The 144,179-nt window shown below is 40.4% G+C and overlaps 1 protein-coding gene across 1 annotated transcript; it reads right to left on the bottom strand.

Annotated features, from left to right (window-relative positions):
• Window positions 1-32,691: 32,691 nt before the first annotated feature.
• On the bottom strand, window positions 32,692-143,973 carry kctd16b (potassium channel tetramerization domain containing 16b). The gene is made up of 2 exons (XM_075486730.1): window positions 142,130-143,973; window positions 32,692-36,507 (listed from the first exon to the last, which is right to left on the bottom strand). The coding sequence occupies exons 1-2, from the start codon at window positions 142,968-142,970 to the stop codon at window positions 36,044-36,046; spliced, it is 1,305 nt and encodes a 434-aa protein (XP_075342845.1). The 5' UTR covers window positions 142,971-143,973; the 3' UTR covers window positions 32,692-36,043.
• Between the last annotated feature and the right edge of the window lie 206 nt (window positions 143,974-144,179).

Raw genomic sequence — 144,179 nt, 5'->3', positions numbered from 1 at the left:
GTCCGGTTTGGCGACCTCAGAATCGGGTCTCTGCTTTTTGCGGACGATGCGGTTCTGTTGGCGTCGTCTGACCGTGACCTTCAGGTCTCACTGGAGCGGTTCGCAGCCGAGTGTGAAGCGGCTGGGATGAGAATCAGCACCTCCAAATCTGAGACCATGGTCCTCGGCCGGAAAAGGGTGGAATGCTCTCTCCGGGTCGGGAATGAGATCCTTCCCCAAGTGGAGGAGTTCAAGGATCTCGGGGTCTTGTTCATGAGTGAGGGACGAATGGAGCAGGAGATTGACAGACGGATCGGTGCGGCGTCTGCAGTGATGCGGGCTCTGCACCGGCCCGTCGTGGTGAAGAAGGAGCTGAGCCAGAAGGCGAAGCTCTCGATTTACCGGTCAATCTATGTTCCTATCCTCACCTATGGTCACGAGCTGTGGGTAGTGACCGAAAGAATGAGATCGCGAATCCGAAATGAGTTTCCTCCGCAGGGTGTCTGGGCTCTCCCTTAGAGATAGGGTGAGAAGCTCGGTCATCCGGGAGGGGCTCGGAGTAGAACCGCTGCTCCTCCGCATCGAGAGGAGTCAGATGAGGTGGCTCGGGCATCTGGTTAGGATGCCTCTGGACGCCTCCCCGGTGAGGTGTTCCGGGCCCGTCCCACTGGGAGGAGGCCCCGGGGAAGACCCAGGACACGTTGGAGAGACTGTTTCTCGGCTGGCCTGGGAACGCCTCGGGGTCCCCCCAGAAGAGCTGGAGGAAGTGGCCGGGGACAGGGACGTCTGGGTCTCTCCGCTAACGCTGCTGCCCCCGCGACCCGATCCCCGGAGCAGCGGAAGATAATGGATGGATGGATGGATGGTTTATCTAGTCAGATCCTTACTTTTACTTGTGACAGGACAAGGCTGGGAATCGATACTGAACAGCCATAATCCTCAGGCTGTACTGCATGACAAACGCAAACTCAAATTTGCCAGTGAAACTTGACAATGTAAAGGGAAAAAAGTCAAATAGAAACAAGTTCACGAAATTTAAAGAGAAAATTTAGAACAATTTTCTAAAATGATTTTAGAGTTGGTGTGCTGATTATGAAGTTCTGTGCTGATACCCACATTAAAGACGACAATTTGGCCAACATTTTTTGTTAATTATCTTTCATTTAGGGCCAGGAGGAAAAAGAGTTGTAAAAACTATTTGAACAGTCAGCTGCGAAGTCAATGCAACGCAGCAAGGACAAACCAGATGAAGGCTGGCCACTGCCGGCAGTTGATCCCATCAGACGATTACAGGCAACGAGTTGAATCTCGGCCGATATAGATGTAAGGTCAGTTTGTCTGTGCATCCACTTTAAAGTGTAAAGAACATTTTGAGTATTTACTTATAGCACCTGTTTTAGATGTGTTGAATAGGGCAGGGTTGGGAAAGTGGAGAAATGCACTGTAGCTCTTGAATGCTTAAGTATGTGCTGATGCTGTGAATATAATTAGTAAGGATTTGAGCTGACATTAATTTTAGATTTCATATCACTATATTACAGGTTAGGGGACTAACTGGACTAATGAGCTCCATGCATGAAAAGTATTTCATTTATCAGCTTGCACCTGTCTGCCCTGAGCTTCTGACCCTCGTTTGATGCTTGGGGAGTTGAGTGTCTCTTAATCTCAACAGCATTCACCTTGCCAACCCAACACATACCCCCCACGTTCTCCACCGAGCCGCACTCAGCCTTCAGGTTTCACACACCATAATATCTGAGCTGCCATATTGACAGGCACCATTGTTCCCCACCATTAAAATCACTGCTGGCCTCTTTGGCAGCAGTTATCAGGCATGCACATAAAGAACAGGCTGTGTCCAGTTCGCTCCAATCAGACTCTCTCCACTGTTTTTTTGTTAAGTGCTGGCTTTCAGGCGTCACCCTTTGTAATCATTGCCTAGACCTAAATTTAATGTTGCTGTCACTCTGCCCAGGAAGGAGAAAGTGGGCTGTTTCAGAGTTTTTGGCCTCAATTTGAATCCAAAACTGGGAGCTGTCCAATGTGATTGCAGGCCCAGAAATAATTCAGGTAACAAAATAAATGTCATGATTGCACTGTCATGATTGGTTGTCAGAAAAAAAATAATCAAAAAATAAATACTCAGATGCTAATTGATACTAAAGAGTTTGTTTGTAAGTAGATACTTATTTGCAGCAGCAATATCAGTGCTAATGGTGCCATCTTCATCTCATCCAGCTGACAACTTCACAGCACCGTTGCTCACAGACGGCAACACAGGCCCTTTGCTCTGCTGAACACTGTGCAGCCTACAGCACAGAGCTGGCTTCTGTTGCCGGCATAAAACTAACAAAACATTGTTTTCATTTTCCAAGAGCTTCAGATTCCGACCGCTTAGTTTTTTTTTTTTGATTGATTTATTTATTTAAACTCGAAAAATCATTGAGGGCTTGACCCTCATTTACAATGATGTCGAGTAAAAAACAAACATATAAAATATAACAATATTTAAAAAAAAAAATAAAAAAAATAAAAAAAATGCATCCTGCGACTATTTTTGAAGACAAAGTGACAACGAGGTGCATCACTGACACTTGGAAATATGCACCAAGTGTTTTGGGGTTTTTTTGTGTGTATGTCATACGTATCTTATAAAACATCAAAGAAAATGAGAATCTGTGTGTGTGATTGCATGAAAAACTGGAGAACTTAAGAGAGCCTGTCTGACAGTCATCAGAACAACACAGTGAGGACAATTTAAAAACTGTGAGGGTCATCCAGCCTGCCTATCTGCTCAGTAAGCTGCTTAATGTTGCTCTTGCTTCACTCGACCTTTTGAACTAAACTGTATTTTTGAAAATAAAGAGTATCGATGTGTGACATCAACAGTTTGAGATCTTTTCCTTCTGACATGAAACGGTCTTGCTGTTTATGAAGTAAAGGTATTGCAAAGAAAGGAATACTGCGTTTGTCATGTACCGTTATCACTGCGGTCCAACATTTATCAACAACTACCACAAAAATCATTTGGAGACAAGAGCCCAAACATAAACTCTGCAGGAAGAAACACACTGATGAATAGCAGCAGGAATCAACTCATTAGTGTTCCGATGAGATTGAAGGAACTATAGAATTGAACTCATCCAACCGTATTGTAAGAGGAGACATGCCATCCATTAGATGAGTTCAGTTTAATTCTTGGAAAATCTTAAATGAATATCAGACACTCAGAAAAAACACAATAAGTGTGCATCTCACTGAAAGTGACAGTGCGTGGCTATCGGAAGGTTGGTGGATCAGCAATGCATTCAAGATACAAAAAAAAAAAAAGAAATATAATGATAATAAAGTCATTGTAAGTGATGCTCCTTTTTCTGCTGGTGCATCTATTCTTAATTAAAGCTTACAAGTTTAAAAGGTTGGTCTGAAGCCATCTTTATTAAACATTTTTTGCCTTTAAATTTGTCATTTTTCCTTCTAAGGTATCAAAAATTGTATTGAGTATAGAGTATATTCCTTTGTATCAGTGTCAAGTTTGAGGTATTGTGTGAGAGGTATTGTGCTAAACTTTATGAAAATTAGCATTTATAAACTGCAGATACTTACTTACCTGTCCCGCTGGGACCACAGCCTACCTTCAGCATAATAACCATTGCAGTGTTGATTAATCATCTCGCTTTCAGTGGCAGCCTTTAGTATCTGGGGGCTCATCTATAGAGCTAATGTAGGGGCCAACTCCCTATAACTATTCACAGTTATAGCGGTGCAGCCTGGCTCAATGCAGTAATGAAGTGCAACAATTAAAAGCACAATCTGAAATAAAGGAAATAGAAACGCATTGTAGTGACTCTCTTCTGCATGTGATTATCATTTTAAGCCTTTGAATTACAATCATTTTAAGATTTCTTTTTCAGATTTTTTTCAGTCTCATAATGCAAAAGAGTTTATTTTATCATTCATTAATCTACACGTCAAACCGCACAATGACAAAGACAAAACAGGTATTTTTTGGAGTTCTTATTTCACTTACTAAAACATAGCATTTGCATAAGCATTCAGACTCTTAGTTCTGACACTTGTAATTGAGCTTGGATGTGTCCTGCTTTTATGAGCGATCCTTGAGATACTTCAGTGGAGTCCAGCTGTGCCTACCTGAATTCACTATGCCTAATTAATAAGGCAAACATCTGTATATGTGTGTGTGTATATGTAGTGTCCCAAAAGTGATGATTGGGAGTCCATTGTGGTATTTTTTAAATTGTGTGTTAATTTTAACACAAAACGAGTCTCTGGATAGCATGACTGAGTAGATTATAGTAATAATATTATTACATCAAAGGCATCTTAAAAACGGAACACTGAAGGTAAAAACGTCTAAATCTTTACCAGAATAGATCTAACATGATTTATTCAACACGACAAGAGTGTATTAATAAGTGTGATGGTGTATTTATTTTCCAGCTATGCCATGGCATAGCACAATTAATTACATTCCTTGTATTAATCAGCAGTCTCTATTAAATCAAGGGATTATTACATAAATAGTCACAGCCTTGTAGCATAGCTACCAGGGGGAGATTTTGATGTGCAAATCCCTACTCTGGAGCTAAATCTATCATTCAATAATGCACATACACTCTTGTTACACATGCTCCTAAAAGTAAGTGTGCACAGAGATGGTGATTTTGCACCAAGTTGATGAAGCGTGTTCAGATTCTTTTCCCACAGGGCATTTTAATTAACACATTAAGTATTACAACATGGTGCAATAATAATGTCTCACACATAGCCCTGCCCCCTCTCCCTTCCTGTGTAAGCAAAAAGGGCTGTAACTTTGTGTGTTTTTATTTTTGCATGCACAGAATAGTATCTGGGTGTGTGTTTACGTGCTTTCCCTTCTATAGATAGAACTAATAAAATCTTGGATTTACTTTTACAGCCAACTGCCAAAAGTGCTGCAGAGATGGTGGTAGATTTTTTTGTGTCTTAAATCTATTTTGGCACTTGTGAAATTTGGCATTCTGTCTTGGGACTGAATAATAGGCGCTTCTGGAACACATTCTGTGAAATAACAATTCAGTCCAGCATCCAAGACCTTCAAACGGCTCTGATGACACGTTTTCCTGATTGAGCTGCCATGAGCTGATTGGCTTCATTGCTTCGGTTTCAGCTGCAACGCTACACAAGCTGTCGACAGCACAGGCAGCCACTCCATTGTGAGTCAACAGATCTAAAAATATTATCAGGTCAACACTGGGATAACCAGTTTGAAATATGAAAATGACAATTTGCTCTCAACGTGGCAATGTTTTTCCACCCTATTCTCTGAGTTGATTTATGCATTATGAGTTGTGCATTTTTTTGGGCGTTATATTTTTTTAAATCTTAACAATCTAACTCATACATACAAACCTGAACTCCATAAATACTGAATTGACAAGTCTTTATTAACAGCTTTAATCATTGCAAGGAGCAGAAATTTAGAGCATCTTCTATCAGCTGTCAACCAAATTTCAATAAATATTTGTGATGATAGCTGTTGTTTGTGGAATGGTATTCACTAAATTTACTCAAGTGGGACTCTTATAATAATTGTGTGTGCTGTACTTAAAAGGTACATGGAATCACTTTATATTCGTGCAGTAGAACTGATCAGAAAGAAATTTTATATTTTTATTCCACGTATTCAATAATAGAAGAAACAAGTATCTATGGTGTAGATTAGGATTTAACATTCTATGGATAAGATGTACTTACAGTTTTTACTGTTTATTTATGCGCACACACATCATCATCAATCATGAAATTAAATCAAATTAAATCCAGTATATACAGTATACACTTTCATGTAATGCTGCCCCAGGTTTATCGCACATAAATTTAATAGAATTGCACTGATTAGGTGGGAAGGATTCTTTATTGTGTTTTTTATATCAAATCCTGAAACTTGCAAAAAATGTCAATAAAAATACATAATATGATCATTTCATAATCACTGTGAAACCTGGTTGTGCTATTTCATCCAGGTGACGTCTACACAGGGTTCTGCATCATTGGATTTTACCACACTTGACAACTGATATGAAGTGTTTGTGTTGATATGCTGTGTTTGATTTTCCACTTTGATTTGCACCTGGCACTGTGCATCATGGGCAAACATCTACACTGCGGTCTTGTCTGCCCAAAGTACATTTTTCCCGAAGTCCTGTGATTTGTTCAGATACAGCTTTGGAAATTTAAGCCATGCTACGATGTTCTTTTTTTTAGAGAGAATAGGCTTTCTCCCTGTAACTCAATACAAGCCATACTTGCTCAGTCTTTCTGAATATTTTCCACTCCTGAATAATCTCTCCCACTGTAGAATGACAAACTCCAAATTATTTGGAAATTACTTTAAAAAACCTTCCCAGATCTTTGCTTTCCTAAGATCATTGCTAATGCCTTTTTTCCTTGACATTGTGTTAATGTACACCTGAATGCTCCAGACCAGCAAACTGCAGAGCATTTTTGTTTACAGTAGAGCTTACACTTCCTAATGATAAATTAAACAATTGCATTTGATTAACTAGCCTGATTAACATAGACTTTCAAATCTCTTCGAGATTCTGGTCTGACCAAGACCATAACGAATACGATTCGAAATGGCCTGGTCAACCCGCCTCCCTCGGGTTGCTAAAGGTTATGGCCAGAAAAGGCTGTGCCTAAGCTTAAGCCAATCACACCACTCTTTCCTCTGACGTATGATTTAGCTACCAGCGGGGCTAACTGGTAGATTAAACTCTTACCAAAGCCAGTAGGGAGCAAGGCGAAAACGTCTTTCCTGTCAAGAAATGATTCAAGGGCTGTTCTTTGCTCGATTTTTAACGAGAATCTCTCGTCAAACACTTTCATTACAGCATCTACAGCAGTGTCAAAAGCTTGATGCTGCTCCATGTTGATATTGTATGAAGCGCTTCCGTGTACAATCCATGGGTTGAGTGGCAGTTCAACCACGTCACTACCTTGAACACGCCTCTACCCTGGGCCGTTGCCGCTGCTCAAAGTTGATTGCTTCCCGAAAAAGTGGGTGGAGTTCCCATTTTTTCGGGAACTCGAATCCATCTGAATGAGCAGTTTGCCTGAGTAAGTGTAGCAGAGCCGAAGGTGTTGCGTCACTGCGAGGGCGGAGCCTGGGTATTGATTAACAGCCTCTTACCCTTAGAAGCAGTAAGATGGCAACAGTTCTGCATTTTTGGCTTTTTGTAAAATAAATAACGACATGATGTAATATCTGACATGTTGTTGTTCATCTGTGGCCGTATTTGCCAAAATTTTAAGATTTTTTACCATCTTCTGATATGTAAAGCCTCAACATTTAAAAGTTAGTATTCTATCTTCTTTTTAACATGATTATCAATTAGTCAATATGTAGATATTATCTTTATATATTAATCAATATGCTTGAGCTGTTTTTTCTTTTCTTTTTTCTAACAACTGCAGCACTGCAGATACTGTACATCACCACTTGAGCCCGTCACTATATTATTTGCACGTCAGTCTGAGTAACAGCAGGCTAATGGGCTGAGGTTGTGACTCCTCTAATGGGAATTGCATTCCCTTCACTTCAGACAACATGCAAACACTTGTAACAAACACTGAGACTCAGTTTTGCTGCGATCTTTATTTAGATTATCGTTTAGTCTTGGGCTAGGCTTGAACTGCGATAACACATGTAACAGTACTGGCATTCAACAGGTGAATACTTTACGTCAATGCAAAATGATCAGCACGATCAGAATGTACAAACTAAGCATCAATCTTATCACTGCATTCTTCCTTTTAAAGGTGCACTTCCACCTACATCTTCTGGCTGATAGACAGTCTGAAATATTCCACTGGAATAATTAGTACATTTCTGGTGTTGATATATTTACAGTATTTTGATTATTCTAAGGCTGCACGGTGGTGTGGTGGTTAGCACCGTCGCCTTCTGCATGGGTTCTCTCCGGGTACTCCAGCTTCCTCCCACCATCCCAAAATATGAATGTCAGGTTAATTGGTGTCTCTAAATTGTCCCAAGGAGTGAGTGTGTGTGGTTGTTTGTCTCTGTGTTGGCCCTGTGATGGACTGGCGACCTGTCCAGGGTGTACCCTGCCTCTCGCCCAATGACTGCTGGGCCCAGCGACCCGACCGACGGATTAAGCGGATATAGAAACTGGATGGATGATTATTCTAAGAAAATTGATTAAATAGATAGAATCTACAATTATTGTTCCTATTTCATATCTATTTGTTAAGTTTGGAATAATTAACAGAAGAAAAGTGTGATGGCTAAACTATTAACTTTTTTCATTCATTGTATAAGATATTCTTCCCTGCAATCCATTTACCCTTTTCTGTATTAACAGTTTCCAATTCATCCCTTCTGAAGAGAGAGTAGTAGAAACCTTTTTTAATAGAAAGACACTTGAAGAGTTAAAGAGCTCATCCCCAGTCAAAGAACAGCAATGATCTATGTTTAAAAAACGGTCTCATGTTGCTTTTATCTGCTCATTTAATTAATTTCACTGTCTTCTTTGTTTTTCCATGTGTTCCTCTGAGATATATTGTAAAAGGACGCTAGTGGTAGTCAGAGAGTGGAGGAAACCAGCAGAAAAACAACAGAATTACCCCTCTCTTCAAAGGTTCAATTTTACACTCTGTAGTTTATCAAGACACACTTAGGAAATGTTCACAAAATAAATGTTTTCTCTTTTAGTACCTTTTTATTATGTGTCCCACATTGGTAACACTGCTCCCAATGTTTGGACAGTGTGTAGCACCAGAGGTACATAATGTACATAATTAACCTAAATTACAGAGTAAAAAGCCATAACAGTGGTTCCCCGTTGATTTATCTTTTAAAACACTGTGTTTTTCATGTTTAAAATTTCATTCTGGCTTGTTGAATTTCTCTGCAACAACTGCAGTCATTTAGGGCCATGTGAAAACCCATGGTGGCCCCTGGGAAATAGTGCCGGGGGGAACTTTTTTAGATTAAGAAATGCAGGCACATACAAGAGCATCCCTCTTAGGCCTATGGCATATTTTAATTTAATTTAATTGCATATTTGCATACATTAATTGTGTATTTTCATACATATGATATGATTTGATGGGTACCTCCCGCATCTGTTTGGAGCATTGGTTGTTGGCTCTGCACATCTTAAGAAAGTACAGGTAAACAGTAGGAGTATAGAGCAAATATGATCAGTTTTCCTCAATTGAGGGGCCTTACACACCATTTATGAGAACACCATGGTCATCATAAGGGAAAAATGGGAAATTATCAACCAAAAGAATCACCTGATAATTAGTTGCATCTCATCTTAAAGATCTCATAGTTGGATATTTTTCCAACAGAGCACTTTGCTGTCAGACTGCAGATTTACTTGTGGCAGAGTTCCTGAAAGTAGAATGGGAGGCAGAGCCTTCAGTTATCAGGCCCCTCTCTGTGGAACCAGCTGCCAGTTTGGGTTCAGGAAGCAGAGACCCTCTCTACCTTTAAGATTAGGCTTAAAACTTTCCTTTCTGATAAAGCTTATAGTTAGGGATGGTTCAGGTGATCCTGAAACATCCCATAGTAAAGCTTCTATAGGCCTACACTGCTGGGGGGCCTCCTATTACACACCTTTCCTCACTTTACTCTCTTTTTTTCACCCTTTTTTTCCCTCATATGACATTATGTACATTTGGCATTATTGTTGTCATTAAGTTGTTGTAAACGTGTTTCTCTGTGTCAGCAGGTGTCTTTTGAATGGTGTCACGGTGTTTGTTGTCCCCTCTTTTCTGTCTTCTCAAACTCCAGCTGGTCGAGGCGGATGGCCATCCTCCCTGGGACTGGTTTTATCAGAGGTTTCTTCCAGTTAAAATGAGTTGTTTCTCTCCACTTTCGCCTCATGCATGCTCAGGACATCAGAGCAGAAGGCCCGGTGCAATCTGTTGGTTTCCTTAGCTAGGAAATTGTTTTGTATTGGCTCTGTATGAATGAATTGGACAATTTTTTTATTTAATGAATTGGATTATGATCCCAATTAATTGGACGCTAATTGACTTGAAATGTATCATTGAAGTGCCTTGAGATGACATTTGTCGTGATTTGGTGCTATATAAATAAAATGAATTAGAATCTGGACAGCTTGAATTCTTTCAGGCATGGACTTATACAGGATGAAACTTTTTAATAATTCAATGATAAAAGTGTCCATAATTTCAACATCTAATTATGCATTGAATGTAGAGGTAATGATTGGAGTCTCCCCTGGTCCTTTACTTGACATCAAACCCATATCATTATTTTTTTTTCTTTTCTTCAGTTATCTTTATATGTTTCGTAGACCTGCACCAAAGTTCTGGCATCACCTAATTGCCTTATGCCAACTGGTACATATCAGCGAACATCACTGTCATCCAACCCTCAATGACTGCTTCTATTTAGATCACTATTTCAGTTTAGGTGTTAAAGATGATTTATGTTTGTCTTCCCATTTCCTTAAGACAGTTTCTTACACACACATTTTGACTCCTGCTTCTACCGATTTGTTTTAGTTATTTTGCTGTGCGTTTCATATTTTAAGGTACATTCTTTTTTTTTTTCTTTTTTGATGCTTTGACATTTTCCTTGGTCAACCCAAGTTTCCCTTTTGCAATCTTCCCATTTTGTTTGTATTTGCTCCAAATTTCACACACAGCTGACAGGGAACAACCAACACCTTTTCTCATACTCAGAGTTAAATTACCTCAATGAAGGAATTTTATAATCTTCTACATTGTTTAAACTGAAAACTCTCTTGTTGAGGTCTTATTTCCCATCAATTAGCCTGGTGCAATAGCTCATTCAGGTGTGAAAGCACTCTATTTGCATGATATGTTGTACATATGTGTTGTAGACATGTAAATTACAAGATGATTCCATATGTTTTCATTGTGATTGAGTAATTCCATAATTTTCCCAGAAAAAGTAGACAAAATAATTTTAATTTGAAAAAAATAATATTTTTTTCTACTTCATATTTTGAAAGAACTGTAAAGGACCTCTGGTTTTCAGAGCTGAAGAATAATTTCAAATGGAGTGGCATGAAGTGACACCTAAACGATGGATAAATAGCTCATATGTGATGATACCTGCACATTCCTGTGTTACCACTGCTGTTCTTCTCTCTGTGGTGAAATGCTGGCTCTAATGCATATCAAGAAACTTGTTTGCTTGTGCAACTTTCATTGCATTACAAGGCTTCAAGTAATCTTTGGCTTGGTTCAGTTAACAGAGAAAAAGTGATAAGGGATTAATGTGCTTTTACTAATCTCGTCAGTGTTATTGTGGCTCCAGGATACAGATGAAGCTGGATCAGACATTTTGTGCACAAAGGCTTGTACCATTGTTTGCTCCACAATGCCTGGCAGTGTGTGCATCGTTCAGCAGTGTTCCTGAGAAAAACAGCCTGACTAGTGGCAACAATGCCGATAAACACGGCTGATCTGATTGCAGCGCAAAAGCACACGCTTTCATCTCTAATGCAGGAAAACAGATCATGTAGCTGGAGCTCTTATCTTGGAGATAGATGCCGACAGATGCACAGGCTTGGTGTGCTACCTTCTGTTTTTTTCCCTCCTACATCATAATCCCTCGTTTCCTCATGCATCTGTCTCTCTCTGTTGCTGCTCTTTTGCTCTCCACTTTACTCCCTTTTCCCTCCACCTATCTTCACACCCATTTCCTCTCAACTTCATATTTCTAAAGTCTTTTTTAATCTATTAGTTTTCTCTTTTTTCTATGCCCCCTCCATACCTGTAATACCCATCTACCTAGTCTTCTGCTCATTTTATCCATCCTCCAACCTCCCCCTCCTTCCACCTTTGGTCTCAGACCCATTTTCCACCCTTTCTCACCTTTCATCCTAATTCAATACCTTTCCAACACCCTTTATCACCTCTCCCTTACACCTTATCCCCTCATTCAGCCATTTCTTACTTTATCAGTCTCCTCATCACAGGTTCCAGCCAGCTTTAAGAGCTGCTTGCAGCCCCTCATTCCCTGATCTTGAGAAGATAGCTGATCCCACTGATGCTATTTTAAGCCTGTCATGCAAACGCTCACCGCTCTTCTCCTCCATGGAGAGCTGGCAGCCACAAAGAGAGACATGAAACATGCATTCTTCCCTCACAACCAGACTTTCTCCTCCTGATTGTGACTTTGAAATCCGTATAATTAACAGTATTGTCAGAGGATAAGAGTGTCTGGCAGCAGATTTCTCTCCATATGCCAATGCTGAATAGATGATTCAATGGCCTTGAAGTTTTTATTTCTGACTTTCAGGAGGTAGAACACAAGCTTTTTTTATCATGTCTACATTTTTTTCCAAAACATTGCATATCTGCGTCATCCACCGCATAGTAAATGTCACCCTGAACTGCTCCCTGCTCATTTACTTCAACTGATTAGTTTCTGGTGAAGTCCAAGTGGCTACAACAAAAACGAAACCCTCAGACTTTAATGGGCATCATCTGCATGAAAAGTGAACTTGTTCAGAGTGGAATTATGTCCCATTATGAAGACTGGACATTGTGACATTTCCATATAATTGAAGACAGAGGTCTTTCTGTGGCTTTTGTTGCAGACGAGACACTCGTTTAATTATTAAACATTTTTCCAATAAGTTCTACAACAGTTGTTAATATTTCATGAAATGTATTAATACATTTAATAAAAAGGGCACAACCTGAGGCTTATAGTTTAGCCTATAGGCTGATAGTTTGTACCTTAACAGTCATTTCAGTCATCAAAATAGTTTTCTGTTTGTGCAAACCTGGAACAGGCGTGGCACTATAAAGCAAGCAGTCAACCCAGCGACTGACGCTGACATCCAACATATTTTACACACTTATGCAAAATATCGACATCAATTGGGCTAACAAGTTCCCACATCTGTGAGACTATAAACTATGAACTAAACTATACACGGTAAACACAAACTATCAAGGCGAATGATAACCAACTGTAAGACAAGCAATGGACACTGACAACAAGCATGTGACATCAAGAAAGGAATCAATTTGTGTAAGGATGGGAGAGAAAATGGCACTCTGTGGTTTGTGTGTCAAGGAAAAAAACAGTGACACAGAGCCAAGTAATGTGGCTGCACCTCCTGTTCATTATTAGGGATGAAAAAATACCTTTCTGTGCTATAGAATTCATGTTTGGGTGTCTGAAGACTTAATCCCAGCAATTTGTTTGGGGTCCGATGAATTTGAAAATATTTAATTCAGTAAACTTTTCAGATGTGAAACGGTTTCTTACGTCACACTCTCTTCCCATTTTCAAGTTTAAATCATGCTGCATTTACTGTACTTCAGAAGTGGGAACTTAAAATACTTGCACTCAGAGGCCTGCGTGGGACTACTTTCTTTAAACCCAGCGCCCTCTGAATTTCTGACCATTACTGGCCGTTTCCGCTGTCTGTCTCTGTCACTCCCGCAATATTTGTGTCCAGCCCCACCCGCAACCGCAGACCCATTGATTGATATACTATACAATTACAGAAGTTTATATGCACTGAATGTTTTATTTCAGTAGAACAAGCAGTAGCAACCCGCTCTTTATTTTTAACCTCCCGCTCCCTCCCATTGCAATCTTAACACCACCTGCTCCCAATGGAGGGCTCTAAGGGCAGCTAAGTACCAGCAGATGCAGTGTTGACTTAAGAAAGAATTTAGATAATAATGCTCTACCAGGTCTTTGTCTAAGGTTTTTTTTTATCCTAAGTCTAGAAGTATCTCAATACGTAGAGGGAAATTAAGTGATAGAAAGTTTGTAATAGATGAAGAAAACATTCCAATAATTAGGGAAAAAGCAGAAAAGAGTTTAGGCAGGTGGTACCAGGTAGACATGAATGATGGAAAGCAGTCAGTGCAGTTTCGGAAAGATGTTGCTGAGTGACTGGATAGAATAGATAAATCAGAGCTTCCAGGTAAGTTGAAGCTGTGGTGTCTGCAGTTTGGATTGTTTCCAAGGTTGATGTGGCCACTGTCTTTGTATGAGATTCCATTATCTGTTGTAGAAAAAATGGAAAGCTGTGTTAGTTTTTATATTAGGAAGTGGCTATGTGTTCCTAGATGCTTAAGTACTGTGGCACTGTATGGGAAAGGCATACTCCAGCTCCCAGTATCTAGTCTAGTAGAGGAGTTTAAATGTACTAAAGTTAGGACAGAGCTAATGTTAGCTGGGAGTAAAGATGTGGTAGTTAGTAAGGTGGTTCCAAACCCAACCAAGGGGAGGAAGTGGAAACCAAGATTGGCAGCTCAGGAGGCAGAAGCAACTCTTAGACATACAGAGATTGTGGGTAATGTGCAAATAGGCCGGGGAGGCTTGGGGCTTGGCCCAGGCAAACCAGTGTGGAGTAGAGCAGGTCCCAAGGAGAAGAGAAAGCTAGTTGCTGAGCAGGTTCGTAGACAGGAGGAAATGTTAAGGGGTGCAAAGGCAGTGGCTCAGGCCAAGCAGGGACGGTGGTTGAATTGGGAAGGTGTAGAAAAGAAAAAGCTTAGTTGGAAAGAGCTGTGGAGTATGGACGAAAGGATTATTAGATTTTTGATATGGGCAACATATGATGTATTGCCAACTCCCCAGAACATAAAACTCTGGGTAAATGGAGACCTGTTATGTTCAGGTACTGCAACTCTAAGGCATATTTTGCAGTGGCGAACCGTGAGCACTACGGCTGGGCCTTCACCTCAGCCCTCATTGCTGAAGAAAAAAAATCATTGCGGAAAAAAAGGCACTTGAAAGCGATTAACAACTGCAATCCTTTAATTAACGATGACAATGATGTTTAAATAGACCATAACATCATTCGCAGTAGCTGTAACAAGATCTCAATATTAACAATACAGACTGACAAAGTCTAACCATAGACCGCGGAACGTCTTTGAACAAGAGGGGGTCAGCAAAAATGTAGCTCGTACATGAATCATGCATAGCCGAGGCTACACGGACACGCACGTAATGCCATCAGTTATGTCAGCCAGCACAGAACTGGGCAGAATAAAATGCACAAAAAAAGGTACATCGGTGGTCGGTGGTAACGCAACTGAAAGAGAGAGAGAGAGAGAGAGAGAGAGACTTTATTAAACTGATTGCTTGTGCCAGTTCTGAAGCACTACTACAGAATAGATTTTAAAAGCCTGCTGATGGTTTACAAATCCCAGAATGGTTTAGGCCCAAAATACATCTGTGATATGTTCAGAGAATATAAAGCCAGCAGAGCTCTTAGATCCAAGGACTCAGGTCAGCTGGTCCAGTCCAGAGTCCAGACTAAACATGGAGAAGCAGCATTTAGCTGTTATGCTGCAAATAAGTGGAACAAACTGCCAGTGGAGATTAAACTTTCACCAAGTGTAGACATTTTTAAATCCAGGTTAAAAACATTTCTGTTCTCATGTGTCTATCCATGAAATATCTTTTAACTTATCTAGACTGTTCCCTGATTTTAAATTCATTTAAATGATTTTATTTGTTTCTCTTTATATTATTTTATGTATTTTTAATGCTTCTTGCACTCCCTGCTGCAATGCTTTTATTTTATGTAAAGCACTTTGAACTGTTTGTACATGAAATGAAAGTGCTATACAAATAAATTTAATTTGATTTGATTTGATATAAGAAACACTGAACACAGAGAAGTGCACGTTCTGTGGTGCTTGGTCAGAGGAATGTACGGTATTGCTAGGAAAGTCATATGGGCCCAAGTCAACATGCCGCGGCGGGCAAAATTAATAACCAAATGGCCTTACCTTAACTGCTGTCTTGATCACAGGACCTCTCGCAATTTTTCACTTGAAAACGAAATCCATTCGTCGGTCTTTCTTTGTGAAGTGAGCGATGGCAGCGTCATAAAGTTTGTCCTTTGACTTGAGCTCCAAAAGAAGTCCTTTCTCTATGGACATCAGTGCCAAAGCTCCCAGGCGGTCCTGTCCAGTACTGTTTCTGGCGTGCGTCTTGATGCGCTTCAGAGCCAAGAAAGACCGCTCCACGGAGGAGGTGGACACGGGAATGGTCAGCACCAGGCAGGTGAGGTGATACAGCTGCGGCATGCTCTCAGTCAGCTCTTTAAGTGTCAGAAAGTGCAGCAGTTCTGATGGGCTCCTTCCCTCAAAGTTTGCCATGTTGTACATGACTGTCAGTTCAGTCTTGAGCCTGGGGAGGTCAAAGTGCAGCCCGTAGTTTTCAGCGAGGCACTGAAAGTCAGAGCTGGGGAAGTTTTCTCTGTATGAGGCAAACTTGCGCCCGCTGGGAGCCCCGACTTCGCGCACCGTGTCCTCATAGATGGAGTCAAACTTGGCCTTTTCGCTCTCCGTGGTGCTGCAAAAGTCATCAATGCTGGACAAACAGAACTGCATGTCATACTCCTTATTCTGCAAGATCCCAAAGAGCACGTCGGAGTATAGGCAAACACAGAATTGAATGTGGCGAGGAGGAAACAAAACTCGAAGCCCGTCAGCAGGGCGATGTACCCATCAGTGCTGTGCACAGCATCATCGTCAAAATCGTTGTGATTGTCCACAATGTATTCAAAGAGCTCCACGAGTTCTTCTCTCCGCTCATACACAGTGCAAACCAAACGTGATGAAAAGTTCCACCGTGTTGGAGTCACTCTCGGCAGTCTCCGCTGGCATATTTCATCCAGGAGTTTCGTGCGTTTGACTGACCTGGAGAAAAAGGCTGCGAGGCCACTGAGGTGTGAGAAAAAAATCTTGCACTCTTTGATTTTAGCAGCACTTTGGGACATGACGAGGTTCAGAGAGTGCGCATAACAGTGAACGAATAGACCTTGTGGTATCTTTTCCTTTATTTTAGCTTGGACCCCATTCAGTCCAGAGGCCCTGACTGCGGCTCCATCGTGACACTGCGCAATTACCTTGTTGGTGCAGGCGTAGTCCTCCAGAAACTCCAAAACTTGTCCAGCTATGGCTTCTGCGCGCTTATCACCACTGACATCACCAAACTGGAAAAAGCGCTCCTTCACACCACCGTCAGTGGTGTAACGCAGGACATATGACATCTGAGCGGTGTTGCTTACATCAGTTGTCTCGTCTACCATAACGGAGACAAAAGGCGTTTTCATCACCTCCTCCATCATTGCCTCGGTCATTACATCCGCCACCGATTGAATCAGATCATTCTGAATTTTGCTGGAGGTGCCGATGAAAACAGTAGCCAAATCCAGATGACAGCGCAGAGGGCTATCATATTCCGCCAAAAACTCCAGTAGCTCCAAGTAGTTCCCCTTGTTCTCAGAATCTTTACTTTCATCATGTCCTCGAAATGCCAGCTCTTGCTTTCCAAGAAATGTGACGACATTGATGAGTCGTTTGAGGATTTCTCTGTTCTGCCTGACCTTGTTGTTGTGGGCCGTCGTGTGATTCCGGCGCTGCTCATCTAGCTGAAGATCAACTCTTGTGTCCCCAAAAGTTTTCAAACTGACCTTCGCTTGCAGGTGTGCAGCAGAATCTTGATGTCGGTGGGCTGACTTTGTCAGATTTGTAAGCTGACAAATCCTCCGCTGACCCAGGTGGATGACTTGTCAGTAGTAAAAAGTAGACAACTCCAGCAGTACAGCCTGTTTGTCTTCTTACAGCCCGTCATCCATGGATATCGCCGATAATTTTCGGTCTTGAAATGCCTTTCCACTGTCTTGACCTTTTCTTTTAATTCCAGTTCTGGAGTTGGTCTTCCGTTTTTTATTATTTTAAAGCTGCAGTCGGCAGGTTTTCAAAATTGTGAGTCTAAAGCCTGGTTTATAGACGGTAACGCAAGACGCAAAGCAAGACGCAAGAAGAAACGCAAGCCCTTGCGCGGTTGCAAGCCCCCCATTGCGAGCTTGCGTGTGTCACCTCAATTTTCTAAACTTCACGCAAGAAAAGACGCAAGCCTACTACTTGAAAACGACATACTCATCGATCAGACAGCATGTAGAGCGTTTACACACAGTGCACTTCACTCCTGCCCGAGCCGAAATCAGCCGGCCTGAAAAGCTGATTTTGCTTGAGCTATAAACTCTGTAAATATATAACTTTAGCAACATTTGAAACATTTTCAGGCGAGAAAGTAGTCGTTTAGACCCCCAAGGTGTTGAAAATCTGACAAAATACCGGCTATTTACAAGAAGAAGAAGCATGAATCACTTGAAGAGGTCCTGGCGGTGAATTTCCTTTCATCATAGTAGGCTTGTCATTGTAAAAACCCGCTACTCCACCTACTCTCCTGGCAGTGAATCGCCATGCAGCACACGCAAGCGCCGGCAAAGCTAAATGAAGTATAAACGTCTCGAGCCATTAACATACGCGCAAGAAGAAAGCGCAAGGGCAGTTAAAAGAAGTATAACTCAGCCTTTAAGTCGGAAAATTCGAACTGATACAACTTTCAGGTCCCTCCCCCAACCTCTAACAAGCTCCGAATCGCCCCCCAAACCCCTCCCCCTCTGTGGACGAGGTTGTGCACGTGAATTCACACCAGTGTGAGCGCACACAAGCTGGGGCAGACTCACGCTCAGTAGCGTGTGCACAAGCTGTGATTGACAGGTAGGATTCCTCCACCCTAACTTGATTAGTTAAAAACAGCCGGGAGCGCTCGGTTTTTGCAAGCATGATTACAGGCTTCAGAGGGAGCTGCAGATTTCATTATTTTTCCTAAACAGCCTATTTGATATTCTACTTCCAGAATCCCATGACAGTTCAAGCTAATATGACAAAAAAAAAGTTGCCGACCGCAGCTTTAAGTTTTTCTGTGAAAGACCGCCTTGAAAAAGGCGATGCTATCAAGCTAGCCACAATATTAGTCTCATCTTCCGCCATTCTGACTCTCAACCACTCCACTCACGCTTTTCGGACTTCACGAAGGCCTACGATCTTTTTTTTTTTGTCCCGCCCACTTCAAATCAATCCGTGATTGGTCAATTTTCCCATCACTCTCCAAACCAAAAAACATAGCTTGGCCTTCCCCGAGATGCGTGAAGTCCTAACCAATTAATGAGCCGGTTAACTCTCTGGGCGCCATAGGTTTTCCTCTGAAATATTCCGATTTGACATCTTAATTTCAAAAGGCCATAACTTAAAAATGATAATAGATAGAGACTTTCTGTAAATTAGAGAAATGTTTAGTATGATCTCAAGTTTATGTGGAGATAAGATTTACCCATCTAATTTGCATATTATGACATCATAGGGTGGCGGCCATTTTGGATTATAGCATTTTCACAAAATTACACATATTTGAATGGTAAAATGTATTAGTTTCCACTTCCAAAATGGCCCTCACTTTGTGCATGTTATAAAGCACAATACTGAATAGTCAGGTAAATAGTAAAAAGCAAACATATTGTGTAAATTTATCTAAATAAAATCATTATTTCATAATTATTAGCAATAAATGGCAGAAACAAACCGAATATATTTATGCTATGTGCATGAATGTATGTAGGTAGCTTTGGCTGTTCTTTTGCTAAAGAGATTTTCAATTTATTATGTAGGCATGTGGAGCAAATATAGCCCTAAATTACTTGTATGACACACAAACAAAAATAACCTGTTTAGTTTGAAAGCTCACTCGCCACGACAAGGCACAGATCATGAGTGAGTAGACGAGACAAGACGACAGACAAAGTTAGTATTTTTTTCTAAGGTTTTTTTTTTTTTGTTTTTTTTTTTTTTGTTTTATAGCCTATTGTACAGTAAGAAAAACAAAACAAAACAAAACAACAAGTAATTACTTATGAGTGACTGGGAACAACAAGTCATGTAGGCCTATTTGTAATGACTTCCTACTCATCGAGATGACACTTTTTGTAAGCCTTGATGGTGTGGTACCTTTCAAAGCAAGGCACTACACAAAGACCCACTCCACACTGTCTACACCTGAAATGTGTCTGACGGCGGCCTTTAGGGCGGGTCCGATCAGAACACACAACACAGTCAGGTTTATCATCTGCCCTGTGGATGAAGTGGCGCTCTGTGAGTCTGCCTGGCAAGTCTCCCAGTGAGGATGACTTTCGACCTTTGTTGGTCTCTTTCTTGCTGTAGCCATCCATTAGGCCAGTGATGACATCCTGAATGAACACTTTCAGGGGCTTGTGGGGAGCAGCAGTGGTGCGGGTGTAAACGATGTGCGCATTTACCATGGAGATACTGAGGAGGGCATTGAAGATCCTCATGTACCACTTTGTTGACCTATGTGGAAAGAGGTAAGTTTTCATTCTTTGGTCTGCGGTGTCGACACCCCCCATGTACGAATTGTACTCATCGACACACACAAGCCTAAAGATGTCCCTAAACCCAGTGGCACTGTGCTTGGTCCTTATACGCTTCCTAATGCCGCCAACGCTGTGGAGTGTTGACAACATTGTTAGCCGCTTGGTGTCATGCCAAGCACAGGCCAAAAGGTTCCCCTTCCGCATGAAGACAGGCTCATCTCCCTTCTTCAAGGGTAAATGCTCCTTCGTAAGGCCCTTGGGCATGCCCTTTCTTTTGCTGCTGACAGTGCCGCAGACTCCGATGTCCTTACTTGCCAGCTCCTCAGCTATAGCTGGCGACGAATAATAGCTGTCCATGTAAACCTCATGCCCTTTCCCTGTGTAGGGGGTCATGAGGTCACGGACAATTAGGTGAGTGGCACCATGTACACTTTCATCTGGCCTGCTTTGTCCAGTGTACATGGACCACTCAAGGACGTAACCAGACTTGGCCTCGCTGACAACAAAGACCTTATAGCCATATTTGTCAGGCTTGTTCGGATTGTACATTTTTAGAATGGATCTGCCCTTGAACGCGATGGTCATTTCGTCAAGGGACAGATGTTTTGATGGACCATAAACTTTTGAATACTGGGGGACAATCAAATTTATCACTGGCCGAATTTTGAATAATCTGTCATGCCCTGGCTGCCCCCTGCCAATGTAGTGTTCATTGTTCACAAAGTGGAGGAAGGACATAATTATCTCAAATCTGTTTCGAGACATAACCTTGCCAAAGCCTGGTGTTGCAGTTGGCCAAAATTCTGCCCAATAGTCCTCCACTTCAGACTTTTCCACTAAACCCATACTCAAGTGCAGGGAAATGAAGGCCTTCATTTCACTGACGGTGACGTCACTCCATTTGTGGAATCGGGAGTGAGGCTTGAGTTGGTGGGAGGCGAGAAACTGCTGGGCATACCTGTTTGTCTCGGTCACTAGCAGATTCCAAAACTCATCATTGAGGAATAGAGAAAGAAAATCTAGGGCCGAATCTGAATTTGTAAGGTCTTTATCTCCTGTATAGCCAATTTGCTGCTCGAATGGGGAGATCCAATTTTGATACGCATCATTGTTATTCGTCACGTACGCAAAGCCAGCATTCATGTCTTGTACAGGTACTGGCAGCGCATTACGCGCGGCTCCTCTCCCCCGTGACACACGGCTCCTGCTGCGGGCAGCACCGCGCCCACCTCTGCCTCCAGCACGCCGGGCTGAGGGGCTCGGGCTGCCGTCATTTTCCATCCCCACCCTGTGTCTACTACGCTGCCCATTTCCTCTCCTCTGCACACTTCTCCCCCGTCTAATAACACCATCAGTCACAGGCAAAGACTCCACAACATGTGTGTCTCCAACATTACGGAGAGGAACGCGACCTGAAGTAAAGGTAGCAACATGGCTATCATAGTCAGAAGACCGGGGAGCTAGGTGGCTAGCGCGGTAAAATGACTGGACTTCAACAGCTGCCCCAGGCTCATTACCTTCAACTACACCTTCCACACTAATGCCCCGACCCCGTGAAACATCGCCACCCCCACTGACATCGGATACACCACTATCTACTGTATGGGAAACATGGCAAGAAGTGGTTTGTTGTGCTTGGTGTACTTTCGCCGCACTTTCTCCGGCTGCACTGCCGCAAGGCCGGGCGTCGCCATCATCATCACTAAATGAATCACCGTCATCAAAAGGATTATATTCGCCTTCCGAATCAGGATCGGCGAAAAGAAGTCCCAAAACATCATTACAGGTGAGTTTTTTGCCCGACATCAGACGCAAATACAAATGTACAGGCGCTAATGATACGAAACTGGCTATGTGAAAAGATGCTAACTGGCTCCTGAACAGTGAAACTCGTCACTCTGATTCAACCCACCGTATCTCCTCAGTTTTGTATAGAAGCATGACGTAATTATGGGTGTAAACCGAACTACAACATGTCCTCTCTCTAGTGGATGGGAGTAGAAACGGAGTTTGACACCCTATTTGAAAAAAAAACACCGTTTTATCCAGTGCGGCATCTTGTCGACGAAAGTCGCCTGTGGCGCCCAGAGGGTTAATCATGACTCGATAGAGATGGATGATTCTGATTGGATAGTATGTTTCAGGACAGTAACCCTTTCATTGCTGATGTGAATTTGACAGTAAACTTAACTTTGGAACATAGATTAGCGAGAATGAAGTATTAAATGTATTGTATTAAATTAAATGAGAGTGATTGAGTTTTTTATGTATACATATATTATTATTTAATACTAATATGTTTTTGTTCTGAATGTTTTAAGGCCTTCTCTGAAGGCGTAGAAGGCCCTGAGGGTTCCCCTCTGATATTTTGTCAGGTTGTAAGGTTAGTCTGTCACAAGGCCGGTATACATGGCGACATGACCAAGTATTAAGAAGCTTAGCTGCAGGTATTGAAGATAAACGAAGGCAGGTAAACTTATGAGGGTCTAAGGTGAAGAGAGTTGCAATTCAGTTTGTTCAAGAGGGGGAGAAAGTTAATAAGACGATAAGGAGGCACGGCAGCTTGGAGGATGCTTGTGATTGGGAGATGCAGGTAGATTTAGGAAATAAGCGTTTTGTTCCCCAGGAGATAGCCTCTACAAATCTAAGGCCTGATATAGTCTTGTGGTCTAGGAGTAGAATGAAAGTCTATTTCGTAGAGCTGACTGTTCCTTGGGAGGAATTAGTAGCAGAAGCATATGAAAGGAAAAGCTTAGGTATGGGGAGTTGGGGGCAGAAGCAGAGCAGCGAGGATGGAAAGTTAGAATCTGTCCAGTGGAAGTAGGATGTAGAGCAGTGGTTCCCAAACGTTTTTGGCCTGAGTACCCCCTGAGCCTTCTTGTCACACCACGAGTACCCCATCACACATACAACGAGTGCGATGATTCTCCAAAAGTAGAGCAACACAGTGGTTATTACATGAAAATCATTTTATTTAATATCCTTAACTTAAACATAAAATTCTCAGGCTTTCTCTCTTTTTTTTAACCTCAGTTGAATTCAACATAAGAATAAAAAACATTTTCTTGAAATATAAATAATTAACCAAAATAGCATAAATACTAAATCAAAATAATCTTCCTTTGTTATCTAACTTAAACAAGTAACATTTCTCTTTTTTTTAAGAATACATGAACATAACTCATTTCTCTCTCTTCTTAAGAATACATTAACAGGCCTAACTCATGTAACATTCATCACAAAACTGGAGTCTCCATAAAAGTGTGACGCCTTAATAAATATAAAAAATAAAAAAAACTCCACGTGCGCCGCGTACCCCCTGCAGTACCTCCACGTACCACAGTTTGGGAACCACTGATGTAGAGGATTTGTTGCAAAGTCTGTTGTCTCATTGTTTAGGGAGATGGGTGTAAGTGGACAAAGTGTGAGGAAAATAGTGAAGGAAGTGTCAGATGAGGCAGTACAGTCCAGTCAGTGGATTTGGATTAGAAGAAGCAATAGCAGCTGGGGGCCTAGCAGGGGCAGCACTTAGGGTAAACAGACTTTTGGAAAAAGCAAAGAAGAAGTTCAAGATATTTACGAGGAGGGTGTGGCCCATGTGAGCTTTTTGAAACCAGGCGGCCATTTTAGGTGAATTGGCCTGTATGGCCTTGTTTTTGTTGGCATTTTTAGTGATTATAGGACTGTTTAGATGAGTTTGTCTGCTGAATCTGCTAGTGTGTCTTGTCCTGCCTCCACCTCTGGCACCCTCTATATTTTCATTACCCCCTACCCGAATCAGGGTTTGAATTCCATTCCTACTTATCTTTACCTCTTTTATTTCTCCCACTTTCCAAACCAGGGTTTGCATCCCCACCACGCTGGGACTAGTGTGCAGTTGGTGAGAGGCTGAGGTAGCTTGTGGCTGTAAAAAAAAAAAAAAAAAAAAAAAGATTGTTGTTGTGGTGTGAGGAGCCGTGTTGGCTGGCATTAGGGGGTGACTCTGGGACGCCAGTGGTCATTGTCTAGCCTCCTGGAGGTGTCGTGGGCCCAACTAGACGAAACACTGATGAAAGGAGGTTCCCACCTGATGACCCCAATGACATGTTGGTCAGCATTGCTCAGTGATCTATATAGGGAGTATAGGCAATTATTCACTGAGTCTGGTCCATTTTTTTTCCTTAAGCACAAGTTTCTTGTGTGTACCTCGAATCCCGACTAAGAAATGTTTTCCTAATTTCCCCCTTTTTTTAAATTTGATTTTGCCTGTAAGAGAGATCGTACCAACTGTTCGTAACTGAGCTCCAGACAAGGGAAATGTAAGGATTTGAGAAAAAAATGGTCTGTGTAGTACTTCTCTCTCAGTCGAGTCTCATGATATCCTGTTCTGAGTTTGCTTTGTGTGCTGGTGTAAGCTCTCAGGCTATCTACTTCATGCTCTGTCGAGTAATGTGCTTCGAGGGTTATTAAACACTACTGATCACAAAAGCGGCAGACCCTGTGGAAGAGAGGGATGGAGTGGTGTGAGGGTTCAGTCTGTGCCCTAAATCATTATGAAAACCGGTATAAATACCTGATAAGAATAAAGGAACTGTTATACCTTCTTCCTGTAGTACTTTGAACAAAGAAAGATAGAGACCTCTGGAAATTGAACACAAGTATTGTATATGTCAGAAATGCTTTTCAGTTCATTTGGCAGTTGCAAGTTACTGCTTTCATATTATACAGATGGGAAACTTTGTGTCATATCAGCTGTGGCCTTATGGCAATTGTCAGGGCCATCCATGGGTTTCAAAACAATTGCCAGTTGAAACTACCAGTTACAGCACTTCAACAGAGGGAAGAGGTGTGGAAACACACGTACAACGTTCAAAGGTCTGCAAACTACATCCAAACCGCCTTCATTCAGATTAAGATTAAAATTATGATTACTTTATTGTCATGTACTCACGAATGTTAACACGAAATTACTCCTCTGCATTTGACCCCTCCAAGTTTGCAACTGTTGAACACACACATGCACATGCACATGGTCACACACTCATGTAAACAGATGCCATTCACTGGAGCGGTGGCCAGTCAATCACAGCGCCCGGGGAGCATAGGGGTAAGAGTGCCTTGCTCAAGGGCACCTCAGCCGTGGCAAGGATGTGGGCTGCCACCCCTCCAGCTGTCAGTCTACCAATCCACCAATGGTGTAAACCCAGAATAAGAATTAAAAGTAACTAAGATTGTCCAGTACAGCTATTGTTGGTGCTTTTCACTCGTGTTTTATTCTAAATGATTTATTGTTTTATACACTTTTCTTTTTTTTTCATTTTAACCAGAAAGTGTAACCAGAAAGTTCACATTGAGATTGCAGATCTCTTTTTCAAGAGAAAATGTGTCCTGGCCAAAAAACAGCAGCAATACAAGACACACCCACAGTTAAAAACATAGTTACAATAACAAACAGACAACATAAAACAAAAATATGACATTTGTTATCCCTTCCTCTTGTTCAAATCAATTTCAGACTAACAAACATTCAATCTTCACGTAATTTTCTCTCTGACGGCTGCATGAAAGTGTATATGCAACCATAAATCTCACATTGGGTAGTGAGGCACAGATGTTTTCTTTTCAGTCCTGGTGAGTGTGAACACTGAATAGTTTTTTTCAGGATCCAAATCATTCTGACGAATGTGCAGTTTGTGACTCAAACAGAGGTCAGGTTAAGTTGAGTTTGAGCAAGAGAGACTGAATTTACCTGCTAATCTGAAAAAAAGCTTTTAAGATGGAGAGGGGTGCAGGGATTGCTATAACATGGCTAAGGTCATTACTGCATCCCCTGATGAACCCCTGCAGTTTCGGGGCTCCATCCACCAATGAAAAACCAATGTTTTGTTTTTTTTGTTGATTTATTTTGCAATGACTTCTGGGTTTCAATTTCTTTGTTAAATGGCATGTACTGAGGCTTCAGGAATTCCATGCAGGACCCTTATTGTTGTCTTAGCCGTATAGAATGATCCAAAGTAAAATTTAATAGAAGTTACTGAGGTGTAAGAAAGGCTGCCACAGAAGAAAATTAAGAAAAAGGAGAGCTAGAAGTTCAAGCAACCAAATCCATCACAAATAAAAAGTGAAGACAGTGGAAAATACAGAGGGTAAACAAACACTGAGAACCCAATGCCAGAACACGGGAAGAGAAGCAGAGACTTTGGAACAATACAAGCTATTTGAGACCACCATTTTTTTTTTTTAAAGTGCTTCCTCTATCCTCTGTCATAAACTCATGGGTGGTTGGTGCGCTGCATATGTCTTGCTTTAGCTTCACAGATATTCACCTTTATTGTATAATGACTAAAAACAGAGGTTATGTTTTTTCTTAATCCTGGGATCTTCTGCACTAAAATAAATCAACATGGTCCATCGCTAGCATATGATCCCATATGGAGAGAAGAAGATGCTTCTACGGTTCATGATCCAGATGAGTACAGAGAGCTGACCTTTAGTGGCATGAAGTGTTTGCTCTCACATGTGCGACTCGCTTCATGCGGTGACTCACATCGAGTAGTGACAGCAGCCACAGGGCTTCAGATGTAATACCGACAACAAAATGTTTTAAAGCGGAATACCTTCTGACAGTCACAAGGCGCTGTCTTCAAAACAGACTCCATTTCATGAAGTGTCAAATTCTCTTTTGAAATGCTAAGTTAATACATTTTCCCAGCAAGTTCTGACTTCATCTTTAACTAGATGTATTTCCTCTGATCAGTTTGCTGGTGGTCACCTTGAAAATGTCATTTTTATACAGATATCTGATCACAAAGAAATTTTTTTGTCCAGTCAAGTTCCAAGCATCCCTCTCCATGTTCACCTGCTTTTTCAGATATGGTCATTTCTGGCTGCAGAGGCAAGCGCCAAACTTGAGGGTTCAAACCAGATGATGTCACAGTGCTTCATCCACTTCTATTTCAGAATATATGGTCAGCTGTAATTTACAATAAAATGAGGGGTAACCAACTGTTGGTGTGCAAAACATGAACACTAGAGTCAGTAAAACATGTTGGGCAACCCCCTTTTAAGGTTTATATAGGTTTATCATGGATAAAGCTTTTCAAACGGGCATTAAATCTGCAGAATCTGTTGGCAAGGCACAGACTACTTTCTACTTTGATTTCTGGCTGACTATATTGGAAGTCCACTGGAAGCCCCACAGGTGGACAGGATAGAGTGGATTCATCAGTCAGTTCCCCCACTGATCATAGATCTATTAATATCAGCATATATATTATGTGATGTGTACAGATATGAAAACATCTCTGTTGTCTTTTATTGCAATGAGACAAAAATTGCTTCTTTACCGAGGGACAAAATCAGATCACGAAAAAGTTGGGTAGGCAATGGAATAAGCTGAAGTCCTCTGGTCTTGGAAACCCAGGTTAACTTCCTGTCGGATCCTTCTTTATTCACCTTAGAGCTCTAATACACCAAACTGATTCAAAGAACTGACAACAGGCCCCTTGCTGTGTCTCCTTGCCTTGCCATCCTCTGGGCCAAACACCACTAAACACACCTCAAGACCTCAAGACTATTTCCAACTGCCAGCCAATATCCCTGCTCAAGAATACAGAGCTTAGTGTAAAATAGGGTGGTGCTGCATGTGTTGTACAATAAGAGAAATTAAAAGACTGCAGGGATTTTCTTTTTAAAGAATGGGTAAAGTCAAGTAGAGCTGATCTCTCTTGAGTCCCGATGATCAGTTGTTCCTCAGTTTCTTCACTCTGCATGGCCATGTTGCTATGGAAGTGTTGCTTTTAATGAAGAAGTGAAGATGAAAAACGAGAGGAGTTTGTGTGTGACAAGCTAAATCATCTGATTTCTTTTTGTATCACTGATTATGTTATTTTTAATTTTGAATGAGCTCTCTCACCAATCTACACGTTGATGGAGGTCGACAATGCCGACCAATATCTGAGACATGCTTGGTGTAAGATGCCCCTTAGAAACTTTGGGTTGCACCACCCATTCCGACATGCAAATGTCCCACCATTCTGACAAGGCTTTCTATACAAGAAAATGTGCGTTACTCAACAGATAACAGTCCCTTCTTTCTCTTTAGGCATTTTACATGTTTTAAGACATGTGTACAGATGTGATACAGTCTTTAAAAGCGTAATTGAAGCCTCTCCCCCTCTCTAAAGAGGGAGAGGGGGTCTCGACCTTTGGGAAAGGGGATTGACTATTGGAGATCGGAGGAGTAACGAAGGAGAAGAATGTATAAAGGTACGTTGTCCTTTATCAAACTTTTTTTAATCACTTGGCATAAAGACATAAAGGACAACGTACCTTTTGACTTTCTTCTCCTTCGTTACTATGGTCGATCACTCAGTCGATCCCCTATCGGATAGGGCCTATCCCACACAGGTCGAGACCCCCTAGTGGCCTGGCGAACTTCCGTTGTGTTTTTCTCTCTTGCATGTGCTTTGAATTTTGCAGCGCGTTTCTCTCTTGCATGTGCTTTGAATTTTGCAGCGCGTTTCTCTCTTGCATGTGTTTTGAATTTTGCAGTGCGTTTCTCTCTTGCATGTGTTTTGAATTTTGCAGCGCGTTTCTCTCTTGTATGTGCTTTGAATTTTGCAGCGGGTTTCTCTCTTGCATGTGTTTTGAATTTTGCAGCGCGTTTCTCTCTTGCATGTGTTTTGAATTTTGCAGCGCGTTTCTCTCTTGCATGTGTTTTGAATTTTGCAGCACGTTTCTCTCTTGCATGTGTTTTGAATTTTGCAGCGCGTTTCTCTCTTCCATTTTGACAAGCCACAAAATGCATGTTCTTTATGTAGGCTGAATAAAAAAAATTCTATATTGGGGAGTAAGGTAAAAAAAAACAAAAAAAAAACCTAGCGTCATTCTAGCGACCATAGGAGGAAAAAAGTGTCCGACAATTTGGGCATTGGCATGTAACCAAAAACTTTAACTCAGTACCCTGATTGACTATTCTATTTTCTGTTTTACTGACGTCATTGATTAGCTATTATCTGACTCCAAAACTGGTTTTGTTTGTGAAATAAAACAGATGGTGTTTTGTCACAAAACTACTTGGTTAGCTTCAGGCAGGGGCGGACTGGCCATCTCTGTGTTCTGGAGAATCACAGAACGGTCGGTACTCCAGGACGGCCGGCGGCCGCACGCCGCAGTACTTGCGCCACGCAGTCATCGCCTGGTTTTTTCCACTGCTAATCTACTGTTTCACACTAGAGTCCGCTAGGTGGCAGTAATGCACCTTTAAGTTGGATGCCATCCGCCTGTGCCCACCAATTAAGGAGCAGAAGAAGAAGAACTTTGTAGTAAAGCAAACATATGAAATATGGATAACACTGGTAAAAAAAACGTAAAGAAAAAGGGTGGGGCTGAGAAGGCGAGGAAATAAAAAAAAGCGACATAAAGATGGTGAAGCCGCCAAATACCACAAACTTACTGAAATGTTCAGCAGCAATACAGCACAAGTTTATGTCAATTTTAGCAGCATCCAAGAAGTGATTGGGGTGATGTGATGACGAGGGACAGAGAGATGAGCTGGTGGAAGTTCCGCAAAAAGATACAGCGCCCTCTCAGTAAGTTTGGAACATGACAGAGAAGAAAGACAGTTACTTGGTAGGACCGATGTTAGCAGATGTTGCTATATGTTTTATCTATACCCAGTTTGTGTTGCTCAGTAATGCATAAAAATGGAATTAAACAATGATTATAGTAGTTAAAACAGCTAAACTTTAAACATTTTACCTGTAAAATGCGACACACAGCCATAATATTAAGAAATATTAACAATATTACAAGACTGACAAGGACTGTTGTGCTTTGACTTATTATTTGTGCGGTAAGATTAATTACTCAACTGCATAAATTAAGATTATTAAATAATAAAATTATTTAATGATGGATGGCATGGAATGGATTATAGAATGTGCTGTTATAATCGATTGGATACATAATACCTTTAAAAAAAATACCTGTTACCTATACCTGTTCTGTATTGGTTCAGCCACAGGGACTGTATGATGAGACCATTTCTTCAAAATTAACCGGAATACTATGCACTTAACTCAACATTCTGTCAACATCATTGCTATTGATATAATTTGGATGGTATAATATCATGAGCCATGATTTAAGTATTGTGACACCTGCACCAGGCGTTGTTGAGCCGAGTCAAAGTCCAGGGCTGTTTTTTAGTCCCAGTCCATCCCTGGGTCCAGGAAAAGAACATGGTTTAGCTTTAAATTAGCTTTTTCACACACACACACACACACACACACACACACACACACACACACACACACACACACACACACACACACACACACACACACACATTTATGATCACCACATATTGAGCATTAATGCAACGCATGGGTCGCTGTACAGAATGTCTTGTTTATTGGTTGTACTCATACATTTTCAAAATGATTATATGCTTCGTATCTAAAGACAGTCAGATGAATTGTACCGTCTCTAAAGGCAGACATGGAAACAGGACGTCACACCTAGATTACAGAGCAACTCTCACCACTGATGTCAGGCTTTCCACAATTCACATACAATTCAGTCGTGTTTCAATGTATGATTTCAAGATCAGAAAAAAAGAAAAAAATGCTTAAAAGACTTCTATAGCTCTACAGTTCCCAAAAAAAGCATTTCATATTTCCATGATGATTTGCAGAAGTATTCCATTAGCTGTGAGCTCCCGATGAGAGTTGCTTTGTTTTGCAGGAACTTGGTCACACTGTAGTTGACTTTTTAATTGATAATGATATACACCTGTGGAGGAACAGCAACTATCATATCATCACACATTTGTGCTTATCTTTTTTTTTACTGTCAAATATTCAGTTTGAACATAATCTTTTTCACAACAACAGACTAAGTTAAATCTGTTTTAAGTTTTGTATACCAACATGCTCACATTGTTTTTTTTTTGTTTTTTTTTCTTTCCTTTGTGTGTGTGTGTGCGTGTGTCACATCAACTTACACCAAAACAGACAGCCTTTGTTTCAAACAGTATGTTCCAGGTCAGCCATGGTTCTATCAGTGGTATACTTTCCTTTGTTGTTTGCAGGCTCTTCAGTGGCAGGAAGAAACAAACAAAGGGCTTCAGTCATATACATTGGTTTCATTTGCAGGCCATGACGATAACTTCAGGTAAGAAAGTTAGTCAAACTGTTAAGGGTGCCACTACGAAAGAACACAAAATTGACAAATTAAACATTGAGTTCAGTCTCTCTTCCTTTTGATACATCGCATTTGATTTCAAACAAACCTCATTTAGAAGATTTACATCATCTTTTGTTAATTTCAAGCCCAAACAGCTGAACATCATCTCATGTGCTCTGAGAGCAAAAACCAGTCAGCTTATGCTACAATACAACATCTGTTTTGTTAAGGACAGACACATTATTTCTGGCTGTGTTGTGCATGTGAAGTGGCTGATATATTTCTCTTTTTTCAAATACTTTCTAGTTTGTATTTCTGTGTTATCTTTATACATTGTGCAAAAACAGCTGTAGTCTGCTCTTAAAGGCCAGCTAGTGTCTTGGTTTTTATCTTTCCTTTCCTGTTCTGTTCTACAGCATGTTTGTGCTCTTAGACAGACTGGAGTGACCAGCCTCGTTGTTGAATCCAAAGCAAAGTAAACAAACTCAATACATTTTTAAAAATAGCAAGCAGAGCCAAACCAACGCCATCCCTAGTACTGGCTTATGTCTCTGCTAAAACTACAATGGGAAAAGAAAAAGCAGCATGTGACTCAAAAATAACCTTGCAGAAAATATGCTAAAACATATGCGACGGACCATATTTGCACCTGCGTTTTAATCAGATACGAAGTGTAGCAGCAACTAAAAACACAGCCTCTGAGTTTTTGGATCCAGTCTCAAGTAAAGCAAAAATCAACTGAAGGCAAAATATTTTCGACTTTATAAGTGTTGTCTTTTACCTTTGGTGTAGAGCACGCCAGCTCGCTGGACGATAATCCCCACCTGTGCAGAGATTTTTTTACAAAGGGCAGCTTCTTTTGTTGTGAGCTGGCTTTACACTCAACCAGATGAGTGATGTGAAATTAGATGACAAAAGCTGTGATGTTAATGTTCTCACTTTCCGCTTCATTTTGAGAGTACTGAAATGAACACTGTCAGAGATGTGTTCCTCAGATTTATACTTGGTAGCAAAATCTTTGCAATCAATGCTCGGCCTTTACGACAGTATTCCCCTCATCATCATAGTCCTCAGTCTCATCTTTAGGAGTAAAAAAGGAAAAACTCTTTTGGACTTAGCACAAATGACCAAGTTGACTGATCAAGAACATTAATCATTATGTCCTAACCTCGGTTAAAAGCCAAAAGTCAACTCTCAACTCATTCTCATTGTTCTGGAGCCAAAAACCACCGTCCCCTTCCAAGCTGTGGTGGGAGTGGACACAAAAGCTCCTTAACTACATTTGATGCTTTCTGATATTTCTTGTTGTTCTTAACCTCTACTTCCACTCAGCTCTCTGCCCTGGTCATTCTGAATTCTTCACTGTTCAGTGTTGTACTATTATGAGAGTAAAATGGATGTAACATTGGTTGTGCTTTGTTTGCTTTGCAACAAATTTGGTAGAAACAAAGTTGAGAATTTATAGAGCAGTGTCAGTATAACCTCATCATGGTTATGGGGATGGCATTTACTCTCTTTTACAATTTTAATTTGGCAGATATGAGAGTGTAAATCTTTGCTGAACAAAATCTTCCTTTTTTTTTTTGCCCAGGTGAAGATAAGGAGTTTTCCAGTAATTCAGAATTCTGTGAAGTGTCTCTCACGTAGAGACCAAAGTTGCACAGCTGTAGAGGTGTTTCTGAGTCGACATTTTTGGGGGGCAGTTTATAAAAATAACAGCATAAGGGGTTAAAGTCTGATTTGTTGCAAATCAGGCTTGCTGAAACGTTTTCGGCACACATGACTGCCTGTGCAGCGCAGTGAGAAAAATGTGCTGGCTGTCCATTTATGACACTGTTGTCTCACAAAACACCCAGCGTGTGATTTATTATAGCTGTAAATATGTAATATATTTCCTTCATCTCTGATGGCCCAACACCAATGGATAAACTAAGACTGGGTGTTTGACGTTAGCATAGGACTACTGCGTCACCACTAAGAACAGAGTAGCAGCAGTGCCTCATGAATTAATATGTTATATACACAGAGTAGAACACATTTTTCTTTCACGGTATGATCTATGGCATTTATTTACACATGATATATAATCTGGATTAACATTTTTCAGCATCAACTGATATGATAAATGACTGTAAAGTGAAAATGTAATATTCAAACAATGTAGAAAAATAAGTCCTATTCATGTATTGACATGAGAAGAATGGTTGATTTTTATCTAGTACCTACTACAACTATTTACTCTGTACTATAATGTATCATAGCAGACAGTTGGGTGCCTGTGAATATAACGGCCTGTGAACTTCTTTCACAGGAAATACATTTTATGGGCAACATAGGGGCTTTTGATAATATATTAAATTAAAGGCCTTTAGATAGAAAAATAACTATAATAAAACATATTCATTATTCTTTTTTATCAACATTTGTTAAATAATGTATACGCTATGCATATGTTTATTCTATTTTTGTGCTTCTAATTTTCCTTGGCAACAAGCTGTGATTGTTTAAGAACTGCACTTCTCTGATTTTTCATTAATATCTTTAAATTCCCAAAGCAGATTCCGTAATTTACCACAAGTTTCCATCAAATTATCGAAATACTGTAGAATGTGATTTCAACCTATAGTTGTAATCAAAATGAAATATCTGCAAACAGAGAACATTTCCAATCCACCCACTTCTTTTAACAGAGAGCGAATTTTTTACCAAATCCCCGGTTTAGAAAGTGTTTGGTTCTATTTGTTTTAATGGTTTTCCAAAATTCCCATAACTTTTTATTGCATGTTCTATTTGAAACCTTTTCTTTGTTTGAATTGATTTTATGTCCTCACATTGAATCATCTTGTTAAACTATATAAATACACGGCATTGCCTCCGTCTTTTCTTTTAAACGTGTTTCTCCTAAAGGCCCAGTGAGTAGGATTTAGTGATATCTAGTGGCAAATATATATGCATCCAACTAAATACAGCTCCCTTCCTCTCATTGCAAGTGTGTAGATATAAAGGACTTGTTCGAAATCAATGAAAATACACATTTTATTTGAATTAATTTCTGCATGGATGAAAGTTACAAATGTTTTGGGTTTTTTGCCAATGCATTGCTCTTGATGTTAAGCAATGGCACTTTTGAATTGTCTCATCTGTGAACGACTGTTCACATGGCAGGTCCCCACCTTAAAAAGGTTTGAGTTATGATTTCCACATCAGTGAATGCTTTGTGTGCTTTCTACATTATGACCATTTAATTTTCACCCTGAAATAATTTGCTCAGCAGTCTAAGTCACGTATTTTCGATATAATAAAAAACAATCAAACTATTGAGGAAATTAAATTGTATTCTTCTGTTGTGCTCTTTTAAAATAGCTGTCTGCCATCTTTGTTTCTGTAGCCACATTTACATCACTTTAACTCTGACGGAGCCAGGACTGTATAAATGAATAAATGGGTAATGCATAATTCACTGAATACTTGAGCAGCTTGTTTTTATGGGCGTCATTCATAACTCTAAATAAGACCTACATCATTTATTACCAGAACCATCATCAATAGCTATTAATTAGTTTGTCATCAGTTGGTATAGAAAGCATCAGTCTGTGTTGACACAGTCCGCAAATGCAGCAATCCTACCTCATTCTATCTTTATCGCAGGTGTCGTACTGAGTATGGCTTAAACAACCCCATGATTGATCACTCTGTGTGCCCGTATGTGTGAATGACTGTCGGTGAGTGTTCTGCAACGTGAATAGGGCTAAAAGTCGCTTATTTTCAGTAGATGGAAAGGTGTGTGTATCTGTGTGCTTAATCTTTATTGAAGTTTATTGAACCTCTGCATTCCCCCTTGGCTTGACTATCTTTTTCACTTAGCCCTCACACCCGGATATTGCTCAACATCTAGTCAACATAGTGAAAATCAACACATCAACCCGGAGCACATTCGCAACATAATTGATACCCTAAAGAAGCGAATTAAGATGCCAAGGAAAATCTCCCACTCTCTGGTGTCGGAGGTCCCCAAATATCACCTAAAAGTAATCAATCCGGCAGCAGAGATCTCTGGGTGTATTTATGGTGAGAGCACTGGTAGAACTGCTTGAATAATTAATGGGTCCCGATGCAGATTCATCTGTGACCTCCAATCCACCTGGGTGCAAACACACACACATATAAACACACATTCACAGCCATTTCAGCGTTTGTCTTTTTGGACTAGAAATGTGGCTTCTGTGTTGTTTTTTCTCATTGAAATGATGGCAAATTACATTGTGTCCAGTCCATTAGCCATCAGTAACAGCAGGTGAAGCCATCGACAGGCTTTCAGTTGGTTGTTAAGTTAGCCCACTTGTACTGGTCCTATGGGATAAATTAGTCAAAGCTCTGATGCATTCAGCAAGTTACAGCACATACCTACAGACTGCAGTAGGCCTAAACTACACACACACGCATAGATACTACATATGTCAAGGAGAACAATCTGTTTTCTTGTTAATGATAATTTCTTGCTTCAGTGAAGACTTTCACCCTCCCGGCATGAATGTTCTTCTAGAAACTTGATTTTGCTGCAAAAGTTATGATCAAAAAGACACGTAAACTGATCCTTGGCCTTTTGTTTGTTTCCTGCTTGCAGCCTTCTTCCATGCTCAGAGGCGATACTTCCTCAGCAGGTCAGCCTGCCACATGTACTTCCTCTCCGGAAATCTCTCTGGGATCTTGATCTTGCGGAAATCTTGAATGCACTTTTCCAGCTCCTCCTCGACGGTGAGCTTCTCCTTCGCGGGCCTTTTCTTGCACATGCTGGTGTCGCGGGAGCTGGCTGTAAGAGTGCGCATTAAGTCACTCTTCCGTCGCTGTTCAGACTGTTGGAGCATAGTGACGGGCCCCTTTTTCAGTGGCCTGTCCAGGGTTTGGACCTTGGCATGGGGGTGTGACTGACGACTGACAGGACCACAAATGACTGTTCCCTGGGGGGAGCTGGCCTCCGAGTGGCTCTCCGAGCTGGAGGTGGAGAGCTCGTTGAAGGAGGTGCCGCTCTCGCCTTCACCGTCACCCTTGTGGTTCTTGCAGCAACAGTCACACGGAGGGGAGGACCAACGTGATGGACCACCTGGGAAAAGAGACAAGCAGAGGGGTGCTAATGTTAAATTCTATGCAGAGCTACTTTTTCCGGACCAGTCACTGTGAAAAGGAAAACTTGAGGGCGGCACAAAGAGAGACACAAATTAGGCAGACAGGAGAAGAAAGGCAAAGTAAGAAGCACTAAAGAAAGACAAAGACAAAAAGTTATCCAATGCCAAATGGCTATCATCTCGAACAAAGTGACATGACATCAGGAACAACTGGCTTTCCTGCAGCCTAATCATAGAAGTGAGCTGGGTGACTGTGTGACAAGCCCGCATTGTTCGGGGAACTACCCTCATACATTCATGCTGTCACATGAGACAAGTGGAAGAGCTGAAACCTTTTGAAAGAGGACAGTGAAAGCACAGTGACACCCCACACATGTATGCACAGTAAAAGACTAATGGCAGTGGTGCGTGAACAGAATGCAGAAGAAGTCTGTGCAGTACAGATTTTCTTCAGGATTTGAAAGAATTTTTTGCCATATTTTCCATCAAAGTCACATCTATAATGTGTGAAAAGCGCATTCAAGAGGCATTTTAAGGCTTTATATGTCCAACACAACATAACTACAAAGTTTTGTCTGTTTGCTTTGCTCTGAGATTTCAAGGATGATTATAAACTTTGTGTAAAGAGTTCGGCCTAATGAATATATTATGGTTGTGCCCAAAGTAGTCCAAATGTTAAACTCATTCACTATGTTTACTGCTTGGAATACTCTATAAACCTGAATCCTGTTAAGTTGGACAAAGATTTTCAGTTTGATTTCTCTGCTATTGTTTTCTCCAACCAACATGTTGCACATCTTCCACTGTCAATACCATACACAGTCAAGGTTGGATCAAACTATGAAAATCGTTATGGTATCCTAATTAATTCAGGCCATTGGAATATATTGATCAGCTTGTATTTGTATGGGGATTTGTAATTCAACAAAAGTCTGGAGTGAGTCATGTTTGATCGTTTATTTATTACAATTTGTTTGCTACTGTTTTTTTTTTTGTTTTTTTTTGGCTTCCCCCTATAATAGTACCTTTACTTTTTAACCCTTTATCAACCACCTTTTAAAATTGTCTTTGTTATGTAATAAGCAACAGACTATCTTGTGTTCCCTGCTCTGTTGCAGGGACGTGGAGGTTTGGGGAAATTGTTCGTCTTCACATAATATTCTGAGTCTCTAACACTATCCCTAGGTTTCTTTATTTAAGATAAGCAGTATGAGTACTGTGGTTTATGGTTAGAACAGGGCTTTGCATGTGACTGGAGCTGAGCATGAGCATCCATTGTCAGGAGAGGTGAGTTCATCCCATCTTAGTCTTCCCTGGAATCTCTGACTTGCTGTATCTATTCTCTCTTTGCTGTGTTTTTATATGGAATTATTGCTCATGAGTAGCGGTAGGATTTTGAATATCATTCCCAGTTCAGTTTGGCTTCTATTATTTGTAATTTTATAAATATGACATCAAAATTTTACAGCTAGTTTTTAAGTTCTTTGAGCTTTTTATACCACTTCCATATTTTTTAAATTATTTCAGATTTCATCTTGAAGTCTTTCAAGTTTATGCCATCTCTTGTTTAAAATGAAACGGTGAATTTGATTGGTTCATATTGTTATAATTGACTCAAGAACACGAGTTGAAGCGGTGTTCTTCACCACCTTATGCATCTGACACACTCTCTTGAGTCACATTTACTCTGAAAATAAGCTGATGTAATATGTGTGCAATATTTAAAAACTTTTTTTTCTTTTTTAACATCATGAAGTACTCTCCATCATCTAAGTCTAAGATGTGGTTTTTTTTTGTTTGTTTTTTTTTGCAATACTTTGATCTATAGGGGTGGTTTCTAGAGGCACCACATCACTATCAGTAAACTCCAGGAAGACTAACTGCTTCACCAGCCCTGGAGCTCACACTAATCAGCAATATGTGTCAAGAAAGTAGTGGAGTGTTTCAGCATTGATGAGACCGAGACAGCTGTCCAGTAGTTAAGGTCCAAGCCAATAACTGGGTAAAGGCAGTGATCTGTTGTTACTGCTGGGAGAGAAAGCAGCCTGATCTCTCCGTGAGCGCACAATAGCCTGAAAGACTCAGAACCGGAGCTGCACCACCTCTCACTGCAGGAAGCAGCTATTTATTTTTCATGCTAACCTCCTGAATAATTGAGGGGGTATCTGTTGCCGATGGACTCTTCTCTGTTTAGTGACGAGAGAGATCAAAACCCCTGAGGCACACTCACGCCCCACCCTTCCCTCTGATTTTCAGACCCGCCTCTCTTCATCTACAATTCCCCACGTTCAAGCCCTGACAGACTGACTTTAGCATGCTTCTCCTATTCGTCAAGTTCAAAAGTATCACACAATTGTTCTTTTCATGTGCTGCTGAGCATTTCACTTCAAACAGAACTATAAATAACACTGCTTAAAATAAAAGCCTGTCTGCTTTTAATTCCCTTTATCCTCAGCAGCATATTTGGCTTGTTGTTTGTGGAGACACAGCACAGTGGACCAGTGTTTACTCCCCACAGTATCCTTCATAAACAGCCACCGCACATCATAAATACATTTACAAGTACAAATAGAAGATGTATTTCATGAACAGCTTGACACCAACTCCAAATGACACGTGCATGCTCATACATAGCCTACACACTGCTGCCTTCTGTATATGAAGTAAATACTCCCTTTTTCACCCATACTGGCTCTGGATCTTTTTAATTACCATTGGTATTAACACTTTTCAGCTTTTGTGTGCACAAAGTGTCTATAGTGCTCACATAGTCTAACACAGGGATTCTCAACCTTTTTTCGGTGATGTACCACTTGTAAAATATTTTTTCAGCCAAGTACCCCCTAACCAGCGCAAAGCAATTTTTGTTGAAAAAAAGACGTAGAACACTGTGTCAACACTGTCTGTTTTATTAAACTTTGCAACTGTAAATAAACTGCATTCTTCTCAACTGTTTGCAAATGAAAATATATATAAAAAATAGCTTAAGATCTTTAAAAATAATAATAACTTAGTTATAAATAAAGATTTGTGCACAAAATATAATCAACTCAAAGTGTCCTGTTTTAAGTCTGTGTTTAAAACTGAATTTATAAACTCGATTGTTTACTAATAAACACATAAAATCATTATATTTGTGCACAGAAAATGTTCACAAAAATGAATTTATGTATCTAATGTTCTTTAAGGATCAAAATAAGACTGGCATGTCAAACTTACAGACTGTCAGCACTGAAGATTGTATTGTTTTAGTGAGAAACTTGTGCTTGTGCTTCGCTAAGGATCTTGGTCAGTCTTGGTGGCAGGGAGCCAACTGCTGTGATCAGTCTCCTCTCCAGGCTCAGTCTGTTTTTCTGCTTTGTTTTTATCACAGTCCTTGCAGAGAAGGAGGCCTCACATAAATATGTTGAGGCAAAGGTTAGTAGCTGCTCCAAAGCTTTCTACCCCAGGTCAGGGTGCTCCTGCTTCACACACACCCAAAACTGTGTGAGTGTGGATGTGGCAAACTTCATCTGGAGGCCACGGTCAGATGACACTTCCAAGAGCTCTTCCTGATCAGTGACAGGTAGCTTGCTTCTGTTTGCCTCAGACAAGAGAAATGGGTCTCTGACCCAATCCAGCTGTGCAGATTTCTCCTCTATGTCAGGAAAGTAAGAATGAAAATCTTGAATCAGTTTGGTCAAATATCCCACTATGATGGACTTGACTGGAGCTCTGTTCACATCCTCACGAGAGAGAAAATCATTCACCTGAGGAAAGCAGGTGAAATTTCCCTGTGCACAGGCCCTTCTCCACAGCTCTGCTTTTTTCAGGAAGCCTCCCACCTTGTCATACAGGTTTAAAATGCTGGTGTCCTTTCCCTGCAGAGATGTATTCAGTTTGTTCAGTTCAGAAGTTGACCACTCTGATGGTGTCATTTAAGACGTCATGTAACTCAGGGCTCATTTTCTTGGACGCTAATGCCTCCCTGTGTATCACACAGTGAGTCCACTTCACGTCGGGATTTTCCTTTTTAATGCGCACGATGAGTCCTCTCGTGCGGCCCGTCATTGATGCTGCTGCGTCCATGCAGATGCTGCTGCAGGATTTCCAGCTGAGGCACAACAGCAGCTGGAAGAAGCAGGTCTTCACCTATAGTGAACGGTTTCTTCGCTTTAGCTATGAGCAAAGACATCGCATAAGAGGCCTCCAGGGCTTTGGCTGATGTTGTGGAGGCTTTCCGCATTGTGTCTTGAGATAACCTGAATTCCGAAAGTTTTCTCTTAAAAAACTCAGGTTCCCTACCAACGTGAGATGCATGTTTTGTCTTGAGATGACGCTGGAGGTGCGCTGGCTTCATTCCACTGTTAGCCAACTTATCCCCACAGAAAAAACACAATGCCATGGGAGGATTGGAGCTGGTGGACGTGAATCCCATTAGGGCGTATTCTTCCGAATACTGTCGGAATTTGGGGGGGGGGGGGGGGGGGGGGTTGCTGTGTTTTTACCTTCTTTGTCACCTGTCCCTCTGTGTTCTCATCAGCACCGCTGCCGCGCTTTAACCAGGACTCCATTGTTTGGGTTGTCAAGGCGACAGTGATTTATTTCGTCTATCATGTAAAAGGCAAATGCATTCACTGAACATGCGATTCATGGTTATCAGTCGCGCCACTGTTACGTTGCGCGCTCTAGTAGAACGTCGCCATTTGGGTACCTGCCCCGCTGCCAGCTGTGTTTGTAAACATACCTGAACTTATATTAATTGATATTTATAATGACTTTTGAATTGATGCTATTTCTTAAATATATTTTTCAAAATCTCAAGTACCCCCTGGAGTGCCTCCAAGTACCCCAAGGGGTACACGTACCCCCATTTGAGAAGCACTGGTCTAACAGATGGAGCAGTGGCTCCCAGCCTGGGGCTCACTGCTCCCTAAGAGGGACACCAAAGATCACAGGGGGTGTGGAAGGCTTTGACGGCATCGAGGTTGTGAGGTTATCCAAATTAGAATCACACATGTTGGGGAAAAAAACCCGATAACGCAAAACGCCTTGTGTGGTTGAAGCACATCAAACACTGGTGTTACACAAAGAGTTGTGTTTGCTTTTACAAGGAGAACATGTTTGTGTTTTAAAGCGATTGCAGAAACAAAAAGTTAAATGATTCTATAAAAGGGCACGCTGTAAAAGTGAGAAAAACTTCAAGTCATCAGCTGACTGGTGCGTTCAAAACGGCCTGACAGGCAGACACCTTCACTCTCTAAAAACACACAGGTGGCAACAGGGTCAACATGATCCAGGGAAAAGACACTCAGCGTTTCCACCTATACAAGCAGGAGGCCTTCAAAGGGAAAAACAGCTGAGAACTGACATTTTTGTGATAAGATATCTCGTTTTCTTATCACAAAAATGTAATTTGTGGCACAATCATTAGAAAATCTATCAGCTACTGTATGTATAAAAAGGTGTGTGATGGTGTCTCCCTCAAACCTTTGTTTAGGAACACAAGTTAATTTATTTTCTCTGGAGGAATGGTGGGTCCTCTGATTAATGAGATGCAGACTCGTGACTGGTGGTTTGAAAAATGGCCCCAGACTGGAGAATTGGCTTAAAGACAATCTGCTTGTCTACACAAAATGAACACAGTAAGTAGAAAGGTTATAACAAACGTCTTAAAGGGCCTCCTCATAAGTGCAAGGGTGTGCAGGGCCTAGCATCTATACATGTGATATGTGATTTTTCTGATGAAACACCCGCTCTCAGTTTTCATCCTCTTAGTCTTGACGGTCACATGCTGCTTTAATTGGCAGGCACTGTGAGGGGCTATTAGCCTTGTTCATTATGTTGACCGGTTCTTTTTTTTTCTGTCATAACTTGAGCTTCGTGACAATTTGTCCAAAAAGAAAAGGAGAGAAGAGAGCATCTCTTACATAAACTGTGAAATCTAAGCACTCATAACCGAGATCTGTGAAATTAGTAAATGATGTCTCCTTAATCTTCACAGTGATATCGTAATGATGCTCTCAGAGGGACATTTTAATATGCAGTGTTGAAAAGCTGTCATGGTTATTGTAAAAGCTATTCTTCCTCTTAATTAAGGTAAAAATAAATGTAAATAAGTGTAAATGTGTAGGCTAGCATTTACTCATTAGGTTTTACGCTAGGGTTCTGACAGGGGCGGATTGGGAAGTATTTTTCCACCGGGACAATTTTTCCCTTGCCGGCCTCATACCAAAAAAAAATCTATTGTAATTGTTTTGGTGGCCTACACCTCCTAATGCTAGTGCAGATTTAAAAGCGTATAAAAGCCTTTTGTTGTATTCTGTGCGGTGCCACTAGGTGGCATACTGGGGGCAGTACGGGAACCTGGGAGGAGAAGAAGTGAATGCTGCTGCTGCCAGCCACGTACTTACTCTGCCTGCGATGTATTGTTTTATTCCGTGTTTATTTTCTTCAGTCTAGTCTAACTAATTACTCTATTGTCTGCACATGTATCTCATGTGACATGGGTACACTGGTGTGGGGATGGGTATAGTACTGCATGTAAGAAATATTAACTCAGGATACCACAGTAGGTCCCATTTATTGTAATGATTAATTAATAATAATAATAATAATAATAATTAATACATTTTCGTTCCATATGTAGCCCATTTAGATCAAAACAACTCTCCTGAAACCATTCAATATTCAAATAGCTCAATTCGGATATAACAAGTGAACATGCATTTTTGAAAAAAAATATTTTAAACCATTAGCCTGCATGAACCTTGCTTGCTTGCCTTCATTTGCTAGCCAATTTTCGTCCTCTGTTGCTAGCCAATTTTCCTCCTCTGGTGACACGACGCTGTTTTCATAACTTTGCTTATTTGACTTTCTGGTAGCAGTGGCAATGCTAACATTATAGAGGAAATTGAACATAGCTAATTCATACCAACAAACAAATGCGCAAATCCAAGTGTCATTGAGTATTTAGGTCCTAACACATCATGTTAAATACACACAATTAAACTAGCTTGTGTGCTAACCTGACTAGCACACGCCAATGTCAATGCAACAATGTCATTTACCTGTACTTTGCCGGCGTGGATTGTGGAATAAATCCGTAATTTTTGAGCACTTAGATGCCTCCTCCTCCAGCTTTTTCTTCTTTTTAATCCTGGCTTTTTCAGCACCTCCTTTTTCTTTTCGTTTGCCTTCCATGTTGCACTTGACTCCAGAACTGCAGGAGAAGGACTTGCCAGAAACAGACCTAGATGCTTACCATCACTTGAGTAGACTAGGGCTGAATCTCAGATGGCGCACTTGTGCACTTGGGGCACTATGTTTTAGTGCGTAATTAATAAGCCATACGCACTAAAACATGAACACTTCAGTGCACAAGTACTAAGTACTACGGGCTGCCAGTCGGCTTACAAGGGCCGTTGACATTATGTTTAGGCCGGCCGGCCCGGCGGGATAAGTCCCAGAAGTCTAGACGGCCAATCCGCCCCTGGGTTCTGATGTCGTGCTAATTGAGGCGAGAATTAAACTGATTTTTATTTCTTTCTATCGACTCATTTGTTACTTCTGCTTTTTTAATTACTCGTGTTGCTTACATACGATTATTTTTCTCCAAAATAAACTGATTCAGCCCCAAAAGTGTGGACTGAGTTCATATATGATGCTGGAAATGTAGCTTAAATGGCGTTCATGGGTCAACACTCATTTGTTTTAGATTGGATAGCTCAGACGCCCTTAGAGTAATTTTCCTTACCAGAGATGAATGATGCATGCTGGTAATGTGCTTTGGAGCTTCAAATTTTACACTGATGGAGGTGCCGTCAGTAAAGGTCAAGGTTTCAGAGTTTGGAAAGCTACACAAACTGTCAGATTTTAATTATGCAGGGGAGGAATAACTCGTGTTAGGACTGATCACCTTGGGGATATTTGTAAACACAAGATTTACTGAGGCCATGACTGCGTGAGGTATCTCAGGGATTTGACATGAGGTGACGATGGCTATGCTGCATATCCGGTGACATAGTTATAGGTTAAATAACTTGTTTTTACTTGTAATTAATAATTTACTGATTGTTGGCATATCAGGTATTTTGAATGCATTATTTTTAAATGATCCGTGCTCCTGAGATTCATGACTCCAGTCAGAAGATGTCTGAGGCAGAATGAGTCAGACACCCACATATTAATGCAGTCTCACACCAGAATGTGTGATGGCTACATTGGTCCACACTGCAAAATGTGCCATTTTTAAAATAAAGGATTAGAAACAGTAAAAAGCATTTTCTTAGCTACAAAATCATTGTGTAAAGTATAACGTCTGCCTTTCAAAATCCCAACTTGTCTTTGTTTTTTTTAGTTTTTTTTTAAGGTACCAATAATTTTACATTCTCCTTAGCAGATTGTAACATGGTCATGTGTTGCATTCCAGGAACCTGACACAGATATGACACTGCTGAATTATTACATGTTACATCTGGCGTTACACCCCAGAATTCCTCACAAGAGAACCAAGTTTGAATCCCACGTGACTGTCCAACGACTTCTCCCTTTTCTACTTCACTGTCAGCCACAGTTGGTTGGAGTCAGGCAAAAGAAAAATATGGTAGGTTTAGATGTTGATAAAAACATGGTTGGGTTTAGGGAATTAAGAGAGACATTGTTAAGCTTGAATATTGATAAATGCATTTTTACAGGTTTGCAAAACGTCACTAGCCTAGAAATCTAGACGCCCCTAGATGCCGCAAATGGAATTTGCTCCGGGGCTAGTCTAGTCACTTGTGGTCGTTTTGCGAGGTTCTAAATCAAAACTTAATCGAGCCAATCAAATCGTGAGGAGCGGGGTCAGAGGCCAGGCTACCTAGTGACGACAGAGGTGCGACGTTTCAGTGTGTAGTTCCAGAGAGAGGTAAAAAAAAAAAAAAAAAAAAAAAAAGTCCCAGAGAGAGGTAAACAATGGCTGCGCCCGGCGAACAGGCTTATATAACAGCTATATTGCCTTCCATTAGCTAGCTCTCTTTAGATTTATAGGGAAACGAAGTAAACTTACATCTGAGAGCAATCCCCAGTCGAAGACGGCGGGCCGAACGGCAAAACCGGAAGTGCGTTGCTCACTGCGGCTAGCTTTAGTAGCGACAAATTCGTGGGAACAAAATTGTAAATAGCCGGTATTTTGTCAGATTTTCAACACCTTGGGGGTCTAAACGACTACTTTCTCGCCTGAAAATGTTTCAAATGTTGCTAAAGTTATATATTTACAGAGTTTATAGCTTAAGAGCAATCAGCTTTTCAGGCCATAGACTACACACCATGATGTACATTCCGTCGCGTTGACTACATAAAACTTCTTCATCGCTCTGATTGGTTGTTGCGCCATCCTATTGCGTGGCGTTAAACTTGACAGACAGCCGTTTATCCCGCCCACACTGCTATCCAGCGTCACTAGACCCCTGTACAGCTTTTTGCTGTACGGGTCTGGCTTGCTAGGCTAAAACGTCACCATAAACCTATCTTTTTTTAAACCTGAACCTTATTTCTGGCATAAGATACGTTTATCTACTCATCGGTAACAGTTTGGTGAAAGTATTGCCAGTGTTGTTTGGATCATTTGGAAACACGCAAACACGAACCATGTTACCAGCAGTAGCAAACTCTGATAAGCCCCCCGATAGCCCCTAATAACAACAACACGGCAGCTCTGAGCTAACAGTGCAATAGTACGCGTTCATTCATTCGTTGGGCTTAAAGTATTGGTGAAATAAAGACAGATAATGCCTTATTTAGAGGCTGTATCGTCTCTGCCCTGTTCTCTCTCGTTATATGGATATACGCCAATCTCGAGTGATCTAAATATCTTCCGAAGGACGCCGACTTTCACCAAACTGTTATCGATGAGTAGGTGAACGTATTTTATAACAGAAATAAGGTCCAGGTTGAAAAAAAACAGAACTTCCCCTTTACCACTAAAATCTACACAAATCAACATGAAAATGAAAATGATAAACCCGTCAAAATGTCTGTGCCTTCATTGTAACACTATGTGTTTTACAAGTGAACAAACATACGTGTTACATGTTCTCTGCCCATACACATGCACAGGAGGCAAGAAAGTGGTGCACTACTGTTTTTACATGAAAGCACATTTGATGTTTAAATCACCACACACTTCTTTTTCGATCAGCACGAGATTAAAACAAGAGCTAAATTAAAGATGTGTGCTTTATTTGTCACAAATTGCAGTTTAAAGTTAATTCATCATTAAGGTTTCTGTTTTTAAAAGTGCATCTTCTGGAAATTATGATAAGGTAAAAATCTAATCATGTATATGATGGGAAAATGATGAAGCTCTGAGTCACAGCACGGAGAAAAATCAAGGCCAAATGCACTTCTTAAAGAAGAATTTTGTCTGTTTAGAATAACTTTTTAACTACTGAATTGCACAGTTGCCTCTTGCTATTATAACCACTATATATAATATAATACAATCAATTAAATAGTGGTTAATTTATTACGTTAAAAAAAATACCAAGAATACAGAAGTGCCATAAATAGGCTACAGTAACATCTATTCCACCAGCAAGAGATCATAAAATCTCAAAAATCCTCATCAAAACTAGACTGCAAATAGATGTACCTTATGGTGTTTTGTGTTGGAGCGGTCTCTAATAGATCTCTTTTATTTTCTCCATCGTTAAGACAAAGAAAATAAGGCCATTCGACTGGAAGTCGTACGATGTACACTAGGACCCTCAGGATGAAACTGAATGTGATTTAAGGGGGATTTGATGAGCCTCAGGGAAAGCACATATTCAAGGGACCGAGAGAAGGAAAGAAAAAGATGAAGGAGAAAAAAGCAAACATTTTAAAAAGCTGTCATACAAGCAGCTTTTTTATTTAATAAATTTGATGCAGAGGAGTAAGCCTTTTTAGTTTGGATAAAAAAACAAACAAACAAAACAGAATTAATTTAGTCTCACATATAATAGAATCTACTCTTTGAAACGGGCTCTCCCTTACTTTGTTAAAACAGATTTCATTCATCATTGTGTGTTTCTGTTAATAGATCAACCACACGTTGATGTCTTGCGTTTGTGTTGCATGCTCTGCTCCAGCGTGAGTGTAGGTCACACTTTGCTGCAAGGCTGAGAACATGTTTGTGTGAGTGAGACCAACACACATTGGAACACACGTGTGTACATTAAAGGGTCTAATATGGGTCATTTTATGTGCTTCACTGAAGGCCCCTTTCTTCCATTCAACATACATATTGTGTATGTGTGTTGGTCTGTTTGGAAGAAAAGAATTTGGAACATTTTGGTATTGGAACTATGGACTGTATGGTTCTGGTGTCAGGTGAGGTGCCCATTCATGTCATAAGAGGCGTCAGACTGTCAGCACACACACCTTCACTTTGTGAGAGATGTATTGTACGTGCAGCAGTTGATTCGTATGATCTCATATTGCGTCTTTTTCAGGCAGGTGGGCAGGAGGTCTGACTGAAGGCCACCGACTGTCACATGCTATTACACACACAACGCAAACACATGGTGCCTCCTGACAGGTCCTCCAGGCACTGATGTATTGATTCCAGCAGGGACCTCCTCAGCTTGTGTCAACTCTGACCAATGAAACAGAATTATGCCACGCTTACAAATAATAGAAAAAATACATCACTCTGTCACACATACATGCAGCTAATTTTCTACCCATGTCCCTAATTAATCTATTATCTTTCATATCCTCTCATTAGCAGTCACTCAAAGATCTGCTTATTTTCCTGAACCAGCAGCTGTGTAACATATCATAGCTGATTAGTAGATATTTCAAATTAGATGTCAAAATGAATGGTAGTGATGCAACTATATTACAGACCTTTGCATTTCAAACCCAAATATGAGTTGTATTTTGTAGAGCTGTTAATTTCATTACGAGGCTACGTAACAGCCTCTTTCCATGTTGTTGTAACCCGAGGTGGATTCTTCTTTTACTCTTATGGAACAAAAATTGACAGAAAGTCTGAGAAATTACAGCGTGAGACAACAGCTCTCTCCCAAAGGTCCAGCAACAGACCCCTAAGTTCCCAGATGTTTACAGACTGTTGTTAAATGAAGAGGGGATGCTACACAACTGTAAGCATGGTCATGCCCCCTTTTTTAGATGTATTATTATCGAATTTAACATGACCCCATTCCATTTCATTAAATAGTAATATGTCTTGCATATGAAATGTATTACATTTCATGTTTTTATGTTCCATTGCGATTGACATATGGTTAATGAGAGATTTAAACATATACAGGAACCATGTTTAAGAGATAAGTGGCAAAATTTAAATTCTGTATATGCTGCAGTTCTCATAAAACTTGCATAAACCTATGCAGTGCAGCCAGTGAATGCAGCAAATTAAGATTTGTGTTACAGAGTTTCCAAATCATTGAGAAATGTTTCCTACTTTTTCAAAGATGACACATCTGCCGTCTCCATGCACTTCAAATTTGCTGTAAATGTTCTGGCATTTGTTTACAGTGCCACAACAATTATGAATATTCAGCACATAATCATGTAGCACAGTTACATCCCAGTAGTCTCAAACGGCTGTCTCCTCATATCGCCCACTGAGTCTGTGCCACAAATGATATGGTGGGGGACTGAGTGGACAAGCGGTCAATAAGAATGCAGCTTTATCACCCTGAATTTGGACTCCGAGTCAGAACTTTGTGTTAAGCTGAGGAAATCTTCTGCTTATTTTGCGAGAATAGACAGGTCGTCACTCTCGCCACAACTTCTTCTTCTATGTCACTTATATTGCAGTTCACAGCTTTGACTAATCTCTTTTATTATTTAGTTGAAACCCCAAGTTTGTAAAATCAAAGGAAAGAGCACTTCAAAAGCACAACAAATTACTTTCAGATGTAATTAAACAACTCATGAAGCATGATTCAGCTCTGCTTTTCCAAAAATATTAAATATTCCAAACTCACTCATCAAACTGATTATATTAGTTTGTTCTGAGTAAAAGAAAAATCCTGTTTTCTTCTTAAATAGAGCCTCAAGCCAAATATGGCCTAGGCAGCCGTTTGAGTGTTTTGTGGTCGTAGAAACATGAAAAGGCTTTTTAATGACGCTTGATTGAATGAGTTGATAACAACACATGAAAATTCTTCTTTTAACGTCTAATTTATTTACTTGTGCAATTACCATGTTTTTGGCTGTATTTCAGAAGAAAATACTGTGTTTCTTTACTGCAATATTTACTGCGCAGTTAATTAAACCACCTGTCAGCATGTGAGCACAGGAGAATGAGCTCTTTTTGAGTCAGCTATGGTTAAACGTCGCTTTTATGTTAAAGCCTAATTGTGTGGATGCTGTAGCATCCTGTGGCAAAGTCGCAGACTGTAACCAACAAAACCCCCCTCTTCACCCCCCCTTTTCAAGCCTATAAGAAAATCTTTAGCAGCAACAAAAAACAGGGAAGGCTTGTTTCTGAGCCAGTGTTTCATTTGTCTGTTCTTGGCTAACATAGAAACATGGCAGAACAGTATATTTGCTCCATCCTATTTTCATGCAATTCTACACAATGAGTTATAAATATTTAAATGTCCTTTTTAGTGTCTCTTTCCCCCAGTTCTCCTACTGTGCTAATTCTTTAACATACCAGGAAAGGAAAAACAACACTGGGATTCAGATCTCAGCTTGAAGAAAAATGAAATGATGAACACTTTTGTTTTTATACTTAAAGATAATTAAGCTCCCAATATCTACATGCTTTTCTTTTATTAGCTAAGATTTGGAATGCAGTTTACTTTAGTGAAATATCAGGGTCCTCCTTCCGACACTGCTTTTTTTCTCTGCTCTGGTTGTATCGATGGGCTGGCACATTAGCGGCCGTGTATGGACGATTGCCCTCTGATTGATTTCTGTCATGCAGCCTCTCTGCACTTGGAGGCTGTTCAGCAGAGATAAATGACGGTGGCACAACAAAATCTCCACTCTGCCGTCTGCATCTGTCTGCTACTGTGTCTTGTCTCTACAACTGCTCCTTCTGCCTCATTCTCACTTCCTCAAGTCTTCCTCTAAATCTTTCTCTCAGAAGTCTCCTGCTTTCGATGAGTTGTTCCCCTCTTTTTTTCTAAATCTTGTATTTTATCTGCTGCCCCCTCACTCCTCCCTGTTTTCTTTGTTTTATGTCAGGTATCTGAACTACTCCACAAACTTTGTCATGTAGCACTTCAGTGACATGTTCCAGCCATGAAATGACTGAGGAGAAAACAGATCAGCTCACAACAAAACACAAGCAGCTCTAAATGAAACATAAAGATGAGCTTGCCGAGTCCTTTGTGCATTCCAGGCACTGCTTTTTTTATTTGAATGAAAATAGCAATTCATTTTTTTCTCTGCTAACCTTCAGTGTGACTTGTCTCTAAATCTGATGTGTTAAAACATTCAGAAACACTTGAAAAGACATTATGAATGCATATTTTCCTCCTCAATTTGGATTACGGTTTTCCTCTGTGTGAGATGGGCAAATTGGAAGCAGCATCAAAGATTTATAGGAACTAGAAGATAAGGATGAGGATGTACTTGGAGTTTTTTTCAATCAATGGCACTTATATAATGGGGCAACAGGAGTACCTTAATGTGCTGTTATCTACTGTATATATCAGTGTTGTAACCTGTTGTTTAGGCAAAGAAAGATACTGTAAAGCTGCTGTATCATCTTAGGACTTCAATGCAATCTCCCAGGAAAACATGACACTGGCGCAAAAACTCACTACATTGATTCAAGTCAAGAAACACATTTCTCAGTTTTTTCATGCAGGCAGACAGAAATAAGTGCATAGAGAAGTACAGTTTGCAGGTAGGTCTGCATTTGGAGGATATAAGCTTTTGGTGGTGGAGCTATACATGCGACTGTCAACCAGTGGAGCTTCAATTACTGTCCACAGCAGAAAATGTTCAAACGACTTTGCTATGAAAGGTTTTTTCTTTTTTTTCTGTTGGTTGTGGTTTACACCCAAAAACCTACATGGTTATGGTTAGGAAAACATAATGGCTTGTGTTAAAACAGACAACTTAATGACTGAAGACTCCCACCAACTCAGCTAAACACAGAGAACATGTTGGGAACACACAAAAGACATCCCAGTGACTGTAGGTTTGGGATTCTGCAGATCAGTCAAACTATTAGACCTTTCTCTTGTAGCACCAGTGTCTTATTGGTATGAATTGCCTTTGTCAAGGGATGGCACAACAAAATAATTTCATGAGGATGAAATATCAACCACAAGCCTTTCTGTATTAGGCCTCAGGGTCTAAAGTGCATAAGCCTCATCCTAGTAGTGTATTTTATAATCAGGGGACAAAGGGCTTAAACTAATGTTAATTTAGAAGACTCTACAATTTAAAACTAAATTAATTGCCTGTCTCAATTTACTATGCTGTAATCCATAGAGTGTTGTCATCATACTTTATGACTGAACGTTTTGACTAAAAAAGCAAAAACAAAAGGAGATAAAGTTTTTTTTGCTATCCTCCTTTGAGCATTCAAATGATCTGTAGCACTGTGAAACAAATCAATCAGAAAGATGGAGAATGACATTCTGCCTCTATTTGTGTGATTTTCTTGGATTATGAGTCTATTTTGTGAAATCAGAGTATTACAAAACAGATTTTATTTTAGATCAAAAAGCTCACAAAGCCAAACCTCTTTTCATTTTTTTCAAGAGAAGCTCCCAACCCCGACACAAAACTCTACGAATTCAAGGTGCTTTGCATAAAATAAAAGCATTGCAGCGGGGAGTGGAAGAAGCATTAAAAATGCACAAAAGAATATAAAAAGAAATAAATAAAATGATTAAAAGTAAATTAAAATGATTTTGAAAAGATACCGTGCAGATTTCATGCATTGACAGGTGAGAAAAGAAATGTTTTTAAACTTTCACCAAATGTAGACATTTTTAAATCAAGGTTAATCTCCACTGGCAGTTTGTTCCGCTTTTTTTGCAGCATAACAGCTAAATGTTGCTTCTCCATGTTTAGTCTGGACTCTGGAAATTGTATCTAGAAATTAAGGAAGTACAAAATATGACTTAACCGGCAGTCCTATCTGAGCCAAAATCTCAGTCTTATGTCACAAAGCTTTCTGAATTTTCTTCAAACTATGTTGGAAAAGGTGACAGTCCCTTGTATATTTTCTGTTTGAACAAATAGAAACTTCTACAAGAAACTAGAAGTATACAATTATGAGACATAGAAATATGACAAGTCGCCTAATACAGAGTAGGGCCAGCTTTTGCCACCTAAACTAACTCTTTAAAGAATGGAATCTACAAGACGTCTGAAGTTAAGTTTGAGTATCTAGCACCAAGCTGTCAGTAGTACATCCATCAAGTCCTGTGAGGCCTCTATGGATGGGACATGTTTTGCCAGGACACCCCATAGATGGTTGATTGGATGAAGTTCTGGAGAGTCAACACATCAAAGTCCTTTGTGTTCCTCAAACTGTTCCTGAAACATTTTTGCAGTGACAGGGCAAATTATCCTACTGAGATCACAGCCATCAGGGAATACAGCTTCTGTAAAGCAGTGTACTTGGACAGCAACAATGTTTAGGAAGGTGGGACCTATCAAATTAACATCCAAACAAATTCCATGACCCAAGGTTTCCCAGCAAGACATTGCCCAAAGTATTGCCATGACTCTGGAAACATGCCTTTTTCCATGGTAAGCGACACACATGGACCCAGCCATAGAATAGAAAAGAATAGAATAGAAAAATACTTTATTCATCCCCCGATGGGGGAAATTGAAATTGGTCAAGTAGCTCTAAAAAATTAGAAATATTTACAATGATTGTATATTATCAACAACAATAATAATACCAATTCTAGTAAAAATACTACTACTAACTAATAATAATAATAATAAATTACCAAAATAATTAATCGATAAAAAAAAAAAGAAAGAAAAATCAATCAATCAATTTGAGAAGAACATGTCAGCAGTCACTGTTATAAAGCCTTATGGCTGTGGGAACAAAGGACCTCCTGAACCTCTCAGTCCTGCAGCACAGAGAGATGAGCCTCTCACTGCAGCTGCTCCTCTGTCCTGCCAGGATGCTGTGGAGAGGATGTTTATTGTTCTCCTAAACAGAATACAATTTCCTCCTTGCCTTCAGCCTACAACAGAACTGGCCTTTTTTTTTTTTTTACCAGTTTTTGTCTGTAGTGCAACTCCCCCACCAGACAACAGCATAGAACAGTGCACTCTCAATGATAGTGTGATAAAACATGCACATCATATCACAACAGACATTGAAGGACCTGAGCCGTCTCAGGAAAAAGAGACGGCTTTGGCCCCTCCTGTACACTGCTTCTATGTTGGCAGACCACTTCAGTTTATTATCCAGCACCATCCCCAGATATTTGCAGGTCTGAACAGTCTCTATCTCCCTTCCATCAATGCAGACTGACTGGTATGGAGTTTTAGATCTCCTGAAGTCCAAAGTAAAAAAGAAATGCGGTTCTTTTAGGATGGAATGGCTGTCTGAGTATGTGCAAACAGAAGAACAAGCAGTGAAACTGGCTGATATTTTTTTCTTTTTCGAGTGAGAAAGGTCTACTCTTCAAAACATGCAGGCTGCAAGCATGACTCTTCCCATGGCCAAAGTATGACTCTCACATATAACATACTACACATCTCATGAACAACAAGATTTTTGTCTTTTTCTTTTTTAAGTGGGCCAAATCACTTATATTAAATGTAAACTAATGAAAATTGCTGCTGGGATTTGATTCTTTTAATAAGCCATGTAACTTGCTATGATCCAAGGTTTTGAACAGGTGTGATACTGGTGTGTGGCCACAGCGTGCACATCTGATGTTGCTCACAGTGGTCCTCAGTGTGCTCAGGGAGTTTGTGTGTTTGCCCAGACACATGAAAAATTAGAGGGAACATTGCCTGTGGGTCCCCAGTACTGCATTCCAGTGTTCCAGAAACACATCTCCCCATCCTGACATACTGTGGTCTGGCAGACAGATAGTCTATAATCCATGTTGTCAGGGAGGGGGCCACACCCATACCTAGAAGCTTGTCTTTCAGTATGGAAGGCTGTATGGTGTTGAAGGCACTGGAGAAGTCAAAGAATATGACTCTCACAAATGAACCAGGCACATCCAGATAAGAATATGCCCGATGCAATATGTACAGAATCGCATCTTCCACTCCAATGTGTTTCTGCCAGGCAAACTGGAGGGGGTTAAGAGCCTCAGCCACCTGCAATCTCATGCGACGAACAAGAAGTCTCTCCAAGGTTTTCATGATATGAGATGTAGAAGCCACCGGTCCTTAGTCATTCAGCTCCACTAGTTGCCCTAATTTGGGCACTGGTATGAGACAAGAAGTTTTCCACAGCACCGGGACTTTTTCCATCTGAATGCTCATATTGAAAAGCCTCTTAAGAGGGACTGTGAGTTAACCAGCACAGTCCCTCAGAAGCATTGGATAGACTCCATCTGGGCCTGCAGCCCTCCCTGATTTAAGTCTCCTGAGCTCAGCTCCAACCTCCTCTATAGTTAGACACAGAGGTTGTAGCGGAGGGATGGTGACAGGAGTGATGTTGCTATCAATCATATAGATGGGGGTGGGGGTGCAGCTGGACAGAGGAGAGCTAGTAGTGAGAGTTGCTGCAGATGTGAAGGTGCAGCTGGGCTCAGGAGACCTGGAGGTAGAAGCTGCCAGAGACGTGGCGATGAAGCTGTGCTCAGGATGCCTCGTGGTGGAAGCTGCCGCAGAGGTGGAGGTGCAGTTGGGTTCAGTAGGCCTGGTGGTGAAAGCTGCCGCACAGGTGGAGGTGTAGATTGGCTCAGGAGACCAGGTGGTGGAAGTTGCTGTAGAGGTGGAGGTACAGCTGGACAGAAGAAGCTTGTTGGTGACAGTTGCTGCAGAGGTGGAGGTGCAGTCAGGCGGAGGAGGCTTGGCGATGTAGGTTGCCATTTAGGTGGACGTACAGCAGGGCAGTGGAAGCAGTATAGAGGAAGCAGCTGTAGTGGTGGGGGTGGAGGGAGCAGCAGCAGAGGTGGTAAAAGCCACACTGTAAAACCTGTTGTAATATTGGTTGAAAGTATTGGCTCTGTCCACATCACCTTCCACAGACCGAGAGTTCTTCAGTCTGTATCCAGTGATGGTCCTCATGCCCCTCCACACCTCTTTGGTGTTATTGTTCTCCAGCTGTCTCTCTACCTTTTTCTTGTACTCCACCTCAGGTCGACGTAATGTCTTTTTAAGCTCCTGTTGTATACTCCTCTGCCTTTCTCCATCTCCATTCTGGAATGCCCTCTTTTTCTGGTTCAGGACGTTTTTGATGTCACTGGTGATCCATGGTTTATTATTTGGATAGCACCTTACAGTCCTGACTGGAATCACAGTGTCCCTACAGAAGTTAATGTAGTCTGTGATGGTGCTGACCTTCCTGTCCATGTCAATGTCCATTTCGTCTTCCTCCAGCAGTACACCCCAGTCTGTGACATCAAAGCAGTCTCTCAATGCATCACTCGCCTCTGGTGACCACTTCCTGAAAGATCTGGTGGTAACAGGAAGTCTTTGTACACACGGTCTGTATGTGGGTCGTAGATAGACCATGCTGTGATCAGATCTACTCAGTGGTGGAAGAGACACTGCCCTGTAAGCCTCCTTCACGTTAGCATAGAACAGATCTAATGTCCTTTCTCTACGTTTTGGACAGTCCACATACTGTACAAAGCCAGTCAGGCAGGAGGATAAAGAGATGTAGTTGAAATCCCCTGTGATTCCAATGAATGCCTCAGGATGCTGGGTCTGTATCCTAGCAACGGCGTCATGGATGACGTCACACGCCGTTGTAGTGCCGCCCTCTGTGGAATGTAAACAACGATGATGACTGTGTATGGGAACTCTCCAGGCGCATAGAACGCACGGAAACCAACTGACAGCAGTTCTATGTCTGGACAACAAACCCTCTCCTTAACGGTCACATTGCGGGGTTTTACCCATCTCTGATTAAAAAAACAGTATAACACCCCCGCTTTTCTGCTTACCGCCGCTCGTACTCAGGTCACGATCCGTTCATACGGCTGTGAAGCCGGGTATATCCACACATGAGTCTGGTGTGTTGTCGTTCAGCCAGGACTCAGACAGACAAATCAAACTGCTCTCCTTATGCAGCCGTTGGTTCGCCCAAGCGCCTCTCGCTCATCACACTTGTTTGGTAGTGTGTTAGCGTTTCCCATAATCACCAAGGCCAGAAAAGGTTTGTACCTCCACCTCCTGTTGTGTCTCTTTGCCTTTACTTTCACTCCAGCTCTGCATCGGTACAGCTTTTTAAGCTCAGTCGGAATTGGATGTTTAATTCCGCGTCCAATCCTTGACAGTGCCAACAGTTCTTCTCTTGTGTACACTGCTCTAGTAGTAGTGCACATTGTCAAAAAAATTAAATAAAACAAAATGTAAATAAAAAGCAGATTAATAAAATTAACTAAACATATTTAGATAAAAACTAAAATTAAAAATTACATATAATCATGTAGCCCTGTGATGGACTGGCGGCCTGTCCAGGGTGTACCCCGCCTCTCGCCTATTGACCGCTGGGATAGGCTCCAGCCCCCCCGCGACCCGACCGACGGATTCAGCGGTATAGAAAATGGATGGATGGATGGATATAATCATATAAACAACGAAAAAAATTTAGAGCTAAACAGACTTGCTGCCGATAAGGCCGGCGCATAGCAACCAAAATTCTTTTACATACACATCATGTAAAAGAAAACGTGACTTGAACTACTTTCAGTGGGTCCTGACCATTGCAGAGCAGAAGAATCCCACAAGAACTGCAGCTGTGGAGTTGCTACAAGCACTCAGACGTCTACCCTTGAGGGAACAAAGGCGAGTGTGAGGTTCCTGCGACTGCAGCCGCAAAGACCCAACCATTTCCAATTAATGGAAAAGCGAGCCTCAGACAGACATAGCATCAGGGTGACAGTTTGGTCCTTGTCAGAGGTGCTCATATCCTTATGCTTGCTAATTTTTTTCTGCCTACAAGATATCAACTGTAACTACAAAAAGTTCACTTGCTGCTAAACATGTCACATCTGCTGCTAGGTGGCACTGGAACAGGATGATCAATGTTTTCCCACTTCATTTGTCATTGGTTATGTAATGGCTGATTGTTTATGATGAACAGATTCAGAGAGTTTCTTCTTCTCATGACTTACTTCATTTATAGGTCAAAAAGAACTGTTCATGTTGGCAGTGATTCAGCATCTTACCCTACAGAGTGACCCTACAGTGTTTTTCAGGTCAGGATTGTAAACCTACGGGAGCCTTATTTACATCTCGGATATCTGGAATTTAGCTGTGGGAAACAAAGCTTGGTTGGTCAGATATTGATTAAACTGTCCCTGACCTTGTAATGGAGTTCTGGGCAAAGATATTAGCTGTCAAATGGAAATGTAGCTTATTCAGAATGCAGGAAGTGTTCATTGCAACGCAGATTCTTCGTTTGAACGATATTTGCAAGGTTAGGATAATAGATGACAAAAAGGAAGCACCCTTCCCTCTCTCTTCCTCAGCCCGTGGTTCTTCCTTACAGTGCAGTGTGAAATGATACATTTGACTGTTTAGCTTCATAAAACACTTCTTTTATACCAGCATTTTCTCACCTCTGCATTCACAGACTGTATGTCTTTTTATGTTTCTACACTCACGCAGGTTTGGTTTAGAAAGTCCCTGTCTTCCCTGCACGCAGGTGTTACATTTTGCTTCAAAGTGACACTACATGGTGACAGGAGTTTCCAAATCGAGCCCAGCATTTTTTTTTCACCCTGTTGTTCTTTTTTTTCTGCTCCTCATTTTTTTAGTTGACTTTGTCCTTTCTTCTCGTGTCTTTAAGTTCTCTCTACTTCTTCTCTACTAAAGAAACAACTGAAAGAGAACTGGTAATTTCCTAAAGTATGGTGGTTTTGCTTCGCTGCCACATGAAGGAAATGTATCATTATAGACCAGCAGTGCCCTATCCTTGCATTCACTAAAACTAATTGTCACAATGGAGTTGAAAACACTCCAGAGTAGCAGCGCTTTTCCCTTTAATAGTTATTTTTGACAGAAACCAGCATCTGGAACCATTCGTTAATTACCCTGGTTTAAATGATCCCTTTTTATACCGTCATACCCAGACCGCTTGCTTAAATATTCATCATAATGCAAATGAAAAATGATTCTCTGAAAGCACCAAATTGAAATGTCTCTCTTAGCTCACACTGACCACCAGGCAGACAGAGAGGAAACATTCAAAGGACAGACTGCAGCTGTCTTTTTCTCAGATGTAAAGATAAATTGGTTGCTTCATGCATTCTCACTTCCAACAAAAAGGTCACACACTCAAAGAATGTGATAGAGTGACACGCAGGAAGATTGGCATTCATCTTATCATTCTAAAGCCGTACTGTGTTATAGAACTGCATGAAACAGTCCCACACACTTAGTTTATTGGCTATCTCAGGGTCAGTTATTTCATCTCCAAATCTATGCCTAATCAGTTATTCCTTCATCTTGTACTCATTATCATTACTTTATTACTTTCTCCCATCAATCTATCCCTCAATCTAATCTCATTTACTTACAGGGCATTTCTCTACTGTGTTTTGGGTGATGTTTCTTAAAAATGGCAAAGACAAATTTCCCAATATCACAAAAAAAAAAATAATAATAATGACTTCTTTAATAATGCTCTGACATTGTGGTGCTACAAAATGTCTTGAAATTTCTTGCTGGCATCACATGAAAAATGCCAATAGACTGCATCCTCTCATCTCCAGCTTTGCACCAGTGATGTGATAAGTGTATTCAACAGTATCCGTTCAATCATCTTAGACACAAATGCACCTCTACAATAAAATAAGTTTAAAGTTCTGAACTGCCCTGCATTAATGAGGGCATTCATTCCTTGAAAATAATCTTCTGCACAGGAAAACACAAATGGAAGACCACACATCATCGATGCTTAAGAATTTTAGAAAAAGAATTTAGCTCAGCAACTGAAAATGCTCTGGTAAACTACTACGCCAACATTATTGAGAGAAACCAGCATAACAAGAGGCTGCTCTTTGACATCATTAGTCAGAGTACAGTTCTCCCCTTCAGTGTGATTGAGCACCCTATTGTAGTTTTAAGGGAATTCTGAACTTTTTCTCAAACATAATCACACACTTAAGGAATCGAATTATCTCTAAATCTCTTAAAAACTTTACCATCAACTTCTTTGTCTCGCTCTGTAGAAACATTTCAGCCTGTCTCAACTGATCATATGATCATTACAAACACAAAGCATGCATTTTGTTCCCTTGATGTGTTTCCAGTTTCCTTTAAAGAAGTCTCGCTACTACCTTGTCCCTTTTTTTCTATCTTTATTTAGTTCCTCTGACCTGTCCAGGCTGGATTCTATCTATTGCCTGTTGTCAAATAGAATACGCTCCAGCCTCCGAGTAATCCAGCAGTCCCGTTTCTACATTCACATCTTTGTCTTAAATCCAAGAAAAATGATTGCAGAACGATTAGATTAACTTACAACAATGATTTGGCAAAACTCCCGCCTGGTTTGAGAGTGGGCCACAGTTCAGACACTTTTCTTCTGATTTTTTTCAGCAACTGACTGTAGTAACTTCTTCCAAGATCTTTGACACCAAAGATCCTTCAAATCCCACTGATTGAATTATCAAATGAGTTGTCATTTCTGGTTCTGTGTTAGACTACGTCTATTCACGTCTCCATAAAACAGGACTTTTAGAACTGCAATTAATGACTACCAGTCTTCAACAGAATATGTACTTCAGGCAGTACCTAAGGGGTTAGTCCTTTGGTCCATATACATACTGTCACAAGGGAATATAATTTGTAGAAATTCCGAAGCCATTGTTATGCAAAATGATTTTCTTTTCACTCTTCCATCGATGCTCAACTAATAACTCCTGCTTAAATAAGTGTTCTGATCTGGCTATCAAACTTAATGCAGTTCAATGTGAAGTCATAATTATAGGCCCAGACACCATAATGCTTCACAGCTTGGTTCCCTCATAACTAACACCACCTCCAGCTGAGATCTTGGTATCACTTTTGATGATAACCTCAGCTGTAATCAGCATGTTTAACTCCTTGTCCAGTCAGGCTTTTTCCTTCCAGTTACAAACAATCTCCAAGATTCACTATTTCCTGTCTCCCAAAAACCAAAGAGATTGATATTCATGCTTTTACTCCATCAAAGCCTGAATACTGCAACCCACTATACATGTTTAAGCATACATAACCTTCTCAGACTTCAGTTCATTCAGAATATAGCTGGCAGCCTCCTCACCATTTGCCACAGAAGAGACCACATAAACCCCAACCCTATGTGCCTCTTTTGGAATTATTTCATGATCATACTTATTTTTAGGCTGCGTCTGGGACTGGCCTTTGAATATATCAGTGAGTTTCTTACTCCATCTGAGCCTGGCTGCGGTCTGAGATCCCCCACCGTGTCCCTATTTGAGATTCCGAAAGCTAGATTAAAAACTTGGGATGATCGAGCGTTTTAGGTTAGGACTCTGTCACTGCAACACAGCACTCGAGGAGATTTTTATGCTATTGTTTCTTATATTTTCATTTCACACTCTGTGTTTGCTTGAGTTGTCTATCTTTAGGAGAACATGTGGTTTGAGGAGCCCAAATGTTACCTGAAAGGACACTATAACTAGTTTTTTGTTCTAAAGATGAATTAATCTCCAACCTTCTCATTGAAGTTGTGATCTAGGGTCATGCCTTCTGGGGTAAGACTTTCCACCCTGGTAAGCAATCATGTTCCTCTTACTAATGGTAAAAGTGTCCCAGAGAATTATGACAAGGCTACGGCCAGCTCCCTCCTCCGTCCCACGAACAACAAATATTCCCGTGTGAATGTGACAATAATGGCCAGACGTTTATTTCAACCGTTTCAATTTGAGGAATTGTTGGGAAGTTATTTCAGAGGTTGACCACAGAAATGATCAGAATGATGCTCAGATCACAAACAAAAACTGTTTTTGATTGGGTGTATGGTAAAAACAAAACACCATGTACCCATATGCATACGCACAACACTCGTTCTATGTACTGTCCATATTTAGGTTTGAGAACATAAAGCTGCACTGCAACAAGCATGAAATGTCCAGTGATATACGATCTGCAGATGACCTCAGGACAAACAAACTGGTTGTAATCTGCAAGCAGCTGCCGAGCATTGTCACAGCTCAGCAGAGGACTCAGCATCCCACTTTTGTGTTGCTCTGTCACACACCATCTCTCATTATACATCCGTTAAACTCTCACTCTCAAACACATAGGTTGGAAATGTTACTTTCAAAATGGATTTGTGTTTAGATCATTGTTTCCTCACATCAATAGTAATCCTCACAATAAGCCTTTTGTTTCAGTTCCAACTGGATGACTCGGCTGGGAAACCGTGCCTCATTTCATTTGAATTCCAATAGTATTACCATTTGCAAGAATGGTTTCTCATTTTTCATTGCAGTAAAGATTACTATTCATTTTTATCATCATTAGCAACACTGAACCTTATTGCCTTTCATTTTGTCTTTGTTTTCGTTCTCCCCCCAGAGACAGTCTCTCTACCTCAGTTTTTGGTCACTTGTTTCATCTGCTCTCAATCAATCTCAAACCCTCGTCCCCCAACTCGAACAGTTGACCCCACTTTTGCCTTTGCTTCAACATAATGGAGTGCCATCAAAGATTTTATGCTCTGTTTCTCATCTTTCAGTAATGTTTCTCTCAACATTGTTCCTTCTTTCCACCATCACATGCTGTCCTTCTCTGTCTCTTTCTTTCTTTTAGTCTGCATGTGTTATGTAACACATACTAACCCACCTCAGTTTATAAAACATTCATCCCCTCTCCTATTTATGCCAGTTACACCCACATAGTTGACCCTCTTTTTGCCTGCAGATTGTTTTTGTTTGTTTCTTGAAGCTTTGGTTCATCAGTGCAGAAAATGTTCAAGAATTCTGAAATTTTTCATTCTTTCTATATTTTCATCTACAAGCCTGCCCCTGACTGCAGCCGTGTTTATTGTCATTCAAAGGAGGTGGCTCACACTGTGGTGCACGGACATCTCAGGTTGCTGGCAGCAATAATAATAATATTATTTTGTATGAATTAAGTCGCACATCCTGTCGGCTGAAATACAACATCGATTCTTGACACTGTAGGATGTGTCAGGATGGTTTGATGGAGCTTACTCTCAACCATGCAGTTTTGCAGTTCAACATGTGTTGTGAAGTAGTAAGAATGAAGCCAAGCATTAAACATGTGCATGGAAACATTTCTCTGTGCTGCCTATGGCAGGTAAAAACATATACTGCTATAAAATAATTTTCATTTCCATACTATTCTTTTGAATACCCAACCTCAGTCCCACACGACTATCTGAATTTAACATTCATGGTACCGGCACTGATTTCCCCCGAGGACAATGCAGGCAGATGTGTGTGTGTGTGTGTGTGTGTGTGTGTGGATGAGTGAGGCGACTGTGTGGTGTGCTGAACTGTCAGGAACAATCACTTCTGACATGATAGTAGATACAAATATAGTCTGTTTAGCAAACACAGACACAGTACTACACCTCTGAATTATAAATGATTCCAAGATCAGACGAGAGTTTAAAACAAATATGAGCAATTCTGGATTCAGACAGAATCATTACAGGGTGGATAGTTAATGATGACATGGATCACTGATCAAAATGTAAAGGAATAAAAAGATTTTGAGAGCTTGTTTTTTACTGAAAAGTATAAAGACTGATCACGTGGTGTTAAATGATCTCACGTATTTACAGGATTTTTATCTTTCGTTCCATCGCGTTCCCTTCTTTACTCAATTTGTTTCTCTCCTTTTAAGTCACATGGTCAAGAATTATGTTTCTTTACAGAGAGGAAGCAGATGCAATGAGCTTGGGTGGAAGTTTTGGTCAGAGGCCAGCAAGGCTAATTTTCAATTTGGGCATGTAGGCAGGGCTGTACTACGCACCATCTTTAAGTGTTTTGTGCTGTATATCCCTGCAGGAGGTTGAGAGCGTGCGTGCTTTAACAACATATGCCCATGAACTCTCTGAAAAACACTGCATGAATCTATGAAATGCTTTTTCCTCTTTATAACCCACTCAAAGCATCTACTCTTTGTTAAGAGCCTCAGTCTGGAGCATTTTACCTGGAGTATTCTTAGCAGGGTGGGTTTCAGGGAATCAGTACAAGGCTGCAAGAAAAAGCCTGGTTGGTGAACCAAAGGGAATCCGATTTTCCCTCAGGAGAAGTGATATTCTTTAACATAACCTACTGTAAAACTCTACATGACCGTCTTCTATTTTTCATTTTTCAGCTTTTTCTTTCGGCCTCTCCATCAAGTTATTCATCATGATGCTAATTTACAAGCTTGTGTTGATGGTGGAGACATTAATTTCCAACTTTGTTTTAAGAAACCATTGATTCTCCTCGAGCGGCAGTCATGATGACACAGACAAACTAAAGAGAAAAGCGAGACACATGAAAGGGAAACAGCCCACATCATGCAAGGTTCTTGTAACCAGATGGCGTGTGAGTGTTGGCTAGCCTCTCAGGGCTGTTTGTCACTTTGTGCAAATGTGTGTGAACAAATGGATGAACAACATTGTTTCAAATATCATGTGGACGTACAAGCTAAATCTGGTGGTGTTAATGTTCAAAAGAGTGGTGGCAAAACTGGACTGCCGGTTACCAAACATGGCAGTTCAAAGGCTGTGCTGCCTTTAAGGCAACAGCTTTGAATTAGATCTGGAACTGACGCTGTTTTGGAGAAGTACGAGCTCTGGGCAGCTTCCCAGGGGCCTCATTAGGGACTATGTATGACGGGGAGGTGGAGGAAGTAGGACACAGCAACCAAACACACAGAGACAGCACAAAATCACACTCTCTCTCTCTCTCACACACACACACACACACACACACACACACACACACACACACACACATTCATATATGCAGGCTGAGATGGCCCGAGAGGGTCTGACATAGCGCAAAAGTAAGTGGCAGTTGAGTGATGTGTCAGGACTACTGTGTCCACCAAGTGCCATGCAAATAGCACATACAAGTAGGCAGAAGAAAGAAAAAACAAACAAACCAAAAAAAGGAGTGTCACTTGAAAATGTTTTTCTGCAAAAGCCAGAAGAAGCCAACTGAAATCACAGTGTTTTGAGTGTTCTGTTGCTATTTTCTCTGTTTAGTTGTTGATTGATTTCCTGCTTTTTTATGTGTTCATAGTCTTGCATCATACGTATGAATTTACAAGTCCATTGGGTCATTAGCCATAACAGCTTTGTGACTTTCAGAGTGTCTCCAGTGACAATCTCAAGCTAAGTGTCAGTAATGCACTCATCTTTTCACAAAGCTGCTGAGCATGTGCAATGCTCAGTGTGTGTGTGCATATATTTTTGAGTTTTCTCTGTGTGTGTAAATTTGTTTATGTGTCTGAATATACTGGAGGCAAGCTGTGATCCGACACCCTACATTTAACTCTTCCACAGCTCACTGACAGAGCTCCATATGGTGTTGCTGAGTTTCTACTTCATCCACCCTTCACATTGTGAGATTTATGCTCTTTTAATAGGCAGACCCGCTTACATACACACAGACAGGCAGGAGGCACAACGTAAAGCAATGCAGTGAAAAAAGTGACAGACATTTTCCTTGGGATTAGTGTTTCTTGGTGTTGGTATTTCAAAGAAGTAAATACTGAAATGTGCTAGCTCAACTGCTGATAAGTAAAGTTAATGAAACAAATATATTAAATACTTTGTTTTCCATGAAAAAAATGCCAATTCCATTTTTCAAAAAGAAAACATAGAGTTCTTTTTTTAAGCAAACAATGTAATAAAGGTGTAGTTCCATTTGCTCCCTGTGACCCCACCCAAACAATCGCCTTCTCTGCCTTGAATACATTATAATCCTGGGCACCATGAATTTACACTTGTGCTAGCAAAAGAAACAAATAGAAAGGATTTGTATGATGCCATTTGACATGTATGTGATGGAACTTGCATGATGCCTGTTCTGCCCACTGTTTACCAAAAAAGATAGTTGGCCGTGGACTGTTTGACTGACTGTAAAACACAGAAAATGTGTACGGTACAGAGTGGTGAAGAGCTGTCGTGCAATCGAGTGTATCAACAAATTCGGAGAGGTTGGGGATTTCTTGCGTCTGTATTTATTTATTTTGCCATTTCATTCGAAATTTGATTAATTTATTCAATACTTTACGCTTTATTTATTTTTTTTATCCCTGCATTTTTTAATTTAATCATATTTATTTCTCTGTTATTTACCCTTTTTACTTTCTCCCCAAATTCATTTTCATTCTTATCACATTGCATTTTTACATTTTTCACTCTGTTTCCACATTCCTTCATACATCTCTGCTTCATTATACAAATGAACAGGGCTGTGAGTAACTTATCTTTTCTTTTCCATCACTGGGGAAAGCATTTAAAGTGGCCATTCTCAGCCAGATATGTTGGTAGCTGCATACTCTTAGAAGGTGTAGATGAGCAGAACAGCTTTTCTGTGCTTTCATAAAATGGAAGTTAATGACATATGACAGGAGCTGACATTTTTTACAAGTCCTCAGTTAAATATGTGACTTTGTTGTGCCATGTTCTTCTGCAGTGATCTAATGACACCAGACAGAAAAATTACTTCCGCAGACTGTTCGTCTACCCTGTACCTTATATTTGAATAACAGTAGAGGTTGCAAATGTGTAATAATGACCATTTTCCTGTTGCCTGTTTCCTGGAAATTCATGTCGTATTTGTTGTTCAGGCTCCCTGCAGTGTCATGCTCTCCTGTAGTCCAGTTTTTCAATCTCATACAAGCATCTTATTACTCACTTATTACTGCAAACCAATCGTAAATCCTCACCTTCCCACTTCTTCTGCAGCTAGTTCACTGTTCCCGCCACTTCCTCAACCTCATGCACACCTGATAATTGTTGTCTCATTACTCAGTGTTTATACAAAGTATTTTTTTCAGACATGTTTTGTTTGCGATGTTCCAAATTATCAATGTGTAAAAGCAATCCTTGTGGTCCAATCTGAGCTAGTTTTGTGTTCTTCAGTCTACCTACCCATCATCTGATTTATCTTCTTGCACTGTCTGACTTAAAAGTTGCATAATTGCTTCTAAATAGATCAAGAAGAGCTAGTTTTGGATCATTTGAGATGGTCAGTGTGGGAACTGTACCTCTGTATAAGAATACAATCTTTTCCTGGAACTGGAAACCACATTTAAGAGTTGGCAGCTCTTCAACGGTTTTGTGTTATCTTACATATAGTCCACAATCAATAAAAGTGAATCCATTTCTTATCAGACAACGTTATAATGTTACGTGGAGAGAAATAAGGTTGTGTGCAAATGAGGACAATAATTAGTCAGAGTGGAAAATTGAAATGGACCATGAGAACGTGTGAGCAGGTGGTCGAGGTAAAAAACAAAGCCAGGTGTGAGCAATAAAACGGATAGATGATTTTATTAATCCTTCTTATGATTTAACCCTTTTGGTGGTCGAGATGGAACCAAATCTTCTCCGAACCACTCATCCAGAATATTCTCATAGTGACCATGTCTTCCCAGTAAGCCTGCAAACATAATTACACAGTAAAAACCTCCCACTTGATTGTGTCTGCACCACCAGTTTTAACGGATGGGGCCAGGACTTGTCATCATTGAAAATAGAGCAAGATTTTTAATATGCTTTAAACATTGTGAGAGGCCAATCATCCTTTCCTAAAGCAAGCCATGTAGTTTTAGTGGCTGAACCTGACCAAACAGAAACTGAAGGTGAAAATCAACATCCCGCTAAAACTAAAGCTTATTCAATAACAAGAGTTTAAAAGGAGGTCAACTTTCACCAATAAGACACTCTTTTTGTTAATATGTAATAAGTTAGCTGTTCACACAAAGCCTGTAAAACAAGTCATTGGTAGGTTTGTTTTGTGTAAAATTCATTTCAAATTTATCTAAGAAACATGAATAATGTTAATGTTCTGAGAACATTTGCAGAGTTTAAAGATGCATACTTGCTATTTCTTGTGACTGTGATCAATTTGACGATCAGGCTTCCAGATGCATGCAATGTACTATGAGCTCAAAACAGCTCTTTTTTATCAGGTTTAGTTGTCACAAGAGTTGCGGCATTGCTTGGTGTTTGTTTGTAGTAAATTGCTGTTATTGTTGTGTGAGATCAAGAGTTTAACTCACAACCTGCATCCCAACCCTGTTTGGAAACTGTTCAGCAGCAGGCAGCAGCAAACCACAGAGTTACCTTTCAAAAAACAATTGACCTCCAGTGGCCTCGAGAACAACTGCATGTGAACAGAATGGTTATGTACAGTGGAGAGGCTAGCCCTTTTTTGGATGGGCTCAAGCCAAGGATTTTCGCATTTAATTTCCATCAGGAAAATAAACATCTATGTAAAAGAAATATTGAGAACTGTTTCAAATTAAATTGAACCAAAAGGTGTGGTTCAAAAATGTATTTTCTCTCAATTGTATCTCACACCATTTATTTATTTCTGTATCACATTGTCTATTGATGGAGAGAAAAATCATCCCTTCCATCACCTGATTTCACTTGTGTGAACTAAAATGCCAAACTGCACCCTGAAGTGCTACACTTCCAGGTTCAGAAATTGTTTTCACACCAGTGAACTTGCAGTTTTAAACTTAAACTTAATTTAACGCAAACTCAAACGGTGCACAAGTTTTTTCCTTTTTGTTCTATGTCAACATGCAATAGTAATAAAGATGTTCTGATTAGGAGGAGTTGGCTCCAAGTGGCACAACCATTGTGGTTCGATGTTGCATTTGTAATGTCAGTATGTACACAACTTTGTACTCAGACAGCTTCACTCATTGACTGAAACATCTGAAACTGTGATTTTCACAGCAACTTGCGACTACAGTAAGGTGTTAAATATCATGTAACTTCACTCAGAATCCAAACTCAGTGTCATACTCACCAAAGTATTCTAAAGGAGATCTCCTCCTGTTGCACTTTCTCTGTGTAGCCACAAAGCCTCCGAGGAAAAAAACCAAGTGCAAGGCTCATCAAAGAAATGCAGCATGGATGTTGATTTTAGGAGGCAGTTGTTGGGGGATTTGTTTGAATGGGTGCTTGAAGGATTTCCTAGACAGAGCTCCCTGTAGCAATATTCAGCAAGACAGCGTGGAGGACGAATAGCTCCCTGAATAGCTCCTCTTTTACTGTTACATTCTGTTAACCATATGTTGCTTTTCGTGTAATATTGGATTTTAAGGACTCTGTCACAGCTCTCCCTCTGTCCCCGTCCATCACTCCAGCTGCCCTTGTGAGATAGTAGCGGAACCCTAATCTTCTAATTGGTAAGTAGTCTTCTCAGCAATGACTGTGTGGAATCGATAAGAGGCACAATGCTAAACGATGTGTCCTGCTGTTTCTCTCTCGTTCTTCCTGACTGCTTCTCAGTCTTGGCCCATTTTTTGCTCACCCTGTCAACATCTCTGTTTATGTTCACGGTATCCAAGGCAACAGCTATTCAGTCTCAACATGGCAGTTAATATGAACACTGCTTTAATTTGTCTCTTTTACCACCCCCTTTTTTCCATATTTCCCACATGCTCAATACAGAATAGTAAATGAGGTTTGCAAAATGTTTCTCCCCACTTCATCAGTGTGGAGGTAATCAATGAAGACCTGGTCTCAATCAGTGCCATTAATTTACCCCACTGGCCCCCTCTGGTGTGTAACAATGCGTTATTCAACAAATGACACACCATGGCTTCTTTGATGGATTGTCTTTAATGGACTTTGATGACTGATGTAAATGTGGGGAACATCATGCTTGAAAAAGGGTGAGAAAAGGAGATGGATGTGAGGGGCGAGTCAAATACATCTTGTCTATTTGGCAAAATGAGGATAGGTAGATCTATTGTTCTTCTGCCAGAAATTGCGATGGCACGAGAACTGAAATGTGTCGCTCCTTCTACTTCCTTCCCCTCCTCTATTTTTAGTGTAGAGTAAACAAATTAGTATCATCATCTACATCATTGTCATCATCAGACAGTTTAGTGGGACTCATTTAGAGGCAAATGAAAACACACATGTGGCAAACGTTTAACTGACTTCCCACACGCCATTTTAAAAAATGCACCTTCATTTTAAATGTGCCAACTGACTGCACCTTGGACCATTGTCATGACTGAGCCTCTGGAATGTGTGCATGCATATCGAGCAGAGAATGAATAAATTCCAGAGGGAGAATTATGTAGGGTTGAAAATCTTATTTGAAGCCTCCAGTGAGCGGTCCCACCAGATTATTCTCCTAAGCGGAGCCAGAAAATGGTAACAATCAGTGATTTCTAGGGCAGCTCAGAACTTCATAAAGCTCTGTCACGGTCGGCCAAATACACAGTAAACAGCAACAACAAAAAAAGAGTGGGGTGCTGATGATGGATGTTCTCTTTCATGGCAGAAAATGAAAAACTCCCATAGGTTCACAAAGAGAAAAAGCAGATGATGGGGAAAGTGAATATCAGTTAATGAAATGCTTTTATTTTCTGATTAACATCAGTCCATGCCATCTGTCTGTGACAGAGCAGCTTGTGGTCTGTCGCCTCTGATGTCTTTCACGTGAAAAAATATATCCTCTATCCACAGTCTGACTTGCACTTCTTTAAATGTAATCTGACAAATTGTAATTTAAATGCCAGGAGTAAAATGTAAATAAAGGTGCAAGTCCAAAGCTCTAAGTCTCGACAGGAATCAATAAAACGCTCCCAGCTTACTAAACATGAGAGTTAGTCAATCTCTCTCCAGCAAACAGTTCCAATTCCTAGGATATGGATTGTACTCGCTCTGCTGAGAAGGAAAACAGGCAAAGGTCAAAAACAGTAAACAGTTCCCTGCCTTAAAAAGCAGCAAAAGAGAGATAACTGATAGAAATGAGAAGAAAAATGGGCAGATTCCTCCCTCTTTTAAACCACCAGTACTTCTGCAAGCGAAGAATAGTAGCTCCTCATTTGAAGCAGGATGCAGAAACTCCTGCTTGCATGGTGTCTTTTAATTAGGACATTGTCTCAGATTTGGTTTGGTAATCAGAGAATATTACTGCAAAGCTCTTACTGTTCTCTAGACCAATTAAAACACAGCGTATGAAACACCCTCAAAGGGCTCTTTAAATGGTCTCGCCTTGTGCTTGAAGGGGTTCTTTGTCAAAACTTGACTATGATATTTTCATACTAAGCCGTATAGAGGTGGGGGGACGATAGATTACTCACCAAAGCTTGATCAGACCTGGGTCTCTCAGGCCCACTTCTAAATTCAAAGCAATTTCAATTTTCAAATGTGGTGCGCAGGGAATTTTTCAGGCCAGGTTTCGCACTGGCTTCGGTGCAAACAGGATGTTCAGTCGTGAAGACTTGCATTCATTTGAACATCTTGTCAAAACTTATAGATGTTGAGCTGGGAAGTGAACTGGCATGCACACAGCAGTCTGGTTTTGTACATAATGAACACAAGCTTTGATGTGTTCTATTGTATTCTTTTTAAAGTCTTTGAAAATAAGATAAATATTCCACATTGTACTTTAAAGAACCAGATTTGTCAAATATCCATAATTGCTATTTAATCACATGTCTTTCTTTTTTAAGTACAGAGCACAGGTCAGTGAGCGTTAAGCTCAGCTTGGCACAAAGACTCCAAATGTACTCATATCTCTGAAACTCAGTGAAAATCTTCCTTGGTGAACAAGAGCCTGTAACAACAACTGCTCTCTAAAGAGCTGTAATCACAGGAGGACGCCACATTCGGTGCAATTGGGCCTTATTGCACGGGAAATGATTATCCGTCAAATAGCTCCAAGTTGTCTTTACATTGTATACCATATACATACAGACTTCCTTTAATCTGACTCATTTTAATTTTGTATTTGGGGATAGTTTCAGAGATTCCATCACAGATAGCATGCCGTATGTTAAGTGTATGTTTTTTCGGTTAACCAATTGCAGCAGATTTTTGTGATTTTTCAGCAAAAAAAACACAACTTCTTGTCAAGCCGCTCCCACACGGATTCTCTGTGACACCGTAAGTGCAATGGGCTGCTGGATTGATGACGATCCCCGTTTCAACACAGATGGATGTGCATAAAGTGGTGCTTTGCTCCTGAGGGAACAATGTGTTGTGAAGCTGAACAGAACCTGCTGAGCAAACTTGATTCAGGGGGAGAGTTTCCTTCCACAACACTGGCTTGAAGCAATGAAAGGAAGATGTTAACGGAAACTCTGTGACAGTGAATTTGGAGTTTAAATGGCCAGATTACTCATCACTACACAAAGTAACAGAGTTACTATAATGCTAAATCTTTTTAAAATGGTGTCACTCCCAAAACTAGTCTTCATATTCCATTTTTTATTTTGGGCGGGTTTAATAGATTAAATCCAGTGGCGACTGAATGTAAATAAGTGGTAAAATGCTAGGAACTGTAAAATTACATAAAATTTACAGCAATCTTGCAATCATGTTATGTATCAACATAGAGAAAGACATGAAATAAATTGCAGTAGAGGAACTGTACAGATGCTGGCATCTCTGCTAGTATTTCATGTTCTTTCTGCAGTGCATTTTTTTTACAGTGATGATTCCAGAGAGGTCTAATCGAGACTTGGTATTACAGATGAGGGGGTTGAGTGCTGTGATGTGGAATAAGTAAACAGGCCATCGAAACGCACAATCAGGCTTTCCAGGCTGATGGACGAAATGACTTCCAGAGGACACAAGCTCTGTGACACTGATGGACAGCCTGATATCACCTCCCTAATCTTGCCTCCACTCAGTCACACGCCCACACACACAGTTCTCTGTGTCGCTCTCATTCCTCCATCTCACTCTTTCTTTTCAGTTCTACTCCTGCTCTGATTCCCACTTTTTTTTTGTCTGTGCTTGCCCTCATTTCTGTCTTCTTTCTCTATTATTTCTCACTTGCTCATCTCCTGTCTCTTCCTGTCCTGATGGGCTTTAATGTTGGCTCGCTTCTTTGTTTTCTGTCCATGCTGCATCTCTATCACTCTCTTTTGCTCTGCCTGTCCCTGTCACTCTGTTGATGCTCTCTTTGTCCTTGTTTGTGCAAAGTTACTCCTGTTATCATTTGACACAGTCTAACAGCCACTACTTTGTCTGAAGGAAACAGTGGGAATACGATAACTAAAACTCCAATATCTAAAGCAACAATATTCACTCAAACATGCACCTGTAAAAGTAACTGACTACTACAGTTTATTTGAAAAGGTAATACCAGATGACTTGAGAAGCCGCAGTCTTCCACCGCTGCTGTCTGTTTATGTTGCTTGTTTATCATCTTTTCATGAACAGGTGCTCACATGTATTAAGTTTAAGTGATTATTTTTGCATTCTGGAATGAAAAGTGTGGTTCAGTATAGTATTACCAAGAGATATTTCCTTAAAGTGCATTCTGTAAGTTATTCTGCAAATAAATACAGCGGTTCTGAGGAAATGCTCTCTCTGCAGTTGCTCAGAGTAAAATCACAGAGATAGAAGACAGAATCGAGTCATTTCCTACATCTATGACGTGAGGTTTTTTCTTTTTTTAGTTATTTTGTCACTCGCCCTTCTCTTTAAGAGACCAACAGCAGGTCTAGACTCTAGTCATTCCAATGGGAAAAGTAAACATGTGACCACAAATTACATTCGATTCTTTTGCCCTTATTTTACAACACTATACCTCTTCAAAATACACCCTTAATACCTCAGTATATGTCACACACATTATACACCATGTAAGTGTTTTAACAAAGCTATCTGCAGTTAAGACATAGTGATATTTGTAGAATGTTACATTATGTTGTTTTACTTTTTGTTTTGTACAAAAATCAAGCCGACGGGAAAATAATGGGAAACTGCATTCATGAGCGTATGGTTTTGCCAACACATTTTTGGGTCAGCATTTGATGTAATCACAGGAGACCAGTGTTTTTTCCTTTTAAAGACAACAGGGAGGCTCTTCTTTCCACCTAACCTAACCAAGTTCATTTGTGCTTAAAAGATAAAAAAAAAAAGAGCCCAACAATCTTTGCTGTATGTTCCTGTTGTGCTATCACAGGCTTAGGGACAAATGAAAAGTATAGTTTTTCTGAGTATAGCACACTAACTTGTGAGCATGTCATATGAACTGTATAGTTGCATAATAATTTGTTTGGAATTGTATCTTGTTTCCATTATATAATATCCTGTTAAACAATGTAAATTATTGAGCCTCAACTCAGCCACAGCCTCGCTTAGAAGTAGGTGCCATGAGGTTACAAAATATACATACAGATGTTGTCCTTGTAGGTCTGGATGCAGTAGATCATGTCCATTGTTGCTCCAATACTACTATTTGAGGTGTGTTTTCTGCATTTCAGACTTGAAAATAAGGAAAAATATTCATCTTTGTAACTCTAATATAGAAACCTTTTTTTCTTTACATTTTAGGTTAAATGTTTCCCCTTGTGGATCATTTGGCTTTTGTTGAATGTTGCTGACTTTAAATTTACAAGGTGGAAAACTTACTAACGGCAGATGCTATAGAAGTGCACATTGACAGATGTGTGAAGTTTTCTTTTTTGACTCATATTGTGTTCTTTTTTTTATGTTCCAGCAACATTGGCCAGGAGCTTGAGTTTGAACTGAGCCTGAATGTCTGCATTCTGCATGATGCACTTGTCAGTTTCTGCTGTGAAGCACCTTGTCAGTGACGACTTCCTATCTGTTGGCCTGTCTCCCAGCACGTCTCTCTGCCAACCGATTAACCTGTTTGCACCCGTTTGCACTGTCACTTGTCTCTCCTCTTGCAAGAAACGTTTTCTCTCTGCAATGCTGCATTATGTGGTGGGATGAAATAAATACTTCTGTCACTTTTTCTGCCCCCTACATAAACTCAAAGGCACATCTTTCCCGGTGTTTTTTCCGGAAGAAAATGTTGTTCCATTTCTGAGATGATGCTGTTGTGCTTGCCTTTGTTTTCCCTATTACGTGTGACCTCTTTTTCTGTTTGATCCGATAGTGTGGAAACTGGGAGTATTCCTATCCTTCATGGGTTAGGGAAGTGGAAAATAGTGTGGCACACTCAATGCCGCCCACTGTTTGATTACAGCAATCAATCGAGGGGTAAAGAGAGAAAGAGGAGAAGGGACTGTGTGTGTGTGTCCAGGTGTAGACACCAGCCTATTGTGGGTCTGATAAAGCAGAACAGACAATCACAGTGGACTCAAGTATACTTTACTTCACTCTTGCACTCATCTGAAGAATGTGTGGAACTAATATAAAAAATAATTCCGTATTCTTCTGAAGGGAAGATGAAAGAACAACAAGAACACATCATATCCTTAGTGGACTACAGCTTGTGTTCCCAACTTTATTTTAATATGCTTCAATGTTTTCTGTTGACATATGAGTGGTTTCAGTGATGCATTGCTGTCTCACCACAATAACAGCTCAAATGTGGAGACCAGGTCAGGTAAACCATTTGGAAATTGGAATCATATAACGTGCTGGGGGCTACACGGTAGTGTCTCACAGCAAGAGGGTTCCTGGTTTGAATCCCAGCTGGAGCCTTTCTGTGTGGAGTTTGTATGTTCTGCCTGCATATGGGTGTGTTCTCTTCAGCTACTCTGGGTTCATCCCGCCGCCCAAAAACATGCAAGTCAGGTTAATTGATGACTCTCAATTGTCCCATAGAGTGATTGTGAGCATGGATGGTTGTTTGTCTCTGTGTGTCCCTGTGATGGACTTGCGACCTGTCCAACTAATGATAGCTGGGATAGGCTCCAGCCCCCCCGCGACCCTGAATTGGATTAAGTGGGTACAGAAAATGGATGGATGTAGCGTTGGCAGGTTGAAGTTGTAAGATGTGAGACTGTGTGTGCGCGCTATTTTTTTAAATGGCAAAAAACATGAATAAATTAATGATTGTCAAGCACTTCAGAATGATCTCTGACTATATACCCACTCCTAATCTCTCAGCAGCAATCTGTTTCCAAAGTCCAGTTAACAGGGCAGGGCATTACACATACGTTTCTGAAAAGGCTGAGCAGCCAGAAAAAATAAATCAAGCGACTCATTTAAATGCACTGAATCAACTTAATGACTTTGTGAAGCATAATTATGCAACCCAAGTTATAGAGGTAACATCCGCTACACGTGTCTGTCATAAATAGTCCTTCTGCAATCAGTTCCAGAATCCCAATGACTATATAATGATCTCAGAGACAGCAAGATTGATCCAGTCTTCTATCACTCTAATGAGAGATTGTAAAACTTTGAAACACTCTGATTGGTCTCCCAGAAGAACTGACAGCAAACACTGGACGATTCTTCCTGATGACTGTAATGGAGATTTTTAAGAGATTTTAAAAGAAGGGCCCGTCAAGTGTGCTTGACTGCTCAAAATAAGACAAAATTGGCAATAATACAAGAACTTAAAACATGACAAGCTGCAAATAATGCAAATAATGAACCTTTTCATGAAGATACGATAGTTTAAAAGAGAGCGTGCAGCCACTCTACCTCTGTACATCTCGTAATCTGTGTTCACGTGTTCTATGTTGTGGCCACTGATGCGGCCATGCATGCATGTTACTGCATGTGGCATTAAGCAGAAGTTGCTCCGTGTGCAACTTGAAGAGCTCAAAGTCACACCCTGCTTTTGGTATTGGCTCTATTTGCTTTTGACTAAGATTTAGTTGCTTCCCGTCTACTTGTTTTCTAAGGTTGTTCATTGGACTTTTTAAAGCAATACAATGTAACTTCTCAAAAAGCCCATTATGGAGCTCCCCCTACAGGCTTGGAGCTAATGTACGGTTACACTGTCGTAAATACAACACCCTTTCGCGTTCACGTTTCACGTTTGTTGACGAACTGGCGAGGAGTCAGAAGGTGCAAGCTATGTCGACCGAGAAGGTAAGAGTAATCAAATGTACCTGGGAGCGTGAGAGGGGTCTATTTGTTTTTGCGGTAGGTGTGCCAGAAAGAAAATCAAAGTACTTCCGCTCAGCTCCCGGGCCGCTCCTGGGCCGGTCCAGCAAAGTTACATAGCGCAGTTATTAATGAGCAGGTAAAATTAGAACAACGAGAAAGACAGAGAAAGACAATTATAAAAGGTATTTTGTATTTGCTTGGCAAACAGCATGAATAGAAGTGTGTTGAAGCCTTTATCTACATGACCTTTTTGGTACAAAAACAAAACAAAAACACTGTGTTCTTTCCTTGTGCAATCATGAACCTTTCTATTAGCATTAAATTGATTTTTCTAACTCTACATGCAGTATCAGGATTTTAAATGTCTTAAACAAATATTGTAAGGCACAGTAAGACAGTGCATTGTACTTTACATTTAAACTCAATAATGATAACAACTTTGATAAGAAAATAAGTCAAAGTACTTGTAAAAACACATACATGTTTTAAATCAGTTTACCATGAAAGCCGGGATGATTTTATGCCCTCGATAAATCCTAAAACTCATTTCTTCAGTTTATCAGAAACTTGAAACAGTGCTCACTGAAGACTACATAGAAACTATTCACTGAGGCAGCAAGGTAGTAGAGCAATAGTAGGCAGTGTGCCTGACAGCAAACTGTTCTGTGTTTGGTCTTGAATCATGACAGCTCAACATGCTTCCTATTTACCATTATGTGTTTATCTGCAATGCAAATGACTGTCGAGTTCAAGGACTCAATCAGACATCAAAGACATGTCCAAAGTGTTCACTTCAGAGACGGATGAAGGTGCATTTGGCAGCTCTCCACTTTCTCTTGTAATCAATACCTTTCATTAGATACTTAGCATCGACAAAGGTAATTGGCCTCTGTATCCATCTGCATCTCGTCCCATATTCACTGCTTTAACATCTCTGAACGTCACCTTATCCTTTGAACTACGCTAATGCTTTGCATGAGTCAGGCTACAGGAAGTAGTCACAAGAGCGCATCCCTGAATGATGATTCTTTTGCAGTACTCAACCAACTGATTCCCACATGTGTAGAAATCTTGTTATTTTTATTACATTACGGAGTTTTCTTTAATTATCTTGGTTTGGAATTTATCATGCCTTTTAACTGTCTCATCTGCTCAGGTTGCAGTGCAGCCACTAATTTTTTTTGCCTTTTTGCAAGGCCCGTTTATAGAATTTCAAACACTCCCAAAAGGTCTGTGCAATTTAAACTGGCCTGAGGGCTTAAATCCTTCCAACAAGAATTTAATTATCTTGGAGTAACACTAAACACTTGTCCGAATGACTGAAACTGGTTTACCATCCATCTATCCATACATTCGGCCAATTTTAACATTCATCCTGATCATAGGGCACCAGTCCAAGTATGCTTAAACCTCCCTGTTCACCAACACCTCCTCTGCCTTTTCCGGGAGGGATCCTCAGGAGTCTGCCCAGAGACATAGTTTCTCTAGTTTATCCAGGCTCTGCCCTGAGGTCTCCTTAAGACCAAATAGCTTCACTGGGAGGTGTCCTGGGGGGCGTCATAGACAGATACCTGATCGCCCCAAAAATGGCTTCACTTGAGTCTAAGAAATAACAGCTCTACCAACAGTGGTTGATTTAAGCCTATATATAGCTTTTGAATGAAAACCAAACCTGAAAGCAATCTTAATTGCACTACAGTTTGATGCATAACTCATGAATAACGAAAGATAAACTGCAGCTGAAAAGTGAGCAAACACCCTCATTAAGCGTCTATCTTCTTTCATTATTCTAACTTTCATCCCTCCCTCTACTTTATCTCCACCTACAATCTTCTATACCGTCTCATTTCCACTCCTCTCCATCACTTTAAAGAGCCTATACATCCCCTATTCCTGATTTCCCAGTACTGCAACGGATTATTTATTCAGAATGAACTCTATAAATCATTTCCACCTGACCAGGATCTGATTCCTTCAGACGGAAGGAGAAAAAAATAAGCATGGATGTGGGAAGATTTGCTCCCTCCAGAACGCTGCCACCTGGGCTGTAAGTGTCATGTCGCATTAATGAATGCTGAAAAGCACGAGAAGGCCAACATGAAAGTTCTAAGATCTGTAGAGTGCATACTGATGAAACTAGGCTGGTATGTAGAGCACGTAGAGTCTTCTGAACACTAATGAGTGCAGAGGTGTGTTAGCATGCATGTAACAATTTAATATATTATATTTCCCATAAGAAGGTGGACAACGGAAAAGGTAAAAAGAAAAAGACGTTGAAAAAAGAAACAGGGAGAGATGAAGCCAAGTTAAATAAGGATTTTGATTGATCAAAGATAAGAGCATCTTATAAAACTCCAATTTCAAAAAGTTTTGGATGTGATTTGATGTAGATTAAAAATAGAATGCAATTACAGATCTCATAAACCAATACTGCTTTCCGTAGAAGAAGAGTGCAGGTGCTGGACTGGTCTGCCTACATTCCAGACCTTTGCAGCGTTCTAAACATTAAATTAACTTAATATTTAACTACTTAAATCGTGACGTCATCAACACCACTCGCGCGAGCCAATGGAACTGCCATTGGATTAGGAACTTCCTCACAGACCGCCCTCAGTCTGTGAAATTAGGCCCTCACCTTTCCTCCACTATCAAACTCAGTACTGGCTCCCCTCAAGGCTGTGTACTGAGCCCTCTCCTGTTCACCCTGTACACACATGACTGCTCTCCGACCCATCTCTCAAACACCATCATAAAGTTTGCGGATGATACCACCGTGATTGGACTCATCTCAGGGGGAGATGAGTCTGATTACAGGAAGGAGGTTAACAAATTGACACTGTGGTGTACAGCAAACAACCTGCCACTGAACACCACAAAAACGAAAGAAAAAATAATGGACTTCAGGAAGGGAAGAGCTGTCCCAGCCCCGCTTTACATAAATGGGGTCTGTGTGGAAAGGGTGAGCTCCATAAAGTTCCTGGGAGTGCAGATCACCGACAGTCTCTCCTGGTCTGCTAACAGCACAGTGGTGGTGAAGAAGGCACTGCAGCGACTTCCTGAGGGTCCTCAGGAGGAACAACCTGGAGGTAAAGCTTCTGGTGCTGTTCTACAGAGCCACCATTGAGAGAATCATCGCGTAAGGCATCACAGCATGGTACGGAGGGTGCTCAGCAGCAGACAGGAAAGCGGTACAAAGGGTGATCAACACAGCCCAGCGGATCACTGGCTGCTCCCTGCCCAGCCTGGAGAACATTGCCACTTCTCGCTACCTCAGCAGAGCGGACAGCATCATAAAAGACACATCCCACCCCAGACATTACCTGTTCGACCTGCTACCGTCTGGACGACGTTACAGGTCACACAAATCCAGGACAAATAGGCTCAGGGACAGCTTCTATCCAAAAGCCATCACTTTACTGAACAATAGAAATAAATAGTTACCAAATCTTTACAGTTCATTCATCACCACACGCAATGAGAACTGTGCAATACACGTCATGTGCAATTTCATACCATGTAATTCCAGAAAAATGTACAATATTTTATATTTTATTACTGTGCCTTCATTTTATTTCATTTTATTTAAATATATTTAAATTTACTTTAAACATAGTCTTGTTTTAAATTCTGATGTCTTATAAGCACCTTTGGAGTTGCAACTTGCAACCAAATTTCATTGTAATGCAAATTATAATGACAATAAAGGCAATTCTGATTCAATGTAACAACCATGCTAGAGCACTTAGCTAGTGATGTGTTTGAAATCCGATCTTTATGGTTTCAGGGCGTAGCAGATTGGCTTTGTCCTAAGTTAACTCTCATCAAAGTAAAATTAATCTCTCTCATTCCCATATCCCATTGCACAGGGTACACAGTACAAGGATTAGAACACAGGCATAGAACATAGGCATGATATAACGGAAACATGGGCAGCATCCATACACAATAACATAACTTTTGATTATAGTGAGTTTATAAAATCGGTACCAGTCCCAGATAGGAGTCGGTGATTACATGCACATTTGATTTAAACTGAATGTTTTCCCATAGGTATTGTAGAAAGAAAAACACACACAGTTCATTTGTTTCCATAATGGAGTCCAGGTTACCATTTAAATACTATATACGGTACTTAAATACAGGGGGATTCTAATTCAGAGGTTCGTTACCACGGTCCTCTAGGCCCTGTGGCTCCATGGCACGACAGCCGATGGCATGGCAGAATAGTCTCTTTCCTGGCACACCACGTACATTGTTGAAAACGTTTAAAATGAAGCTTGAGATGTCCTTGATTATGTTTCATAACTTGTATGCAGGTATGAAACACGTTTATCATAGTTCCATTAATCCATCTGACGTTGGACTCTGAGAGTTTTGTTATTTGCCGAGGGTGTGGAAATCAAGTCTGGGTTTTGTCATCTTTGTAGGTGTCAGATCCAATTCACACCTTTTAGCTAGTGAGGGACTGTTTTCTATTAGTACGGGTTTTTCTCCCTCACTCTGGTACCAGGAGGTGAGTCTTTTGGCGCTTTTCCACTAGCTCGCTTCGGCTAGGATCGGTGCGCTATTGCATGTTTCCACAAGCACGCAGTACCTGCAACCAGGACGATTTTCCGTATCACCTCAGCCCTGGTTTCAAGCGGGCCGAAGCGTTACTAATACGCGACGTCAGCTGACTGCCTTCCACTGATTGGGCAATGAGTGTCGTCACTGGAAGCGTCAAACACGGATAATAAAAGCTAGCGTTAGCAACCGTTAGCTTACCTCCAAACGTCGTCTTTTTGAAGCTCGTAACAAAACTCTCCGGTGCTGTTCAATACTGTTTTGTCTGGCGGCCAGGAGTCTTCTCTGGCTCTCTTCTCTTACCTTCTGTGCAACAAAAAGCCACAAACCGAGCCGTGGCGAGCTAGTGGAAAAACGCCACTAGTGTATTCCAAACTCAGCCATATTGAGGCAAGCAGATGTTAAGCTTATCGTAAGAAAACTTCACAAAGGTGAAAGGTTTTGGTTGGGAATGTCTGTCTAAAACATTTCTCAGATTGTAAATTAGGTGGTCTGCGTTTTTGAAGTCAAAAGCAGAAACAAAAGGGTTTTGGGATCTCTCCCCCCATCCGGGGGTCCTTGAGCACGCTACACCTTGCACCAATTAAAACACAAAATTCGACAACAAACTCTCAGGACTGTTGAGCAGCTAGAACCAAGATCAGACAAAAATCATCTCCCAACCAATGGTCCAGCAATTGATCTTGTCAGACTCTTTTTGGACTTGTTAAAAGAAGACAGGATGCGACACAGTGTCAAACATGGCCCTGTACCAAGCCTTCTGAGACATGTTCCTGCCATCAAATTCAAGATAAGCTAATATTCTCATGAAATGGTCAAATGTTTCATCAAATCATTATATTCTGTGAAGAAATCAAGACTACTTGGTTTGACTTAGGAGACAATTATTGTTTAGATGAAAACATATTTCTTTACAATGTCAACATCACGGAAGTCATTCATGCATATTCATTGACTGTAATCATATCTGCCTGCATGACCCATGGGCCTCTTTTCTGGAGAAGAGCGGTCTCAACACAGAAATTCTTATTATTCCTACTCTTCTACTACAACGGTGAAGGCTTCAGTGACCATGAGCAAACAAAATGTGAACATAATTGAACATCATACAGCAGCTCAGTAAAACAGACAATCCACATGTTTTTTTTACTAATAGGAATAAACTTTATAGCAATAAACATGACACTACCCTGGCAAGCCCATGCAATTTGCTGCAGTTTAACCACTCATTATCAGTCAAAGTAATGAATTCTTCTTGATTTTTTTTATTCATCATTGATAGATGATAATTATTAAAATAGATGAGTCTTTCACTCTTGTCATACATTATATTTTATGCTTTAAAGGTGAGTACTTTCAGTACCCTGATTTATTTCTGACTTCCGAGGTTTGTTTGTCTTATGTTAACACTTGAGCCCACACATGAACACATGTGAAACCATACTCCGTCCTAGTAATGATAGCAGCCTGCTTCACTGCTCCACAGATGGTGGTAAAAGTGGCAACAATGACAACAGAAAATATGACTACTTAACATGGATACAAACAATGGAGAAACGCAGTGGTAATAAAACCTCTTGTCTAAAAGAGAACTAAGAAGGGTGCACACAGATTTAGCCAAATGTAGCTTTTAAACTTTCCTAGAACTAGCTGTGTCGACCTAAAAATGTTACTTTCTCTTGCAGAGTGCATTTTTAATGTTTGGAACAAGCACAGTAAAGATGTCAAACAGCCGCTGAGGTGACGATTCACGTCTGTGCAGCTACATCTGATTAGTGTCATGCATTTTGGGATATTTGTTATTACGATGGAAATGTCAGTGTGTCTATAGATAGGTTAGCAGAAGTGCGATAAGATTGAGCCCTCTCTCCTCACCTGTCTGCACAGACAGAGATGATAAAACAGACAAAGAAAGATGTAGAGAAAGTGAGCAATCCAAAAGGCAGGTAGAAGTGGAGATAGGCTGTCTTTCAAAGTTAGTTATTGATAAAATCATATGGGCAGGGACGGAAAGAGATGGAAAAGGGAGTGACTTTGTGTGCCAAATGAGAATCTTGCCATATATATATGTGTGTGTGTGTGTGTGTGTGTGTATAATAGCAGTCATTATCATCATTAGTCTTCAGCTCAGATTCACTTGGCTCACACTCTCCCTGCACTCTTGCCATCCTTCACAATGCCCCTAAAATAGCCCCGTTTTAAATTATGCATGCTGAAAGAAATAAAGAGACTGCGGCAGAACGCTTCTCTTCCCTTTCACCGGGAGATTTCTGTCCAAAAAATGTTTGACAATATATGCTTTTTTTAAAGAAAAAAGTATTTTTCTCAGGAACTTAATAATATATCCAAAAAAAAACCAATATGAAAAATCTTTGTTTTCCAAGGTCCATTCTAAGACTTTCATTAGAGAGCATTAAATGTTTGAATGTGCTCGCTTGACAAAACGAGCATTTGATTTATAGCAGGTAAACGTGTTCAAGACTTCTCAGTTGGATGGGGTCGTTTCAATAAGAAAGTGAGTGAACATGAATTTGTAAAAGTGATACAATGCAGGGAAGTTTGATATGTTTTATGGTTGTGTTTTAACATCTTTCCCATGAGAGATTTTTTCATTGGTCATTACCACCAACGGTGACTACAAGCAGTGTGCAGCCATTTATTTCCTAATTTACAACAACTGCAGTTTATACATAATAAAAGATTACATAAAAGACATTTTACAGTTGAGGGCAGGGCAAAGTTGTTCTAACCAAAGAGTCAACTTTACTCAGGCATTAATAAAAAAAGTAGACCCTCATCTTGAAGGGATCCGACCAAGGATTCACTTTGAGCTTTGGCTCCGTTTTGGATTCTGCTGCATTTATAAAACACCCAGTACTACGGTCATGCAGTGCAAATTCAAGTGTATAAATTCTAAAGCATAAATGAGATGCTAGAAAAACATGTTGGAGTTATTGTATGAAAACATTTTTGTGATAAAAAGCTATCATTAAAGGAATTTGCCTCTTGGGGATAACAGAAACAGGTTGCAAACACAACTTGAGCAAGCTAATAAATTTCCAGCTTTGTTGGGCTGTTTGCCACGGGTTGGGTGGTTTAAAGACTCATCAGTGAGTCTGAGAGGTTACACTGAGGAAGGTAAAACAATTAGCTGGCTTAATGACATCTTAATAAAAAAAAAGGGAGGAACTGTGAAATTTCAATTTTCCATCTCTGGAAACTGAGGATATCTATAATTACACTTTCTACCCTTCTCCTAGGCAATGTGTGCTTTACAAAACAGCAAACCAGCACGTATGTGCTTGTGCACACTGGTGAGTCGGTGGAGGGTTGGGCTTTTGACCAGCTTATTCACTTTGGATTGGATGGTCTTCATTCTTTCACAGCCCATTTATCCTCATTATTGCTGTGCCATTTCCCTCAGAGACGCGACAGAGTTGGACCTGCTGGCAACCATCCCTGAACTTGAATACTTCAGACAATTTAGACGTAATGGATGATGTAGTAGTAGGGCTCTAACACATATGTTAGAGCCCTACTACTAGGTGTTCGCAGCACATTGGAGTGATTTAAATGTTGGAAAAAAAAGAGGGACGGGGGGATTGAGTGGCACACACTGATTAAGCGGGTTTAGAAAATAGATGAATGGATGAAATCACCTGAGAAGGAGGTTTGGCAACATCACAGTACCAAAGACCTATTTGGATAATGATGGGTTCTATAAACACAAAGACAATGAGAAAAGCCTTGTCCTGTATTTACTATGTATTTTACCTACTCTTCTATACAGCACTTTGGTGGTTATTTTAAAGTGCTTTATAGCTTCTTATAAAGTTGGATTGGATTGGATTGGAAGGGGAGTTTAGCTGTAACTCATAGAATACCACTGAAGGAATGCCACTCTTTCTTTTTCCATGTCAACCAATGAAGTAACGACTCAACATGTGTTACACTAAAGGCTGTCTCCTGCATCAATAAGAGATGCCAGAGGAAAAGAGGCCACGAGTGAGTCTTTTGCTTTGATTGCAGAGGGGCTTCTCATTAGATTTTGTTTTGTTCTTTTTTTTTATTCAGAGCAACGCAGGACATCTGTTAAAGAGTTAATTCCAAGATTTTTGCAGAAATGTGATGAAGGACACTGAGGCAAAGCGACTTTTAAAAAAGCTTCACAGGAGCTAAGCTGAAACCTTTGTGTGTTGTTTACCAGTTACTGAAGTGGATACAGTCTGTCATTGCATAAGACTCTCAGTTTTCTTTGCTCAGAAAATTTCCCCAAGGACAATATAACATTTTTCAAAATTGCATCTTATAAGCACTTCATATCATTCTTCATACCTTCGCAACTCTGTTTGCAAAGAATATTTCACTGTAAATGAAGAGTTTGGTGGCTGTAATTTTGGCAAGTTTGTCAGAACAATTAACTAGGTTTATACTAAATGCACTTTTTCAATAAAGGATTCACATTATTAATTGAAAATATGCTTCTCGGAGACGCCCCTCCCTCCTCTGACTCACTAACTCATTTTAGATGACTTCTCTGCTAAGAGCAGAATGTTTTTGTGTAGATTCTATTTTTTATTGCCTCAGCCTGCACAAGTTGCAGCCGAGTGCCTTTCAAAGAGCACTTATTAAGAATGCAAATGACGTTAGGTTCAGTTTAGCAGCTACACAGAGGCCCGAGAACAGGAGAGGGGGAGAGAGAAGAGGTTTTTGTGTTCTCTCAGAACAGACTGTGTGCTGAGAGAGAAGGAGAGAGGGAGTGGAGGGGAGAAAACATGCAAAGAGAAGGAAACAATCAAATGAAAGAAAAAAATGAGGGCCGCCCACACAGACACTTTTCAATTTGTTCACTGGAAAAGGGAAGTGGCTTGGAGGCAGAGAATAGATATTATGTTTGTAAAATACAGCAATACTTTTATGATGCTTAAGCTAATTTCCATTTAGATTGTGTATTCACATGTTTGCCCAGTTGTCAGCTCTGTGAGTCAGTTTACTCTGGCAGCAGTGTCCAACAGTTTTACCGCAGGACACGCCTTCTTACATGACATCCGCGCACACTATTTTATGATGACTATTGTTTCATTAGAGTCTCTCCAAAGGATAATTAGGTCCACACATGCCGACTTCTTTTCACCCACAGAATCCTAAACTGATGTTTGTGTTCATCCCAGATTCGGCCGTTCAACCAGCAGCATGATTACAGGACTTTATTTGTCCTTGTACAAGTAATTGGGCAGTGCATGAATGAATTCCTTCTTCGTATTCAATTGGACCAACTCATTTTTCAAATGCTAACTTTAGCAGGACTTTTTCAAGGGTTCAACACACCCAGAAATCTGTTTATTTCAAAATATGAACTTGAGTTTGCAGAAGATTACCAATTTTCATCTTCTACAGTCCAAACTGTTCAATTATTTCTGGTCTCAGTCTCAGAGAAACATTGTTTTCTTTGCTTCCTACAAGTCCCATCAATCACAGAGCTGAATTTGATGGAGTGTAATGATTTGTGTGTAGATGTGTTCCAACTGCACATTAGACAGCACAGCCGAAAGGTTCAAGCTATTCCTCAAGTAGATTCTTGGATAAGTTTATATTGTTATTTACTTTTACCAACACTAGAGTTCATCTATTGACTTGTGAGACATCTGAATTAGCTTTTAGTGTTGTTCACCTCTGCAGGGGATAATTATTAGAACTAAGCTTTAGACAAAATTCAAGCAGTGAGGCTTTTCAAAATCCATGCCATTCTAATCTTCTACCCACAATGATGTAACTCTGGGTAACAGCTAAAGAAAACGTGCATACATTTTCATATATTTCTGTCTCAGTTGCAAATTCCAAACTCATTCATTTGTTTTGGAAATTTATGAAAACTACAAACGTAGACTACTGGACTGTGTTTAGAGTCAACGTGTCTTTTTTTAAATGTTATAAATAAATATTTCCGTACAGAAAATGCAACTTTACGAGGTTCATTTTGTGCTTATTCTGTTTAAAAGTTAGAATAGGTTTACCTTCCATAAAGTGTGCTTCCAGCACTTGAATACACAGCTAGTAGGACCTGTGTGTGTGTGTGTGTGTGTGTGTGTGTGTGTGTGTGTGTGTGTGTGTGTTTGAGTAGCTGCGTGTGCACGCACATAGACCATTTATCAAAGAGTAGACAAGACCCAGATCAATAATGAGAACTATTAGGAAATGGAGTGAGCTGCTCCTTCACATGCTTCAATGTGATAATTGATTCTTGTGAGGCAACCACTGCTGTTCATTATAATGATGTTTTTTCCTGCAGTGAAAAAGTACAGGAGCTGTTTGTGTGCGAGAGAGAGAGAGGGACTGAGGCCACTGCTACGACTGCCTCTATGAACTTGTCTTTCTGTGTCTTTTTCTTTATCTCTCCAGAGCCCTGCCAAGTGCCAGGCCATGGACTCGTCTGTAACTCAGAGCACCTGGAGTGTGGCCATAAATGCAAACTCCTCTATGAGCACAACATCCGCCTTGACCTCAATATTCTGCCCTCAAGAAACTATCAGCATGCCTAGGGAAGCAGGGTCGCAGCAATAATAGTAAAACTTCTGATGGCACACCTGCAGGTTTGCTGTTGGCGAGGAGGCATGCATGTCTTTTAATCTCTTTGTGGCTTCGTTCAGCTTACTATCTGCCCTCGATATTTCTTTTGTTCCTGCCACGTTTGTCACTTTTGTCACATGTTTCTTTGACCTTTTCTGTGCTTCTTCTTTTCCTCCTGGCCTTACATGGACACAGCTCCTTACCAGAGACTTACCAATGCGAGAGAGAGAAACTTAAATGTTATTTTGAGGAAGCACTTGACCTGTTTCCCTGTTTTCTTGGGATTCAATTATTGAGTAGTGAAATGAAACAACTGCCAAGTATAGCAACAACACCACTCAACCAGCTGCCACTGCCTAGGTAGATGTGTTTATGTACCTGGAACTGTGCTCCTTTTATGACTGCCTTGCTTTTCTTAGAATATTACAGGGGAAAGAGAAAGCTCACTAACAGACTATAAGAGAAAGTAATTGAATTCTTCTCATTAATTATCTTTCTGTGTAATGCATTTTGCAAGTAGATGAATTTACTCTTTATAATACTCTTCATGTACTGTATGTACAGTAAGTAATTTGTGTCTATTCTCTGATGCAATACAATTAGGGTTCATTTGAGAGAAATACGACAGATGTTAAAAATGACTTTTGTTGTAATTAAAGAAAAATGATTTTGTGAAAAGCCACTTAGGGAGATTTCATGGACACCTGTCACTGCAGTGACCATTTTGCAACAGATACTTTTACTTTAATTTTAGAAAGCTAGGATTGAAGGGTTATACCTTTTTTTTTAAATTTGTTTTACATGGGATTTTTTTTTCACAGCAGTCAGAGCATTCACAGTTGGGAGGATCAGAAACGAGACGAGCTAAGCAAAAAGTTATAGGACAGGAACGAGATTTTCACCATCGAAAACAACTACAACCAAAAGGTTTCACAAGATGTTTGAACAAGAGACGTATGTGCTTTTTGTTTACAGTGCATCAATTTAGCATCACACGGTTGTCTTTTTTATTTCTTTGTTCTGGTGCAACATTTTCTCCACCGCAGAGCGTTCACGTAACAATTCACAGTTAGGATTGTAACACCATGTGGCAGCACAGACCCAGTCTACATAACTGTCTGTGCAACTGCTCAAAAAGAAAAATAATCATGACAATAAAGAAAAGAAGAAGAAGAAACCAGAACATTCCTTTAGAGAATAAATCGCTGTTACTAGTAAACGGACGCTCCTTCCTCTGCCTTCATCCAATACACAACTGTCAGTAGTGCATGTCCCTTATTAATGAAATGAATGTAACCTAGTCAACAGCTGTGAAATCATTGAAGCCACAAAATATTGTTGTCAGCAGACCCCAATCCTGCCTTGCAGATTACTGCTCATTTAGTCAGGGTTTGAAAACCTAACCAGTTATTGTTTTAATAAATCATGTATGGCCGGGTTGTTAGTATCACATGTGGTGTGATATTTATCACTTTTTCACATAGACTTTTCACATAACAACAAGATGTAACTTTTGCCTGTGCAAAGCTGCAGCACACCTGGTGTTTTATAATGTTAAACAAAACTGAAATTCACTTAAAGTTTTTGTCCTGGGGAGTATCAGATACACTCAATACAGTCAGCTCACTTCTTGCGCTTCATCTCTCCTCAGTACAGATGACTTGCTCAGTCCTTTGGCATGCATTATCATTCCAATACCCACCTTGCACCCTATCTGCAGTCACAGCAGCCACCTCTAACTTCCACAGAGAAACACTTTGACCACATATTGATGACAAGCCTTTCTTATCAGTGGCCTTAACAAGCTTGATACACATCAAATTCACGGAGGGTAGGAGCAGGAAGGAAAGGAATTGGAAATATGTCTCTGAAGAGTACTAGACAAACACACATCAAGAAGGATTGGTGAGCGTGTCTGACATTTCTAGTGCTGGTATTTTGCTGAGCGAGACCCAGAGGGAAAGGAATTGAAGAAGACTCCCATCTCTCTTTAGCATTTGTTTGGGGGCATCCTTGCAATGAGTTGCCTGGACCAATAAAGCATGCAGGGGGTTGAAGAGCTGTCATAAAGTGGCTCAGAAACACGGAACGAGCAAGGCAGAGGAGAGCTCCAGAGACGGAATAAGATAAAAGACGACACAAGTGATGGCAGAACAATTTCAAGGGTCTGAGGGCTTGTCATGATGAAGCAAACATCTTGTGTCACTGGAGAAGGCACTAGTAGGGCTCTAAGACTTGCATGCCTGCCACTGGTAGACAGTACACTGTGTTGAGAAAAAGTCTGAGAAGTAGTTTGGACACTTTTACTGCAACATGCCTGCAGTGCAACACAGTACTTTTAGACAAGAGCTGGGACTCCTGTCTTTCCTTCGGCTGTGGAACCACAGCTATAGTTACATTGTTGCACAGCTGCGCTTTTTAGATTGTGTCCTTTTTGACTCTTTGATCCTTGTGATTTTTAAATCCTTATGATATTGCAATCCAGCATCACAACTAAGCGTATAATAATGCCACAAGAACAATACAGGATATTGACTCAGTGTCAAATTGCCTTTCCCAGGCTTGCAGTAATGCCACTGAGACAATATTTTTACTGCAGCAAAGCTGAATAGTTTCAGTAATAATCCACTGGATACACCAGGAAACAAATATTGTTTGTCTCTGGCGGACACAGCTTATAGACATTTGATTTAAAATATTACGTACAGCTCTGAAGATGGTGAATTCATTCTGAGCAGGGCTGCTTTGTTATCAGTGATTTTATTGAGGAAACTATAAATAAGTGCATCAGCTAAGCTGTTTTCTGTGTTTTGCTATGTGAAATCACGATTGCTCATGAGAAGTTGTGGATACTGAAGTAATTTACCGCTGCTCTGCCAGGTTCTCCAATTATACACACAGCATCTAATTATTTGGAGATGATGTTGGTCCTGTTGCTGCTGCTGCAAGATGTAACAATTGTTTTATAAACTTAAAGATAAGAAGGCCACATTCTATATTTGTTTCTTCATGTTACTCGATTTGGCGATGCTGCGATATTACATGTGGCAAAGCTTCCAAATGGATCAGGAGGCAAAGTAAGGCTACAGTCTGGTCCGGCCTAATCGTAGCCCTGCATCAGCCCATGGCAAGTCTTCCTGCTCCTTACTTTCAGCTTATTTCGCCACATCCGATATCTCAGCAGAGGCCAAACAATCCTGACTCTCCAACAGTGGATCACACTTTGTGAATTGTTTGTCAAAAATAGTTTAAAAAAAATATCTAAATAAAAAAGGTGCTTTTTTTTGTACAATTTCACAGGTTTGTGGCACTACTTAAAGGATAAGACCGGTTTTTTGACATTGGGCCCTTGATTTCACATGATGATTTTTTTCATGATGTTCTACTCACCCCTGCTTGTTGTTGGTCATTTGGAGCTGTTCCGAAGATATTCGAGAGGCGTCTGGCTGCTCTCTTGAGATATTCGGCCATGAAACGGTTTCCTATGGGCAAGCTTATACAGGCACAAACTATGCTGTTTATATTTTATTAATTACTGTACATTAGCACCGATAACGTGGAGGTGCGTCGCTTACTTAAAAAAATCCGGGTTACTAATTTTGAATTTTAGCCGAATGAATAAATAGGCAGCAGGTCTGTGGGCTGTCTGTGGTAGTAGCACGACGAGGACGTCAGTAACACCCACTTTACGACAAAAAAATCAAAATTACAATAACCCGGATTTTTTTAAGTAAGCGACGCACCTCCACGTTATCAGTGCTAATGTACAGTAATTAATAAATTATAAACAGCATAGTTTGTGCCTGTATAAGCTTGCCCATAGGAAACCGTTTCATGGCCGAATATCTCAAGAGAGCAGCCAGACGCCTCTCGAATATCTTCGGAACAGCTCCAAATGACCAACAACAAGCAGGGGTGAGTAGAACATCATGTTATAATGTGAAATCAAGGGCCCAATGTCAAAAAACCGGTCTTATCCTTTAATTCAGTTAATTTACAGACTAAAAGTCTAAAATGAACCTTCATGAGACTGAGTACTAAACTATAGCTGATTCCTGCCATGATCCCTGTGTTTTAAAGCTACAGATATTTTCCTCCGTGTGGCCTAGAGATTTGGAACAATAAAGTATATACTGCTGTACCTGCATCTAAAACATGAGCCTGTTACAGATGCTTAAACAACAGTTTTGTGCTTTCCAGAGCAGTCATGGAAGATAGAAAACAATTACTGGGGGGACAGTAAGGGTTTTGTATTACAGTTCAAATTAAGTAAATTTGTAATTGCTATGTCTTTTCTTGATTATTAAAGAAACAATAATCCTTTATAGTTTTCCCTTCCATTTAAGAGCTGCACCCCTTTTTTTTCTTGTGCTTTTTTCTTGTCTGAGTGCTTCGGATGGAGGGAAAGCAATCACTCAATGAAAGAAGTGCATGTAGCCATTATGAAGTCAGACACTGGTTTGTAGGATTCTGTGGTGAATCTTCAAACTTTTACAAACAGGATCAAATCAGAACTAATGATGAACCTGTGCTTGTACACTCTGTTTTGATGCCTTCCTTTCTGCTTACACTGGCTGCCTGTCCATCAGAGGATAGACTTTAAAGTTCTGATGCTGCTCTATAAAGCTCTGAATGGTCCAGGACCAAAATGCATCAGTGACCTCCTGACCCAGTATGAACCCTCCAGACCCCTCAGGTCATCTGGATCCGGTCTTCTATCAGTTCCCAGAGTCAGAACCAGACATGGAGAAGCTGCATTCAGCTTCTGTGCTCCACATGTCTGGAACAAACTCCCAGAAAGCCTCAGATCAGCTGAAACACTCAGTGTATTTAAGTCCAGGTTGAAGACACACCTATTTTCAGCTGCGTTTGAATAAAGCTCCAAATCTGAAGCTCGAGTTTCAAATCTTAATCACATTTTAACTACTGATTTTATCTGATTCTATCTATTGTTCTTATTTCTTTCTTTTTTGTTTAAAATTTAAATCTTGCTTTTTATTTCTACTGTTTTAATGTCTCTGTAAAGCACTTTGAATCGCCTTGTAGTTGAATTGTGCTGTACAAATAAACTTGCCTTGCCTTGCCTTACAGGGGTCACTTGGTATTTCATTCCCTTATACTTTGCCAGCCACTCTTCTGTTAATTTCTACTCTGCCTTCCTCTCTGTCTATATTTATGTTGTATCAGCAGAGTAAATATGCCAGAGGTGACTCAGAGTTTAAAGGTCATGTACAGTCCTCACAGGAACACGGTGGAGAGCTGAGGGCTAAATGTCATTTTCAGTCTGGCCAATATAGAGCTCGGCCAGAGGTGAGGTCACATGGTCTGATGAAAACAAATCCATCACTTTGCTGTCCAGGTAACAGGCCAGAGAGCTGAGGGGTTAGGAGCACAGAGCCTTAGGTTACAGAGGCAGAGGATGGATGGATGGATGGATGGATGGATGGATGGATGGATGGATGGATGGATGGATGGATGGATGGATGGATGGATGGATGGATGGATGGAATGAACGGGAGTTGTGTGTGTTATTGGAGTGGAAGGATAATATTAAGCAAGGCTGAGCTGTGCAAACATGCGAGCAGGCTGATGATGTTTGATGCCGGGGATGACGAAGAAGGACACTCGACCTACTCTGTGAGCAGCTACAGTTAAATAGTCTAACCCTTATTTTTGTCTATAACACTGTTCAAACATATATTGTGGTCTTTCAAAGGACACATTCACAAAACTTTGCACCTATAAAGGAATACTCAGTGTGTCAGGGTCATTTTAAGTCTTTAGTAAACATGGTCACTGTTTCTTTTCTTTGTTAAGATATTTTTCCATTACATTCCATTACCAGTTGTGCAGAATACTGGTAAACGATGTAATCTTTTAACACAACTTAAAATGTTCAAAATGTACGCCAACTCATAAATACTGTTGTTAAAAATTAATAAACTGAATTCATAACATGTTACTGGGTATATTTTTCTGAAACTACAGAACTGTTTGTTTTTGGTTGGATCTAACTAACAAAAGTATCAATTGAGGGCTTTTCCAGCCATTTACACTTGGAGAGACCCCAGAGTGTTAAAAAAAAAAAAAAAACATCTTAGGCCCGTTTCATGAGCCCAAATCTAAATGGTTTACAACAGATGCCATCAAAGCCTCCTGTGGTGGTCATCAAGGTTCCACATTGGACTTTGACTTATTCAATTTACTTTTTATTCATCCACTCTATTGATTTACTTGATAATAACTGCATATTACTGGATAAATTTAAAATACTTTCCACCCAAGCTCATGCTGCTGCCCCCGCGACCCGATCCCCGGACCAGCGGAAGATAATGGATGGATGGATGGATGGACTTTCCACCCATCGAGCAGCCTTTCCTTTCCACTATCTACCTGTATTTTTAAATACATGTCTAGGGATGCCATTAGCCCTTTTTATAGAGTAATGTCATTATTTTATGTTATCATATTTAAAGACTTGTCCCCTCTAAGGCAGGGGTATACTGGACCTGTTCTGAACAAGCTGTATCCCTCAGAGCACTGAAGGTAAACACACTACAAATGGAACAGAACTAGTCTTTTTATTTATTTGGTTTTTTATCAATCTGTTTAAGAAGACAGTTGAAGCATGCAATGTTTGCCTTCTCAAATACACCAAATTCCAAAAAACAGGCTAGCCTATTAGCTCATCAAATTCTTCAGGTAGTTAATAATGACCCATTTCTCTGGATCAGTTCTTCTATAACATTAAAACAAAGATCAGGGTGGGAAAACCCAACACTGGACAACAGACAGTATTTAAAAGATGGACATAGCCACTGGGTTATTGACTTTCTTGGTTTCTTAAAGGCTGGCTCCAGAAAAAAATTGGTCTCTTCAGATTTCCATTTAAAAAGCAACAATTCATTCACTAGATTCACTCCTTTTGAACAGCGAGCAGGTATTCATTCTGAAGAAAAGCGGTCCAGTAATGTTTCAATTATAATTCCTGCTTATAACTAAATAAAAGTTTGAAGATTCACCACAGAATCCTACAAACCAGTGTCTGACTTCATAATAGCTACATGCACTTCTTTCATTGAGTGATTGCTTTCCCTCCATCCGAAGCACTCAGACAAGAAAAAAGCACAAGAAAAAAAAAGGCTTGCAGCTCTTAAATGGAAGGGAAAACTATAAAGGATTATTGTTTCTTTAATAATCAAGAAAAGTCATAGCAAAAACATACAATAGAAGAAAACCAGCTAACAAAGGTGTTTAGTGTGAAGATAAGTGGTGTAATGATGCTCTTATTAGAGAGTGTTGTCTCTCACCCTCTGTGTGTCTCGCATTAACTCCTCATGAGTTCCGTATTGTGACAACCGGTTTGGTCATGCGTGCATGTTAGCACAGATTTTCCTCCTCTGAACCAACTACCAGAAAGAGAGGGATAGGATCAGAATGAACTTTCTCCAAGTTAGGTTTCATTTGGTTTTGGCTTCATTTGATGTGACTTAAGATTCTACTGCACTAGAATGACATGCCGTGGTTTTCTGAAGCCATATGACCATGTTGCTGTTTACCATCTTAACTATCATTTTGTGATTCATTTTGCGATGGCCTCAGCCATATGATTGTGTTGCCACACACAGTTTCTGCCTCTAGTTTAGCGCTCAGGGTTGTTAAGCTGTCTAAACACTGTATTGTAATGCATGTGATTATGTTGGCACAGTCCCAGTCTAAGTCGTTTACGGGTAGGATAGTTCAAAGCTGCTAATTTGATATAAAAAAGTATGTCTTGGAGAAAGTTTGAGGAAACTGGGGCATCCACGGAGAACAAAAGTTTGCACACAGTAAGACTCCAGTTGGCTGGTTCTCTGGGTGGACAGATACTAACATTTTCACCCAGTGGTGTATTCAAATCTAGAAATAATGTGCTCTTTTACATGTTTCGTGTTTGTATATACTGTCATTTTAAACCTGTAAATTCAGAACAAGGATAATAAAACCACATTTCTTCACAATAACAACATTGTAATTTTATCCATAAAAACAGAAACTGCACAATCCTATGTTGAATGTAGGCCTGCTCATTATCGTCTAACATCAAATGGTTACCCTCTCTTAGGGGAAAATATGTTCATTCTTATATCTGATTGAGCGGGAGTGCTGACTCCATCAAGTCCCAGGAAGTTTAGCCAGACTGCGTAATTGCTAATCGTTCAAGCCTGAGACACACCTAACAAGGCAAGCTGGAACCCTGGCCTCAAGTACATGCCATTCTCAGTGGCTCTCTGACAATGTGAAAGTGATAGGCTGTCCCCTGAGACCAGAATAATGTACATTTTGCTGCTGCTTCTAATGGATTAATGGGGTGAGTGTGGAAAGTGAAGAGAACAGCTTCGATTCTGGCAGAAACAAATAAGATGGAAATGAATGGTAGTAAATTGGAGACACAAAGAAATGAAGCAATAAAAAAAGGCAGTGCTAGCCTGATGAAGTGACATGAAATTGAAAACCTCAGAAGGAAACAGCAAGTGACAAAGGCAGCCAAATTAGAGTCTATATGGTTGCCGTAAGAGAGTAAGATGGATAAGCAGAGAAAAGGAAAGAGATGGAAAGGCGAACAGTCATTTTAAGATTGAAGATGGATGAGTCGGACAGAGAAAAAGAAAGATTTGAAAGGAGCTAAGATATGGGGTTAGGGCAGAGAAAAACTGTTCAAGCACTAAGAGGTTCTTTGGAAAAGCAATTTAGGGCTCTAATCAGATTGCTATTGAATGTGCGGGAATTAGACTTTAGCCCCATAGCTGTCTTGGCTATAACGAGACACACTCAGCATCCAGTGCAGTTGGTCGTCAGTGAGCCAGATGACACACTGGCAAAAATCTACTGAACCCAGTCAATCTGTGTGTGTGTGTGTGTGTGTGTGTGTGCGTGTGTAAAGATAAATATTATGGGAATATATAATAGGTTGTCATGTGTATAGATTTTCTGTGTGCATGCATGCCTCAATCATGTTTTGCTTTGTGCGTTTCATGAGATTAGTTATGTTGAGCCTAAAAAAAAACCCAGCCTAAAATGAAGTTTAGCATATCTGTGATGCTTGGAGAAAAATGAATGGCTGAGTCTTCTGTTCATAAATATGCACTAAATATCTACAATAACATGGTATTACGTTTATTTAGTTAATATCCATCCATCAACATCAGAAAAAAAAGTACTTTAAGGAATTTAACATCAGTGACACCATTCACAAACGTATGAACACGAACACACATTTTGTTCATTACCACACACTTTGTTTTTACCAAAATACATTGCATCAACATTTAAAGTGAAGAGTTTTACCTTTGTTTTGAGGGTATTTATTTGCATCCAGAAAAAGCTTTGAGAATCTTTTCTGTTTGATACATTCTGTCCTGTAGAGCATTCTTGTTCAGGGGCTCTAATATAATTGGACAACTTAACATGAATAAAATGTTCGTTTGCCTTCGCAGGGAACCATTTGCAGGGAATGCTTACTGAGGTCTGGAATCCACAGACATCACCAAAGAATGAGTTTGCTCTTTTGTGATGTTGGCCAGGCCTTTTGGTGTCTTGGTTTTATCTTTAGTTCTGCCTTTGTGTTTTGTAAAATGCAGCTCAGCCGGTTTGACATCAGGTGATTCACTCATCCACTGCAGAATATTCCAGTTTTTATCCCATAAAACTCCTAGGCTGCTTTCACAGTATGTTGTGAGTCACTGTCCATCTGCACTGTGATGTGCTGTCCAGTCAACTTTGCTGCATTTGGCTGAATCTGAGCTGACAGTGATTCCCTGTACACTTCAGAAACTTCCAGCTTCTCCTGTCTTCTGTCATGTTATCGGTAAACACTGGTAGCCATGGTGCCATTGGAAGCCGTGGTTACACACACACACACACACACACACACACACACACACACACACACACACACACACACACACACACACACTGCCTTTCATTTTTGTTTGTGCAGCCAACAGATAAATTGTTTCACTTACATTGGGAGCTCCATTGACAGCTTCCATGTACAAATACCATGCTTGAAATCAACTCCAGACCTTTTATCTGACTATTTATTCATTGAGGAGCTATGAATTTATGTTCTTCTTGAAATTAGTAAAATAACAAATAACATCAGTGTCCAAATATTTTCAGACCTAACTTTGTGATGCTTTTCTTGAGAATGATTTATAATTTGGATCATAGTTCATTCAGCACACATAAAAAGTAAGAGAAAGCAAAAATTAAAGCTGACATACTCATACACTGTAAGGCCCCTTGAGCCAGAGATGTAATTATTTTGTGGGGTCCTGTGCCGGCCCCTTCATGCTTTCCAATGACCACACAATTTCTGAGCTCACATCCTTTCTCGTCTTGTTCTTCCTAAATGAAACTTCAGAACAGGCTGTTTCGCTAAGGGGGTAATTTTTGCCACGTTTTGCTGTCAGGGCAAATTGGTGCTGTGGGATAAAGCCGACCATCATAGGTGATGGTTCTGGGAAAAGTATAATGAGAAGGGAGATGCAAGGGAAAAGAAAAGTGGTTCATAACGCACTGCGGGAGTAAAGCCTGATTTATACTCGGAAACCAGGTCGTCTGCGTGTGTCGCAGTTAATGCAGACATGCCCCCCCACCCCCCCTACGCAGACACTACGCAGACACTCTGGTGCACCTCCTCAGGGTAGGCGTCCACTATTCCGGCACGTCAAGCCGTATCCAACGCATTCAATTCATTTTCAATGAAATCCGGCCGATCGTTGTCGCCGTGCTCGCAAAGCATGCTGGGATTCCGGCACGGCGAGCGGCGGACCTGCGGCACGTCAAAAAGTTGGGCTCGGCCGAACTTTATGCAAATTTGCCACGGCAGACGGAGTGCGTTATCCAATGACAGTAGATCATGTGATCTCCTGTGTCTCAGCAGCAGCACAGCAGCTCTCCTCGCTCGCAGATCCACAGCCATGGTGAAATACGAAATAATGTTCCATTGCTGACGATTTATACACATTCATTTCCCTCCAAAACTCAAATTTTTAGAGGGAGAAACTTCGGTTGGTTACAATCACAAGTTATTTACTTTCCCCCGGAGCCCGTATGTTCTATCTACAACTTCGTATACAAGCCCCTCTGTACACGCCCACTGCAGTAGCAACACGGCGAGACTAGGCATCCAATCCGGCGAGTTAAGTTGATGTGCCGGAATAGTGGACGGCTATCGTCAAAATTGTAACTCACCGCAGACAGTGCCGCAGATATCGCCGCAGGGAGGAGAGAAAGGAGGCCTCTGATTGGTCAACTCTACATCCGCTCTACACTATGCGTATTTCCGGTTTGCTAACCGGCTGATGCTAACCGTGCTAACCATGACGATTCTTTCCCTCTCTGCCAGCTTCAGTAGTAGCAATATTTCTTCTATTTCTAGATTGATCAGCTGCATCTCAATCAAAGTGCGCATTCGTCCAGTCGCCATTGTTGTTGAATGACCTCCGTAACCGTAACACCCACAATCCTAGCTTGTTCGTGATTGTCCCTCTTGCGTTGTGGCGTGGGATTAACATAGCGCAGACAGCGCTTCAAGGCATAAATCAAAAATAACTGCGTCGTGTCTGCGACAAGCTCACTGCGACACACTGCTGCGAAGTATACACGAGCCTTAAAGTGATACTCCGGAGTAGATTCACCCTGGGGTCATTTGAACCGTGATATCCAGCCAAGTAGCCCACCCGCAGTTTTTTCGATATTGGCTGAACATCAGCTGAGTTACAGAGTTATCCCGAATAGCTTCGTACAAGGGTTAATGGATCCTGGTCCGTATCTCCAAAATTACCACACTAAAATCACATGCTATGACACCAAACTTCTACAGGAGTACAAATATGGTCTGTACTCACCAAACGATGCATTTGGAAGTTTGAAAATAGTCCAGGAGTTAATTATTATCAACACAAGCCTGATAGCTTCTCTGCAGCTAAAGCTGCGTCGACGTCACTTCAGAGAGCTGGGAGCTTCAAAGTAAGATGAAGGTTGATCTACTACTGTAGACAACAAAGCAAGGCTGCTCAGTTTCTCCATTGATAAAATAACTTCACAACTCTACAACATAAAAATTCATAAAAAAAACATGTAGAATACAGCATATACGTTGTTGTCTACAGTAGTAGATCAACCCTCATCTTACTTTGAAGCTCCCAGCTCTCTGAAGTGACGTCGACGCAGCTTTAGCTGCAGAGAAGCTATCAGGCTTTTGTTGATAATAATAAACTCCTGGACTATTTTCAAACTTCCAAATGCATCATTTGGTGAGTACAGACCATATTTGTACTACTGTAGAAGTTTGGTGTCATGGCATGTGATTTTAGTGTGGTAATTTTGGAGATACGGACCAGGATCCATTAACCCTTGTACGAAGCTATTCGGGATAACTCAGTAACTCAGCTGATGTTCAGCCAATATCGAAAAAACTGCGGGTGGGCTACTTGGCTGGATATCACGGTTCAAATGACCCCAGGTTGAATCTACTCCGGAGTATCACTTTAAGGTTGAAAGGGATGGCAGTGGAGATGAGAAGAGCAAATAAGATAGAAAATAGTTCATGGAAATGTGTAAACAAAAACTAATAATATTAAGTGAGACTGCAGATTTGCCTTGTTTGCAGGATTGACCCGTTTGTAAAAAAAAAGAAAAAGAAAACACCTTAAGTTGGAAGTGCTGCTTCTCAGCTATCTTACCACACCACTCCTGATAGAGGGACATTCTTTTATGCTGTTCTGCATGTGTGAGCGTGGAGGAGTGGAGGAGTGGATGGTGTGGAATGAAGAGGCGGTGTGCCATGCCTCCGAATGTGAGTGAAAGTGAAGACCAAAATAAATCCATCCCAAAACTACATAACCTTTCTCTTTCTCTCTGTCACTGTGGTCTCTTTTACTCAGACTTCCTCCATCTTTGTGTAACCTGACTTCTTTTGATGTGTGAGAAACTGAGGAATGAAAGACTTCTTCAGCTCCTTCCAAAGGCCCCAAACAGAGGAAGAAGCGTTTGATGAGAGAAGGCAAACTTGCCTAATGGCGTGTGGGTGGGTGGAAAGCACAGATCCTTGCAATACGAGTGAAATGATTTTTATCCCCTATTATAAATGCATTGAAGTCCACGATAGAGTTCTATGGTGCATATTAAGTGTAGTTTGATTTCACATTATGATTAGGGTTCAGAATGGTTAAACATAAGTGCAAATTACTCACATGTGAGTGTGTTCAAAAACTCTCCCCACACTCACATTTTGACGATCCATGACATAGAAAGAATTCACCAGGTCTGTAGTGTGTAGATTTAGTGAAGAGACAGCATTTGAATGTTTTAGCAGCACAGAGACAGGATAAATATTTCAGCGTCATGGAGAAAAGGAGAGAGAGATGTGGGAGCTGTGCCCTAATTTCCAAAGTCATTTCAAAACGTGGTTTTTAGAGGCTGTAGTAAAAATCACATCTTGTGAGTGATGTCATTGAACGTAACGCCCTTCCCAGCAGAATCATGAGATCCGAAAACTTCTAAAACTGGTGTCAAATCTTAACAGCTTTCAGAAAAAGCAGTGCTTTTTCTAATTGATAACATTGTTTCAAGTGAGTACTATTTGTTGACCAGTTAATCTAATGAATTGTCAGAAAAATCAGTCATTGATTGGACAATGAGAAAAAAAAGTTCTACTTTGTAAAACATGTATTAATTGTCTTCAAAGTCTATATAATGCTCTTCCAAACAATTAAATCCATACCTTAGTTAATGATTGCTGATATAAAGAACGGCTAACATAAATGGTCTACGGGGAAGCAGTCGTACACTGCCATCAGAGGGGAAATATCACAAGTACACAGTATAATTGACCAAATATTGTTCAAGTTTCCGCTTTCAAGAAATAAATTATTCTCCTCAGACTGTTTCCGAAGAGGTCTCTCTGATCTAAATTCATCAAAACAGCTCAATCTGACTCACATATTTGTGCTGACTATGATAGCCAAAACCAAAATTACAAGTTAATTTAAAAGCAAATCAATTTCAGTCTGTTTCCCTGGCTCTGCAATTTTATTAGCTGTACTATTAATCTCTGCTGCCATCATTTTCAAATTAGTTGTGGCAGCCCTTATTTCTGCGCTCTAAGCCCAAAATGTTGCAACTTGTTTACAGTAGAATGACAAGGTAATGGAATTGGAAAAAGTTGCACTTCGACTTCCGGCCAATTAGCATTCCACTGGTTTGTCTGTCTTGTTGATTTTTACCAAAATATCTCAACACAGTTGTTCTCAATGTGCGCATCTGGTGGCATGTCGGTGCGGCACATCAAACAAGTGTCAACAAGAAAGCTAAAGAACGGATTGAAAATCACTTCAATGTGCAAGTATAGGCACTCTATTTATCATTCCTTATTCTTTTTATTCTTCCTCCATCCCCATTTTTCAAGGCAGAAGGCATCCTGCATGCAATACATCAAAATGTGTGAGTCAGTTGGGAGGGGTGTGCTGGGACTTTTTAGTGATGCATTGTACAGTAATTGAAAAATCCATAAAAGAACCGTGATTAAACTTAACATACCAATTAATAAAAGGCACAGCAAGGAAAACAACTCAGCATTCTTCGGAACCCCACTGACTCTGCACTCTTACAGTAAAAACTTCATTCAAACTGTAAATGGGTCTTTTGTCTTTATTGGACCCGTCTAATGCTTTAAAAATCTTCTTTGGCATGCAATTACAAGATTGTAATCTAAGTTTAAAAATGTTTATCTGCTTTTCTACACAACATGCATTTATTGTGCAGAATGTTCAGGAATCATATTAAGAGTGGTTTAAAGCTTCTTTTCATCTTCAAAGTTTTTGCTGACTCTCAGTGCAGTATGATGACTCATGCTTTCACTAAATCCCCTCAGAATGCAGAGTTTTCCCATCCAAACACTAAATGCCTCCTACAACTTCTAAGCACTGAAGTTCTGGGGGTCTTTTCAACCTGTAGGAGCTCCTATCTTATATACAGCCTCTCAGCCAAAGAAAGCTGTGTTCAAATTGTCATCCTGTCACTTATCGCTCACCGACTTTAAAAAACATCTGTGATATGTTCAGAGAATATAAACCTAGCAGAGCTCTTAGATCCAAGGACTCAGGTCAGCTGGTCCAGTCCAGAGTCCAGACTAAACATGGAGAAGCAGCATTTAGCTGTTATGCTGCAAACAAGTGGAACAAACTGCCAGTGGAGATTAAACTTTCACCAAATGTAGACATTTTTGAATCCAGGTTAGAAACATTTCTGTTCTCATGTGTCTGTGCATGAAATCTGCACGGTATATTTGAACTTATCTTGACTGTTGCTTGTTTTTAAATTCATTTAAATGATTTTATTGGTTTCTCTTTATATTCTTTAATGTATTTTTAATGCTTCTTTACTCCCTTTACTCCCTGCTGCAATGCTTTTATTTTAAGTAAAGCACTTTGAATTGTTTGTACATGAAATGTGCTATATAAATAAATTTGATTTGATTTGATTAAAAACTGGGAATCCCAATAGTGCCAGTGACTCAGATGGAGACTGGGTGATTGGACGCCCCCTTTACTCAGTCCAGTAACAATCATAGCTGCCCCCATGGGTTATTTAAGCTGTCTGCTTCTCTGTCTACACCGAGAATGACTTTTTGTGCCAACAGCAGCGGCATGGCACGCTGAAAAACTCTTTTGAATTTTTATGATCTGTTGATGTAGTGCAATGATGACGAGAAAAAAAAGCATGCATGATGTTCATATACAGGCTGATCATTTTTCTTTTCGGAGTTTACTGAAAGAGTTTATATGCATTAAAATCAGAGCTTAAAACATGTTAAATGGCCTAGAGCTGTGTTTTACCGATTTGTGGAGTTGGGCTTACGCAGTTTCTCATCAATTTTCTGCTTAATATTTCTAGGACAGCGCAGTCAATCCCCCGAGGGATTGACTCTTGTTTCAGTCAACTTTGCAGAGACTTAGTTACGAATTTTAGTTGCTCAGTTTAACAGTCTTTAACTTAATACAGGACGTAGATTTATGTCTACTTGACTTAGATTTTAATCTTTCATCAGTCAGTCATCAAGTGAAAGGAAGGAACTTGGACTAGTACCAAAAGGCATCAGGCAATTCAGGAGCAGCACCCTCCGTAGAGGAAAAAACTCTCTTGATGTGAACTTTGGGCTTTCTAATTTTGCAGACATGCACAAAACAGCTGTATAAAAATAACTCAGTGAAATAGGAACCTTCAAGAAGCATGTGTCGGGATCTGGATTTTAAGTTGTGTTTTTGTGGCTTAGTTATTGATGTTATTTTTATTCAGTACTTTGTGTTTTCTGTATTTAGATTTAGTCTTTGTTTAATTTTAGTTCTGTTTATTCAGTATTCAGTTATGTTTTATTTTCTCCTTGTGTATTCCCTTAGTGTGCTCCCTGTGTTCTGCCATCTCTCTCTCTCTCTCCTCAGTCTCTCTCCTGCCCTCTGCTCTCATTCACTCACCTGCAACCCGTTTCCAATCAGCCACCTGTTCACCTACTCCAGTAATCACCTCCCCAGTATATATGTCTGTCTTGTTCAAATGTCTTTTTTCTTTTAATTGTGTATTTGTAAACGGTATTAGCCCTTCTGTTTACAAAGAGAATCGGACAGAACGTCTCCTAACCCTGCAGTATCAGTGAGCTGCACACAGTGTGAGCAACTCTTTGCGAAGGTAGCACAGCTCGAGAAGAGGATTGAAACGCTGCAAGACATTCGTAACGACGAGGAATTTATTGACTCTATTATAGCTCCTGCGCAGGCTGTGGAGCCTTCATGTGCCAAAGGACTAACTCAGATATTTCTACACGGGATCACAGCTGATGTGGAATCTCACACTGCAGCCCTGGCTGACACACTTCCCTGGATCTGTTCAAATGAAACTGGAATATGTGGTCAAGCTTCCAAACCGGACGGACCGACTGACATCTCTCACTGGAACAGTGTTGGTGCCAAACCCAAATCATCAACCCCAGCCAGGATCTGGTCTCATGTTGTCTGTCGCAGAGCTAAATCCAGCACGAAACCTAAATCTCCAGCACTCACTCCGCCACCTGAAGTTCTATTGCACAATAGATACGATCCGTTGACTCAAAATAGAGTCTGTGATGATGAATGTAACCCAAACATGAAGAGAAACAAGAGAAATGGCCCCAAACCTCAGCCAAGGGCTAACCAGATCATCAGGAGAAGCCCAAATCCCACAACCAAGGTGAGGACTACAGAAGCGATCGACACCTCCACACAAAAAGGAATAGACACCATTCTAATCGTGGACTGTATAACACAGCATGTCGGAATGGCAAAGACGGAAAATATAACTTTTTCTGATACATCAGTCAGGGAACTGATAGATATTTTGCCGACCATTCTGTCTACTCATCCAGATGGCACGAGGATCATTGTCCACACAGGGTCTTTTGATATTCTGAGAAGGAAGACTGGCTCTGAGATCCTGAAGAAGGATTTTTCTCTGCTGGTGGAGAGACTGTGTCACTATGGAGGACATAGGGTCTCCATTTCTGGCCCCATTCCTACTGTGGGTAAAGGAATTGAACTTTTCAGCAGACTTCTTGGCCTGAACACATGGTTGTCAACTGCATGCATCGCCCATGGGATTAAGTTCATTGATAACTTTAATATCTTTTGGAACTGTAAGGAGCGTTTCAGACCTGATGGCGTGCATCCCAATCGAACTGGATGCAGATTACTTGGTGCACATTTACGTCATGCTGTTGGGACGGCAAACCCAAACATGACTGAACAGATTAGACTGAAAGACACAGCAGCGAGGTAAACAACCCCCAGCCCTCCCCCCTCACCAGACCCTTTACTCCACATCACCCAAGGTCTCCAAAGGATGTCTCTATCCCAGCCAGGAATCCAGCGACCACCATCAACCGAGAAACGCAGGGCACCCCCTCCTCCTCCTCTTACATCATCTGTCCTGGCAGAGCAGGACACAAGGGGATGTGCAGGGTGTTCAAGGAGCAGCACAACATCCAGAGTTCAAAACAAAGATAGCACTGTTCAAAACAAAGATACCATGCCATGATGTGTTCAGGGTCTCTGCTATAGTAGTCCGACTACGGACAGCTGTTCTGAGAACAAGCTGGGGCCCAATAGGATTCCTGTTTTAGTCAGTAAAAGAAGGAATCGAAAACAGTCAACTTCCAGGGTGAATCTATCTAATCTGTTAACGGTACCACGTACAACTCAGAATACAACAGAGACCAGTGTAAACTCCACAAAGTTAGCCTTACTTAATATTAGATCTCTGTCCAATAAGTCACTGTTAGTTAATGACGTCATAATTTCACACAATTTAGATTTTCTTTTTCTGACAGAAACATGGTTAACAGAGAGCACAAGTGCTACTGTTCTTAATGAAGCAGCTCCCCCAAACTTTAGTTTTATGGATAAATGCCGAAATGGTAGGAAAGGAGTAGCCTGGCTCTCACACAGACCCTTCGTGCTTCGTGCATCTTCGTTACACTTCGTGAGCTCGCACTAGGGTCTGGCCTCGCCTTGTTGAGCCCGAAGTCTTCGGTTACCCCAGAACCGGGCCCGCCTCTATGCCTAGATCCAATCACAATCGTGGGGCGGGGTGTTAACAGGTATGACGTAGCATCCGGCGCGACAACGAACACAGTCAAACATCTATCATTTACCGCCATTGCCGGACGATTAGCTGCTGCTAGCTCCTGCTTTGCTCGCTGCTGTTGTGTGTTTTGTTTATTTTCCACCACAGACCGAGAGACTGGTCGCGCTCCAACGCGTCACGTCCGCTTTCGATATGATTGGTCGAAGTAGTACGTGACACACACATTGAACTCTCCAATCAGGTTCGAGAGGTTTTTGAATACAACCCCCGCCTACTCACAGCAGAGAACAGCTAGGCAACCGACAAAATTCCAGATGGATGAGAAACATCCATCTGCGTGAGAACCAGGTTAGGAAAGGCGGGGGTGAAGCTGCTTTATTTAAAGATACATTCCAGTGTAAAGAGATTTCATTTGGTGATTTCACTTCTTTTGAATATCTGAGTTTTATTTTAAAGGGTGTTCCTAAAATCCTGTTCTTAATCATTTACAGATCTCCAGGATACTGTGCAAGTTTGATTGATGATTTTTCTGAATTATTGTCTGTTATTTCGACTGATTTTAACCATTTCATCTTGACTGGGGATTTGAACAATATGACGGATGGTAATGCCAAAGAATTTTCTTCTGTGCTGGACATGTTTGGTTTGTGGCAACATGTAACAGAACCTACCCACCTTCGAGGTCACATTCTGGACCAGGGGCCTCATGTACAAAGACTTGCGTGGATTTCCTACTGAAACATGGCGTACGCTCAAACCAAAATGCCCTCCAACGTCGGATGTACGAATCTGTGCGCACGCATGTATCCAAGCACATTTCGTTTGTACATCCCAATCAACGTGGAATTGAGCGTACATGTCGGAGCACCCGACTCCTCCCTGTCCACGCCCCTACTTAAATACGCAAATCACTTTAAATGAGCCCTGCACCTGCGATTCCCCTCTGTGTACGATCAGAAAATAAAGAAAAAAGAATGAATAAGTCGGGAAAAAAGAACTTCACGGAAAGCGAGATTTTTAATGTAATGGAAGCTGTTGCACCGATAAGAATCAAGAGCACCTTGATCAAACAGAAAACCCCATGGAGAAACACTACTACGGTCAAAGACCTGAAAAGAGAATGCAGGAAAGCTGAACGTAAATGGAGGAAAACAAAGCTTCAGATTCACTATGAGCTGTACAAAGAAAGCCTGCGTAGTTATAACAATGAGCTGTGCAAGGCCAGACAGCTGCATTTATCTGAAATGATTAATAAGAATGTCAACAATTCTCGAACTCTGTTTGCTATGATTGAAAAACTCACAAATCCTCCTAAACAGTCAAACCCAGACCTCCTTTCCATTGAGAAATGTAACGAATTTGCCAACTTTTTTAGCCAAAAGATCAAAACAATTAGACAAAACATTCACGCAACACAGACAAACAAGAAAACTAATCTGTGTCTAAAACCTAGAAATAACTCTGACGTTATGTCACAATTTAATAGTGTTAATTTAAAAATCCTAGAGGAAACAGTTCGGCAGCTGAAATCAACAACTTGTTCTCTGGACATAATACCATCCGACTTTTTAAAAACTGTTTTTACCTCAGTAGAAAGTGATCTCCTACGAATAGTTAACAGCTCACAGGCATCAGGCATTTTTCCCAAGTCACTAAAGACAGCTGCCATTAAGCCACTCCTAAAGAAGAGAACTCTAGACGCCTCTATGATGAACAACTACAGACCTGTCTCTAACCTCTCTTTTATATCCAAGATTATTGAGAAAGTTGTATTTAACCAGCTCAACGACTTTCTGAATGAAAGTGGAAGTCTTGATAACTTTCAATCAGGCTTCAGACGTCATTACAGCACTGAAACAGCTCTGGTAAAAGTGTTAAACGACATCAGGTTGAATACTGATTCTGGTAATGTTTCAGTCCTGGTTCTGTTGGACCTCAGTGCTGCGTTTGATAATGTAGATCACAGAATCCTGTTGCACAGGCTGGAAAACTGGGTTGGACTTTCTGGAGCGGTCCTTAACTGGTTCAGGTCCTACTTAGAAGGCCGGAGTTATTTTGTTACAATTGGCAGCTATGAATCTGAGCGAGTGGCCATGACTTGTGGAGTCCCCCAGGGGTCAATTCTTGGACCTCTTCTGTTTAACTTGTATATGCTCCCTTTGGGCCAGATATTGCAGAATTTTAACATCAATTATCACAGTTATGCATACGATACACAACTTTATGTGTCTCTGTCACCGGACGACTGCAGCCCAGCAGATGTACTGTGTCAGTGTCTGGAGGAAGTAAACACCTGGATGAGAGAGAATTTTCTACAATTAAATGAAGACAAAACTGAGATCATTCTGTTTGTTAGCAAAGAGAAGAGGGTCAGCGTTGGTAAATATCTTGAGACTCGGAACCTTACAATCACTGACCAGGTTCGTAACCTCGGAGTGTTGATAGACATTTCTTTTCTCATGTGTCTATGCATGAAATATCTTTCAACTTATCTAGACTGTTGCCTGTTTTTAAATTCATTTAAATGATTTTATTTGTTTCTTTGTATATTCTTTTATGTACTTTTAATGCTTTTTGCACTCCCTGCTGAAATGCTTTTATTTTATGTAAAGCACTTTGAACTGTTTGTACATGAAATGTGCTATACAAATAAATTTGATTTGATTTGATTTGATACAAAAGCAAAGGGGAATGCAGCAATGCAAACCATGACTATCTATAAAAATCCAGAAAAACTATACCATGAGCAGGACAAGGATGTATTATTGTCCAAGAAGAAAAGTTCTGAAATAAAATAGCATTAGAAATGTTTGAACTTATATTTTTAATGTGTGTGATCGTGTTTCATATTAATAACCAAAACTCAATATTTCATCTAATGAATCAGTGGAACATTTTAGCATATTATGAGCGCTTTCCTCCTGTTGTTCTTCATTTTGACTCAAATAGATAAATAAGGACAAATCCAATCTTGTCAGTTGGCCGATTCCAGTTTTTATTTCCACGTTATTGTGTTTTACCAGGTCATACAAGTTTTTGGTCATTATGCCATCATTCTGAACTTGTGTGTACGTTATCCCTCTGGGGACTGAGTGTACTGTCCTTGTGTCTGATTCAACTTAGTATTTTCTGTGTAATTATTCGATCTTCTTTGCCTTTGTAGACATGTGCTTAGAGGCAGCATCCCAGAGAGCACTGAGATGTCACAGAGGAACGCTTTGCATAATTTTCAACCTTGTCGATCAACATGGGACTCTGAACCCCTCAAACCCTAAAATCACCCTGGCAACTCACCATGGCAACATACTCGTGAAACTGTGGTCTGAAAGATGACGAAACCTCGTTGTGGCCTTAGGTCCATAAATATAACATACAGCATGACAGAGCCTCTCAGAGAACCTTCTGTACAATTGTGTTTTCTATCTTGATATTCGTTATTAATGCAGTATTGATGTGTGTTGCACGTCAGCTTTACCATGTTTGAGTCATTACTTGAAATAATTTATCAGCCTACATAGTAATGCTATGTACAGGTGAGATTTTCGGTGCTTCTCAGACTACTGACTCATACTGCTACTCTGCCCATTCTGTTGGTCAATACAGGTAGAGAGATGGGACACTTCTTAAACTGGATTGCTAGATGCTGTTTTTCAGAACATTGCTTACTGTCTAATGCTGACACAGACAGCCTCACGAAGAATGGCAAAGAAAGAACATACGGATCATTCATCCATAATATAATCTGGTAAACATTTCACTTCAAAAACTTCTTCTGAGCCGTGAATCTAGCACAAACACATCCAAAGACATGTTATATGTCAAATTAAACCTCAAAGCATCTGAATATCTTTCAAGCTGACCTCGTTTGATGTTTCATTATTATGATTTTGAAAAGTTTTTCCCGTCATCTGAGAGAAAGGGGAGGTGATTGTTCTTGACTTGTGTGGCATATTTTGGTAGACCGTAAGAAATACAGTGACAGTTTTTTTTTTCCACCACTCTGTCTGTACAGTTCATCGGTTCGTTTAACCTTTTGCGTGGCAATAGTAACACCCACCCAGTTGGCATTTACAAATAATTTGCCTCACCTGGAGTTCTGTCCTGAAGGTTAGATGGGCGGGTACATGTAAGGTGTTCTTGAGTGCAACACAGAGATTCCACGAGCTCCGGAGAAGCTGTTCAGCAGTGAATTGTTGTTCTGGAATGCTCCCTGAGGTGGTGACATGAATATAAATTGTGCTGCTTTAAAGAGCATGCCTGAAGAGGAAAATTAAGATTAATTTCCTGGATAAATGAGGGCAGCTGATTGTAAAAGGACAATAACCTCACTCACTCCTCACAGTTCTTCACAGAGGATCCCCCCCTCCAGACACAAAGGCTATCAGTGGCATTTTGCTTAAAAGAAATCTAACATCACACTGTGTCCTTGTGTATCTCTCTCCTTCTTATAGAGGACAGTCTCTAATTAATTAGTAACATGCAACTGTAAAACTGCCTGCACCCAGAGTCTTCTATTATGTGCAAAGCAAGTCAATTTTCTGTGGGATTGTCAAGAAATAAAAGGGCTTTAACTGGATCATTATCGTCACAGCACCCATATTATGTAATACACTCAGTGGATTTGTGTTTGCATATATATTGATGTGTGATACAGCATGTGTGTCCTGTATATGTGGATGTCTGTGGAGCAGAGACTGTGACTTATCATGTTTTACCAGGTCATATAATCACGTCATAAAATTAACAGAGTGAATTTACTACAGTACATTGCATATCCAGTGGTCATTAGACTTCATCTGTATTTCTTCTCTCTAATTGATTGTTATACAGTAGGTCCAGTGTCCATGCTTCTTTTAGATCTGATTCGAGGGAACTAGCTCTTAAGGTGCTGCATTCTTTCACTGATCTTAAGCTCCATTTTGATATCGGTTTGGTATTGTTCAGGTCAAAGCGAGTAAATCAGGGCAGCTTTGCTAAAACCAGCTGTGGGCCACTGCTTGAAATATCTGATCCATGCAGGGAGACTTAGGCCCAATTCCACTTCCTCCACTTGGCCACTGGCGGTTTTAGGCATGGGCGAAGTGGGCAGCCGCCCGGGGCAGCACTTTTTCATGAGACGTGGGGGGCGGCAAGAGCGCTTAAAAAAAAAAAAAATTATCTATCATATCACTGTGTGGGAAAATTAGCGCCCCCTGTGGCTGCAGGCGCCCCTGCTTGCTAAGAAGGTGTCGTGCACAGATGCTGTGAGAGAAGGGGGAAGGGGAGGGGGTGCGGGGGAGAGTTCTCTGGGTCACCCAAATGAAATGGGCAAAGGGGGGGAACGGGGATCAACTGTATATGAATGCCCTAATGAAATTAGTGGGTTAAAGTCAGTCACACCTTGACTTTCTTCCAAATAAGGCACATTCATAACATTATAATTACAAACAGACCTATAATCCCTACACGTTTTAGTTTTTCTGAATTGTGTGAAATGGCTGGTTAATGAGTAATATGTTTCAGAATTTAAGTATTACTCAAATATTAAATGTTTTCATGTGAAAAACGTTGTTGGGCGTTTTTTTGCTGAAGTGTGCTGGTTTTGGAATGTGATTGGGCGGAAATCGCTCAACCTAATCTGGCAACACTGAGCGAGGCAGAAGCAGACGTCCAGAAAGGAATCAAGGGAGTAAAAAATAAAATAGCTACAAGTAGTTTTAAAATTATTTTTGCACATGTTTACATTCATAAAATGGCCAACAATTAACATTATAAGCGGATTTCTTGATTACTATAAACGAATAAGCCTTTTGATCTATATAAGCGGTTGATTACTATATCCGTGACCACTATAAGCGGTTTCCACTGTATAGAGTATCTTAGGTGATACGGTTGAAAGCGCAATGGCAATCTGCAAATAATATGCCATTGTCGAATGTCTGTGCTCTAGTAGTGACTGATAATAATGACTATATTGTTAATATAGGCTACAGAGGATCATTTTTTAACATTTTTGGCTGGTGGTGTGCCCCATGATTTTTTTCAATGAAAAAAATGTACCTTGGCCCAAAAAAGGTTGAAAAAGACTGACTTATACAACAATAATCCGGTTTTAATTCAACAAACACAAGATCTAATTTCACCATAAGATTGCGCTTTGCAACAAAACTTTTACTTTTATTTATTTCCATCATTTGGGTTAACGTTGGGCCCTGTAATTAGCCAACGGAATGTTCATATCTTCTGTAGGCAGTTTCAAAGACGAACATTTAACATTTGCTACAACTCTATTTCGTGACAAAGCATAGTTTACCTGTCATAACTTTAAGTGTGCCATGCATAGAATTCGAGGCAGTAACCAAGCAGCTAATTGTTCCTCCCGGATAGAAAGGTTAATATGGCGTCTAATGACAGGTATTTAGCAAGTGAGGCAGTAAGGGCATGTTTATTTAAATTCTTACTATTTTATATTATTGTATCTCTGCTCTTGTTAACTTTCTATTTTTATAATAAAAAAAAAAACTGCTGTTTGCGCAGAATGTAGTTTTTTTCTTGGGGGGGGCACTCAGAGGAGGACTCGCCCGGGGTGTAATTCCATGTAGAACCGCCACTGCACTTGGCCCTAACCTTCTGAGTTAAGGTGCTTCTTTTCTCAAAGGGATAAAGGAGTGGTGGCCTTCTAGCATTTTAACCGGGGTTATGGAAATATTATGATTAGTAGATGACTAGTACTCCCCAAGCCCTAACAGAAAAGGGGCACCTTACCACAAAAAAATGGAAGTGTGGGGCCGAGTGGCCAAGAAAAGGAATTTTTTATTAGGCCTTAGGCAAAACAGTTTAGCTATCGGCAGTAAAGCAACGTGTAAAGTTGGAAGATTCTCAAAAGCTCTGTGCAACTGTTAGGGAAAGTCATTAGTGTTGGCATGGAAATATAAAGAAGAAAGTAAAAGGCTTTGACTACTGACAGTGAATTCCCTTTAAAATCTTTTTTTTTTTTTTCAATTAGAACAATTCTCAAATCTTTTTTTCTGTTTTCTCCATTGTTGTAGACAACGTAATGACATTTACATTGCTTAACTAAGTAACTCTAATGTGATTAAATTCACACACCTGCGTATTTAAATACAGTTTGCCCCTAATTTACATAAATGTTTCAGTTTTATGCAACTGACAGCATCAGTTCCACTATATTTCTGTGGAGAATAATGTACTTTTTTCCTCATTTATCTGACAGCTGTATTTAAGTGTAGACTGACATCTAACTATCTATCATGACAAAGTGAATATTGTAAAATACAGTGAGTTGTCAAGTATATAATAAATTGAGCCTCCTGACAGCATAATAAAATCTGCTCACCTGTTACAAAATTAAAACTCTGCATGTATGTAAACGCATGCTTACCAAAAGTAAAAAATTATTACTTTTTGGCGATAAGACATAATTTTACTGAAGTTACTTCTGAATGTTGGACTTGTACATGTAACTACATCACTGAGGTATTGCTACTTTTAGCTGAATAACCTCTATTCTAATAAACATGCAATGTTGACAGCGATGTTGAGAAGTCAGCTAACTCAGTTAAAGTTAAACCTTCCACTTGCAGTACTTGCCTTAATAGGCTCTGGTTGATCCTATATTATACAAGGATACATCCACTGCTTCATAGAATATAAAACCATGACAGTGCTTGCAGTTGGTCACATATTAGTGGGCTTCTCTATTAATGCACAGCTTATCTACCTCCTCTCTTTTGCCTGACTATCAGTGTGGTCTCTGCCCCCAGAGGACTGCTCTAAAGCTCCTTCACCGAGTCAGCTGCCGATTGTTGGGAGATTGATATTGAGCGTTTTTCCAGGCAAAATTAGCCTTAAATACTTTTGACAAGTCCTTTGATTGGGTGGTAGTGGTCTTATTGGTTTTTCAGAGCACAGTGCAGAATAAAGGCAGATCAGATTGCAATCATTGATTCATGTTACTTTTCTGACAGCCACAAGCTGCTGATCTTTATCAGTCTGACAGTGTACGACAGTATACTTATGCCTCCCACACGGCCTGTGATAGCCTTGAAAAGGGAGAGAAAAGGAAAGGAAACAAAAAAGCAAAAAGGAAAAGAGCAGCAAAGTCAGCTTGAAAGGTAAGATTTTCTTCAGTCACTTCTGACTGAAGTGTTTTAACAGCGTGGTTAGACAGCAGTTTCAGAGACAGTCTCGTCTTATGTCCTATTTCACTGATAAAAGCTGTGCTGTTAAAAGCTATGGATTCACCCAGGACAAGATGTGTCGGGCACAAGAAGCCTGAGTCACCTCTTTTGACCTAAGCTAAATTATAGAAAAAATGTTAATTTAATGAGATAATGTAGACACATGATGTCAGGCTGATGGCTGGTGGCAGTAGATTGTGTGCTTTTTATGCAAATCAAGTTTCCATAAATCTTATCAACTCTTTGTTCAGACATTGTACGATCACTAAATTCCTCCGAGGTGCAGACATGACTAAAGCTTGCATTGTCTGGATTTTCTGCAAGAGGCAAAAGGCTTCATAGCACAACACACCGGGTCCAGTGTGAGACTAACAGCCACAACTCTTCAGTTTATGAGATGAGCAGTAAAATAATTGCTTAATCTCTTGTAAATTTCATGTCAAGGAAAATGTTGAAAAATCTAATCATAAGAGCATACTCCAATCTTAGTATCTCATTTTACTGTTACCACAGCTGTATGCCACAAGATAAATATGCACTCTTTCTCCAGGACAAGCCAATCCAACATCCACTCTGAGTCCAATATCTGCCTCTTTCTGTGATTCTCTCTTTCCTCACACAGTAGCTTGAAATCGATTATACGAAACAGCAGGCCAAAGCGGCTTTAATGAGAAAAGAACAGTCTCTCTTGTTCTTTAAGAAAAAAAAATAGAGGGACCTGGCCACACTGGGGGGTGCCTCTAGAATGTATAACAATGTGTTCAGAATGGTTCAAAGGCGTCTTTCCTGACACGTGATTTATCTGCTAAATATCTGCAGCAGATCTGTTTATGTTTGGCTAAGGAATTTCTTTCAACTCTGAATGCAAATTATCCTTGCAGTCAGTGCAGTTTGTCTGTCTCTTTATCTATTAGCAGACAGACAAACACCAATAAGACAACGGATCAAATTAATGGGTGCATTTGTGTCCCCAATTTTTAAGTCATATGCCTGTTTAACAGTAAACAGGTACCACTGAGTTTTGTGTATCAATCCAAATGCATCAACACTCAGTGGCATCAGTTGTAACTGTTTTTGTCTCTTTTGGGTTTTGTGAAAAAGTTTAAAAAAAAATTCTGATAAAGGTCATTATATTTCCCTTCTTTTTCTTGCAAGGGCAAGCTCATCTTCCTCGTGCTCCCTTATCGGTTCACCCTCACTGGTTCCCTGTTCTTTTTAAGATTCATTTGAAGGTTATTGTTGTCCTACAATGCAGGTAATGGGCTTGCTTCTTTGCATATTTTTGACCTTATGCAAGTATGCATGCCGACAAGACCACACAGGTCAACTGATCTTAGCTGTCCCCAGTTTAAGGACAAAACCAAGCCTTTGAAGCTATAGCCGCTAGCTTATTACTCCTATTAGCCCTGTAGGATTTCGTGGGCTCCAACACTGTTTTTAAGACTAGCCTTAAAACACATCTTTTATTTATTTTTAATGTACAACACATTGGTCAATGGCAGTAAATGTGCTCTATAGATAATTGACTTTGTTATGAATAATTGATTTGATGGGCTGAAAACCTGGCAAACAGGAAATGAAGCAATACAGTATTACAGAAATGCACTGATCAATTAAAACCCAATTAAGCATATATATATATATATATATATATATATATATATATATGACCTGTCTAGGGTGTACCCTGCTTCTTGCCCAATGGCTGCTGGGATGGGCTCCAGCCCCTTTACCACCCTGAATGGGAATGAGCGGGTGTAGAAAATGGATGGATGGATGGATATTTTCTTTTATATATATTTTTTCATATATTCTTATCTAAATGATAAGTATCAGTCATTTATATATGTAAAACCATTTACTTTTATAAGTAATAAATACAACTAAATAGCTTTGAAAACGGGGGGATAATTTCATTTTATTATTGTGCAACGACTGAACATAAAATAAAAACTGAATATTTAATTTCTAATTATGCTGCTTGCATGTAAAAATCAACACAAGTAACACCACAGAAAAAAAAAATATATATATATATGTATACAGATTTAAAATCTCTATCAACAGCTGTTTGTAACATTGTGCTTACTTTCATGCAGGCTATTTCTATTCATTTAGATTCTGCCACCCCAAAGGTGAGCATTTCCAAAATCAGGATGAAACATCCATACATACTTCCTTTTCAATGTACGCTACGCAGCTAGCAGTCCCAAAAGTTAACTGAGAGGCATATAAATTGAATTCAACAGAGAATTCCATTTGGGACCGGACATTTCCCGTAGCTGTCAACATTGGTATTGTATAGCAAAAGACACCCGATAGTTTTCAGCCAGAACAATCACTACTTCAAAGGCCTCCACTCTGGAAATGACTGTGAAAAATCATTTTCAGGCAAACCTTAAGGCCATGTTTCTCTGAGAGGTTCTACACTGAAGAGTTTCCTTTGGATTCTTTCACACTGCCTTAAAATGAGCACTGGTGAAAATAAGAATCATAATTTACTCTTTCATCGTGTCCCATTGGATCTCTGATCATGAGGCGAACCCTCTGAGAATTAGGAGGAGAGACACATTTTAGACCTCCAAGATGCCTTTGAGGTTGGTGTATGAAGAAAATGTCCTATTCAAACTTTGTGAGTCTCTCTTCAGTAAATCTGGAAGTTTCAGGGGAAATGTCAGAAATTTCTATATGGTTGCCATTTGCCAATTCCCAGGGCTGAACCCTGTTTTTAATGTATGTGGACACAGTATTAAATGTACAAGGAATAAATCTTGAAATTTAATTTAGCCATATCGTTTTGGAGAGGTTTAGTAGTGGAGTTATAAATAAGACTGTCCAAGAGACCAGAGTTTGTCTTTCTCTGCCTTATCTGCAGAGGTCACAAAATGTGGTGCAGGCATAAAAGAAACCTCCCACTAAATATATCACTTTGATAATGATGCTGGTTATCATTAAAACAAAAAAGAAAAAATAATTGACATATCTCTGTAGATGGGAATCCTTGTGTGTCACAACATCTGTGTGCTGGCATCAGTATGCATATGGTATATGTGCTATTTTTTTCGCCTGTGGGAGCTGTGGAGTCTCCAGGGGCTCCAATAGCTTCGCTGTCAGAGCGCTACCTTATCTGATGATGCAGGAGCAAGTGAAGCAGCAGCAAAAACTCAGCCCACAGAGTGGAAATATTACTTGATAATACCAGATCAGACCTCCTCTTTTATAACACATGACCATACAATTTATGGTGCATATAGTGCTGCGGATGCACTTGGGAAACTTCCTGGAGAGATAGCGATTATAGCCCGGCTTGGATGGATTTTCATGCCAGCCACAAAACAAACTAAGAGAATGAGTGCATGAGTAACAACTCCCAGGGTTGAGGTGCCTTTGACAAATGCTTTTAACTTAAACACTTATTGCCCTGATGGATTACTTCACATGCAAATCATGACAAAAGACTGTTTGCTCTCAAGAGCCAAAAAAAACAAAAAAATATATATTGTCCAAGTAAAAAAAATTATTAAATAAAAGACAACAAATCTAACGCATCACATTCTTTTTTTAAATATACATTTGATCAAGACATTGTGGATTTGTGTTGCCAAACATAATTAATTGACCCTCTGAACATTTCTAACGTCACTAGGCACTATTCAAAAATCACCTCTATTCAAACATTAACATCCCGTGATTTACCTTTAGCAGCACAGTAGACAGAATTGAAAATGTCAGTCCAGAAGGTAACATCTTGCCCAGGAATTTTTCTGATTGATTCACGGAGTGACAGAATGTCAAATAGCTTACACATTTAAGCTCTTGCAACTATGACAAAAGCTTAAAAAAATATTTAAGCAACACATTTAAAAAAAGTTGGGACACGGAAATGTGTACCACGGTCGGTACCAACAGTCGGTAAACATCTAAGGAATGAGAAGACCAGTTGCTGGACATACGCATGGGAGAGGAATGTAATACTGTTCTTGTTTAATGTAGGATTCTATCTGTCCAACAGTCCTGAGGATTCGTTGTCGTATTTTGAGTTTCACGATGCTCCAAAGATTTTCAGTTGGTAAAACGTCGGGACTTCAGGCAGACAGTTTCAAGAAGTTATATAAATTCCTAAAAGTTGGAATAAACAGGACTTCCCAGGCTTTGAAATTTCTTCAAGGAAATGTTTACCAGAGACTTGCTGCTGTTTGATGCTAACTGAGCGAGAATTTAAATTTTACCTGCATGAAAATGTGCAGCCAGTTTACTAAATTAAAGATGGAGTCATCCCATTCCGCAGCAGAGAGCTCCAGCAACTCGCCTCGCGAAAATGAAGTCATTGGGACTCGCATTCATCACACCATAACCAAATTGATCACAGGAAGCCCTTCGCTCAGCGTGAATGCACAAAGTCATCACTTCAGTTGACTGGTAGCTGCATGCAATATATGAAAGGCATCCATTCACATTAGCACCCCACCCACTCATACCACATCACTCACACTCACTCCATATTGATAATGGATTCCTCTCTGACCGTAAGCATTATAGTGTGTGTGTGTGTGTGTATTTGTGTGTCTGTTTGCAAGTGAAGTACAAAAATGTATTCCAAATTTCTCTGTCTCGTTTTCTGGATGTTTAGAGAGCAGTGCTTTGATTTCAATATCTGGATGACATTGACTCACACTTTGGTCGTTCAGTGTCTGACAGAGATGAACGTTCACAGGAATACACCCAAGCACAGATGCAAACAGAGACATGGGAAGAATATAAACAGACAGACTTGAAACCTGACTGACACAAACCCCTGTCAGCTATTGAGTTCATTTGCCAGAGAGACACAGGCTGACAATTTCATATTGAAACTGAAAGTTACAATATGAGGCATTTATGTCCGTGTTAGAAGGATTAAAGGAATAAATCACTGGCACAGACAGAGGATGGAAGAGACAGCCGTGGGATGTGAAGTGATTACAAATTTCTTCTGTTGAAAAGCTAAATGAGCAATATCAGAAGAAAATTCCCAAGGCAAACCAACAAAAAAGTATTTGTTCACCAGGAAAAAACAGAAAATTCAGAAATGGCGTGATATTCAAAGGCCAAATTGTGCCAGGTCCAACCGTTTCTTTTCAATATCTATATATTTTCTATATAGCTGGAATAGGCATGTTTTAGGACAGTGGGAGGAAACCCGAGTATCTGGGGAGAACATCCATCCATCCATTTTCGATATCCGCTTAATCCAATTCAAGGTCACGGGGAGCCCCTTGTCATTGGGCGAGAGGCGGGGTACACCCTGGACAGGTGGCCTGACCATCACAGGGCCACACAGAGAAAAACAAGACAAATAAACAATTAACCATACATTCACACTGAGTCAGAGACAATTTAGAATCTCCAGTAAACCTAACATGCGTGTTTTTGGATGATGGGAGGAAGCCGGAGTACCCGAAGTGTATCCACGCATACATGGGGAGAACATGCAAACTCCCCTCAGAAGACCCCAGCTGGGATTCTAACCAGAAACCTTCCTGCTGTGAGGTGACGCTACTAACCATCACACCACTGCAGCCCTTGTGTGTTATAAAGAACCTCTAACTGGAAGCAGTTTTTTGGAAGAAGGTCAAATATTTGTCTGCCAACAAATTAATTTTTATCAAATATGGCATATGGTAGCATTGTGCATAACAATAAACACAAAAGTAGAACTGTTTTAGATTAACTATCATGGTAAACACAGATTAAGAGGATATGCAGACAATTGCATAGTACTTGCACAAATCAAGCCTAATGTATTGACTTTCAAACATGATTTTCCCTTGATGCGGACAAAAAGAAAATCGTAATTCTTTAAAATAAAGTTTTAAGTTGTGTCGTTTAGGTTTTGTTTTAGCTATATGCTTACTTTTTAGAACTAAATACGTTTTACTTCAAAATAAAGTCTCATACATAAAACCTTTCTGTTTTAAGCTTTTATGTGTATGGATATGCCGAACAGTTGAAAATGCTATAAAATTGAAATGATGTTGAGGCATCTGCTGATTGAAAGCTTTTCATTCAGTATACTAAGAAACAAACTCACAGCCAGCCTACATTTCCCATAATGTTATGCGACCACCAACAGTTTGGCTAGAGATTTGGGTGTGCTATGCTCATAGCAGCGAATGCAGCTGAGAACCACTTGCCTCAGGCTAGACAGGTCTGGTAAACCCACCTCTTTCTGGCCAAGCTTCAAACCAACAGCATTTCTGACATGCGTGGAACGTTTCCTTGGGCATTGGTGTCGTGACTCTACAGGTACAGCATTATTCAACAATGAGAGCAAATGCTCCAGTGTCATTCTGAGGTATTTACATGTAAGTTACAACATCCACATAAGGATGTCACATCTGAAGGACTTTGCATCATGAGACTCAAGGTCAAGACCACTCTTTTCCACCTTTTCTTCTAAAGCAGTAGTTCCCAAACTGTGCTACGCGTACCCCTAGTGTTACGCGGAGGTACTGCAGGGGGTACGTGGCGCACAGGGAGTTTTTATTTTTTTTTATTTTTTTTTATTTATTAAGGCATCACACTTTTATGGAGGACTGTTTATGAAGGAGACTCCAGTTTTGTGATGAATGTTACATGAGTTAGGCCTGTTAATGTATTCTTAAAAAGACAGAGAAATGAGTTATGTTCATGTATTCTTAAAAAAAAGAGAAATGTTACTTGTTTAAGTTAGATAACAAAGGAAGATTATTTTGATTTAGTATTTATGCTATTTTGGTTAATTATTTATATTTCAAGAAAATGTTTTTTATTCTTATGTTGAATTCAACTGAGGTTAAAAAAAAAAAGAGAGAGAAAGCCTGATAATTTTATGTTCAAGTTAAGGATATTAAATAAAATGATTTTCATGTAATAACAACTGTGTTGCTCTACTTTTGGAGAATCATCACACGCGTTGTATGTGTGAGGGGGTACTCGTGGTGTGACAAGAAGGCTCAGGGGGTACTCAGGCCAAAAAAGTTTGGGAACCACTGTTCTAAAGTAATAGTCTCCTTTTCATTTCAAACATTATTCAAACATACTGCATGAATGCATTCATTCTGACATTGAAAATAACATCAATACTAAGGTGTCTGTTGCCTGATCGTTGAGTACTGTCACAAGCACACATGTACTTTCTAGTTTGTCTGGTCTTGTCTGTTAAGACACCGCTCTAAAATCTGATATAGGAAGCCAAAAGTAGATTTATTGGTATTTTGCATTACAAGGACGTCTAGCTGTCGTGGTAGTCTGAGCACGTAAACCTGATAGGAGACCCTGAGGCACTGAAAACATGATGGAAGAATTAAATATCCCATTTGGCCTGGAAACAACCCAGAATCCACCAGGAAGGGGGAAAAGGGCATCAAGGCTACTGGTTAGCAACAGTTGCACTCAGAGGACACATAAATCTGATGACTGCAAGATGAATGCTTGATCATCTTGTTCTGTAGAAACTTATCGAGCAGTTCTTAACTTCTAGGAACTCGCAACAATTTAGGCCAAGGTTACCTTTGCCATGTCAAAGGCACATGAGCGTCACAAAAACTGGCCACTGGGGGACGATTGCTTTCTTGACCCTTTTCTTTTTCTTCTGAAACGTAGGAAGTTATTAGATGCACAGAAATCCTACTGGGATGACTAAATTATATCTTTTTAACTTCCAAACTGAAATCATGTTGTCAAAACGGAAGCTGATGAAAGTCATTGTGCAATCAGGCATAACTTGAAAAAAGTTCCTTGAGAGACCTCGAACTTTGCTCAATCTTTCCCCCCAACTTCTCTCTTTTCACACATGGGCACCGCTGCTTCCTAATTGCCAGCAGAAATACAGCCAACAAAGAGACCAAACTTACTCCTAAGTTACTCCCACTACCACTCATCCTTTGTAATCCGACCACTGGAGGTTCATTTTACAGTCTCTTGGACGACCAAATGTATGGTCTGTAATGTGAAATCGGCTTAATGATAGAGTGGCAAATTACCAATGAATACATCTTGTGTGCTGAGGTTTAACTTTATGTCCGGCTCATCTGTGAGGAAACGAGAACAAACTAAGACAATAGTGTGTCAGGGAGTAAGACAGGAGCCCAACAGAAAGCAACAGTGAAGACTGAAAATGTTTTAGCTGTGGCTGTTTTTACTTCTCAGGTACTTGGAAAAAGAAGAAGAGAGCCATTTTTAAAGAGCATCGAAAGCAACAGCCCTCAGAAAGACGGAGCCAGATAAGCACTAAACCAAACTTCTGCAGGACACAGGATGCAGAAGCAACCCTAACATAGAGAGAAATTCAAACTGAGATAAAAGCGAGAGCAGTGAGAACCTGTCAAACACCCCACTTCAGCTGTCAGTGGTCGACGTTTAGGGAAGAAGAGAAAGGGATAAAGGAGGGTTAATAAGAGACTATAGTGTGAGACAGAATCTCAGAGCTATAAGACCAGTGAAAGAAACTGTTTTTTTTTTCTAAAAAAGCATCTTTCTGGCAGCTTTACTAGTTGTTATCTGTGACACAGTAAAACACCAGCCATAGATTGTTTGTGGAAAACAGAAGGCTTTGCTCTTAACGCATCACCTTTACGCTTTAAATGCTCCAGAGGCAACTGTAAAATATCTGATCTGTTCTTCTGGATGAGAATCAAGTGCTTAAAGCAGCAGATACAGAACAAGGTGTGACCCAAGAATAAAAAAGAAAAGAAAATGCTTGTACATACTTGACGCCCACTTGTACATTTCAATCCGAAACATATCTCTGTGTTTGTTGTGAGTCTGCTCAGGCATCTATTGTATTTTTTTTTAATTTAAAACATTTGCTGTTCCCCATGTAGTCTGTATCTATTTATTTTTTTTTATTATTATTATTATTTTTTGGGGCTTTTTATGCCTTTATTAGAAAGGACAGTGTAGAGAGAGAGGAAGCTGGGGACAGAGAGAGGGGGAACAACACGCAGCAAAGGGCTGTCTGATGTGGGACTTGAACCAGGGCCAGCTGCAGAGAGGACTATAGCCTCTTGTACATGGGGCGCCTGCCGTACTCACTACGCCACAAACCGCCCCAGTCTCTATCTATTATTGTGAGGTAAACAGATGACAGATCTTTTTTCTTCTTTTCAGTTAATCTTGCTCTACTTGTTCCCATTCCTTGAAACATTCACTCTGTCTAGCAACATCATGTGCCATTTGGTGTCACATAATATTTTTACATGCTTTTTGCTGGGACACTGCATTAACTAATACCCAGATGGCCCATGTAGCGTAGCAAACAGCATTATGATGCTCCAAGTGTTGCAACGAGAACACAAACCTCCTGATCAGTAGAAGGAGTTGGGGAATCAAAAACCAAATAAACAAGTCAGAGACCTCTAACATCCTTCTGGAGGAGCCAAAACACATTTGAAAAGATTTCATTTTCTCAGCAATCTGTCTTTGAGAGAACATTGAATATTCATTCAGAATCCTTAGTTTTGGCTCATTGCTCGACTAGCTCCATATGCATATATTTTCTTTGACTTTGTCTGCTTTTAAGCCTATTTTTGGCTTGTTTGTCTGTACAATCTGGCGCGTCTCTCTAACTGTACAATCTCCTGCTGAAGAAAGAAACAAAGCTGAGCTATTAGTGTATCCATGCGTGACAGGGAGGCGAGGTTCGGTGAAGATAAGACGAGAAGCTGCTCCAAAGGGTGAGCGACGTCTGAGGAGAGCAGGCTGGAGTGTTTTTGGTTGTTGTGTGAAAATGCCAGAGTGGAATCTGAACAGACCAGTGTCCTCTGTTCCACCTCACACACACACCACACACACTCAAGAGCATATTACATTTACAAGTGTCTTGATCAAGATGGATAAGATTTGCTCTTCAATGAGGACATGTCATATTACCAGACAGACACATTTGTGATCTAATCCCACCATTTTAGCAGTGAACTGGGACTCTAAATGATAACAGGAGAGCGTTGTACTTAAATATCAGTCTGTAATACTTTTAAGACACTACATGAGTGTCTGATGTGATTGATGTACGCATTTGTTTTGCTCTGTTTGCCAGTTTTCAGCATGCATGAGTAGGTTTATGCCCAAATGAGCATTACCACGCTTCAAAGATTTGATCTAGATTTTCAATCTACAGTATGTTACGGTGCAGTCTAAAGCTTTGACTGTTGGTTTGTGCCGGTGCATTAGTTCTGTTGATTTAGGAGGACACACACTGCTTACTAATCCCTCTAAAGCTTTGGCCAGGTTAATCTTGCAGTAAACAATGTGTCTCTGGGCAGGACTGCAGTCTGATCTTATCTGTGTAATGTGTGCGAGTGTATGCACGTATTTCTGTGTGCATACAGGCTGTCCGATGTTTTAAACCCTTAAAACAATGTTTGTTGTCCAACCAAACAAGTTTCCACCTCCGTTCTGCAGACTATAATCACACCTGGTTACAACTAGCGAATCATTACTTACATTCAACTAATCCTGCCTCGCGTTGTCAGAAGACCATAATACAGTGAGTTTGTGTGCACAGGACATGATGTGGCAACCCATTATTTTTGCAAACAAACAGCCAGAGCTTCTTTCTGTCTGCTACAGACTGCGCAGCGCTCTGTGAAAAGCACTCAATAATTCATTACAGCGTGAATAATAAACAGCAGTGTGGGCAGCAGCGTCATTGCTGTGAGACAGAAAATACAGATTACCACAAACTCTTCAAATTCGCCAGCTGTTTGATTGAGCAAAGCAAGAACTAATGTGAAACTGATGATTCCCTCTTTATTTGCAACTCTTTTGCATCTTCCAGTGTCAGGGGTGGTCATCCATTACAGCAGAAGAAGCGGGCTGAATAAAGATAATAACAAAAAGCAGCAATGGATAGGAACTGCTACATACAACAACTGATTACCTACATGTGTTGCTGAGTATTGGCTGTAGTCTGTAAGAGGTGTAGTCTTTTTTGGGACTGATTAACAGCTTTTTTAACAACTGTAATGGAGCATGTATGAATTCTTGTCAGCAGGACTGAGAAATGACCGTGTTTCATCATTAACACAACCTGCTGACATACTCTCTGTTTGATGTTACATTTATTCTAGATTAGTCTATGCATTCAAACAAAGCTTTTAAAGAAAGAGTTATTTAAGTATGTGAAGATTGAACAGTTAATCAGGTAAATCTGGTAAGTTTCAGTTTGTCATTAGTGGAGAAAATTCTTAAAGGCTATACTTCGGGAAAGCGAACAAAGCAACATAGTACAAAGTAATTATTACAAATCCTGCAATGACAAACAAGTCCTCAAATCAAAACAACCAAACAGGCCATTTGTTCATACTCTTATATAGAACTGACAGGAGAGTAATCTAAATTACCAGTCCTACTGGCGGCTGGAGGAAAATACGACTCATATTATGGTTTCCACATCCAAGCAACCTAAATTTTCAAAGCTCCTGTAAATGAGCAATAAAGTGCAATTATTACTTGACACCCACATACAACATTTCTGGGTTACGTTCAGTCAATAACACAACACTACTGATGCTCTTTTATCACTTCCCGGTTGGGTTTGGGGCTAAAATACTTTTTTTTTTTTCACCTTATTGTACACCATTCTGGCACTTCACATACGTTTGCTCCCAGGACGACTTACAGTTGCACATACTTATGCATATTCATAGGTACTTTAACGAATGGTCTATGGGGTCATTTTTGGGGGGACAACAGTCTCGCAATGACAGCGATATGTAAGGAAAAGTGCGCTGACTCTTGTTGAAGGTGCGAATAAATATATAAAGGCAGGATTTCTCTGCAGGTGTTGATTAAATTCTTGTTTATAAGGTTGTAACGCAGGATCATTTTCATTCTAACTGGTAAATTAGATTTTTTTTCTCTTTTTTGCCTCAATTTGTTGATTGTCTATTTGAAGAAATTTATAAAAATCTAATTCAGGACTTTGTCAGGTGGTGCGAGTAACCATTTGCTGCTGAACACCTCCAAGACCCAAGAAATGGTGGTCTTGGAACTGTGTCCACCGAGTGGGTGGAGGTGGAGGTGGTTAAGACCTATAAAAATAGCTGCGTCTACAGCTAGAAGACAAGCTTATCACACTTGTACATTCCCCAAAGGAAATAAAACTGGGGTCCTTTAACGTCTGCAAAAATACAGACCCTGAATAAACTGCTTTCCGTCCTGAATAGGGCGCCACTTCCTGCACAGCACTGTCACCCGGCAGAAGAATGTTTTCAGTGGCAGACTTCTGTCTCAATCCTCTTCAACAGAAAGTCTCTGGAACACTGTCATCCCTGTGGCCATGTCACTGTATAAATGCTCTAAACATTTGATAAGAAAACAATCCGGCATTATCTGTTTTGACTTAAAGGGATAGTTCGCCTCTTTTGACATGAAGCTGTATGACATCCCATACTAGCAATATCGTGCATGAACGTTGACTTACCCCCTGCTGCGTCCTGTGAGCCGAGTTCCGGCCTCGAAGGTAGTCTCACTGGGTCGTCCGGCTAGTTGGCTGGGGCCACAAAATGTATTACTCTTTTGAACGCATATTGTTTTTGTGGCCCCAGCCAACTAGCCGGACTACCTTCATCAACACCAAAACGAGGCTGGAACTCGGCTCACAGGACGCAGTAGGGGGTAAGAAAATGTTCATGCACGATATTGCTAGTATGGGATGTCATACAGCTTCATGTAAAAAGAGGCAAACTATCCCTTTAAGGTATATGAGCACATAAAACAGTCCTTGAATGCGCTGTTCCTTTCATCTACAACATGCCTGTTTTCTCATTAGACTGGCTGTTTGTTTTCTTTGTTGATGACATATAAAGAGACGTGCTCAAAGCTCGTTTCTCCAAATCATCAGATAAATAATATGTGGAGGCATTTTGGATTTAACACCACTGATGTTACACTCTGGGATAATGAGGTCCCATAAATGACAAAGTCCCGGCAGGTCCACTTGGGGAGTATTTTATTCTGCTTGGAAGAATTGTGTGTTAGTTCTATATAGATTTTAATGGAAAATGGGACAGCCATGGGAGATGGTTATGGAAAATGTTCAATTTGAACAAACAAATCCAGAAATGTGTAGCCTGCACACACAAACCAGGCTTCAGGCTCCACTCTGTGTTACAGTGTAAATTTATCACAGCTGTTTGTAAGTTTTTGCTTCAGGGGAGATGAGAGAGCTCAACTTGTGGGCTCATGGAAAAACTCTCTCAACTCTCAATCCCATATATTTGTAAATTCCAAACTGTCTTAAAAGGTGGCTACAAATTAAAGCAAGGAGAGTCGATTAAAGCAGCATCTTATGCCATGAGGTGGCTTGAGTTGAGCTCAGTACACAGGTGCACTATGTGTAATATTTTGTTGGTTGGGTATGTATCACTTTGTCAATAGACATTAATCATAATCTAACCTGCTTCACATTAATCAGAGGTGACATAAGAGAATGGTGAGGAGATTGCAGATATCTAAGTGTGTTTAAGTGAGCAGTTCAAATTATAATCTTTCCTGTAATGAGAGCCATTTTTCATCTGTGAGCTATTTGAATAAGTTAACCCCCACATGTGCATGTAGAGGAGGGGGGGTTATGAAAGCATGCATGGTGTGCAAATGCCCCCAGAATATGAGCGTGTTTTAATGGACAGAGCTTCACAGCTACTTAGGACTGAAATGGCAATGACAGTATGCTCTAACAAACAGCTGAGTACTCTGAAATGACTCAGAGGGATTACTAATGAGACAGTCATCTTCTGCATTTGCTTAACTTCTCGAGAACTACTTGTTAACTATTGGATTAACTGTTTCCTTTGTGTTTATTAACATTCGTTGTGTTTTATCCTAACACTGTGATAAGTAGTAATTAGTCTCAGATATTGGGGTAAGATGAAGTAGCTTGACATCAATAATTAGTTTTTCCCTATATTTCCCTATTTATATTTTCACTTTCTTCCTATGAGGTTGTCAAATATAAGAAGGCATTTCTTTTCATGTGTTTGTATCTTTTTCTCCTCAGCAAAAAGGAAAACACATTTGAAATAAGTCTTCTCTCCTTTACCAATCATGTGATACTTCATGAAAGAAAGAGACCCTTAAGATTGGCATCAAAAGTTAGCATTGCAATTTCTGTCTGAGTTAATTTCCCTGGAGCTTCTACATTAGTGCTTCTGGCTTTCTCAATGGACATAAAAAGACTTCACCACAGCTAACAAATGAAAAGCCACTGACATTATGCCCTAGGAAGATACAAAGCACTGTGGAATGGAATTAAAGCAGTGTGACTCAATCGAGCTGTGGACAACTGCTGCGTGAGCAACAAAGTGTGATTCTAGTGAGGCACAGAGGAAAAAGAAATTAAGCCAACACAATAAAACTGGGAAGTTTATTGTGAAGTTTTAAGGAATAACATCTGAATATTGACCTTCTGTTTCATCAGTACCCCTGTGAAGGACTGGCGATCTGTCCTGGGTGGCTTCTGCCTTTGGCCCAATGACAGCTGGGCTCCAGCTCCCCCCCAAACCCTGAAAAGTATAAAGCAAGTACAGAAAGTGGATGGAGCGATGGATTTTTTGTTTAGTCATACATCTTCGGACCAAGAAAGATGAACACAGACACATCATAAAATTAGAAAACTGAAAATAAAGCAAAATTAATGTTTTCATGCTCCTATACTATAATCAGCCCTAAAACACATGCGCATGCACATGAGACGAAATGAGTCTGTCAGCTAAGTTGTGAGGACACTTCACATCAGAATTTAGTGGTGGGTTAGCATCACAACAAGTCAGTGAGGAAATATGGATTAAAAGCTACCATGCTGATGAAAATGAGCTGAGTGTGAATTGTTGTGAAACTACTTTTCAGTCCCTGTGTGAAAAAGAAAAGATCCAAAGCATTTATTTATCTAAAAAAAGGGTTTTTTTGCTCACCTACTGTAGTGGTTTAACATGGCACCTTGTATCAGTGACCCCGGGGGGAGTGCAACAGAGCAAACATGAGGGGTTATAACTTGAAGTTGTCCAACTCGCACAGATCCACACACAATGTAAAACATAAATGTTGATGCCTACACAAGACAACCCAGTGAGCATCAGCTGTGGGTTCAGCATCAAGACAGTCATCCAGTAGCTGATTGCTTATTAAACATAATATCTAATTCCTCAAAGCATTTTTTTCTTTTGCTGATGTGCTAATTAACATATTAACATCTAAAAAGCTTTCTAAAGTTTAAGCATTGTTTGCGGCTTTCTAAAAGAACTTGACGGAATAGTCAGTGTCACCAAAACCATTATTTCCCACATCTTTCCCTTATTGTAAGAAATAACCCTAAAAAAGAAATGTCTCCTAAATGCGTGACACTATTAAAAGTATGCACACCTCTATTTGATATGCTGCACACTCACACACTATGTGAGAGAGTCAAGACAATAATTTTTTTTTTTTGAAGATTTGTTTGTTACAAATCTTCAAAATAGTACAAGAGCATGCTTTAGAGTGATCAGCCTCTGTTTTAGGCTCTCATGAAGATGCTTCATAGAGAACAATTTTGCTGGTCTTTGAGTCTAGTCAGAATGAAAGACAGTTTTTCTTTTTTAAAAATGTACCAATTTTATCGTTGAAAAGGTTGTGATTTGTCAGGACGCAGCGCATGTTATGATCTCTAATGTCGAAACATCACCTGCTCTAAAACAGGGTTTTGCCTTGTTGGGTTTAGGCAATAACATAACTTGTTCAGGTTAACAAATCAAAACTACTGGGTTATGGTTAAAAAATGAAGTAAAATAACCCCATCATGGTTAAACACGTCTGTACTGTGCTGCGGTCTATATTTTTACACTATACGTGCTCATGCTAAGTTTTCCTAATAATTTGCTAATATCTCCTGATGTTCACGTACCACATGCCTCCTCCTGCTTCCACATTAGGGCTCTTCTTTGAACTAATCTGTGAAACACATATACAATGGCAGTGGAGGAAGAGTGGTCATCCTCATATTGACCTGTCCCTGGACAAGCCACTGAACCTCGCTTTGTGTCAGTGTGCAAGTGTCTGTATGATGGAGAAAAAAGCACTGTAAGACCATATAGACAAAGTAGTGATATGTGAGTAGATGAATGTTGCTTGTCATGTAAAAGCGCTTTGAGGGCTCAACAAGGGTAGAAAATCATAGTATGAATGTAATCTGTTTACAATCGAACGGACATCCAATCCACTTTCATCACCGGAGCGGCTGTAGCTCATGAAAAAGAGCAGTGGCTCTGTCAATCGGAAGGTCAGCAGTACGACTCCTGGCTTCCCCAGGCCTCATGTCGAATTGTCCTTGGGCAAGACACTGTATGTTATTGTGCAGAACAAAGCTCTGTGGAGCATGTAAAAATTATACAGACTCAGACGTGCTGTATGAGTGAATGTGGCAAAGTTCAAAGCAATAAGTGCTGTACAAGTACGGTCCATTTATCCACCATTGCAGGTGGGTGTGGTCAGTAGTGAACACTGCCATCTCTATTGTTAAAGTTACATTTAGGAGAAGGGCTTGGGAACCTTTAGAAAGAAGTGCGGGAGAAGTTTCAATTTGGGTCAAAATATTTTAGTTTAAACAACAAATGTCGCTGGTCTGCAGAAGTGAACACAAGGGGAATGTTCAAATCCTCACAAAGTCATATCCTTTCACTGCACTGCAGACAGATGTTGGGTGAATGTGTGGGAACTTGTCTATTATCAAAATCTCCTCACACCGGATGCAGATCCAAATGCCAGTAAACATTCGTCTGAAATGTTACAAGCACTCCCACAGTGGAAACAGATGTTGGTATGATTAGGCAATGCAATTACAGTTGCAATAGAACTTCTGTGTACCCTTTACATTGCGCTTCCAGCCAATCGGGAATCGTAAATTGCGGGGCTATAAAAGCATTGATGCATTGCAGCAGCCAGCCGGTGAGATGGAGCAGTGAAGAGTCTCTCCAGCTGCAGCTTCTGTCATTATGGCAACGCTCCACACCTCGTCGCACCACAAAGCACTTTTCCAACACAACAGGGGAAGAGCATCAACATCATATCAAGTGTGAGCACCAGCACAGAGAGAGAGCAGAGTGTCAAGAGTCACAGAAGAGGAGAAAATGGACTGATAGATGGCAAAGGGAGAAGGCAGTCACAGAGGACTACAGGAAGCGTGTCTCTGTGTTTGTCTTCACTTTGTTTTCTTCTGTTTCTCGCTGTCTCTTTCTCTCAGAGCTCTTTAGTCCTCCCCTGCCTCCAGGGGATGGGGATTATGGGAGCCTACGTTACGTAGCTACATTAAGCTTTCAGGGGAGAAGGTCAAGGAGAGGCAAGACAAAAAAAGAAAGTCTATCTTCTCTCTATGTGTGACCCACTTTATCTATTCCTCCATCTCTGTTATCCCTTAATTTCCTGCAACCCCACTTGTTTCTCACTCTATGAAAAGTTCAAAATAAGTTCTTTCAGGTTATATTCCTCACTATCACATACCTTTTATTTTTACAAAAGTTAGTAAACTCAGTTCCAAAAGCAGAAATGTAGTTCATTTCCTTCTAACCATCAACTGTTCATTTATTTATTTGATCAGTTTTGACTGTGCACATTCACAAACAGAACTAAAAATGGGCCAGATCGAGCCAAAAGGCTTTCATCTGTGGTCCCTGGATCAATGTTACAAATTCCTCCTAAAAACAGAATGTGAAATCATGATAGCATCATATAAAACATTACACTAGACAGAATACAAAAGAAAAACAGAATTTTAAAATTTTAACACACACAAAAGAATACAGTGACAGGTGGCTACGAAGAGCAAAACTTCTGAATTTTAGTGTCGACAGAACAGGAGAACTATTTAACCATTTCGAATAGGCTTGAAAATGAATCGTAAGTATCCAGCTCTTTTATTGTTGCTGGGACTGATCTGGGGCAGCTTTTACAGTGAATGCAGACTGACCTAAAGAACTTTTTCTAAGGGGGATGACACAGTGTCCCTGTTGTTGCACCTCATGTAAGTCTATATCCTGTGAGTCTATATTCATGTCTATATATAGATATAAATCTATATCTCTGTCTTATATTTATAAACTGTCTGAGCGGAGGACAAATAAGGTCACATGCAGTCTTATAGATAAGACAAACATTTGCATAATTAATAATCTTTTCCCAGTTCAGCAGGTTGTAAGATTTTTGATATTGAGCAAAGATGAAAATTAACGGATTTCTCCTCCTGCTCTCATGCACACATCATATCTCTTTTCACTCTCTCCCCTTCCACCATAGCTCCATCCCAGTCACCAGAATAAACCTTTGACATTTTATACGTCAACCCCCAATAGATGGGATCTTAGATCTCAGACTGACTCCCAACCTGTCATACATTGATGTATTTTCAGAAATGCGAGGTTTTATAGAACTATTTTAGCACTTATTTCAACCCAAATGGGGGTCTTTTCCTTAACCGTAACCAAGTACGACCCTGATCCCAAAAAAGTTGGAAAGCTATGTAGAATGTAAGTAAAAACTGAATGCAAGGATTTGCAAATCTCATAAACTAGTATTTTAATGGAACTAGAAATAGAGTTTGTCAACAGAACACAGAGAGTGTATGAACAGTTGAACTTGAAATATATTATAGTTTCATGATTAAATAGCAGGAGTTATACAAATAGTAGATAAGCTAATATATTTCATGACAAAGTTGTTCACCAGTTTGAAACATATTTCTATTAGGGCTGGGCAACGATTAAAATTTTTAATCTAATTAATCACATGATTTCCCTGATTAATCACGATTAATCGCATTTGTACGCATAATCCAAAAATTAATCCAAAAGTAGTGTATAGCTTTTAGGTTTAGTTTTATTTTAAATGTGCTGCCATATGAATGAAAGTGCCATAACATTTGTTGTGCAAACACACTGTTAACATCAGCATCTTTCTGTAGTTTTTATGTAGAAGCCTCGCTCCACTGTCTGTTTCCTTGAATGACTTGCTGCTATCAATTGTATGTTTTGCCTTTAAGTGACATTTTAGACTGGAACTACTACGGTGAGAAGACAATTCAACTTGGCAGTGTTTACAGATGACTTTGGTTCTGTCGACTCCGCCGTCTGGAAGAACTTTAAAATGAAAATGGCAGAGTAAAAGTTCCGTACCCTTCTCCATGTTTGGTGGATCCGCCGATTACTTTCTTTTCCTGTTCCACAGCAGACAGCAGCAGACTTTTACAAAATAAAAGCCTGCGAGCAACAGACTTGTACAATAATAAAAAATAATAATACAACGGGTGGTCCGTGGCATAGTGGGTTGAGCCGGCGCCTCATGTACAAGAGGCTATAGTCCTCGCTGCAGCTGGCCCCGGTTTGAGTTCCGTATTGGACGGCCCTGTGCTGCGTGTCGTTCCCCCTCTCTCTGCCCCAATTTATTTATTTTTTCAATTTAAAAATTTCAAATATTTTTAAATAAATAAATAAATGTGCGATAAAATATTTATCGGCGTTAAATAATTAACGAGTTAACGCGATAATAACGAGTTAACTCGCCCAGCCCTAATTTCTATCATTTGGGTGAGGAAGGCAAAGGGTCATCTTTGCTTTAATGTCTCCATAACTGCACTTGTGTTCTTGCCTGAGTCTCCTCTCCACTTGCAGCTCATGCAAAATGCAATAGTTTCATGTCTTCCTTTGAAAAGCCAGGGTCATCTCAGCTTTATTGACCCAAACATTGTAACTGCAGCTAAAAGTTTTGCATCAAACTTGCTTACAGTGTCAGTACATTTTAACGATGGCTAAATATGTGTAACATGTTCTTACTTTCTTTCTTTCTGAGTTCTGTTAAATAACATGTGATTAATTCTTTATGGACACACTTTCTCAAATTGTCCTGTCATTTCCTCACCTATTTTTTGGCTTTAAAAATAAAGAAGTAAAGGATAAAGTCCTTATGTTCCTTACTGGGGAACAGGCTGTTTTTTGAGAAGCTGTACTAAGTCAGAAGATCAACATATCACAATACAGAAAGCAGATGTAGACAGAATGCTTATACAAGAGAGCATAAGAAATTTTCTCAAATAAACACTGGGAAATGTCAATAGAATCGATCACATATACATCATGCAGCACAAGATTCTCCACACACTCTCACAACTAGAAGCAGTCTAAAATGACATTGAGAGGAGGGCAGAGGAGGCATAACTTGATGCAAAAAGCATAATGCAGAAATTATATAATTCAGATCTACCTCGCGGCTTTGAGCTACTCCACAAATATTAATTGCACAGAACTGGGCTAAATTAAATTAAATAACCCTACAACCACATTATCACTGTATGAAAGAACATACAGTAACTTACATGAGATCTAATACTTGCAGAAAACCCAAAGCAAGATCACGCTTCCTCCCACCCAACTGATAGAAAAGTGCTTCATTGCCCATTTCATTCTCATATACTGGAGATAGGGCTGATGTCATATATGATCCATACAAATATCGTGTAGTAATGTAGTAAAGCTCTGTAATAGCTATTGTTTCTGGTTCATGCTAGTTTTTTAGTAGCTAATGTGAAAAACATCTGCTTAAATGGGCTACTTCTAACAAAAGTTTGGGTTTCTCCAGTTGGAGGACAGTGCATTCAAAGACAAACTCAAGATCAGAATTTTAAATATCAGCATGAAATAAACAGCAAACAAAATACTGGTGGAACATTATCAGCTCATTTATTTCTTCTACTAAGTGAACTACAGAAATGTGCTGTTAACAGCAAAGCAAAAAGAAAGAACAAAAGACTTTGAACTTCCCAATTCTGTGGTACAACAAATGCTGCATGATTTAATGTTGAAGTTGAAAGGAGATATAGATGGGGAGGCTCGACATTTGTGCTCTGAGATAAGAGTGTGATGTACTCGTCCCCTTCAAATCCTAATGGTTCACAGAATTGTATTCCTTTCATTCGGTATTTTTTGGACATTGTGGGCACAAAACAAAGTTGGTAGTGATTTCAGACACCTAAATGTGCGCTCCACAGCACAGAAAAAAACAAAAACGTTTTTAATCATATGCCCCCATTCAAGATAAAGCATACTGTTCTGCTCAATATTACAGCATTTATATAAGTGAAATTACAACCAGTACTATTACAGCAATACTGGAAACAGTTATTATACAAATGTAGCACTAGTAGTAGCATTTCATTGTTAGTCAAAGCACAGATTCAGGAAGAAGAAAAACAGTATTTGTCTCTTCTTTCATGGATCTAACAGGGTTTTCCTCCCGATTCCTCTCACCTTTAATTTATTCTTAGCCTAAGTAATGCACAATTGAGTTGTGTGTTGGTGCACTTCCCTGTGGAGCTGAGACTGGGGTAGCAGCTGTCCCCATCAAGACTCTCCTCCGCGCAGTCATGGCCTGTCTGCTCCTCAGCTAATCACTTCCTACAGGCCTGTGGCGGCTAATGTCATCACCGACGGGCTTGAGAAACTCACAGGATGAGGGTAATGTAGCTACATATGACGATGAGTGCGTTTGTCTGCCATCAGGTACACGTGTGTCTGTGTGTGAGGGGTTGTGTGGTGCAGTTGTGCCTGGCTGGTAGATCAATGGGTTTGCAAATGCCTCAGGTAGTGCAACATGAGTCACACATTAAGGCACACACACACTCCATAACCGCTACCACCTGCCACAACACATTATCTGCACATGGAGTTACTCATCTGTGTGTAACTAGCTAATGGCACAGCGTGGCCCACACCCGTATACATGAAAGTGCCTATTTGTGATGATACCAAATTCACCCACTGGTTTGTTGCTTAAGAGAATACACTGAGCCAAAAAACTGTGATTTTACCCTCCTCTGACTTTGGAAACGTGTCCTTTGTGCCACGTGCAGGATTTTGTGTTTAGTTATGGGCAGATTTTTCAGGCCCGAAAGTGGATTGACTGAAGCGGCTGCCAACTGATATTATTAATTATGAGTACCTCCACACATGCATCAAATTGGTAAATACATTTTGCCATTACGCCCTCAGAGGCTATCCATCCATCCATTTTCTATACCCGCTGAATCCGTCAGTCGGGTCACGGGGGAGCTGGAGCCTATCCCAGCGGTCATCGGGCGAGAGGTAGGGAACACCCTGGACAGGTCACCAGTCCATCACAGGGCCACACAGAGACAAACGAGACAAACAACCAGACACACACACACACACGCTCACACTCACTCCTAAGGACAATTTTAGAGACACCAATGAACCTAACATGCATGTTTTTGGACAGTGGGAGGAAGCCGGAAATAATCCACACATACACAGGGAGAACATGCAAACTCCACACAGAAAGGCCCCCGCCGAACCTGGAACCTTCTTGCCGTGAGGCGATGGTGCTAACCACCACACCACCATCGAGTATTTGAATTATGACAAACAGAAATAAATAGAAAGACTCTGATAGCTACAATCAGTGGATTGTAGCTATCAGTGGAATCTGGTCAATAAATAACAAGCAGGGGGAAAAAAGAGGATTCTAATTTTAGAGCAAACATGTATGTGTGTTTATATGTATGTATAGATTTTTTTCTCTCTTTTTTTCTCCGACAGTGAGAAATAGGGTTCACTTACCTTGTATACAGAATAATCTATTTATGAATAATTGAAAAACCTTATTTTCATGTAATGTTATTGTTATGTGTTGTTGATGCATTATTTTCATCTGCTGGCAAAAAGACTTAATCACTGCATCTCATTTTCCACATGACTGCATGTCTCCGTTATTGAAGGTTTAAGGACGAATGGAAGTTTACAACATATAGAGTGTTATGGTATGTCGAGAGATTAATGTAATCAGTTGAGTTTGTCCCCAAGATTAATTAATTTGTGACCTTTTTGTTCTCTGCAAGATTTCGCTTCCACTTACAAAAAAGCTCAGGTGTCCAGAACAATGACTAATCTTTGCTAATATCCATATGTAACATTCAAGAGGGTTCATTAGCAACTACTGAAAGTAGCTGACGTTCAACCAGCAATACTAGTGTTCCCGCATCAGGCAGATGCACAGCACGAGCAAATATAAATGAACAGCTCTATCGGACAATAGATCTAATTATTGCTCATCTCATCAAAAAACGGTTTGCTTTAATTTGATTCCAACATTTAACAAGATTTTGGATCCCGACTGCAAACATTTACACGCATTCAGCCACATCAGCATCTGTAAAGTGGAAAGATCTAGCTCACAGCGACTGTCGCAGTTCATCCTAGAGATGATCAATAAGGTTAAGGACAGGGCTGTGCACAGGTTAGTCATGTTTTTCCATGCCAAACTGAGAAAATGACTTCTTTGCAAAAAGGGTCATTGAAATGTTGGAACAGGAGAAGACCTTTACTCAAATGCAGCAAAATGTTAAAAGCCCAATCTTCTAATGCATGCTCATATTTGAAAACAACCACAGACCAAAATATCACAAAATATGGAATTACACAGCCGAAGGTGAAGGTTAATACAAAATCATGGCTGCAGACAGACAGACACAGATATGAATAAGAAACGAGACAGGCAGTGTGACGGTGCAGCGAGGCATGTAAAGGCAACTGGTGCCGCCACAGTGCTCCTTGCCCCCGCGGCGCTCAGAGCAAAATGAAGCTGGGGAGAGGGAAGGCGGCAACCAAGACAAGATAGTGAAGACAGCTATGACTGACTAGAGCGAAATGATGCCACATGAAGGGAGAAGACAGAGAGAACAGAGAAGTAGGGCGAGGAAGAGGGAGGATAAGGAGTACGACAAAAATGTGACAGGCAGATAAACAAGAGAATGTCAGATGGTGCATTTAATCCACTGGGTGACTGCAGCTTTAAACAACCCCCTCCATGATGCTTGCCATGCTTACCTGGTGCCTTTGTGCCTGATTATCTGCATATGTGTGCACACTCCTGCCTCTATGTGAGTGTGTTTTCTTCTGGGTGGCCACATGTGCTGCATGTGGGCCTCAGAGTGCGCTGAGGTGCAGACACAGCACATCCCACTACTGCTTGTGCCTTTGCTTTTGAGTGTGTGGCCTCTAACAAGCTGAACATTTGTCAACAAAACAGAAAGCTGTTGTTGTTTGTTAGCAAGAGAAGAGAGGCAGAGGTGGCCCAAGGACACACTGCCTGATATATAAGCTAGGTGTGTGGTGTGTGTGTCTGTACTATGTGTGTCAGCAGCTCTCACTGCCACTTGATTTGGCTTGTTAGTGCTACTTTTGGGAATCGTGAGAGCCAAGAGCAATCCAGTGGTTGTGCTTGATGTAGGCCATTTGATGCAGGGCACATTTTGCCTGGACCCAGCCCAGTAAATTATCCTCGTGTGTTTGGGATTTATAAGCCAGCCAGTGGTTTTCTCTTAGAAGTTAAGATACAGGTTTTTTTTTAATTTTACAGTTTAATCAAATATCATAAAACAAAAAATGATCTTAGTTTTATTCAAACGACGTACAAAAAATAAGAAAATATGTAGACCTCTTTTCAATTGCCAAACATCTTGAGGATTGGGTGGTGCTAAGAACTGGGTTTGATTTCTTTCTTCTGGACCTGAATATATTATCCTTTAAATTTAAAACAGATCCCACAGTTTAATTTTAGTTGTCACAAGTACCAAAATGATGAAGGCTGAAATCTGCTTTGATTACAAATTACTTGGAAATCTGCATAGATGAAAAATGTACAACTAAAGCTGTGATGCACACACTGATTTGCAGGCTTGTGCTGTTCTGTGGACTGATAAGATTACCAAAACAGCTCAATAAGTCTCAAGTTTCATGCATGTTTCAAAAATCTTCCCATGACCTCTTACTTGAAAAACTGGATAGATCTCAGGACTGCAAGAGATACCAGACAGACGAGTTGTTTTTTAATTGTAATATTCGTAAGAGTGAAGAAATGTGCTCAGAAAATATTGCAAGAGCTACCCTCACATTATGAATTTAAAGCTCTTGGCAGTCTCTTTAAATGTATTTGCAGCTAAACTGAGCACATTGTGTATTTATTCGATTAAATCTCTAGGGATTTTAACCTTGAAATAGATGAACAGTTACGTCATACACACTCGGGACAAATTAAAGGGAAAAACTCCTTTTCTTTTGTGGAACAGCTTTAGTGTTCTTTGGCATTGATTCTGCAAAGTTTCTGAAAGTCTGCAATACCAGGCAGAAACAGTGTAGGTGTTTTGATGAAGATGGGGGAGCAGATTATCAACATCATTTTCTGTAAACACTGCTACTTTATAGATGGAGACGGGTCCAATCAGGAGAAAAAGGGGTCATAACATGATAAAGTTGATCATGACACATTTACAGAGAAAAAGCAAAGAGCTCAATCTATCAGGGTTGACATCTTTCCACAGTTCAAAGTCAGATACTTTACAAATCACACATTTTACTTTTTGAGACTCACAATGCAGAATAATATGTCTGGCGCTCCTTCAAATCCCTGGAGGAGATACTGTGATCAGAGACCATTAATGGCATTCACAAGAATCCAGTGTGATGCCTTTATTTCAGGATCTATAATGGCTTCTAAAACGTGTTAAGGCTACCAGTTCTGGGAATTTAAGGGAAATATTTGTCTTTAAAATTAAATCAAGGCAGTCTGAAGCTCACTGATTCTTTATGAAGCTTTTGATGGTGCAGACAGGCTAATGTTTCAACTATCTTGCCTCTCAGACTCAAGGTGGACAAAAAAATGTGGCAATCAATTATAGACAACCAAAAACAAGTGTGCATAAGCCACTAGTCAAACAGCTGAAACTTTTGAAAAGCCTATTGGATATATACAACTGTGGGGCTTAGCACAATACGTATTAAAGTCCAACATCCCTAGTCAGAGAGATAGAGGTAAAAAATTACACCTTTAAAAGGTGACATATGCAAACATGACCAACCATGTCATTCATTAGTGCTGGAGGGTCAACAACATCAACAGAAAACAAAAAAGTCCAACTTCTCTCTGACAAACAGAATGTAGTAAAGAGTGTTAACATCTGGCATCGATGGCATTAAAAAGAAATCATGACTAATTCAGTTCTTCATGAACACCAAAGGGCTCCACTGTATTCAAAGTATGGATACAACACGCCTCTCTATGAAACAATAATGATGTCGCCATCTATTGAAATTTTTTTCTATTCCCCAAAATTTCAGTGATGCTGCGGAGCCGTGGTGTAATCCATGTAGTTATCACAGTCTTATATTCAGATATGCAAATCTTTATAGCTGTTATTGTTTGTCCTGCATAAACAAGAGCACTAGGACATTTCATCATATGTATGAAGTGTGTGCTACTGCAGTTAATGAAGTATTTAGTCAAGTGTTTTTACCAGTGTGTGGACGTGTTGAAAAAAATAAAAAAAACTTAGAACACTGCGCACAGTGGCCACAGAAGCCTGTAGGTTGTTTTTAAGGTTTTTTTTTTTACTGTCAAAATGATTAAATCTATCAAGAACCTTATGAGAATGTTGTAATTACAAGGGGAGCAGAGCTACTTTTAACCAGAAATGGATCACTTTTGAGAACATGCCAGAATTTTACCCCACCTGCGAGTGGTGAGTATAAAGATTGTGATAAATTATACACGGTTATGCCAAAGAATATGGATTATTTTGTGGTATCATAAAATCTTACGAGAGCCAGTATAAAAGTCATGATGAGTTATTCTTCATGACCTCTGTGAATCTCTCCTACAGAGCAGCGAGTGAGCGGCACAGATGGAGGAATGGAAGGAAACCAATGGCAAAGCCAGAAGGAAATGCAAGAAGTTAAAAGGATGGGCTGGATGAAAGAGCGAGGAGGTGGAGTAGCAAATTGCACCATGATGGGAAATGACAAAGCACTGACGAGTCATTGCTCTGACAGCTGCCATGGCTCAGAGTGAAATTGTTAAAATCTGGTTAAATCTTCTGAATTATAAACTCCTGCAGTAGCACAGTGAGTGCTGCAACATGCTGTAATAGGTTTGAAAACACTAAGATCAAGACTAGCCTTCCAGTTAAGTGTTTGCTGCAAAGGTTCCATTGCTTCCATGGTGAGATAACGACACCTTGGCTCAACCCCAATTATGAGAGGTGATCTCTAATTGGTTTTGTTCCACAGGGCTCAGACAATTCCTCAGACTCCAAATGAGCATGTGAATTTAACAGTGTGTGTATATTTTAACCACGGATGCTGCCTACCCACAAACAAATGGAACTCACTTGAAGCTTTTTTGTGATCTCCATGTCTGGCATGGAAATGCACCATGCTGTTGATTAACAAGCTTTTCGACCTTGTCAAATCAAATTAGACATGAATAAGTGCACTGCAATATAAGGACACCACACAAAGATGCGCTCATCACACTATCCGGAGCAGTCACCACGCAAATGTGTAAAAGGGAAGTTGTGAAGGCCCAACCATTCCCAAAACTAGATGGCTTTTTTTCTCACGTCACCTGAAATAGCACGTGCGCCTTCTAGCGGCTGTTGGGTCTGTGCTTTCGTGCGCGTGTATGTTAACCTTTTGCAGAGAAAAAAAAAAACAAAAAGAGGTGACTTACGGTAGAAAATGTACTCTGTGTAGCTGGACCAGATTTTGTCCTCTGTATGCTGGTTGACAAACGAGGCTGTGACTGACGAGTTGCAGGCCACCATTTGGAAACCACACTCCGACAGCATGTCAAAAGCTCTCTCGAGGTGCTTAAACTTGAGGTAAAACCGGGAGGTGTACCGATCCGGGGTCCTGTCCGGGTCCCTGCTCTCGTTCAGAGTCTCCCCAAACACTTCTTTAGCAAGGGCCACCCTGCCGCATATTAGTATCCGAGGTACCCTCCTGAACTTGGCGTCAGTCTGGCTCTCTCGGCCCATGGTACACGACCCCCGGTACCCCACCGTGATGAAGCCGCTCTTTCTGTCCGCAGGGACGAGAGAGGGTGGGGGGCACTGCCGGTGGTCGCTGCCCTGAGACCCATCCTCATAGTCGCTGTGGAAGTAGTCGTCCGGGCTGTGCTTGATGATATCCTCAGGGGTCAAGAGCTTCACTAGGTCGGGCAACTGGAAGTACTCTGCCTCTTTCTTGAGCCTCCCTTTCTCGGGAAAGTGGTCCGGGAGGACGACTTGTTTATCTCGGAGGTAGTCCAACACATATCGGAATAAAAACCCATCCCTGTCGATGAAATAACGACCCTTGGGGTCCCTGGCTAAATCGTTAGTTGCGTCTTTCTTGGAGGAGAATAGCTTACCAAGTAATGAATTTGGGGTGCTCACCAAAGTTGAGTGTCGCGTGTAATAAACTTGACCCCCCACGTTTAATTCAACAACATCTGGAAAACTGTTCTGAACTGATCCCTGGTCTTTGGGGTTAGTCCTACAGTTTCCACTCAGCGCCATCGTTTCCGTCATGAACAGCAACACACAGAAAGCACACCTCTTTCCACGGCAAGTCTCAAAATGATGAATGAAAAAAACTGTGGATCGGCATCAAAAGTTGTGCGAACTGTGCCTCCTCTTCTTGTCAGTCTCCAACTTCATCTTACAACAATCTGAATAAGCATTTTTTTTCAATCCACCGACATTATAACCAATCGGTATTGACAAGCTATTTAAAATGCGGTGAATGGGATAAAAAAAAAAGGACTGATGGGTAACTGGGAGGTGGTAAGAATCAATGCTGCGGGAGAGGAGAAATGTATCCGGGCGCATCAACGGCTTACATTAGTGACTGTAAGACTCCCATCGCCTGTGGGAAAACAGCACTACCTGGGGATGATGGGATGATGGAGGCTGAAAGAAGCTTAATGCACCCACTGAAAAAGAAACTTGCCTCACATACCGTTTTTTCTCCCAGGAATATTTTAACAACAAATACAGGCTAGATCTTAACCCCACACGCGCTCGCCAGCAGAAAAGCGAAGAAGGTTGAGCAACTTATTTCAGGATGTAGTCCGAACAGCTGAAGAAGGTACCGATGCGGTGTTTTCACTTTTCTTTGCTCTTCAACTTCTGTTGAGCACAAAAGATTATTTTTCTGGGCTGCGCAGACTCACAGGGGGAGGTACATTTCCTTTCAATGTAGAGAAACTTCTCAGATTGTCACCCGTCCTAGTGATTTGGACTGTTATCAGTCATTACGGACATGGCTGGTCCACACATACACACACACACACACACACACACACACACAAAAACCTCAGCGAAAAAAAAGAGAGAAAGAAAGTCCCATTTGCTGTTGTTAAGCGATGTTAAAATCCAAATTCTCAATCTTTTTTTGTTCTTTTTCTTTTCTTTCAAAGCAGCTGCAGAGAGAAGCTGCTGCTGACTGCTCTTACAGGGAGCTGTCCGCGGTGCTGAAACGAGCATCTCAACACCCTCCTCCCCCCGTCTCCTCACCCTCGCTTGCATGCACTCGCGCCGCCTCCCCTTCCCGACAGAGTTGGGTGGTGTCTTCACGAGCAAAAAACAAAGAGAGAGAGAGGGAGAGAGAGAGAGAGAGAGAGAGAAAGAGACAAAATGATTTACTTGTGAGATCATGTACTTCTTACTTTATTCAGCACATTTGAGTTTCTTACATAAATGTATATAGTGAGTAAGATTTTATCCATGACAGCCAAA

The sequence above is a fragment of the Odontesthes bonariensis genome, chromosome 16, assembly GCF_027942865.1.
Source record: "Odontesthes bonariensis isolate fOdoBon6 chromosome 16, fOdoBon6.hap1, whole genome shotgun sequence".
In the NCBI taxonomy this organism is placed as follows: domain Eukaryota; kingdom Metazoa; phylum Chordata; class Actinopteri; order Atheriniformes; family Atherinopsidae; genus Odontesthes; species Odontesthes bonariensis.
The sequence above is the reverse complement of the archived record's forward strand: the minus strand, read 5'-3'. Positions and strand labels throughout refer to the sequence as shown.

Coding starts and splice junctions, on each gene's coding strand:
- kctd16b (XM_075486730.1), bottom strand. CDS start 142,970: ATGACGGAAACGATGGCGCTGAGTGGAAACTGTAGGACTAACCCCAAA. Junction 36,508..142,129: donor CACAGAGTACATTTTCTACC/GTAAGTCACCTC, acceptor CTCTTTTCCCAG/GTGGTCCATCACGTTGGTCC.